Here is a 126,640-nt window from a genome sequence, read left to right as displayed (position 1 = left end):
TGTTAGCTCAGAAGCTAATTCACTAATTTGCTACTTGGTGCTGTGGTTGGGTAAATGCTGCACTCAGGGCAACTGGAGCTTTCCTAGTATCAGTAATTTTATAAATCTAAGCACCTATATACACCAATTGCTGTAGGATCTGAGAGAATTTGGGCCCAAGGAACTGAGTCAATATACCATGAGATAAACATGTATATATATATACAAATGCTGAGAAGTGAAATATTTTCTGGTAGGCGGCTCTACTCCAGCTCCTCTGCTAATACTGCAAATTATATATATTAGCATCCATTACAATAAATAAAAAAGATTACCTGCATTTTCATCTTGGTTTAAAAAGGAGTCTGCTCAGTGGGTTAATGTCTTGGGAAAACCTTCAAATATTAATTGGCTTTTCTTCCTCTTTCTTCCAGAAACAGAGCTTAATCCAAAGGTCAATCCAAAGGTCAATGGGCTGTGGATCTTTTTTCATATACTGGCCTATAGACACCTTCCCCCCACTGAACTGGTCTGAACGTGCTATACACAAACTGAAAGATCATCTGTAGATGTCCAAAGTGAAACTAATTTTTACAACTGTTTGTACAGCGCCTGTGCATGTACAGCATCTAGCACACAAGTCCCTGACCTGGATGGCTATTAAGTGGTACCACAATAGAAATACTAGGTAATAGCATGAACTACAGATCTCATGCATTCTTTACAGGGGAGGCAGCTTGTTTATTTAATATAAATCACTTATTCCTGGGTTTCCTTAGCAAAGCCAAAAATAACAACAAGTAGGATTTAGACAAGTGGAGTTTCTGTTTATTCCCTCTCTTCACATATGGGTATGTAATTCCCACTGACCATAAAGGGAACTTTGTATTTGCATCAGAGGACATAATTTGACCCCAAATATTAATGTTAGTACAAATAGCAATCTCTTGCAGTGAATAATTCAGATGTTTTCATTGTTTGCTTTGGATTTAGTGAAATTAATGAGTCAGGTGCTGTTTTTCCAGTTGCGAAGAGAGTACTTTGGTGGTCCATTTTTGTCTTTGGATGTTGAACACAAGTCTTGTTAAAGTCAATTGGCGTTGTCTCTCTACAGGGAAAGCTGACCGCGAGTGTGTTTAATATTCAGTCTTGTACACAATACACTTAGGGCCTCATTGTCTCACTCTTTACACAAAGTCAAATGAACCACATTTTACGCTTGCTCCACCTTATCATAAGCGTCAAAGAAAGACTTGCCTTAGTTGTTGCTTAAAGTCTCTTCAACTGAAGCTGTAACAGCCCCTAAATTCCTAACATGTTAGATTCACATTTACCAGCCAATGCCCCCTAAAGGCAACCTAATGATGAAAAGCTTCATCTAAATCTCAAGCTCATCCGAATTTCAAAGTATCTTCATATTTATTAGACTGTAAGATCTGCGGGGTGCTCTCTCACGATGTGTTTAGGGCCCCATTTTGCTTGGCACTGTACAATCTTGGTTAGGGCCTATGGACACTAGTGTAAATGACTACTACTAATGAAGTATCTTGTGACTACCTTGATTTGGAGACACGCACGTAACTCCTTGAGACCCATATTTGGCCACAATTCTTACACACCATAACAAGTTAAAACACTCTTTGAGAGTTCCTCCAACAGGCACATCACAAGATAGCCGTGCCACTAAAATAAAAGGGGACAGGGAAGAAAAAGAAGGGGAATCCAGCCACTCTATAACTCCTGGCTTACGTATGCCCAGAACAATTCTGAGCACCTTCTGGCCCTCGGCCTTACCAACTACCTCAATGCAAGGAAGGGTATGTTTACACAACAAAGAAAAACCTGTGGCCAGCTGACTCAGGCTCACGGGGCTCGGGCTGTGGGACTGTTCCATTGCTGTGTAGCCATTCAGGCTCGTACAGGAGCTTGACCTTTGGGAACCTCCAACCTCACAGGGTCCTAGAGCCTGGGCTCCAGCTCGAGCCCAGAAGTCTACACAGCAATGAAACAGCCCCATAGCCAGAACCCCGCAAGCCCAAGTCAACTGGCATGGGCCCACCATGGGTGTCTAATTGCTGTGCAGACATCCTGAAATGAGAACTAAGACTAAACATTTTCAACCAGATTTCATAGACCAAATGAGGGTAGGCTTTGGTTATCCTTTGAGAAGAGAAAATCAGAGAACACTCAATTGCTGTAGGAATTGATGATAAAGTAGGCATTACTTTTCATAGTGAGTCAGAAGTGACACTACACCCCAATGACAGGAACACTGTAATGCTAGGGATGTCAGCTTTCTAGTGAAGCATGTAATGGACAACTTTATTATTTGTAACAAGTACCACCTTTTAATGAACAGCAGGAACGTTAGTTCCAGTGTCTTGGCCAGTTCAGGAGTAGGGTGACCAGACAGCAAGTGTGAAAAATCGGGATGGGGGTGGGGAGGTAATAGGAGGTGATAAGAAAAAGACCCAAAAATCGTGACTGTCCCTATACAATTGGGACATCTGGTCACCCTAGTTCAGGAGAGGGTTTGCTTGGTAGCCCATTTACAAAACTGTAAGTAAAGTAATCTTTTCATGGTCTGAAGTGTTGTATGGTTTCTAAACTGTTGTCATGGTATCCTTCCTTTAGAGAGTAGTGCAAGATGTCTTTTTTTGCCTAGTGAGTCAATGTTTATAGGGCCAACTCTAGCCCCCCCCCCATCACCGTTCTATAAAACAATTATTCTTCCTCGTCATCTCCTTACTGAGAAATACTGCAACAGCCCTCGAAGACAGACTGATGGTCAACCCATACAAGTAAACCTAGATCTAGCAGAAGACAAGGCTTCATCCTGGTCTGTATTACTTGTCTCCCTTGTTTCCCAGTTCCATGAGCTCTCCACAGCAGAAAGCCATTGAGATTGTGCTCAAGCTCACAAGCAATGGATTTTTGTCTGACTAGTGAGGAAGAGCAGGGGTTTGACCATATAAGGGCTCCCCATGTCTGTACCCGTAAACAGATGGGAAGGAGGAAGCAGTTGGCGCCGAGTCAGGAGATCACTGTACTGCCCTTCTTGGTGACCAGAAGAGAATGGGCAATATTTATCATTCAAGCAGCCCTGGAGAGGCCCTCTTTCATTGAGATCAGACAACACCCACCCATGAATTGGGTAAAAGGGCTGGACTCCCTCTTGACCCACTATGCGCATTATGCTAGTTGCCTTTTCCTTTAGAGGGGGGGAAAGGAAGGAATTGTTCCCTCCACACCACACTGGCAGAGGTGGGGTGGGTTTGGGTTTTTTTTTGTTTTTTATTTTTCCCTTTCCATAGCAGTTCCAGGACCTGATAGGATGAAGTAGGCAGTGTGACGGGTTGGATCACAGAAACCCCCTTGGGAGCTGCCAACCAATGTGCCAAGACTACTTCTATCCCTGCTTTCCCTGCCAGCTCAGGACTCCAGCACCCTGTCTTGCCGAGCCAGACACTCTTGTCTACTTCAACAAAGACCCAGAGTCTAAATGATTTGCCCCAAAGCTGCAGATTTACCTGAAAACAGCTCACAGAAGTGTGCTTGTCTTTAACACTCAGATGCTCAACTCCCAATGGGGTCTAAACCCAAATAAATCCATTTTACCCTGTATAAAGCTTATGCAGGGTAAACTCATAAATTGTTTGCCCTCTATAACACTGATAGAGAGATATGCACAGTTGTTTGCTCCCCCAGGTATTAATACGTATTCTGAGTTAATTAATAAGTAAAAAGTGATTTTATTAAATAAAGTAGGATCTAAGTGGTTTCAAGTAGTAACAGACAGAACAAAGTAAGTTACCAAGTAAAATAAAATAAAATGCGCAAATCTATGTCTAATCAAACTGAATACAGATAAGATCCTCACCAGTTCCAGAATGTTCCCTTTTACAGACTAATCTCATTTTAGCCTGGGTCCAGCAATCACTCACACCCCCTGTAGTTACTGTCCTTTGTTTCAGTTTCCTTTAAGTATCCTGGGGGGGTGGAGAGGCTCCTTCTTTAGCCAGCTGAAGACCAAATGGAGGGGTCTCCCAGGGTTTAAATAGACTCTCTCTTGTGGGTGGAGAACCTTTCCGCATCCTGTATAGAATCCAGTCACAAAATAGAGATTTGGAATCACATGCCCATGCATGACTCAGGACTTGCAGGCAGCAGTCATTACCCACATGCTACCTTGAATGTCCTCAGGTAGACTTCTTATGTGGATTGAAGTTTTCCAAGCTCTTTTGTCTGTTAAATGCCTCTTGATTGAGTACATTCCTTCCCCAAGAAGTGACCAAATGTTCTAACAAAGGCTACTTAGAAATCAAGCAATTATATAGCCAATGTTCATAACTTTGAACACACAAATAGTGCCTGCATACAACTAGGATGAACATAACCTTTACATAGATATGTTACATGGCATATGTAGCAAAACTCTATTCCAGTTATATCATACATACATTTATAAGCACCCTCCCCCTATAAAGCCTTACGGGGTACACTGTCACAGGCAGGTTAGATTATAATGTCACAAGTTAAGATGCAAAACTTGTGGTGAATGTCCAGTGCAGGAACTTGGTATGGAAGAGATATGGTTATCGAAAACAATGAATTGGAAACGGAAGTAACAAGGAAGCATCCCTTAAGGGATCTGAGTAAGAGAGGTTCTAAAATTCCTATGTCTCATGAAACAGGGAGCCAATCCTCCTCCTGCTTTTTTTAGCACTTTAAACCTCTTCAAAGAGGAGGAGGATGGGATCTCACCAGCAGGTTAAGATCACGTGGAAATGATGGCACCAGGTTGAGATTATGTGGAAGTGATTAAGAAAATGATGATGACCTGCACTTTACAATTTATTGCCAAATATCAGATATTTTAAGTTAATAAAGTTGGCTTAATGAACCTACAACGATTGCCTCCTGACTTTCTTGCAGAATAGCCAGACAATGAATGATTCAGCCCTGAGATACATTGGACCCCAGCATCTAAATGTCTCTTTGGACAGGGAATTACAGTGACACAAAATATTCCAAAGCCCCTGCTTCATTTTTGAGGTGAGGAAGGGCTGAAGCCACCTAATACAGCCCCAAAGGCAATTAGTACTAGCTAGGAAGGGGTTAGAGTGGTCAGGACATAAACTGATGTAGCATCTCTTGGGGACCCTCCTAGGTCCTAAGTTAAGATGGTCTTCCCTGAGCAGAACCCTCAAGGAATACATTGGTTTTTCCCTTCAAGACTTCAACTTCCCCACACCCACCCCTGTTCAATCTCTTCCCAGCTTGCTATCTGTACTGATCTTTCCCCAGCCATTAGCTCTATTCTGGAACACTAAACACCATTGTGTATTAGTGATTAAGTTTCAATTTATGCAATATGCTACTTCCTTCCTGTCCTAAAATTGGTGGCTAGGGTTGCTGTGTGCAACTTCAACAGCTCCCACCTTCCATCCCAGGGGTGGCTCCATTTATAGTCTGTATAAGATCAAACTTGTAAAGGAATTTAATACCTTTGGGGATGAAAGGCAATGTATACATAAGGTATTCTTATTTCTTTTGTTTCTTCACATTAATTACTTTTTACATGTAAAAGCTTTGGTTCTAGAGTGCAGGAGACAAGCTTCATTTCCATTACAATTTTAGTTGCAGTCAGCCTTTTGATATTATCCATTGACTACTGGCAAAGTCATGATCATTTTGGAGGTATCCAGTTTATTTTCCTAAAATATTAGCTGGCAAGTATGTTACATTTACACAGTGTTTGTCACATTCTTTTCGAGCAGCTGGGCCACATGAGGGATAACAGCCTACTACTGCTTCCAGCTAATAGAGCTAGTTTTTTAACTAGGGCTTTGTAACGGAGTCTGGAGCTGGAGCGTGGAGCAGCTCTGGAGCAGTGGAGCCACAGGTTTTTGCCTGAAGCTGGAGCAGAGCCAGATCACAGCTCCAAAGCCCTGTCTTTAACTCCAGTGGGAGACATCTGTGCTATGTTGCTAGGCCATGGATTCAGACCCTGCTGACAATCCACATTGTGGAGCTTCACACAAGCAAATAGCCCAGCTGCCTCAGTGGAAATTTGGAAGCATAATGCTAAATCTAGACTACTTTTATGCCAATGCAAGACGGTTTTCGGTGCTCCAGCCTACTTTTAAATGTCAGAGATCTCAGGGCAATTGAACAATTAAGGCCAACTCAAAAGCAACCAAAGGCATTCACCCACCCGACGCAAACAAAACCCACCTCAAGATATGCCCTAGCTCAGAGTAACATGCAACTAACTGCCTGCCATCTTGCTCTGCCCCACTGAGGTTTCTTACCACACTTCATATTCCCTTCTCCTCCCTGTAACTCAAAACAGCTGTCAGGCCCCATTAGGCATAACAGTATCCAGACAGATTCAAGATTAAGCAACTTTTTAAAAATCCAATTGAGACTTTCTTACCTTGAGGGTGCAGCAGATATTACATTAGCCAGATTGCCCACACTTTCCACCTAAGAGCAATTATCACATATATTGAAAATAAGTGGGGGCTTCCTGGATTCTTCCCCTGCCCCCAATCTCATAAGAACCAAGATCAATCCCCCTCCTCCCTTCCAATTCCCATTTGTGGGAAAAAAAGGTGTTCCCATCTGCTCCTAGCAAGATTTTATCTTGTTTGTCCGGAAGGGACCAGCCAAAGGGACAGTAATTCAATCACATGGAGAGAGGGAGTTAAAAAGCTCCTTGGTAGATCGCCCGCAGCTTCTGCTTCAGGAGGCATTTCCAGCCCCAAAGGAAAGAAGGACTAGTGTGGTAGACCCCAGAGAGAGCAATCCCTCCTTCATTACTGCCCCTTGCCCCCCAGCTGCCAGGACATAGGACAGAGCCCTTCTCAGGGTCATCTGGTGAGTTTGCCAGCATGTTTGCTTCTGGGCGCTGCAAGGTGGGGCTGGGAGTGCAGTTTCTTTATGACTAGATTAGAAGCAGGGTTTGTTTTTAATCCCAAGGTGCAGATGCTCCTGAGGGGGGAAGGGGTTGTGCACCTGCTCTGAGTGTTGTTGGAGAATGTGTGTCTAGAGCAGGTGATTGTTTCTACGGCAGCATGTGTTGATAGGTTCTAGCTGTAGTGGGGGGGGAGGCAGGGTGGTGGTTCCCAGGAATGTGTGTGTGGTATGTGCACCCAGCATGGAGCATTTACAGAGTGCGGGCCATGGAGAGGTGTGCGGGGCTAGGCTGTACTGGCATGGAGTAAATGTGCCCCTTCTGTATAGCTAGTGTGTGTTGTAGAGGACATTGTGAGCGTATGTAGGCTCTATAAAGGCTAGTTGTGTAGTATGTGTGTGCATAGATGATGGAGTCTTTCCAGAGGGCACCTGTGCAGTAAGGTACTGCATGGGGCAGTGTGTAAATTGGAAGCATGAGCAATATGTCTGGGGGTGTGTGCAAGGGGCGGGGGAGGAGTTGTGCGTGTGATTTATTCTGCCAGGCTGAAGGCAGGAATTACAAATATCTAGGTGCCATGTGTTCTCAGTGTGCTCTAACTCTGGAGAGTTTCAGCAAGTGTTGAGATGCCATGCCTAGATCGGGGGTAGGAGCCAAGGCACAGCTGAGGATCACATAGGTCTGGGATGAGGGATTTACATTCCCAAACATTCCCCCTCTCCTAACCGGGCTCCTTTCTCACCCTCTAAACTCAAGGAGGTACCTGAAACGCCTTGTCAGGTCACGCTGGCATTGTCACAGTGCAGCTGGCACCAATATATTATAAATCCATTCCCAATGCAGGAGGAGGCCCCCCCTCACTGGGGGAGGCATGTACGCAAGCAAGTGGGCCTGTGACCTGACCTGAAGTTGGGCAGGGGCAGGGGCAGGGGCAGGGGCTGCTTAGTGGAATCACTGGGGAAAAGGCAAAAAAGTTGGACCCTGCCATGTTTGGCCCTACCCCCAAATTCCACTGCTTAAAGGGAGAACAAGTCTAGTCCCTGCTATGGGGGTGGGGAAGGAATCACACCCCCGCCCTAGATCCTGATGCAGCAGATCAGCTCTGGAGAACTCCCTATCCCCCTGGATTCAGACAATTTCAGACCCCAGTTCCCCTAATTCTGTCCCCTAATTCTACTCCTTTTACAGGGCTTCCTCCTGCTGCAGGGCTGCGAATACTCTGACCCAGGGGCGCTGGTTCAATGGCTCTCAGCCCTCTCTAGACAAACTGGAAAGCCCGGGTACCCCTTCAAGCCGGGGGCACTGCAGCAGCCCTAGCTCCAGCGCCTGTGCCCCGATCTGGCACTTGGATCCCACCGGATCCAGACAGTCCCTGGGCGAAACAGAGACCGAGTTTAACCACCCCTGCTTCGGGGAGGGGGGGGGGGTCCAGCCGCCAATGCATCGTGGTGCCACAGCGCTGGCACCGTCCAGCTCTGGCGTCCCCGCTGGATCCAGCCCCCCCCCCCCCTTGCCCTGCTCAACTACTCCGCGCTGCTGGACCAGGAGGTGCCGCCTCTGTCCGAGCTCCGGCGGCCGAAAGTTGGCCGGCCCCCGGCGGGTAGCGGCCCCAGCTGGGAGCGCTGGCAGCGGGGAGGAGACGCAGCGGGGCCAGGCTCTGCCCGGGCGGTAGGACCGGGCGCCTGGCTTGGGGGGGGGGGGGTTGTGGCGCGGGCGGGCGGAGGTTTGACATTTTCAGGTGCAAGGGGAGTGGCTGGGGCTGCTCCCTATTTAGCCAGCGGGACAGGGAGCCGGCAGCCCCTGGAGCGCCCATGCCAGGGACCCCTCGGCGGTGGGTGGCCTGGGCACGGGTCTCGCGCCTCGCCTAGGCAGGGGCAGGGGGCTCGGGCTCGCCGCGAGCCTGGCAGCCGGCGCTCCCGGGGGGAAGCGGGCCCGGAGTTTGGGACTCTAGGGACCTGCTCCGTCCCGCGCGGGATCCCCGGGCTCACTTGCAGCCTCAGCGCGGCGTCTCCAGCATCGCCTCCAGCGGAAAGTGCACTTCCGTTAGCGCCTTCTCCCCCACCCCCTCCTGAGCTCTCTTTCTGGGTGTTCAAGGCGAGGATGAGCAAACGGAGCCAGCCCGAGCGCAGAGCGGCGGCGAGGGCTCCCGCGCAGGACTGCTCCGGCCAGCCGCCGCCGTCGCCGCCGAGGAAGGACGTGGAGCTGCTTCTGGTGAAGGAGCAGAATGGGGTCCAGTACACCAGCAGCAGCCTCCTGCCCGCCGCCTCCAGCCTGCGCTACAGCGCCGAGGGGCAGCCGGAGCGGGAGACCTGGGGCAAGAAGATCGATTTCCTTCTCTCGGTCATTGGATTCGCTGTGGACCTGGCCAATGTCTGGAGATTTCCCTACCTCTGCTACAAAAACGGAGGGGGTAAGAGCACAATTTTACTGGGGCTTTCCCATCCCCGGGGCTAGACCGTAGGGCAGTATTCACTTCCCAGAGTTTCCAGCCTTTTTTTTTTTTTTTTTTTTGTATTACAGGCTGGCTGAAATCATAGCTGCTCTGGGTCTCTCTAGCCTCTCCTGGTTAATAGCTATAGGGCACTAGGGCAGGGAGCGCTCCCTCCTCCACTCTAGAAACCCTCTTCCCTTCCCTGCAGAGCATGGTTCAGAGCTCCCTTGCAGTTTATTCCACTGAAATCGATCAGATACGAATTACACACGCACCCCTAAAAGTTTTGAATTGATGCTAGTACTGTCGGCAGCCACTTTAGTCCTTTAGAGCTGGTTTTATGTAAGTTGGCTAGTTTTGCAAAAGATCTGAGGGGAGTATATGGGGGCAAAAGACCTGTGAATAGTAAAAGAGCATCTGGAAAAGTTGTAGCTTGGCCAGTGAAAAGTTTCTGAGGGAGACACAGCTTTTGTTCTGGATTTGATTTCCACTATCTAGTGTGCAGTTTGAGGGGTTTTTTTGGTTTTGTGTTGTCTCCAATGGGCAGAAGACTTGTCAAAAAATGAAAACCCCTTCTGCACATCAAAAACAAGCCAAAAAACCCACCTTAATCATATTCAATTCAAATAATCTAGCACATCTATAGCAGGACCTTAAACACGAGGCCTCTTTCATCCCTTGTGAAATTTAAGGTGCTGCTGGTGCTGATACTCCATTGCACAGTGTGTGGGGGGGGGGGCAACACCATCTGTGGGTGCCTACAAATCACACATAGAACAGACCCCATCTACCAGATGGAAGACTGTTTGCCTGAACGTTCAATGCTCTGGGTAGATGGCTGGCTGGATAGAAAGCATGTACTGTGAGACGCAGCTATTTATGTCTCGGTGATGTGGTTGCTTGGTGATAAAGACTAACGGTTTCACATTTGTAGCATAAAGTCTTTCTTTCCTATGAGAAAATACATGGTGCAGGAAAATCCCACTCCATGTAGATAGCTGCAACTGAGTTGTACGGTAGGTCATTGTATCTTCACTATCTCTTCCTTAAAACTTAAGCTGATAGCAGTAAGGGCTGGTACTTCAAAACTTAGCCTGCTTTAATACCACCAAATATTTGGAGGTGGGGGAGGGAGATCAGGTAAACCATACTCCTGCTACCCATACAGATGTGTGCCAGCTGTTAGCAACTGAAAAAAATAACCCCCAGATACACTTTGATTCAATCCAAGATAGCTCAGACATGTCAAGATACTGTGGCGCCATGCACTGCCGCTTTGTAAGGAGACAGGTAGGTGACCCTTGAGGTCTATTGCAGGTGTATCAACATCATTATTCATGCCATTCTACATGTATCTACTATTTGGAGAGCTTCTGTTTACTTGACATTCAGTGAACAGATTGTATTTTATTTTCAGGGGGAGAGAGGCATAGTCCCCCTATTTCACTGTAGAGAAACAGAAAGAGGTAAAGTCTACAATGATCAAACTCATTTCCCCCATGATTCTGAGTCACTTCCAGTCAGATTCTTCCCATTTTCCTTAGTAGTCTGATAGTAGTTCAGGCACAGGGGGGACAGGATTCTGCATCTTCCTTCATGTTCTGTGAGCTCTTTGTTAGCTGTTTATTGTAACTTCAGCCAGGGCAATTTAGACACAGCTAGCATGATTTTCTGGAAAAAAGTGTGAGATAGCTGCTGGTATTTGCCTGGCTTTTTAGAGGATTCTTTCTACTGGACCAAAAACTCCCACATGACTTCTTAAAATTATATAACCCAAAAACTAAATCAGAGGGTCAACTGTGCTGTTGAACTCTCTGGAAATATACACAGATAACAGACAGAGCTAGTGTACTCTCCCATAGAGCACCCTGTGAGCTGCCACTCGGAAGCTTTCGCTCTTCCCACCAGCAGGAGAGTGAAATCAGGGTTATTGCTGAGAGGCCCCTGAATGTTCGGGGCCCCCCAATGCTAACTAGATTCTTCAGAAACTCAGAGCAGCTCTGCTTATTGGTTTGGAGACTGCAAACGCTATTTTGCTGCCTCTGCTCCTCCACCTTCCTCTCTCACAGTCAGCCTTCCCTTTTCCCTTAACACAGTCTTAGCAGGACAGCTCCTTCTGGCCCTTGAGGAGGTTTGTTTTTGCTGAGGGGGAAAGGATGGGTTGCCATTAGTGCTCAGGAGTGTCAGCTTCTGAGAAGAGGGCAGTCACTTAGCTAGGGCTTTTCTTTAAGTGCTGTTCTCAGCATGGAAGGTAACCAGGGAAGGGCTGCCTCAGAGCCTTGGTTAAACTGCAGTGCGTAATCACACCTAGATATTGAACATGACTTGACTGGATCTATGCCGATTGCTAAACCATGGTCAGTAGCGTGTCAGCTAATAGTGTTCAGACATGGCCCCGTTTCTTAGTACAGCTCAGGCCCGAGGAGTGGGAAACAGAACCACAGAGTGGGCTTGGCTACTACCTTCTATCTAGTCTCACTCGACTACAATTATCTCTCTGGTATCTGAATGCTTTTCCATCCACCACCACCACCATGTTTGATATAGGCATTGGGCTTGTTTGGTGAGGAAGTAGAAGTCTCTGTCTCAGCGAGTTGGGCAGAGGAGACTAAGGGTGAGTGAACCTGCTTTAGGTAGTTTCAAGCCAGCTCAGTGCTTTGCCGGGGTGAAGTTTGGCTGCACATCTGGACATAGAAGGGTTCTGGTTTTTCAGGTATTTTCCCTGCAGCAGCAGAGGTGCTGAGGAGTGCAACTCAATGCAGAGAAGAGGAATGTCTTCTGGGTTTCACTCCCTTCTCTCCATCCTTGAGAACCACAGGTGTTCTCAAAGGCTTGATTTGCAAATACAGCAGTGCCTGTGAAAGTTGCTACTGTAGGCGCAAAACAGTGGCAATGCTGCTTTTCTCTCACTGCTGTAGAAGAGAATCCCACTAGCATTCAAGTGAGTTTTGCTGACTCAAATGTAGTAAAGTGTTTGATCAGAGAGCATAGATATATATAGAGATAGATAGGGTGACCAGATGTCCTTATTTTATAGGAACAGTCCTGATATTTGGGGTTTTGTCTTAGGGTGCCTATTATCCCCCTACCCACACCCCCATCCTGTCCTGATTTTTCACACTTGCTGTCTGGTCACCCTAAGAATTTAACCACTGGCTTACACATCCATTCAGGAGATCACACACACACACAAAATGTGATTCGAAAAGCAACCAAAAAAAGAAGTGATACAGTTATCAAAGTAGCTTTTGGTTTGGCTAATCAGTTAGCCAGAGATGCGGTATCCACTTGGATTCCTGGAGTTGGCAACGGCACCAATTGAATAGAACGTTCAAGACTTTAAAAATAAAATTTTAAAAAATCATCTAGGGTTTCTGTTCTCCTTTTTGATGTTTAAAAGGGTCTTCTTAAAGGACCTGACTGTACAGGGGAAAGAGTGAAACGTTCTATACATAGAGTGTACCAAGATCTACAAAGTAAATAAACACAGCTAGAGCCGGTTATAACACTAGTAGACAAATGTGATTAAGGCTCATGTTCCTATAGTCGAGGGAGTGGCCTGCAACAAGTTCTCTCAAATGCCAGGGCAGAACTAACCATTGTTTTTCTTCTTACGGCTACATGTGATTTTTAGATTCAAAGTACTGTGATATATTGGTGAACAGAATTATATTCCCAATCCAAAATCTGTAATCAATAAAGGCAATATTAGGGCTCACTGCACACAGGAACATCCAAGCACATGAAAGATCCTTCCTGAAAGCATTATGTGGAGGAAAATCCCCCTATTACAATGGGAAGGGGGGATACTGTGTGAGTGCTGTCTGGGTTCCTGTGTTACTCTGAATAGGTTAGACATTGTCAATGAAAACACCGCATACTAGAGCCTTTCCAGGCTTGTAAAGATTAAGTTGTTCATGATGTCAAAGTGAGAGCACTTGTAGGAAGCAACATGCTTTTTACAGGAGGGAAGTCTGAATACTCACCGGACTCACCTCATTCAAAGTGGAACGTTACAAGGATGTGTATGTATATACATACCCACCTCTTATAAGCCAGATCCTTGAGTTCCTTTGTCAGGCAAACTCCAGGGACTTTCCTGTGTAAGAACCGGAGATATGGCCCTTTGTGGCTAGAACCTAAAGTTCCACACAAAGACAATTTCCATTAGCCTGAATGGGAATAGCGCACATGCAAGAAGTGCGGGGACATATAATTGGTTGCTAGTTTGTCACAGTGTGCAAGTCCATAAACTGCATCACTGGTGTTAAAAATAAATAAAAATAAAACATCTGTTTGTTTCTATTTTTACTAGCTCCCAATAAAATAACAACAACAAAGAGTAAGAAGGACTCAGCTATTCATTTAATATTCTAATATCCATTTAGAATATTAAATGAATAGCTAGAAACATCTGTGTTTTTGGCATATCTTGCTGAGTTACTCCAATGGGATTTCTGCACACAGAGATAGAATGTAACCCTGCCTGAGCAACTGTAGCTCTCCAAAATATCCTGCAATAAGTCATTAAAAAGCAAAGCAAAATGAAAAAAAAACTTTAGTGAGATTTAAAAAGTCTGAGTGTTCATTTTTATTTTGCTTACCTGTGGTCACTGATTTTGCTTTTCTTGCAGGTGAAGGCATTCAGTGTCTGCCAGAATTACAGTTTGAAACAGGTCAAAGATTTATTTAAGAGGAAAATTTCAGTTCAAATATATTGGTCCTGAGCTGGCTCTCACTGAGTGCAGGACTAAGGCCATTGTATATTATTCTAAGCTAATTTACTCTGTGACAGTGAAAATTACATACAGATACTGCAGCTTCCGGCAGACAGACAAAATGATACTCTAGAGCTAGGAGGTCCTTGACTGATTCTAAACTGGTTTGGGCTATCAGCAGTTGTTGTGAATTATTGTACTTGACTAGCCTTCACAACACAAAAGAAAACTATAGCTTTCAGTAGGTAAAGTGTGAAATGCCTTGATATCAAGTATGCCAGTTTTCTCTGATTTCCCTATGCTCATAAATTCTTGAGCCTTATTATAACTAATTTCTCTTATAGAAGTTTTGGGTTATAAGAAGTTTTGGGTTTTTTTTAAACACAGTTCCTGGCTTTACTTCTGTATCTAAGGTCTGATCACTCTTCCTTAATGAGGCAATATCAACGTACTTAAGGCAAGTCTGATGCCTGACTTCTTATACATTTCTCATGAGCCTGCATTTAGTGGGATGTTTTCCGAGTGAGGATTACCAAATAGAGCCCCAAAGAGTTCTCCAGCACATCTAGTTGCTTTAAAATTAGATTCTCAGAAACTTGGAATAGGAGTTATATTGGTAGTTTAGAAGGTATCTAATATCCCAAACTGATGCCAAATGAAGTTGAGCAACTACATGCTGAGTAATGACTGGTATGATTCATTAGTGTACTCCTTGTGGATGCATGTAAGGTGATACTTTGCATTAATTAACAGAGCAATTACAACATATTATTTTCATATTTATTCATTTTTAAATGTTTTCCTGTAGTTTGTAAACAAAATGAAATGTGACCTAGGATATTTTGAATTTAATTTCTAAGAAAAAAGACTTGTTACACTATCATGCACTTTTTGTGATCCAACTATTTGGTAAGATAGATCACATTCAAACTTTTCATTAGGAAGCATGTAATTGTCAGATTAGTCACCAGATCCTTATTATACCATAAGAGTCAAATTAAGCTTTTCATACATTCACAAAAAAGTCATATACCCGAGGAACTGTTAAAATATGTATCATAATAGATATATTTTAATCTCCTCATAGAGGCTTTTCCTCCTCAGTGTTTTAGACTGATAGATTTCCAGGTCTGTACCTATCTATATTTGGTTCAAAGCACAATTCACACCAACAATCACTATATTTTAGCAGAGAAATGCAGCACACCATTAAAAACCTGTTTATTCTACTTTTTGTGTCACATGACAGTAACCTATGGAGTATTGTCTTCTGTATTCCCTCAAAATTATGTAATCAACATCTGAAGTAATCTCCGTCAATTTCACTGAAAGCTCTACCCTGGAGTGGGCCTCACTGAGCAATAAAAAGTTTGAATTCAAATGTAGTGGTTAAGTTTGGTTTCCTAATACAGAGTATCCAAGTTTTATTAGCAAAGCTGTGTCAAGCCAGTGAACTCCCACAGATCCTGCAAAATGTTATGCCTGGCCCTCTCTGCAATGTGTTCATAAGCCTTTGGTCCCAATGTATCATGTAAATGGCAGATTTGAAAAAAAAATCACAGATTAAGGGATTGCAGTGTTCCCACCACATGACAACATCCCCTTCTTTTCAGAGCCACAGGACCACTTCTTCATTCCTTAGCCCCTGCTGGCTGGCCATCAGTCCTCTGCCATACACACAGTCAGCTCTTCTCCTAGCTAACCAGCATTGCAGCTAACAGAATACTGGTCATATGCTTCTCACAATCTCCCTGCTACTTCTCTTCCACTTGACCATCAGTCTTGCTACCTCACCAGAATGGTGCCCCAGAATTGCAGTGTCCCAGGCCCAGGCCTTGTGGGGTTATAGGTGAGTGTAGCCCTGCTTACTTGACTTACATCAGATACTTAATAGATGTTGCCAGTATCTGAGAAGGAATAACATTCTTCCTGTCTCAAGAGATCGAAGCCCTACCTATTCAAAATTGAGTTTCTGACTTCTGAATTCAGGACACTATGAAATCTCACATAAATGACAAGTATTTATAGTAATAATAATACAGTATTACTGACCCCAAATGTTCAAAAATCATGAGTCAGGCTAATAAAAAATTGTGAGATTGGCTTTAAAATCATGAGATTATGTAAAAAATAATAGATTGGGAGTTCTTTTTATTTGCCTTCTGCTTTTTGAGTCTTTAGGGTGCATGGGAGGGAGGGTCACATGTTGAAGCTTTCTCCACAGTCATGAGAACTAGAAGTTTACTTTTTCCTCTAAGAATGAAGGCTGAAATCATCACGCATCCACTTGACTCCTGAAGCTTGGGCTTTAAGGAAAATAATTATCATGAGACTCATGACAAATTCATGAGAGTTGGCAACACTGGTAATACAAACTTCCAGCTAAATTGTCTCTGAATTGAAAACTTGCATCTCCCTGAACTGCTTCCAGTGGGCTGTAGTTTGATGTTCAAGAGCAGGTTAATGGTAGTGAAATGTTTTAGGGCTGTATACTATTCAGGATTATCTTGAGGTCTGTAAGACTGAGGGCTGGTCTACACTACGGGGGAAAATTGATCTTAGATACGCAACTTCAGCTACGTGAATAACATAGCTGAAGTCGAAGTATCTAAGATCGAATTATTCACCGTCCTCACGGCGCGGGATCGATGTCCACGGCTCCCCATGTCGATTCAGCAAATCCGTTCGGGTTGGTGGAGTTACGGAATCTATATAAGTGCATTTGGGGATCGATATCACTCTAGATGAGACGCGATATATCGATCCCCGAGCAATCGATTGCTACCCGCCGATACGGCAGGTAGTAAAGATGTACCCTGAGTAAGGCAGACCAGATTTGCCACTAATAAATTCTTTTTCTGATCTGTTTGGAGAGATGCCCCAATCCACACTCCCACAGAAAGAAAATAGTGGTGTTCTAGGAACTACAGTAGGTGCTAAACACCTTTCCTTAATGCAGTGCTTGCCATATAATAAACAAGGTTAGTATTACTGTTGGCAGATTAATCAGTGCTGCTGACAGAATGCAGGTGTCCCTTTCTAACAATGCTGAAGGGGACTGAAGGAACAGATCATGCACAATTAAGGATTAGAAATCCATTGATACAATTTCAGTAGCATCTACCGCAAAGATGGGCAAAACAGCACCACATAACAATTAAAAGTGGGTGTCATTTGAAAGGTTTGATTCATGTTTTCATTTTCATCCCCTTGTGCTTCTGCTGGTTTGGTGTAGAAATGGGAATGCTGAAGTATCACCAGAAAGCCTATTCTCATCATATTTCTAGTTTATCTGAAGAGGGAAGTTCTAAAAGTCACATTAGAAAGACTTCTCTTGTAAATATAGCAGGCTAGTGAAGCAGACCCAGGACTTCAGTGTAGTTTAAGAATCCTAATTTTTTGATACTTATCCAAGCTGAAATGCCAGACTCATTCTCACTGATCGCTGTTTAAACTCTTATTGAATTCAGTGGGAACTACAGAGGCAATGGAAAGCAGAAAAGACCCCTAATGAGAATAACCAACAGACCCTTTTCACTGCACCTGCTGAAAAATTTTAAGAGACAACTGAGGGAGGGAATTCATGGTGATCTGCCCATAGTGCTAGCCTGGTCTACACACAGTTTTTGACCAGTTTAATTTTTTCAGTAAAAAATAAGTCACACCCCTAAGAGAAATAGTTATAGCTTCATCCACACTACACATTGCATTGCTGTGTCAGTATAAAGATGGTTATAGCATTATGGAGTATTCTGCTTTCCATGCAGTATATCTATCTCGATAACGCACCTTTGTACTGATATAAATGTTGGAACCCTGCATGGATACAAAATTTGTGTCCGTATCCGATCTGCAAAAATGATCTGTGGATATCCACAGATTTGCAAGGTTTTAGGTATAAAATTTGGATCCACATCCATCTGTGATCCACAAAAATGGTCCACAGATGTGGATAGCTGCAGATATAAAGTGGATATTTGGATCTGCAGAGCTCTAATAAACTGTGTACACACAAAGGGGTGGGGGGAGTGAGGCTTGAGGGAGGTGTAATATTTTAACTTGTGTTTAAATAAGCCCTGATTAAAATCAGTATGTCATATACTGGTCTACTTGCTGCAAATTTTAATGCAGGCAAAAGTTTCAAATCATTGCAAGTAGTTTTAAGAAACATCACCTTTAAATGAACAGATTTAAAATAGAATACGTCTTCATCCTTCCACCACTTGATTGAGAGTGCATTAATGGCTATCACTACTAGTGCCTTTGCCCCAATTCACTGTCTGATTAAAATGAGTAAAGAACCTTTAGGAATCTAGGGCAAAAGTACTGAATTCCCTTATTGGTTTCTCTCATAAACACCACAGCATTAACATAGCTAGGGTTATTATGGACCTATTTTCTCTCAAAAGCATGGGGGGAAATGGTTTGTAACATGCACGTTGATGCAAGTTCCTATATTTTGAGAGGCATCGGAGTCATTGTAAAATATTGCACTGCAGGAGACAGGGTCCGATAAAAGACATTTTTCAATAACCATTTTGCATGAGTACCTTCTTGGACATAGCACAAGTCCAGATCTGTTGACTAGTTCTTCCTCATTCCTAGTGTTTCCCGTCTCCTACACAGCATTCAAATCATTCACACAGCAGATACAAAAACATGACATGAGATTTTCCAGGGAATCTTGCATTGAAAACAGTCAAACCTTGTTTCTGTTACTTTGGAACTAATACTAACCCTGTCACTGGAGCACTGAGTGACAGTGAGCAATGTTAGTAGAAAGTTACTCAGGAGAAGCTGAGGCAGATCTTGATCACCCTAGATGCCCACTCAAATCAATGAAGCTGCTTGGGTGAGCAGGAATTTATCCTGATTTAAAGAATCTGTCCATCCTTACTCTGGCAAAAGTCTCTATTTATTCACATTGAAGAGATGCAAATACACTGATTTTTAATCCAAGATTTTATGATTTTCTAAAAGAAAGAGCCTAATCCAGTTAAAAAGCTGAGACTCTTCCCTTCCCCAGCGATACAAATCTCAAATTACTAGCCAAGGTGGGTCACTGAAGCTTTAATCTGTCATGAATCTCGTATTTAATCTTGCTGGTCCTGCATCTCAGAACTACATTTATTTTACGGTGGGTTGTGAGTGGGGACTTCCACATCTGGAGATGGAAACCTTTCTCTGACACGGTATTTAGTCCCTGTTCAAGGGAGAAATAATCTGACTGAAATGCCTTTGATCTGAGCACTGATTGAGGAAAGACTCCAGCATTGGCCCTAAGGTTGTAGTGGTGATTGCATCCTCCAGCTTCCCCTCCACATGAGGTCTGTGGTCACAGGATCCACACAGGCCACATATCTGTTATCTGTGCCCCCACATCACCACCTTCGCCCAACCACCATGATGTGCAAGAAGCTCTTGAGTCCTCCCTTTTCTCTCTCTCCTCCCTGCATTAGAAATGTGGTGGTTCCACTGAATCTTGGGTCTTCTATGACAGCTCAGGAAGGATTTCATCCCAAATGACTAGTGCTGCTGCATTATTCCCTAAGTTAGAATACATGTTCCACATTAAAGGCATCATGCCGACATTTTCCAAGCTTGGCTGCTTAACAAAACAAACAAACAAACAAACAAATCCGGCACTTGAATCCTTATTTGGGACAAAATCTAATTTCTAGAGGTGCTGAACGTTCACAGCTCCCACTGAAAGCATTGGATAGATATGATGCTTGAGCTGCAATTGCTTAGCACTTTTAGGCTGCTTATATGCCTGGATATAGGATTTGTCTGCCTAGCTTTAGCCTTTTGAAAGCAATGGCCTTGTTCCTTAAGCAGTAGCACCAGAACCACAAGAGAGCATTGCCTGCATTTTGGTATGTTGTTCTTTTGTTATTTATTTATAGCTTATGTTGGGAAGGTCACAGATGTGAACTTCTCAAACTAACGTACCTTATCAGCATTATTCACTATTTTATTTTCTATTGTGCTTATCTTCCCCCTATTCTATAATTAAATATGCCTTGCAGTGTCTCTACCAAAATATAACAGAGGTGACAACACAATACCCTGAGATTTAGGGACTACAGTTCTGAAGCTGAATCTGTCCAACAGAGGACTGTCTGTCTTACTCATTTCATCCAAAATGACATTTCAAAGTTTCCAGTGGATGAAATTCCATGAAACACAGTGACATAAAATTCAGAAGTCAGGTAGAAATGGACAGTTAATTATCTTTTGCCACCCCTTAAGCAGTTCTTTATGATCAGAGCTCTCTGATTGTTGGGAGAGCAGTGAGGAAAGCTGCCTTCATTGTTGACTTGCCTTTCACTAGAAGATGCTCATTTCCAGTGCTCTCAATCTTTGTCTAAATAGTCATGAACACAATCATTCACTTGCAAAAATATAGACCACTGCTGATGCTGTTGTCTTGCTGTGTATTAACTGGTTTGCTATCGTTTAGTTATCACTGTTGTTCGAGTTCAAACTCTACCTTTTAAGCATGTGTAAAATAGGAATCCATCACTATCAGACTGTTATTAGACTATATATATAGTATATGCCTCACAGCCTGCTGGTATAAACTCCTTCCTTAGAACGTGCTTGTCACATCAGCATAACAAAGAAACCTTGGAGCACAAGAGCTGCCTATTGGTTTGATTCTGCCCCACTGAAGTCAATGGGAGTTTAGATGTTAGTGCTAGAAGGATCAAAGTATCACTCCCTTATACATTTTTATCAGTGCTCTGGGGGGCGGGGAAGCAGGTGGCAAGAATAGCCCTTGATTTCCAAACACTGAAATTAGGAGCAGGAACCTAGGCTAAAGAACCACATCTTACTACAGCATCCTTAGGTTGAGTAAGAGTTGTGTGTGTCGTCGATGTGCTGGAAGTAGAGGTGGTAGAAAACTACATAGAATTCATCTTCTTATAAGCCTGCAGAATTGTTTGAGCCCAACAATGGGTCTTCTGGTCCATCAATGGCATGGACAAATGTACATGACATGTATTGTCAATGAAATAAGCTTTTATCCTGAGCTGATCAAACCTGAAGAAAAAAATAATCAAAGGTTTGCTTAGGACATTTTTAGAATGGGTCCAATGTGGTACTACTGAAGGAGAAATGTCTTTTTAAATGCAGGGGGAAAAGAAGGATTGGCATTTTTCTCTTATACTCACACTGTTCTATAAAATGTGAAACAGACCAAAACTTTTTTTAGACCACAAGGTGGAGCAATAAAACCTTATAAACGGATAATTAATGTAAAGTCAATGTACTGTATTTAAATAGCCAGAACATTTGGAGCTCATCAGACAACTGTATAACAATGAAAATGGTCTTTCACAACTGGCTCTTTTTCTTGAATCTTCTGATGCACTTCATATATTAGAACATTCTAGGACTGGCACCTTTCAGTGCTGCCTAATTGCACCCATGAGTTGGCTTGTGTAGTAATGGTGATGGGAACACTGTGCAAAAATGAACAGTGTGTCACTCAAATTAACCAGCCATTGGTCCATTTGAAACAAGGCTAACATAAAAGTGGAGGCATATCCCTTTACTGGAAGGAAGGAAAAGGGCAGAGATGATTTCTCAGAAGGGTTTGAATCTTAGAGGGCTACCTGTGCAACCTTACAGAACTGTTTTAAAAATGGACTGAACAATCCACATTTCCATATTACATTCACTATTGCAATCCTAGAACACAGAACCACACCCTGTATTTTTTACAATATTAAAGCTTGCATCGCCCTCTCACCAGGTCTCAAAGTCTGATCCTACTTGTGCATGACAAGCTTTCAAACAGCTGGGGATACAAGTGAAATGTTTGTTTTGATGAGAGATAACAGTTAAATAAGTTGGAGTAATTACAATATTAGAAATTTTCACACAAGTGTTATAGAAATGCAAGGATAAGAAGTCACTAGCTGAATCAGTACTACATTTGTTGCATGACTTTTCATCAGGACATGGGACTGCAACTATCCATGGATGTTCAAAGAGATTGATCCTTTGGAGGATGAAAAGCTTTTGTGCTCCACTGTTAGGAGATTAGTAATGAAATTGCTTCAAATGCACATTTTAAGATTTATGACAAAATCAAGGAATTTCATGTGCTAAGAGGTGCATTTGTGTCTTATCTAAAGAGAAAGAAGTAAAAGGCACCAGTACATGAGATCACTAGGGATCACTAGTTGAAGAGAACGGGGATTTTATATTTGTGAAGAATTTGATAGTTTGCAGCTTGTCTGTAATTTGTTACTTGTAAATATGTAGTTTTGTATCATTATTTTAAAAATCCATAGATCCATGTTCTTGTTCTTATATGTAAAACAAAAGAGAGAAACCCTGGCCCCAAGGAACTCAATGCAAGATTTTCATCAGGGCCAGGATTTCACCCCAGGTATCTGACTTGAATATCTTAAGCGCTTTGAGTAGGCAGACTTCCAGAGGAAGGCAATAGAAAAAAGTCTTGGTACTAAGCCGGTGCAGAAGATTTTTCACTTTGTAAGAGCTAGTCTTCACTCAATACTACGCCCTGTAAATAATGAACAGAGTATTAGATTTGTATAAATTGTGGTTCTCATTAAAGGCACTAGATTTAAACTAACTCCATAAAGGTCATATTATGGCCTATGCACTCCTTTCCTGCACTGCACAGAGCTTTCTTATTACAGATCAAACCCCACCGGGGAGAGCACGGCAGCCTCCATGGGGCTACTATTTACCTACCTGGGCAGATGGGTGGGGAGTGGATGGAGTTTTGACTCTGCCCCGGTCTCCCACATGCCAGCCAGCACAGCAGAGCCAGTGCAGGGTGAAGTAACTTGTGCAAAGTATTCAGGGGTCTAAATGATCACCATTTTATCATGAGAATTATGATGCATTAGGGATTTTACCTAGAGTCCCAGCTCACACAGACAAGTGATTGGGAGAGACTCTCAGCTTTCATTCCAAACTATAAGGAACTTTCTAGCCCTCGTGGTTGTAAAGGAAAGTCTGAAAATGTGAACCTAGTGTACTCCAAAGGCTCAAAAGGCCAGAAGGCAAATAAAAAGAACTCAATTTTCTTTTAAAAAAATCTTGTGGTGTTAAGCCAAACTCATGATTTTCTGGGACCTGATTCATACCTTTTCTAATGTTGGGAACACTGGGTATGTGGCTGGCGCAGATTATTTCTCCCCTGAAGCTAGTAGGGGAAGCCTGGGATCAGACTCTGAGTCGTAATTTGGTCCCTCCTGATTTAGTCCTGGAGTCACAATTATGCATTGCCTCTTACAAAGGGCTGGTGACAAAGACAATGTCTAACCCTAAATGAACAGATCTGGATTTCTTAGAGTTCACTTAATTGTTTCCTACTTTTGCCCTACAGTAATGAGGTATAAAGAGACTAGAAGTAATAATCAATGAGAGGTTTCCGTTTTCTTCTGCACAACACAGTCCAAACACTACCCAGGCAATACTGATCTACTGTAGAGTACTGTGCAGTCATAGCATGAAATTTGCTTTCTGTTTTCCATGTAAAACTTTAGATTGGAAATGCCTTGCTTTCAAATTTTATTGGGTCTTCATTTCATCTTAGCAGTGAGTTATTATGGGCCCTGAGGTCATTTTCACATTCTTAGATGGAATTTCTAGCTAAGAGGCCCTGGACACAGTGCCAGTGACAGAATGAGTATAGGCGAATTTGGATGGAGGGAGAACTAGGCTTCTATGTTTGTTGCTAAGGGACTAATAAGACAATCTATTAAATAAAAACAACTAAAAAAACCTTTTGCTTGTAGCCTAGATAAAACCCTGTGTGCCTGCGTTCTCCCCTCCCAGACCGAGCGGGCAAAGAAAGGATGAAGTTTAGTGTCTAGCCATTTCAATGCACCAGCTAGAATGGTTGAGCTAATGCCACGATTATTGTAACTTGCTGTGGTTTAGGCCAGAACCAAATTACTACCCTTAATCCCTTTGGATGTGGGGAAAGGACAGTGGCAAGATAACTGGGCAATAAGGTTTCAGGGATCCAGTCTTCCTGTGGCAACTATTGGGGTGTTGCAGTTTACACAAGACTTTTTGCTGAGAACCATGGCGTAAGATGCAATCTATCCCAAAGATTCTTAGTTTTTCAAGGCAGGGGCATCATTTTATAGGTGCGTTGCATCTAGCATGTTGGCAGTGCTACCCTATCATACATAATAAATGGGGGTCCTTGAAGCTTTCCTATTGTGAGTGCTTTTCAATAAAAATGAGCAATATTCTTGTGAAATTCTCTAGTTTCCCACACAGCTCTACTTGAAAGATGGTCAGATAAAGAATCTGCAATCAGCTGGAATCTACTCTGATTCAATGATTTTAAAATCATATAGTGGTCTGAGCTGATAGTGCCTGAAATCTTTTAAAATAAATGGAGAACATTTTTGTCTTCTCCAAGGCAGTTTGGGCAACAGTAGCTGTTACTGTAATGGTAAATTTGGTGCCAGCATAATCCCTTATGTAAATCACTGCAGCCAGAGAGAGTTTACAAACAAATTAATTTAAATATTGTACAAAGTCCTAGTTAGCCTCACTTTAGTAAGGTATTAATTATAATTAGCTATGATACTTTTCTTTATTTAAATCCAATTGCACGAGCTATTTTATAGGTTCTTAGTTCTATAACACAAAAAATAATTCAACTGTAGACATTTTTCAATATTGTTGGCAAAAAAATATGCACAATATTTGGTCTAGAGTGTGTTTCATCAGTTGCCCATACTGGTATCAGCAAAAACATTGGTCCTGACAACTCTACTTATAATGACTGAGAGCAAAACAACACCTTGATTTACTGGAATTCTTACAGGTAGGAAATTATAACTATCATTCTCTACCAACACAGAATATATTCCTTGGCTGATAACAGAAATTTGAAGGATTCTGCTGTGCCAGGAGTGCAAGATATTTGCTGTACTTAGATATTACAGATAGACCTCTAGTAAAACCTGGAAGGACAGGGGGTGTTTTGATTTGGTCATTCAGTCCAAAAATTGGACTTAAGATAGGATTAATCACTGAACAGTAGGACAAGTTTTAAGTGTGCCTCATGATGTTTATACTTGCTCTAAAACTCTGCTAGAGAAGAATCATTTACCTCCCATTGGTTTGTACATTAACGCTCTTGAAAGCTGCCTGGCACTTGTCTAGAGCTGATTTAAGATGTCTTGAGCACTTTGCTTCACTTTGGTACAGTTATGAATCTCATGCTGCCTAAAAATAGCCTAAAAACACCAGTGGGTGTTTGCATTTGGGGTAGTTTTTTGTTTTGTCAAATAACTAAAGACAACCTGGAAATAAAAAACCCAGTCTTTAAATGTGGCTGCCTCCATGTGAAGTTGCTCTGGGAAAAAGATACTACATCACTCCTTTAAGCTTGCAGAATGACACAGTATTAAAAATACTGCCTCTCAGCTGCATAGCTTTGCAGTGTGTGCTAATGATTGTGAATCTGCTAGAGCAAATGCCCTAAGACAGAATCTGAGTGCCCTGCACAGGAGCATCAAGCTCATGTGCAAACAGGGCCCAACATTTTTATCAGGCATGTGGAAGTACATCAACACTTACTGCTAATATATTTTGTGGCTGACACACAGATTGGCAGAGTAGTAAATAATGATTCAGAGAGAGCAGTAGTACAGAGCAATCTGGATCACTTGGGAAGCTAGGCCTGTTCCAACAAAATGCCTTTTAAAATCCAAAGTTTCACAGCTAGGGACAAGGAATGCAGACCATTTGGAATGCAGTGACTCTGAAAATGATTTAGGGATTGTAGTGAACAAGCAACAACATGAGCTCCTGGTGCAATGCTAAAAGAACAGGAGTACTTGTGGCACCTTAGAGACTAACAAATGCTGTGGCAAAAAGGGCTAACGTTCTTTGTTGTATAAACAGAGGAGTTGTGAATAGGAGCAGGGAGGTGATTTTACCTTTGCATATAGTTTTGTGTTCAGTTCTGATCACATTTTTTAAAAGATGTTGAAAAATTTAAGCGTGTTCAGGAAAAGAACCACAAAAATGTGTTGTTTTTTTTTAAAAAAGGCCTTATAGTGAAAGACTTAAATAGCTCAATTTGTTTAGCTTATCAAAAGGAAGCAGAGGTGATTTGATTACAGTGTATCGTGGGGAGAAAATACCAGGTACTGAAGGGCTCTTGATCTAGTGGAGAAAGGCATAAGAACCAATGGCTAGAAGCTGGAGCCAGACAAATTCAAATAAGACACACATTTTTAACAGCAAGGGTGATTAGTCATGGAATAAACTATCAAAGGAAGAGGCAGATCTCCATCTCTTGATGTCTTCAAATCAAGACTGGATGCCTTACTGAACGAGAAGCTTTAGCCAAACACAAGTTAAGGGGGCTCAATACAGGGGTAACTGAAATGTAATGGTCTGTGATACATAGGCTGTCAATCCGTGCTCCATCCTAGTGCCCTCATAGATGCTAACTGTGTTCTGAAGGGCTGAGAGGGGGAGGAAACCCCTTAAAGCAGCTCCCAGAGCTGGCTAGATGCAAGCTGAACTACACAAGAGCCCCCTCAGGACCAGCTCTAGCTAACTCGAGCAGAATTTACGTTGCAGGCATCCAGCAGCATCGTGGCTCTTCCCCACTCCCATAGCACCCTCGAGTTTGCAGTATCTCACCCTATGCATCTAGAAACCACATTTAAGTTTGCATTTTGCAGCAGAAGCCTTCCTAGAAATGCAACAATGACACTCCATTCTGACCTAACAAGTAATGTTTAAAGCATCACTTTAAACTTTCCCCACAAGAGAGCGACAACAGAGAGCGGAATTTCATTCCATTTGTACTACTTGTAATTTACCTGTCATGTTCATTTTTCATAGAGAACCAAAAGTGGGATTTTCAAAAGTATCCAATGCTGGTCTAACTTGACTCCCATTGACATCAAGGGTTAAGCTCCTAGCTACCTCAATGAGAGCAGATAGTTTTTCAAAAACACTCATACTTGATGTAATGGCAAATGTTTAGAGCTATGTTGTAAAGAGAATATACTAGAACCACCGTGCTCTCTCTGCTGTGTATAGCATGGTGCTTCGGTTTTCCAGAAATAACCATGTAATATTCTGAACAAAGTCACACTTATTAAAAAGCTAAAACACTACTTACGGAAGTCAAGCACTGCACTTCACGCACTTCCTACCAAATTTTCAGATGCTTGCAGAGTCTCCCCCATGGCAACTGTGCAGCTCATAAAATGGCCCACGAGTCACAGACACATTCTTCCTCATTATGGCCTCTGTGAAATTAGTACACAAAGCCCACTGAGTAAACAGAGCATTTCAGTAGAGAAGAGGAAAGCTGACAGTCTACAGTACAGTAGTTTAGTTTACTCAATCTTCTGTAGCTTATGAAAAAGAATATTGAGAGGTGACTTGATTAGTGTAAAAGTACATTCATAGGGAGAGAATAGCAGATGCTAAAAGGCGCTTAAATTTAGCAGAAAAAGGCATAAAAATCAAGAACCAAATGCTGGAAATTACAGCCAGACAAATTCAAAATAGAAATAAGGCACATACTTCTGACAGTGAGGGCGAGTAACCATTGGAACAAACTATCAAGGAACTTTGTGGATTTGCCGTTGCTTGATGTCTTCTAGATGCCTTTCTGTAAGATATGCTTTAGCCAAACACAAGTTATTGGCCTCAGTGCATGTGTAACTGGGTGAAATTCTGCGGTCTATGATCATAGGAGGCCAGACTACATGATCTAACGGTCCCTTCGAGCCTATGAATCTGTGAATGATGAAAACATTCAGTCTCGATTACTCTGGATTGAGACAAACAAATAGAAATGAACAAATGGAGCCCCCCGAGAGCAAATGAGAGAACTGTGACTAATATTCTGCCTCTGAATGGAAACAAAATGATTTAGTCCATCCTTGCAGCAAGCAGGGAACCCTCTGCATCTCGTATTATGTACATAGCTTCCTATGGAACTCCAGAGAAAACAACTGCTCAGGCCATCATCTGTCTAGGGAAACCTAATATATGAGGGTCTGGTAACAGGCCTTTTAAGAAACATATTTTAACTTCTAATGTTTGCACCTGGTTACACGGATCCATGAACTGGAAAATCAGCTCTTTTCTGTTCTAATCATCCACAAATATTTCTTACTCACATGGGGAGTGGGAAGCCTTGAATTTGTTGTCCTTGACACAGATTTGCTAATGTACAGGTTGACAAGTTGTTTGCTTGCTGACTTTCCAAGATGTTTGGAGCCTCATTGACTTCATTCATTTATAGATGAACTTCTCTCATAGAGACTTTGCTGTACTGCGGGTGATTGCAAGGCTATACATCATGTTCCCAGTACAGGGGCACCTATGCTAATGCAGTAAGATAATAGAACGGGGAAAACTATGCTAATAACTCTCTTGAGCCTCTAAGCATGTCCACTGTGAACTAGATGCTTTCAGAGCCTAGCAGTCTCACTCAGAGCTGAGGTTTTTAGTGCTGTGAACTTCCATCAGCCTCCCTATCTCTTGAGTGCTAACTGAACATGAGTGATGAAAGAGAGATTTCCCTAAGGGATAGAGCTAGATGTTCTGCAGGCAGCCTTTGCTACACTTGACCTTTTGGATATTTGTGACCTGGCTAAACTGGCCAAGTCACCTGCAAAGAGTCATGGTGCCAATGGAAAAATGTGGGCATGAAAGGTGGCAGCTAGACTTTCAAGTCATTTCATTCTTGAATGTAATTGTTAGAATTGATATCAACCCACAATCTGTGTCTATAATTAAGGGGGTTATGTTATTGTGACAGTAATGCAGCTTTAAGATGGTATAATGTAGAAGAAAACATGATCTCTGCAGCCCTGGCAAACAATATTTTGGCCTTTTTACAATCAAGTATAGAACAGAGGGTGGAAAAGGCTTTAAACAAACACCTGGCTAGGCCCCTAAACATGCAGCAGGGAAAGACAGTAGAAAAGGAATCAGTCTATACAGAAGTGCTGCAACTCAGGTTTTATTCTAGTATGTGTCATACTGAAACAGAGCAATGCTCCGTTTAGGCAAGTGCCATGGAGCTGGCAGTGGCCTACATCTGATGTTTCAGAGGAAGGTGGGTAGAGCACTAGCAGGATGTGACAGATGTGTAATCGTATGACAAAATACACTACTGGAAGGCACAAATATACTATATGGTGATAAGTACAGTATAAGAATCTACACAGACTAGAATACCGGACAAGCTACACCAGTGGTCTGTTCAAGTATGGGACTTGCTGTACTTTGTGAGGAAGGAGGCTGTACCAGGCACTATTTTTTCATGTTGGCATTAGGGCGACCAGATGTCCTGATTTTACAGGGACAGTCCCAATTTTTGGGTCTTTTTCTTATATAGGCTCCTATTACCCCTCACCCTCTGTTTCCATTTTTCACATTTCCTATCTGGTCACTCTAGTTGGTATGCTATGGAAACCAGAATTTGTACAAAACTATAAGTCAACAGCTATGCTCAGTCATTTAAAGAGAGAATTGTTTTCTGAGTTACTTTCGCTTTCTAGCATTATGAAGTCTAAGCTGTCCTCCAAGATCTTCCATAAATATAAGTTAGATACCAGTAAAGCTCCCCTCTTTCCCCCCTAGACTCATCTATAAATTTTCTTTGGAGCTAGTTCCTCATTTTAAGCCTCTTCCATCTTTCCACAAACCATCTCCATGGTAATCTAATTACTACACTGAGCCCTCCTCTACCTGAGAGAATTTCCCATTTCTAGAGAGAATCCATTTTCCTCCAGTGGAAAGACAATGGAGATAACTGGATTTGACCAAGATGTTTCTGCCTTTCTTCTCACACTGATGTTATCTGTGCTTTTATAACACCCTCCTGCCCCAACTGAGATCACTGGAGTGCAACATACATGCAGTAATGCTTGACAATCCCTCTGAAGCTTCAGCTACCAGCACTCCTACCATTACCACACTGTCATCTCCACTGGCTCTTGACCCTCTTCCTGGATTGCCTATGTCTTCTCAAACTCATGCTTTCTGCTTTGATTACTCTGAAATGCTTGATGAACCAGATGGGCCTTTGCTGCCCTTTTGGCTGTTCCTGTGATTATCTCTAAATTACACACCATTGTAAAAGGTGATCTTTTCATTAATTTATGTAAATAGGACCTTACTCAATGACTTAGCTATTACTTATGAATGAATCATGCTGCTCTGAGTGGCTGGATATATTTAACTCTCTTTAATATGTTCAAAATAGCTTCTAATGGGTCTCTTTAGCTCATTACTCTTGCAACAGAAAGCAGAGGAGATAACTGAGTTTGTCTGGCAGAGATGTGGTAACCCTTTCTGTTACTACCCCGTGATCAGAGTTTAAAAATACACAGCCATAAGTAACATGGCAGTGAAAGATTAGCAATAGTGTATTTAGACTTTGAAGGAGGTCAGCCAGTGAATTGCACTAAAACACTTATGGAGACTTCAGCCTGTTTATTCCCCCTTTCACTTGGGTGAAAGGAGCCCAACAATATCAGAAGTGTTAACCCAAAACTGAAAATGAGGGTATAAACTGACTCACATTTAAAAACAAGCAGCATTAAAGGGGGGTGTAATAAGAGTGCATCATAAGAGATGCTATAAAATTCTCATTACCATATAATTCCATTCTTTGTAGAGTGAAAGAATAAGCTTATGAGAAAAACCTATTAGCGTTCTTGGAAGGTGTTGCAGTATGAAATATTACAAAGGAGTTGCTGACACTTGCAAGGTATAACACTGTGATCCTTTTTTGTTAGATGTGGCAAACTATTTAGAATATACTGTTAGTCTTAACTACTATCTGTACTTGATGACATCATCATCATCATCCAAAAAGCTGTTGCTAAGTCATCTTTTTGGCTTGTCACTTAGATTAAGTCTCCTCCTTTTTATATTTCTCTCCCTGTAATAGAGTCACTTTCTCTGAACATCCACAACATCCCTGCCTCAGTCTCCCTCTCTACCTGGGCTCCTCATTGACTTCACAAAGGCTTTCTCATAGCCAATAACACCTTTACTTCCTCTGGCTTATTATCAGACAGTTCCAAAATCAGGTCCTGAGAGTACAAATCAGAAGTTCATGCTCTTTAAGGTTTACATATCATCCTTCCCCACTCTTCCTTAAGGCACTCCCAGGCCTTTCTTGGCTTAGCAGGTCACACCCAGGCCTATCTAGCTACAGTCTTCCCCTGGTGCCTCCCCCTAGGACTTATTAACTTCCTACAGCTCTCTCTCCCCTAGTACCTCTTTCTTCCCTAGTATCTCATAAGCTCCTGTAGGTCCCTTTCTAACTCTTCACTAAAATTTTCCCTGCTAGCTATCCAGGCCTCTCCCTTATCTATTCCAGTCACATGACCCTCTTCATTTTCTGCACCTGGAGAGGAGCATTGGCTCTTACAGGTGGGGCTGAGACCCACCTCCCTTTCAAGGACTAGCCAGATTGGACCACTCCCATTCCTCTGTATCATGCACAAGCACCTTCACAATGTAGCTCCACCTGCTCCACACATCAAATGCTGCCTTTGCTCTATCAATATTCTCAGTCTTCCCCACCTACTAGTGAGCTGCTCCCTCCAACACCTTTGTGCTTTCTCCCATGTTGCCCTGTGTTCAGGAAAACTGACAAAATCCAGCTAGGCACAAGTTTATCCACTTTCAGATTCTTCCTCTATGGCTATGCATGCCAGCTGATAGTAGTTATTCAGGCAATGAGACAGAACTAATGTTTGCTGTGCTAGGACATTCTTATATTATGTTTCCCTGGTTTCTCTATCTGTGGTTGTCTTTTCTAACCTAGATATCAAGATCATTAGGATTGCCTTTGAAAAATGTGTTTTGTACAGTTCCTGGCACAATAGGGTCCCAGGAGCTAAGTCAGGCTCTTGGACAACAGCTTAAGAAAGATAACACAATAAAAACAATTGCATCTGACCCTCTTCAATTCACAACTGTCTGAACAGATTACACTTCCACACATTTTCTTAATTGTCTAAGCAAATATATTTCATTCTCTTATTGCTTATGAACTGTTGATACTACTTTCAGTATTCTTTAACAGTTTGAAAAAAGTCAAGCAATTTTGACTGGCCACATAGATGAGTTTATTTTTCAGTTTTCTGCCTGAAACATCATCATTTTTTAGAATCAAGTTTCCAGCATGAATACTTGAAACACTCTTTGCTGCAAATGCCCTGCAATGTATGTTCAAAATTTGCTGCCAGCAAACTTGTTCACTAGAATATTCATGAAAAGCAAATTCAAGAGAGTCATGAATGCACCAATACAAATTGTTTTTAGGTAAGTTTGCCCAGCGTGTTATATCTGTATTAATAAATTCATTCAAAATAGGCAGCAGCTGTCGTAATCACCTTGCTTTGATCCTCATCAATTTAGAATTTTCCTTCTTTGATCTTTAAAATGGAGATAAATATTTCTTTTAGGACTGATTGTTGAAAGACAGTTGTTGCAATTCTCTTCTCTACTTTCCAAAAAAATGCCATTTCAAAAATATTTTGAATATTGAAGCAGAATGGAAACTGTTGAAAACTCTTAGTAGATTTCACTACTATAAATGTTGTTGTAATAAGATGTTTGTTTTTATCACTGGGCTCAGGGATGCTAACTGTGATTGTAAACTCTGGGCCATATTTTGACCAGCCTACAGGAAACCATACTTGTGAGGTTTCAGCCTGTAGTTTCCTACAACTGGTTCTGGTGTGAGTGGAAAGAGGTGCAAAGTTTGATCTCATGTAAAGTGAGTAGTGGAGGCATGGTTTTCTTTCATCCACAGATATTCTGAGATCTAAAAGGAAATGTCATGGGGATCATGGCAGCTGTTGTATTGAGATGAGGCATTTATGTAGTAGTCCAGGTCTTCTGCACTAGTCTGTGTCCCCAGAAACCATGCACTCACAGGGTTTCTGCTGTTAGCCATCCAACTCCCTTCCAATGGTGATAAAATCTGAGGAAGGGGAATCTCAGCTCTACTCTCCCTTCCCAGCTACAGCTCCTACCCATGGAACACTGCCCTGGGGTGGAGCTTCTCCTGGCCTGTGTCATGGAGCCACAACATTCATACATACACACCTTCTCTCATCAGTACCTAATAGTCAAGGGTATAGAGGGCAAAGGCAATGCAGTTAAGACTGGCTTTTAGCTTTGCCATAGTCAGGCTGACGCAACATGAATACAATCCTATTCTCCTTTGAAGAGTCCATCAGACAAATATAGGGTCCAATCTAAAACTAGTCAACAGTCCTGTTGAACATATTAGGGATGACATACTCAACCTTCTCCATAAACTCAAACTGTGCCTGAAACAAGCTTTTTGGAGATCAAACAGAGCTTGCTTAATTTCTTTTTCCTGTTATTTTTCATTATTTGCGTACCTGTGTGCTTCTGGGCTTTGGCTAGGAGTGGAAGAGGAAATGTGAGAACAGTGCCAGAAAGGCCAAACTTTTGCTGTTTTCTGAAGCTGGCTGCACCAGCAGTCTCATGAGATTTCCAGATCATTTTTGGAAACAGGTACCTTTCAAATAAGGATCAGCATTTGGTTGTTTGTCCAGACTTGGAAAATTTCACCCATCACCATTATAAATACATTTACATGAAAGGGAACTCTCTGATGTGAGATAATACTATATCACATAACAGCCTTTTTTGTTGAAAATGACACCATAACAAATAGTGAACCTCTCCAGAAGAACCTCATTAAACCTGGGTTCACTTGCAGCCTAATGGGCTTGTTTGTTTAAGTATCATTTAAGTACAAAACACTTCAGAGTTCAATCAATGTCAATCACACTTGGAAAACACACATTTGTAACTATGATTTAATATTTATGTGCATTACACAGCCTTTTTATTAATTGCTTCAAACAAAAACATCCCTGCTCAATATGTAGTGTTCTGTTTTCTACTGTCTCTTGACATTAAAGTTAATCAAATAGCTCTTTGTGAAAACTCCTACAAGAAGTGCCTCTCCACAACATGCTAGATTTGTGAGGCAGTTTTACTCATTGTAATACTGCCGAAGACAGATAAGCATTGTGTTTTTGAGATCATCACTCACAAGATCTCTGAAAGTATAACACCTAATGTAATTATTTAGATTTTGGCCATCATGAGAACAATATATCCTATACTAGACAGTGTTTGAGCACTTATTGCAATTCAGAGTTATTAGAAATCAGTGGGAGTTAAGCACCTAAATGTCTTTGAAAATGGATCCCCAAATTCTTATTAAAATGTTGCAGCTCACAATAGCATTACTACTAGAAAAGTACATATGATCAGCACTGAATTATTATATTTTTATTACGGTGACATGTAGGACCCCTGTCACTGAACGGGACTCCTTTGTGCTAGGCACAGAACAAAAACATGGTGAAAGATATAATGTATTTCTCCTCTTAACTAGTCATGATTTGTCTGCAAACTATGTTTAAATTTATTTATTCTGTGAATATTTCTTGGTTTCTTACTGTTTCAATTTTCAAACACTGTACTCTTGATTGCATAGCACATTTCCTTTCCTTGATTGGATGAGCTGCATAATCCTTTGAATTCAATTTCTGCTGTGACTAAAAAAATGTGTTTGCTTTTCCATTCGAGTTCTTCAATATTCACTTGAAATTCATTCTCTGAACACTCCTGCTAGTTATTTTATTAGAATATTTGTGGAAAACAAACACCAAAGCCATGCAAGCTTTTTAACTATGATGGAATATTTGCAGAAGTTTTTTGGTTTTTTCAGGTATTCAATCAGCTCTACTTATTTTCATGTTTTGGACAGTTGCACCAACACTTTAAGCTACATTATAGGGATAGATTAAACACACTTTATTCTAGGTTTTTATTTTTAGAAACTTAACATTTTGCCTTGCAAGGGAAAAGAGTTTTCAAATACACAAACCAGTACAGCAGTGCATGATGCACAGAACCAAGTTTACACCTCCCTTTTATTCCCAACGTTTTTTGTTGTTGTTGTAGTGCATAAAACCTCCACAGTTTATTTATTCCTTGATTATATGAGTCATTTAAACAGGTATCTCCCACTAACCTTAATTACACGTAGGTGTATAAATTAGCCACATACTGATTAGAGAATACATGTGTCTTCCTAGGGAGAGAAGTCATTCTGGATATGTATTTACTCTGCAACCTAGTTAGTACAAGAATCCATCTGTATTTTATTTTCACAAATTATAAAAGAATTAAAGTTTTCTGGACCTAGTTATGCAATAAAAATGAAAACCATATTTTGATAACCTCACAAGTCCATGGTCTGTGGAACACCGTGACAGAACATATGATTAAACATGACACATGCTATAACTGCTTTATGGCTTCACATGAGGATATCCATTCCTCTGGGAGTCTTTAGTTTCTGTGGTTTAGATATCATGGTGTGATATAGCTAAGAAATGCTCAGCTCAATTCTATATTAAATTATTTACTTTTTTCCTTGGCAAAAAAAAAATAAATCTTTTAACATACAAGTGGCTTAAAACCATTTTTATGAGAGTAGCACTGACACAACAGGATTTGCCATTTGTTAAGGATCTGTGTGTGTTGAGAATTTGTGGACCAATGTTCAAAATCAAGTCAGGTTAGGCACCCCATGAAGATGAATATAGGGCATGCCCTATGGTTTGTCATGTTGCAATGTCATGGAGTGAAAGTCTGCTTACAAATTAAAGCAAGACAGTTGTGGCCTACAGACATCCTGCGTAGTGACAAAGCATCAACAAGCAGTTAGGAGAGACTGCCTGCCACAGCAGAGGAGCCATTTCTTAAAGGACGATGTTTAGTATACCAACAACCACAATAACACACACACTCTTTATACTAAAAAGAACAAGGAGTACTTGTGGCACCTTAGAGACTAACACATTTATTTGGGCATAAGCTTTCATGGACTAAAACCCACTTTGTTGGATGCGTGCAGTGGAAAATACAGTAGGAATATATATATACACACACAGAGAACATGAAAAAATGGGTGTTGCCATACCAGCTATAATGAGACTAATCAATTAAGGTGGGCTATTATCAGGAGGAGAAAAAAAAAGTTTGTAGTGATAATCAGGATGTCCCATTTCCAACAGTTGACAAGAAGGTATGAGTAACAGTAGGGGAAAAATTAGCATAGGGTTATAATAAACCATAATAAAAGCCTAGATTTCAATGGCTGCTTGTCATTCTGTTTTTCCAGGTGCCTTTCTTATCCCCTACATCCTCTTCCTAATCATTGCTGGAATGCCCTTGTTCTACATGGAGTTAGCACTGGGACAGTACAACCGGGAAGGGGCTGCTACAGTGTGGAAAATCTGTCCAGTTTTCAAAGGTACGTGCCAGTCCTCCACTTTGTTTGTGGAGAATGTGAGGGTTTTAAACAAGTCAGATAACAAAAATAGAACGGATCTATTTTCTTCTTTCTTAAATAGCATGAAAGTTGATGGCCTGTTTGACAAGCCTGCAGTCTAAGGTCCTCTTGTGATCACAGAACAAGCCCAACCCAGGAAAAAGCAGGAGAATCTTCCGGGGGGAGGGGCGGGAGAGGACAGTCTAGTTGAGACTCCTTGTTCATTGCAGTTTTACATCTGTCAAAACTCCATCAAGGGTGCCAATTAAAGCCATTTGTTTCTTCTGATGTAAACCTCTCATGTTAAACTCTTTGGAATCACAGGTTTAAATCCGAGCAAGGTCCCGTGAGCCCATCACACTTCGAACATAGATAAATCAGGTTTTACCATTCAGTTTATTCTCTAGGGTTTTCTTTTTGACGCCTTGAAAGCCTGGGGGATTAAAACGGACTACGGCCCAGATCCTCAAAGGTATCTAGGTCCCTAAGTCCCCATTGGAGTTAGGTGCCTAAATAGCTTTGAGGTTCTGGACCTAAAGGTCTCTTCCCCCTCTGTCACCCCGCAGTTGCATTGCATACTGTATACTAGGTGCTTACATTTTCTCCATCAAACAGGTGGCTGTATTCCAGTGGCATCTTTTGTGGGCGTGTAGATGTTTGTGTGGGTGTTGAGATATATAGTTCAGTGCTTGTGGCATCCTTCAGGATGTAAGATGTGATATGCTTTCAGTGTAAAATATTAATACTTTATAAGGACCCATCAAAAAAGTGCCAGCTTGCAGTGATTTTGGATTGCTCCCATCCTGTACCCAATTAGATCCATCTAGCCTCCTAGATGAAAGATTCTGCAGTTCAGAGCTGTGTGAAATGACTGACAACTAACCCAAACCCACAACATATGTGCTCACCAGGCTTCTTGGTTTTCTTAGAAGCATAAAGGCTAGACAACATTTGTAAAACAATTGGTGAAGGGTAATGAGCTTCACACTGGCAATCTCCTCTTGGCTGAACTGGAGCTTAACTATGGGTTATCTTGAGTTAATTTTAGGCTTTTATTGTTGTGTTGAACTCTTGTAGAGTTTTCCTTTTTGTGAGGGTTGGAACTCAAAACGAGGAGACAAGTGCAGTTTTACTGCATTCTGCTTTGAGACCTTGCTTTCAGTTGCACCCAAAACTCATAGTGAAGTTTGAGATGAACAGACAAGGACCGACAGACACCTAATTAAAAGTATGCATGAAACCTTTCAAAATATAACTGCTTAGTTTTGCCCATTCCTGTTATCCTGTTACTAAACCCATGAGCGATACTCCTCCCAGGGGCGGCTCTAGGTATTTTGCCACCCCAAGCACAGCAGGCAGGCTGACCTCGGTGGCTTGCTGCGGGAGGTCCCTGGTCCTGCGGATACGGGGGCAGCCTGCAGAAGGTCCGCCGAAGCTGCGGGACCAGCAGACTCTCCACAGGCATGCCACCGAAGGCAACCTGCCGCCTTGCAGCGACCAGCAGAGCGCCCCCCATGGCTTGCCGCCCCAAGCACGCGCTTGGCATGCTGGTGCCTGGAGCCGCCCCTGACTCCTTCCACCCCCAGAATTATGACATCTCTAGTCAAAAAAATCTCATTGACGTTAGCTAATTTTTATTTTATTTTATTTTATTTTATTTTAATGGCAATGGGAATTTTACTTGTCAGAACTGTAAAATCTGGCTTGGAGGATCTCACAAAGTTTGATCCAAAAACCATTCAAGTCAATGAGAGTCTTTTCACTGACTTCAGGCATGACAAGATGATGAGAAAGGAAACTCCAGGTTTATTTCATATTTAGGATTTCATTAACAATCCAGTTGTTTTCTAAGCTGAGATTTTCAAGTCTGCCTAAGTGTGCATTAGAATCCATTGCTAAATGTTTGTATTACTGAATAATACAATATAAGGGGCATAGAATATTGGATTCTAAAAGAATAAGAAATATTGTTATATTTTAAATCCCAGCAATGGTACACAGTTAGTAAAGTTTCAATCACAGCTCCTGATAAGAGGCATAAATATATTTCAGTACTTTGTTAAATACACCAGAGTTCTTTTGATATATCTCTGGATTAACTCAAATCCATCACTGACATGAAATGTGCATGGTCTACCCTCAAATCAGGGCTGGCTCTAGGCACCAACGCAGCAAGCAGGTGCTTGGGGTGGCCAAGGGGAAGGGGTCTTTGGTGGCAATTCGGCGGCGAATCCCTCAGTCCCTCTTGGAGGGAAGGACCTGCTGCTGAAGTGCCGCCGAAGAAGAAAGCTGTGCGGTGGAGCTGCAGCTGAAATTTTTCTTTTTTTTTCCTGCCACTTGGGGTGGCAAAAACCCTGGAGCCAGCCCTGCCTCAAATTTATGATAGTTTCTCCAAATAAAAAAGCACTATAGTGCTAATTTTAGCTCTGAATAATATTGCTATGAAACCTAAGACTCTAACCTTAATGAAGCACTCCCATAAGGCAAGGGATCAAAAATGTATCTTGTAACCTTTACAGCACAGCCTATTTGCATCACAAGACTTTACAGGGTTTATATTAGCAGCCTGGGTGGGACAAAGTTAAAATAAATAAAAGGCTAGATCCAGAAACAATGGAACAGATTAATGCCTGGATTTATCCTATTGTTATCAGTGGAGTGACCCCGGGGCTAGGTTTGGTCTAGTTCCTTTGAATTTTCTTAAATTGCAACCATTTTCTCTCCAGAACTGTGGAAACAGAATATGTGCCTGGGGTGTTTTTTAAAAAAAAAAAAAAATTCCCCCATTTCAATGCAGTATACTGTCTTTGTGGTGGGTATGTACATTCTAACATACATCATCTAGGGAGGTTTCCACTGCTTTCTTTACTATCATTTATCAATATAGTTTCACTGCCCAAATGCAGAAGCCATCCAAGTCCTGTGATTTTTAAGCATTTCAAGTTTGTTTTCACCACTTTTTGCTAGAAGTCAGAGGTAAAAACTGATTCCTATGTAAAACATTAGTTAACTTTCTCCTGACCAACACAGAGCATGCTTGACACAATTTACTCTTAAGAGTGTAGGCTCCTAAGGAGTCAGCAGTTACTCCTTACATGAATTAACAACCTCTTTCTATTACATAATGGAACAATATTCTTGTAGCAGTTTCACAGACCATCTCCCCAAGTCCCTGTTACTCGATTTACAGCAAGCTGTGTCTTCCTTGGTTTGTCAAGGTGCATAAAAACTTGGTGGCATATGATTATTAGTGAGAATATCATGCCATTAGCAGCATCACATTTTGGGACTGACTAAAAGTAGAAATGAAGGCTTACACTTAGGTACTGAGATACCACAGTGATGCTGCCTGTACAAAACTAGACAGTCTTCACCTATTAGAGATAATCCAAATGGCTTAAATGCAGCATTCATTAAACACTGCTGCCCATAGAAGAAAGAAACCGATGGCACTGGCTGAAGCAGAGCAAGCGTCTTTGCACAATTCTGAGAATGAACCTCCACTCTGACCTGCTGTTAGTACCAGAGTTCCCTCTGAGAATATGTGACGGTGACGAATTGCTTACAAGGGTCTGTTTTCATGGTGAGAACAAATGTTCACTGAAGAAAGTCTTCACTGAAACTCCAAACACACCTCACGATATTCCAAAGAAACCCAGATCTACACGGGCCAATAGGGAATGTGCAGGGTGGAGTTCACCCCAGGCTGGAGGGCCCATGCAAGGCCCTGCGTACTATTTAAGGATTTAGGGTTAAGTTCTGCCCTTAGTTACACTCTGCCGACCCATTGAGGCAATACAGTAGCATGGGGTGAAAGTCAGGGTAAAATTTAGCCCTAAGGTTGAAATTCTCCATGGTTGAAGAGTCAGCCAAATGTCCGGGATGCCCTTAAATCCCTCATTGGGGGTTCCACGATCTCCACACACCTTGCATAATCTGGAATGAGTTTTCTTTTTAGATTCATGTAAACCAGCACGGAGAATGGCAATGGAAATCAGTCTGTAGTCACAATACTGTTTGCAGGTTGAGATGGGCAGCAGCCACTACTGACACCCACAGATGGGAACAGCAGCTGTAGGACTACTTCATTGCAGCCCCACGCTCTCGCCTTAACTTTATGGGGAGGGAGGTGGATTACACTGAACCTGAACTTTACTCAGGTGAAATGAATGGCCCTATTAACACAGGGCTTACGGCCCTCTGGTCTGGGTGAGTTTTCCCCTATGAATATAGAACTGGATCAGAGCAGAGCGTTGTTCTTTAATAGCAACATGTCTAGTATCCAGCAAACACAACAAGCTTTGTTAAACACCAGTCAGTTTCATGGAATTATTATTTTAAACGGTCAGTTTTTGTGTCCAGCCACTATATTTATAACCCTTTGCTTAGTTCTTTCAAAATACTAGGCAAAAACAAGCTTGTGTTTAGGAACTGCCCTTATCTACACAAACAAACAAACAGCATGGTTTAGCTTTCAGACAATATGGTTGGAGTATATTGTTGTATGTGAAATGCAATGTATAATCTAGTTTTCCTTTGTCTTTAGGTGTAGGCTATGCCGTGATACTCATAGCTCTTTACGTGGGTTTCTACTACAACGTTATCATAGCTTGGTCTCTGTATTATCTGTTTTCATCATTCACATTTGAGCTTCCCTGGACAAACTGCGGCAACAGCTGGAATAGCCTAAACTGTACAGATCCCAAACTCTTCAACGCCTCGGTGCTTGGCAATGGCACCAAGTACTCCAAGTACAAACTCACTCCTGCTGCTGAATTTTATGAGTAAGTGTTGAGTCGCCTTTGCTGTTGCTTCAAATTTCCAGTTTAGTTGAGGTGTTTGCTCATATGTCTCTAAAAGTCTCTCTCTTTAGGCAAGTCACATGTTCCTTCTGTGCCTCAGTTTCCCCAGCTCAGCTAAGTGATGCCACTAAGTGATGTGCAGTCAGAGACAAAGCACAAAATCTCTGCCCCACCCCCCGCCCATGTGCAGCTTTTTTTTATTCTATACCAAGGTGACACTTGTGTTAAGCAAAGGAACAATACATACAGAATAAAGCTGTCTGAATAGTTTGAAACTAATCATTTGCCCAACAAATTTTGCTTCTCTGCTTACCAAATATCTCTGAGCAGATGTTTTTCCTTTGCTGTTTCAGCAGCTCAGTGAAATGGGATGAAGTGCAGCGCAGGGAGGAGATGGTAGCAGTTGCAAAACACAGGGCTTGATTCTGTTCCCATTTAAGTGAAGCTGAGTTCTGCTATTGATGGTAACAGGATCAGAATCAGTCACATAGGCAATCGTTAGGCTTTCAGACACTTCAGACTAAAAGTCTTCTTCGGGTGTGTAGTGGTAACAGGACCCATTGCAAATGGAAATACGAATGACTGATGAAAATATAAAACAAGAATGCTGAGATAGTAGAGCATCAGTCTCACTATGAAAGCTTGGGTTCTGGACCCCTCTCCTCTTCCAGGGAAAGATGTGATTGGATTAGTGAAAGGGGAGCACTGGCTGGACACCAGACTAATCTCATCAACTGCTAAATTGGTTCAGACTATTCATGGGTATTTCTGTTGTGTAATTGTAACCATGGCAATGTATATTTATCTAGTGAGCACTGACCATGTTCTCAACACTGGGAACAGTCATTCGTCCCACAAGCAGCCTAACCTGTTCAGTGTGGCATACCTGGCTGGACTACAGTTGGGATCTTGTGGGTATGTGGTTACTGCACTGACACGTTAGTGACTCGTTTTTCCTCTTTAATGTTAGTAAATTTGAAAAGTTGGGAGTAGCATAGAGTACAACCAATGGGAGAAGATACAGATTGGCTACATTCTATACTTTGCAACAGTCTACTGAGTAGCTGTGATGGTGTAAAGCAACAGAGTCCTGTGGCACCTTTAAGATTAACAGATGTATTGGAGGTGATAATATAGGAACTTGATACGATGCTGAGCAATGTCAACCAGGAAATTGGCCTCTTCTTTACAGAAAAAAAACTTTTCTCTTAGTATTGTCGTTAATTACAGCAAAAAAATGCAGTAAATATTATACACTGTAGAATATGCTATTGAGGTGAAAGAAGAAGAGATCTGAACAACCTGGGAACACTTCCAAGTGGTAATTACACAACTTCTAATGTTAATGTCATTTTAGAAAATTTCCTTTTTAAAACTTGGGTGTATTCTTGGAGTCAGATTTGTAAAGGTATTTAGGTGCCTAACTGATTTCCGTGGGAGCTAGGTATCTAATTTGCTTTAAAAATCTGGCCCTCAGACTTGTTACAACAATCATCATAGTCATCTTACTTGCTCAGTTTACTTCTATATTGCTCACTAACTGACTAGTAACCCTTGGGTTCTATCCATTTTGCCATCACATCTTATTTAGAATTAGGAATTGTTGTGGTTCTCTCTGAATCAAACACACACCATTTTTCTAGGTGGTGTGATATCCGACAGCTTTCAGCCTGAGTGAACTTTTACTGCTCTATGAAACACAACTCAGCTTGTGACTCTGCTAAAACACAAGACTAAAAGTCAAGAGATCTGTGTTCTCAGCTCTGCCAAGTAATGTATATCTCTGGTGGGATTTTTAAAAATGCCTAAGTGAATTAGGAACATACATGGCATTTAGCTTTTCCTGGGATTCATAGTCCTAAAACTTGGGTGTTTTTGAAATCTCGATGCCTGTAGTTACTAAGAAGTAAATTATAAAGCTGTGAGGGGTTGCAAGTGCTTTTAGTGGTTTAAGGTTTGTTGTGTTGGCCACTGTGTGGTACAGATAATGGTAAGAACAGTTTTTTAGGGCAATAGTTTTGCTGTGGGAGGTTTCAATCTCCCTTTTGTGTTTTGGTTTGCCATATGGAGAAACATTGAACTCTCACTGGGGAAAATAGAAAAGAAGCAAAGATCCATTCTGTGATCGGAGCATAAACAAACAAAGCTACAACTCCTATCCAGCCTCCATATTTTTAAAGCAGGCTCTAACGAGGCTGCTGTGGTGGCACATAAAGGGGACAAACCTGGGTGTAAGCTCTACACTCTTTTGTGCCACTGCTGCCAGGGGCAGCTCTAGACATTTCGTCGCCCCCAGCACGGCGGCATGCCACGGGGGGCGCTCTGCCGGTCGCTGGTCCTGCGGCTCCGGTGGACCTCCCGCAGGCGTGCCTGTGGAGGGTCCGCTGGTCCCGCGGCACCAGTGGACCCTCCGCAGGCACACCTGTGGGAGGTCCACTGCAGCCGTGGACCAGCAGACCGTCTGCAGGCACGCCTGCAGGAGGTCCACCAGAGCCGTGGTTGAGCGGACCCTCTGCAGGCATGCCTGCAGGAGGTCCACCAAAGCCGCAGACCAGCGGACCCTCCGAGGCATGCCGCCCTCCTGGCAACTGGCAGAGCGTCCCCTGCGGCATGCCTCCCCAAGCACGCGCTTGGCGTGCTGGGGCCTGGAGCTGCCCCTGACTGCTGCTTAGAATCATAGAAGCATAGAACTGGAAGGGACCTCAGTAGGTCATCCAGCCCAGTTCCCTACACTCATGCTAGAACTAAGTAGTAACTAAACCATGCCTGACAGGTGTTTGTCTAACTTGTTCTTAAAAACCTCCAGTGATGGAGATTCCACAAACTCCCTAAACAATTTATTCCAGTGCTTATCTATCTTGACAATTACGTATTTTTTACTAATGTCCAACCTAAACCTCCCTTGCTGCAATTTAAGCCTATTGCTTCTTGTCCCATCCTCAGAGGTTAAGAACAATTTTTCTCCCTCCTTCTTGTAACAACCTTTTATGTACTTGAAAACTGTTATCATGTCCCCTCTGTCTTCGTTTCTCCAGACTAAACAAACTCAATTCTTTCAATCTTTCCTCATAAGTCCTATTTTCCAGATGTTTAATAACGTTTGTTCTTCTCTGCACTTTCTCCAATTTGTCCACATCCTTCCTGAAATGTGGCACCTAGAACTGGACGCAGTATTCCAGTTGCAGCCTTATCAGCGCAGAGTAGAGCAGAAGAATTACTTCTTATGTCTTGCTTACAACACTCCTGCTAATACATCCCAGAAAGATGTTTGCTTTTTTTGCAACAGTGTTACACTGTTCTCATATTTAGCTTGTGATCCACCATGACCCCAGATCCCTTTCTGCAGTACTCCTTCCTAGGCAGTCATTTCCCATTTTTTGTGTGTGCAGTAGATTGTTCCTTCGTAAGTAGAATATTTTGCATTTGTCCTTGTTGAATTTAATTCTATTTACTTCAGGCCATTTCTCCAGTTTGTCCAGATCATTTTGAGTTTTAATCCTACCCTCCAAAGCACTTGCAACCCCTATCAGCTTTATAAGTGTACTCTCTCTATGCCATTATCTAAATCAGCGGCTCTCAAACTTTTTTACTGTTGACCCCTTTTACACAGCAAGTCTCTGAGTACGAAACCCCCCCATACATTAAAATCACTTTTAAAAATATTTAACACCATTATAAATGCTGGAGACAAAGCAGGGTTTGGGGTAGAGGTTGACCACTCATGACCCCCCATGTAATAATTTCACAACTCCCTGAGGGGTCTTGACCCCCCGTTTGAGAACCCCTGATCTAAATCATTGATGAAGATATTGAACAGAACTGGACCCAGAACTGATCCCTGCAGGACCCCACTCAATATGCCCTTCCAGCTTGACTGTGAACCACTGATAACTACTCTCTGGGAACGGTTTTCCAAGCAGTTATGCACCCATTTAGGGTTATATTTCCCTAGTTTGTTGATGAGGAGGCCATGCAAGATGGTATCAAAAGCCTTACTAAAGTCAAGATATACCACATCTGCCATTTCCCCCATCCACAAGGCTTTTTACCTTGACAAAGAAAGCTATTAGGTTGGTTTGACATGATTTGTTCTTGACAAATCCATGTTGACTTATTTTCTAGGTGTTTGTTTGCAAACGGATTGCTTGATTATTAGCTCCATTATCTTTCTGGGTACTGAAGTTACGCTAACTGGTGTGTAACTCCCTGGGTTGTCCTTATCCCCCTTTTTATAGATTGGCACTATATTTGCCCTCTTCATGTGCTCTGGAATCTCTCTTGTCTTCCAGGAATGTTCGAAGATAATTGCTAATGGCCCAAATATCTCCCCAGTCAGCTTGTTGAGTATTCTAGGATGCATTTTATCAAGCCCTGGTGACTTGAAGACATCTAACTTATCTAAGTAATTTTTTATTTGTTCTTTTCCTATTTTAGCCTCAGATTCCACCTCATTTTCACTGGCATTCACTGTGTCAGACACCAATTGCTACTAATTTTTTTATATAAACAAACAAAAAAGGGCAACTAGCATTTCCACCATTTCAACATTTTCTGTTATTGTCTTTCTCCCCTTGTGAGTAATGGTCCGACTGTGGCCTTGGTCTTCCTCTTGCTTCTAATATATTTGTAGCATGTTTTCTTCTTACCCTTTGTCTCTAATTAGTTTAATCTTTCCTTGGCCTTCTAATTTTGCCCCCACATGCTTGTGTTGCATGTATGCTTAGCAACAAAGCTGGCTTAAATAACTAGCTGAAGATCTGGAGTAGGGGAACCCCTGCAGTCATACGACTGACAGAGCTGTCTGTATACCTTCTGCTCTTGGCTCCTCCCAGCAATGGGGCATTCCAGGGGCTGAGGTCAGAGAGCTGTACTCCAGCACCCCTGAGATGGTAGAATGGCTCCGGGAGAATAGGGGAGGTCCTATTTTAACTGGGGTAAGTTCCAGAGCCGTGAAGCATCACTGACTTAACTGGAACTGATATGATATGCATCTCCTGAGAATCTAGTTTAGTTGGGGGAAGCTCACACACCTCACACAGTTAATTGGTTTGCACAGAAACACAAGATGTCATTTCCCGGCAATACAAGTTAGTAGATAATTTTGGTTGAACTCTCCATTTATGTCTGCTTAATACCAAGTTTCATTAGACAAATTCTGGTTCCAATCCTCCAGTCTCCAAACAGGCAAAATTCCCATTGACGTCAATGGGAACTTTGCCTGAACTTGGACTACAGGAATGGGCCTTCTGTAGTACCTCATTAGAGATGGTCAAAATAAATCATAAACTTATTTGTACATTTAAAATCAGGCAAGATAAGTGTTATCTAATCTGCTTCTTTTATTCTTCCTATCACATGCCAATAGTGGAGTGATAGGGTTCACAGCTTATGCTCTGCTGCTGGGAATAATAAGTCGTAAGAGAAATCCAGCTAGGAATAAAATGTCAGCCCCACATTACTTTAGAGACATGTATCACTTTAATTATTTTCTTATCCTGTGGTTTGGAATTCACCCTGGAGAATGCAAACTGCCTTTCACCCGCTTTAACTTTGTTAAAATAAGTCATAAAAAAGTTACCACTTAAAGTGCCTCAGTGAAAAAAAAATTGTTCCCAAACCTATCTTACTTATTCAAACATTTTATCTGAATATAGACATAATGTATCTTTGTTCTCTCCCTTCTTGCTCCTTGGAAGGTTTTGTTACCAAACTGTCAGCAATGCATTGAGCTCCAGCTATTTTCTCAGGCCTTTAATCCTTCTCTCCTGTGTAATAAAAAAACATGTTTTACAAGCAAATTTTCATGTCCCATTCAGGGGAGCAAATACACTGAATGTATACAAGGCTGCCCAGATATGAGTAATTAATTGTAAAATGGCTAGGTAAGCAACCACATGGAAGTTCAAACAAGCGTGAATCAACACAGTCCACATCTATTATACTTATGAATGTAGATGTATGATGCATGAAGTAACAGTTTTTTGCAGCACATTAACTCCGCATCTGAGAATGTAATCACAGAAATCAAAATGGAAGTGACTTAACTTTAGTTGGCCAACTGCATGGTTAGTGGGTTGGACTGTAATTCCTAATAGGAAATGCTGCAACAAATCAGATTAGTGGGCCACATAGGCCACGTCTACACTACAGCATAAAATCGAAATTATTAAAACCGGTTTTATAAAACTGGTTTTATAAAATCGATTTTACGCGTCCACACTAGGGCACATTAATTCAGTGGTGTGCGTCCATGGTCCTAGGCTACCATCGATTTCCGGAGCGGTGCACTCTGGGTAGCTCAGTAAAAGAATGAGACCAATAACTTCGATTTCCGTCCACACTAACGCTAAATCGATATAGTAATATCGATTTTAGGGTTACTCCTGTCGTTGGGGAGGAGTACAGAAATCGATTTTAAGAGCCCTTAAAATCGATTTAAAGTGCCTTGTAGTGTGGACGGGTACAGAGTTAAATCGATTTAACCCTGTTTAAATCGATTTAACTGTGTAGTGTGGACCAGGCCATAGTCAAGTATCCTGCCTCTTGCCAGAGGCCAGTACTAGATGCTTCAGAGGAAGGTGCAGCAAACCCCAGTGTAGACAGTTATGGCATAAACTCTCTATAGGAGAGAATTTTTTCCTAATCACCATAAATCAGTAGTTTATGTAATCCCTTAAGTATGAGGGTTTATCCCTTAATTTTTGTATCCTCTTAAGTAACTGCAGATGTGTGTATATGTGTGTGTCATGTGTATACATATGACACACACACAAAATGTCTAACCCTTTTTTTTTTTTAATCCTGCTGAATTCTTACCCTCAATTTCTTGCCAGTGAGTTCTACTTCAGCATACATTGTTTAAAATTGTGTTGGCTTGCTCCATTGAATGTTGACTAACACAATCCTGTTAGCCTTCCATTCAATATAATAGAACAGAATTAGGTATCTCATTTAAAATTGTTTCAAGAGCAAGTGTCAGCAATTCTGGTCATAAATAAAATGACATCAGAGGCCAAAATCCAGTGCTTAATTTGTGCCACGGCTGATTCCCAGCACCTCTGGGCTTGGTGCATCAGTTATGAAATAAAAAAATTGCTTGAGTCCAGGCACCTCTTTAAGCAGTGCCAACAATGAATGGAAAGGGACAGTCTGATATTGTGTTGATTATGTTCCATAAGGAGAAAAATCCTAGATGATGCTAGGCTGAAAAAGGACAGGAGTTGTCAGCAACTTTCAGTTATATTCCAGTTTAGCAGGTAACAAGATCTAGTTCATAAATGTGTACATCATTGTTCATGTTTGAACCTCTTAAAGAGTTTTTCCCTGATCTCCTGCTGCAGCCAGATCCAAAATACAAATCTGAGGGTTTGGTTAGGAAACAGAAAAGTCCATAATTTTTCTGGATCCCTAATTTAATCACTTCTTTGAAATGGTCATTGAAAAGGAGGGATTTCCAGATGTTTCTGACAAAGCTTAAGGCTGGGTAACACTGGGGAGTTTCTCTTCAGAGAGACTCATGCAAAACACTGAGCTTGATTCTAACTTTGTGTGCCTGCCCATGGACCTGTTCCAAATCCACTGAAGGTAATGAAAAGACTCCAATTGACATCAGTAGGTTTTGGATCAGGCCCCATACTGAATAATGTATCCAGTGAATCTTGCCATCTTCTGCCATCAGAAGAGCCATAATCAAGTTACCTCAGGTTTATTAGCTATTCAGAAGCATTCAAGAAATATTTTAGCAAATTGTTTATAAGCCCATGAACTGACGGTGAACAGTTCTGTGAGTGTTGTATATTTGCTATTTTAACATGTTAGACATTTTGAGACAGTCAAATAAGTCAAAGTCACATGATACTGATTCTTTTCTCTGGTTGGATGAGTGTGCAAGCCTTTCTGGTACAAATAGTTGCATGCAGATTTAAAAACGCTTTCCCACAAATACTCTCATGCACACCTGCGATATTTGTTTTCCACAAGAATTCACATCAGTAAAATTTGTTTGATGCCTACTCATAGAAGGGGGAACACAAATGAAATGTGAGTACAAAGCAAACAAAGTCATTTACATGTGCTTGCATATTCTTAGGAAACTGTCATACTGGCTAGCTCTGTTTGAAGGGTTCATAAGCCTTAGCAAACATGATCTGAATGTAGATTTTATGGCAAAACCTGAAACTAGGGGACTTAGTAACGTCTATGCTAGTTTAAGTTTCTAGTGGGGCTCCAAGCAATGCTATATTGCAAAAAGTCAATAGATTACACCTGTCCTGCATGCAATACACTCATTTTCCATTAACATCTGGGAGCAATTCAAAGGGTTACTTTTCATGAATAAAGCCCTGTGTGGTTTGGTAAGAGTATCTGGCTCTCTGAGCAACTGCCCTGTAGAGGATTACAACAGCTGAAGTCAGCTCTAGAGCTCCTGTTGAGTTTCCCTAGATTTTAAATCTTGACAACCTGAGGCCACGTCCAGACTAGATATTAAAATCGATTTTAGATATGCAACTTCAGCTACGGGAATAACGTAGCTGAAGTCGAATTTCTAAAATCGAGGTACTCACCCGTCTGGACGGCGCTGAATCGATGTCCGCGGGTCTCCGTGTCGATTCCGGAACTCCGTTCGGGTTGATGGAGTTCCGGAATCGATGTAAGCGCGCTCGGGGATTGATACATCGCGTCCAGACTAGACGCGATATATCGATCCCCGAGCAATCAATTTTAACCCGCCGATGCAGCGGGTTAGTCTGGACGAGGGCTAAGCCAGAGCCTCTGTATGTGGACTTTCCCCAGCTTAGTATTAGAGCAAACTTTAGCCATAATATGAGAATGTGTGTGTTCATGTCCTTATCATGCAGCAGTCAAGAGCATTGGGCCCTGCTCCTGCAATGAGCTCCATACTGGCAAACCCCTGTACTTGCTTTCAGCCTCACTGAAATCAGAGTGTCTCCGTGCAAGCACCGATTTACCTGTAGCGAGCTCATTGCAGGATTGGGACTTTGGTTAACTGACCTGCATGGGAAGAGTTTACAAAACTCTTAGTCAAGGAATACTCCATTGGCAACCACAAACGATACATACTTGGGAGCACATGAATTTTCCTGATGTGCCCTTGCTGTTTTGCTTCTTACTTCTAAAGAACTTGGACATGAGCTAACTTGCCTCACTTTGTGCATCTGCTATTCATTAGAGCAGCCAATGGGTTAAACCAGAGTGTTCTATTTTTATTGGCAAACCACAAGAGAGTTGGTGCAAAAATCAGATTTAACAAGCAGCTGCTTCAAAGTGCAGCGGATTTTAATGTGCCTAAGCATTGTACACATGACAAGGGAGGCCAGTATTAATAATTTAAATGGCAACATTAAGTAGAGGAAAGACTTCCGTGGTTTGGGATTAATATTCTCTCTCTGTGAAAAGTTAAATCCCAAAGCAGTCATTTATCAGCTCAGGATTAACATTCATCAGAACCTAATACCATTTCATTTAGATCAGCCAGCAGTTCATAATATACCAGCCAGGGCCATTGATAAATTACCTGTCTCTGCGTAGGTACTTCCTAGTATACATTGTACATTACACATTTAAGGAAACCAGCACCAATAATTATTTAAAATTATGACCACAACCTGACGGACACACCCGGGTGACTCTTCCAATTGCAGGAATGAGCACAATGAACACATTGCAAATTGCATTATAAATGTCATTAGGAGGGAGCAGTAATTTTAGTTTTTGTAGTTTACATACGGCAGTCATTCTCAACCTGCAGCCATGGGCCGCTTGTGGCCCAATCAGCACACATATGTAGCCCATGTGACATCCTGAGGGCCATACAAGTAGTGTGTATATATATAGTGTGGCTGCGGCCCACATAACATACAGAGGGCTGCATATGCGGCCCACAATGGTAAATAGATTGATAACCACTGGCATACACTATATACCGTAAGTCCCTCTAACATCTTCTAACCAGGATGATTGTCTGAACTTAAAAATTAAAGTGATAAAGAAATTAATCTAGATCAGAGTAGGGACTAGGACTCTTGGTTTATTCCCATCTGTCTCTCTGTTAGGTGTTTCTATTGGCCTTATTGCTCTGTGACCTGGGAAAGTAAATTAAACCCAAATTTTCAAAAGCAGCTTCTAATTTTAAGTGCCACAAATCTGGGGAGACTAACTTGATAAGTCTTTAACGTCTGAATTTTGGAGGAACTGGGCCACTTGCAACTCCAAGAGACATATTTATAGGTGCCTGTACCATAACCCACATACCCTAAAACTACTTGTCCTCATCAGATTTAGATGTCAAAAGTTTTCCAAACATCACTGCATCAGTTAATATACAGAAGTTTATATTTTCTAACATAAGGGCTAGAAACATACTTCTGTTTTTAATATAAGCTTGTCAAAACAAATGATGTTTTTGCCAAAATATCAATTCATCAACAAATCACTCTGAGGACAGATATACTTTGCCATTGAAACCTGCCTTTCTGTATATTGTGTACGAGCATGTGTGTGTAAAATTCCTGCCACTGGTCCAACACAAATGCAAACTAATACCTCTTTCAACTACAAAATTGAGGATGACTGCAGCTGGTTTCACTCAGAGACTGGCAGGCCATGGCTCAACAGTCCTTCCACCCCCAAAGTCCGGAGATGAATTTGCCTGGAGGTCAGCTGGTCCAGCAGTCGAGCTGTAGCCTGTCATTCCTCAGTGCTCCAGGGTTTTACCAGTTGGATGGAAGGGGGGGTGAAGTTAGAGGGACCTGGGCCAGGACCCAAAGGGGAGAGATGTGGAATGTCTCCATCACCTCTTCCTGGTGCACCTTACTGGCATCACTTGGGCTGTTTCCTACTTCCCCTCACTCTCGCTGCAGTTTGGTGTGTGTCTGCTGCCACCTCCCCCTCTAGCAGGGAGTTCCCAATCAGTGTCAGCAGCTCAGCTGGTCCCGCATTCCCCAACTCTCTTCCTCATATTCACTTATTCTCTCTCAGCAGGCATCAGGGGAGGGAAAAGGCTCAGGCCTTTACTTGCCCAACTGGGGTCTTACCCACAGTCCAGACCCTTCTCCTGTGGATTGTTCTGTCCCCAGGGCTGCAAACTGGCTTCCTCCCTTCAGCCATCCTCCACTCTCTCCCCCTGCTTGACTGTTAGAGTCCCCCTCTGAGCAGCTCATCCATTTGGAACATGTTCCACAGCTGCTGAAGGGCTGGGCCTTTTTGACCAAGTAGTGCTCCTTCATTCCCTTAGTCTCTGTGTCGTCTATAAACTGTATCACAGTGGCAAAACAAGCCTTTTAATTGAACTTGGAATTATCATTGGACATGGATTGGAAGCATAGCCTCCATTTTAATATACTCAAGTTAATCTGTTTGTACCCTAATCTCTTATACTTGCAAAGTACAGCACTGTGAATCTCTCATTAAGAGTTAGTCACACAAATGAGCTACTGAGGAATCTCTCCATAGGATTTGGTTATACAAAGGGCAATACCACTCTATCGTTTTTGTTTTTCTCAGACTATGGCTTAAAAATATTTGTATGAACAATCTAGTTATTTTCACATATGGATATGAAGTTTTCTTTCTATTGAGTTTGGTTTCCTTGTTATGCTTTAATACTTCAACAGTTCCATAAAGGACATAGTCTCAAAATAGCTCACAAAGGGGATATGATGGACCCAAGTCAGAGGTGACCTAATAAAAATACCTACCTAATATAATATTGCACTTTTTATCCATAGATCGCAAAGCACTTCACAAGGGGGTTAATATCACTATCCCTTTACAGATGGGGAAAGTGACACGTAGGGAGCAGCAACTTGCTCCAGGTTACCCTGTAGCACAGTTAGGAATGGAACACACATCTCTTGAGTCCCAGTCCAGTGTTCTATCACTAAGGCTACCCTGCCTCTTCAGTTTAATGAAAGCTGTGAGTGTAAATGCAGGACCGGATCTTGGCTTCTTGGAATCCAGGATCTGTGATCAGAGAGAACCTAGTTGTATTATGGAGGCAGAACAGAAGGGAAGGGTGTAATAAATAGCTCACTGCTGCTGGCCAGTTGTGTTCTGGTTTCAGTTGAGATGAGTGGCCTCACTTGGATGGAAATTCAAGGATTCAGGTGAGGGAGGGGAAACAAGAGTCCATCCAGGAGGAAGTAGGGGAGTGAACTCTGTCCAGGAAGAGCAAGCTGAAGGGAGCAGGGCAGGTAGGAGGAGTCTGCCCATTGGGAGAACTGCTTTCCAGACACAAAGAGCCAAACATGCTGTTTCTAAAATAACAATAAAAGGGCAAACATAAAATCTCCCTGAGAGAGACAGCGAAGTCCCTGACAGTAATATCCTCCAGCCTGAAACCCCACAGAGCCCTGCCCTTCCCACCTCAGCAGATAGGCAGGAAGACTCTGCAGGCCTAATTATATAGTAGTTTATAGCCCTGAGAATGCAAAGGGCCTCAAAGGTGGTGCAAATGTAATTTCTGGCCACTTTAAAGCCCCTTTACATTGCCAGAGTGATGTAAAGTAGCTTTAGTGTAAATTACAAGAATTCAGCCCTTTGCATCTGTGCCCTTGACAAGAAACTGGACTAGATGCACCACTATGGCGATTCTTGTTTTCCTATCTGCAGGTTCCTCAGTCGTGTTTTCATGCTGTTCCAGCTGAATACCACTGGCCCTGAGTTCTGCGGTCAGGCTGCAATATTACAAAGCCAAAAAGTCATACTGATTTATCAGCTCTTCTTGTGTCTTGCTCAGCCTAATGTAATGAGTCCCTTATCTACTCTCTAATTGCTCTTCTCTTCCCCTGCCCCCCGGTAACAATATGGTAATGTTTTTCCTCTCTTTTGTTTTTCATCTTCCATCACTTTTTCTTAGTATTTTGTCTACCGATTTTCATACTATCCCTGGTTATTTTACTACATCTTCTGACTTTTGCCTTCCTTTGTCATCTTTCTCTTTGGCTGTCACTAATCTGACAGTTTCCTTGTTTTGCTAATGGAGTTAGAGAAATATATTATAAAACAGGAGTAATACCGCTCTCAGCAAGTTTCACACTCCGTCCTCCATTGGGTAGTTTTAGATGTAGACCTGCTTAAAGAGATTAGTGGCAAAAAACACCAAATAAATAGGTTGATTCCATTAATACTGTGTTTTGACAGGTTTCTGGATTAGTTGTGAATCAATTAAGGCTTTGAGAAGAGAGACAGGTGATGACAGGTCTCACTTGAAAATAAATATTCTTGTTTATGTTCACTCGAGCTGATGATATTTTAAATAGGTCTGTAGGGCTTGTGTTACCCCAGAACACATTAAATGACAGGCTCAAAAGCACATCTGCACAAAGTTGGAGATTGTATGGGATTGTTCTTCAGTTGGTGGAGAAAGAGGTCCCTGTCCAGGAATGGACTCTGGTCATTTTGCATTACTCTCCCAGTGCCAAGTGGCCCTCCACCCAGATGCTTCAACCCTGGAGAATCTCATGTGTCAGGGAATCCTCAAATGGCCTACAGCTGCTGTGAAGTCACCTTCCTCATCCCTACAGTTGCTACAGGGAGAATAGTTAGGAGGACACCCTTAGTCCAGCTGATCCCCAGCTGCCTTAACATTAAATTGCTGAGGTTTAAGAAACAAACAAACAAAAACCTCCCCCATGTTATGATTCTTTTTCCTGATGAAAGGAACAGACCTCTTGGAATCAAGTTTCCAATGCAACTACTTATAAACCCAAATTTGAAATTGCTCTTTTGGCAAATGTTCCTACCAGTAAGATCATTTGTGAGATTTTTCATGGAAAACAATCAGCTTTGAAGCATATTTGTTTAAAAATTCAAAAGAATATTTAGGAAAAATGAATGTTCAATGAGAACAAGGCATGCAGGATCAGGTTTAACTTTTCTGAATATCAAAGACTTGAGGTGGGTTCCATTCATTTAAACCTTTGCTCAAAATGTGAGACTTTGTGGGTTTATTCTAAAGAAGCCCAACCTATTTATGTCCCTAAATTTGGCTGAATAATTTTTTTTTGTTTAGCATCATACGGAGTCTATCTGTATATTTTGTTAATGTTTCTGCAGGTCTTAGCACTCATTCTTAAAATATAAACTGAAGCTCATCTTTTAATTTCTAAAAAAGAGAAGATTCTCGAATGGGCATCACATGCATACTGATCCATATGCTTTCATTCCTTACTTGTTATTGGCCTTACAATGAAATAAAAACAGAGCAGCTACCCACTGCGACATGATACTTTTAAAAGCATTTTTCATCCAACTAAGACTGAAATTGAAGAACTAGCCAAAAGATTATGGCAAATCTTTATTGGATATGATGAGCTAGCAAAGCAAAACAGTTATATTATTTAACTTCCCATTTCCTCATGCTGTGGTGACCCAGATTTCTAGTTGACATTGGCCTAAGTGAAATCTAGAACTCGTCAAAAATGAGGGGAGAATATTAGTGAATATACTGTATACACATACGTATGAAAACTGACATTTTTTTCATCAATTTCAAAATCTGAAATATTTCAACCAGCTGTCCAGCTGGAGAATAAGCGGGTGTGGGTGTCCATGCATTCATTTTATTTTCTGTGGTTTAATCAAAATAGAAAAAAATATTAACTTTTTTGTCAATTGAAATATGCAAAATGTTGACCAGCTCTAGTAAAAACTAAATCAAGCAGAGAAGCCACTGATGTTGTCATTCAGCTTTCATGTCTACTTGCAGCCCACAGGATGAGAAGTACTAAGCAATGACCTGATGGTGGTTTTGTTTGTTTTTTTGTCTCTCTTACCCTCTTATGTCTAGACGAGGTGTACTGCATCTGCATGAAAGTGGTGGAATCCATGACCTTGGCTCGCCCCAATGGCAGCTCTCGCTGTGCCTCTTGGTGGTAGTAATAATTCTTTTCTTTAGTCTGTGGAAAGGAGTGAAGACTTCAGGAAAGGTAGAGCTAATATTGCTCTTGTATCTCAATATTGTTCTCTGTCCCTTTTAGAAAGTGACTTTTGGGGGGGCAGAAGGGAATAGGGGTTGTAAATCATCGTACCTAAGGATGCCACTTAGACCAAAGCTGTAGATCTCTGTATATCTGTTCTACAAAGTGGAGTGGACATTTCAAATACAGCTCGTGTTTTATCTGACTCAACATTTATGTCATCTTTGCTCCAGTGATGTCCAGCATTGCAAAATTCTGTTAGCTTTTTAACTTTAAGTTCAGTATTAGTGGCTTGATATAAAGCCCATTAAAATCAATGCGTGAGTCTTTCCTTTGACTTCTGTTGGCGTTGGATAAAGGTTAAAGATTGTCTCTTGTTCTCTGCAAAACTTGCTTAAAGCTTTCATTGTATTTTTAAGGGCCTTTGCTTTTATTAAATAAACATCCATTCTAACTTAAACACTTTATCACTTCCAAAGGTTTCAGCAATTATTCTTCAAAGTACCTCAAGACTGAAATAAAACCTCCTGGATATTTACTTACACACCATTTGGATATTTTGAAATTAAGACATTAGACCTTGACACAACTCTATTAACTTGTTTGAAAAGGAGTTTCTAGCTTCCAAAGCTCAGAATGTTTTTGATTTTGATAAATTAGCTACCACCTCAACAGTTTTCATCAGCTAAAGTTCACATACCGTGGTTTAATTTCAATCATGTGGTGCAATGCATAGCCTTTCTTTATTCTTTCAGTGCACAGCCTTTCTTTATTTGGCTTTTCAATTACAATAGGGTTAAACCACCATTTATGCCACATATTTTCAGTAAATGCCAGCATTTCCTCATTTTCATGTTGATATTTTACTTAATTGATTAGAATAAATGCAACATTTCTTGACAACGTCTGGTGAATGACTCAATCTCAACGTATTGTTTGCTTCCAGAAATCCTAGCTGTGGAAGACATCTGAGAATTCTTGCTGTCTGTGGTTGCTTTGTATATTTTTATGGTATTTGCAGCAAATATCTGCTCATATCTACTTACACCTCTGGAAATAATTCACACTGATCTTGCTCAGAAGTTTAATATGACTATTAATTATATAGTCATTCCACTGCTGACATATAATCTCACTTGCCTAACCCATTTCATACTTTAACATACTACCTATCTTTACTTGTGGGAATTTTCCTAGTCTGTGTGACCGGTAGCTAACAGTTCTTTTTTGCTAGGACAACGCCCCTTATGAAAAAAACAATCAAGACGTCCTCCAGAGAACAGAAGAGACAAATGCAACAAAGGGACAGCCGGATTCTCCAGTATGTTTATAAAACTTCCTGTTTTTGTAACAGTAGGTTAATTAACATTTGGTGTCTGTCTGTTCCCTGCAGGTTGTGTGGATAACAGCCACTTTGCCTTACGTTGTATTATTTGTATTGTTAATCCATGGAATCACATTGCCTGGTGCATACAATGGAATAAATGCTTACCTTCACATAGATTTCAGAAGGTTAAAAGAAGCTACGGTAAGTTCTCTCCTCCATCTTCGCTTCCTATAATGCAATAATAGTACTCACAGAACCTCCTAACTATTGTCCACGTTAATAGAAATGGAAGCGGTTATTAAATTATTAGTGTTAGTTTCTAAAAGGATGTATTTATGTTTGTTGGCACATGAACATTACGCTAGTTTCTCTACTGTGCTGAGTTTGTGGCTCTCTGATGATGAGGAGAGCATCAGGGAGCCATATCAGGATGAATCTGTACAATTCTGGGCGTTGGTGCTGGTAGAATAGTCTAGGGGCTATTTCAGCTTATTCCTGCTTCCAGTGGTCCCTAAGAAACTGTACATGTTTTGACCACACACCCTACCTATGCTGACGTGCTTCCTGGCTGGCCACGGGGTGGTCCAAAAGCTCTGTGCCAGTTGAGAGCTCCTGCATACTGGGGAAATAGTTGGTAAGATCTGGTTATTTTCTGGCCCTTTATGTTGAGCAGTTGCTGGTAGAAGATAATGAGCAGAGCAGATTGAAATTTTTCCATTGAAAAATAATGTCTAGAAAATAGTTTTTAATTGAAAATGAAAATTTTCATGGGGGAAAAATCATTTTGGATTATGTTTCCCAGTTTGAATAAAGAACAGGAGTACCTGTGGCACCTTAGAGACTAACAAATTTATTTCAGCATAAGCTTTCATCGGCTACAGCTCACTTCTTCGGATGCATAGAATGGAACACACAGACAGGAGATATTTGTACAATAGATATTTGTATAAATATCTCCTGTCTGTGTGTTCCATTCTATGCATCCGAAGAAGTAAGTTGTAGCCCACGAAAGCTTATGCCGAAATAAATTTGTTAGTCTCTGAGGTGCCACAAGTACTCCTGTTCTTTTTGCGGATACAGACTAACACAGCTGCTACTCTGAAACCAGTTTGAATAGGCACTTGAAATTTTGGGTGAGTATCTGAACTAAGGTTTGGTACTGAATACCTTACTTGTCAGGGCCATTCCAGTGCAAGCCATTTTATTGTACTTTATAATGACTGAGACTTTCAGTAGTAAGGAATTAGCAACTTGAAGTACATGTGTTTATAGCTTTTCCTTACATTGTAAGCCAGCCTAAGCAAATGTGCCCACATGAATTCAATTTGTAGTCAATATAGTCCTTAGTGTCCTGAGAACTTTCAACTTACTATATATTAGAATAACTTCTGCCCTCAGCCCACAGTATTAAAAAGATGTGCAAGTCAACTCACTCAAATTCGTTATGAAATTACCTGCCTTTCCAAAGCCCCGGAGGGCAGTAATTTAGTGATCACAAACAGATTTTATCCCAGGGGTTTTTTTGTTTGTTTTGTTTTTTGTTTTTTGTTTTCTACTTAGTGGAGAAAAAAGAACCAGTGCTTAAACAATGGCAACCCCTTGGTAAGACCAACTTGAAAATGTTAAGTGCTTTTCAAATAGATACAAAATAGAAAACTGGAAAAACACAAGAAGAATAAACAAACTGGCATGAAAACACTTAAAGAGAGGCCCATCACAGTTAGAAAAACTAGACAAAGTTAATACGAAGCCTGAGTACCAAAATCCAGGACTACTGCATGTGTTGTAATGAAAACAGCCTCTCCACTCCTTTTGGGGGGAAGTGGAGAAGGGGGAAAGTGTTAATTTTATCCACTGTGTGCAGCAGCCAATGTTCAGGTCTCCTCATTGACGGTAGGTTGCAGTATAGCACAGCACGTCTTCAAATCTGAGCCCACTCCACTTTGGGGTGCATTGAATCCAGATCCAAATAGTACAGCTTGAGCCACATCTGTCACCAAAGCAATGTCACGCCCATCATACGAGAAATGGACTATACAGACACACACCCGTTACTGTATGTTATACAATACAGGGGAAGGGGCGTGAGTGATTTCATTTTCCTTAGTATTTTAAGTGATGTTTGGAAAACAAGAAATATTCAGGGCCAGATCCTCAGCTGGAAGTAAATGGAGCTATGCTGACTTCACGCCAGCTCAGGGTCTGGTCCTCAAATTGTGTTCTGCATTTACAGACTATATTTGTGTATTGCTTTTGGGGGATTAAATTTACACAGCTGCTATTTGGCTAGCCACAAAGATATTTGTTTGAGACCAGATTTTCCAGATTACTTATATAAAAGAGACAGACAGACAGACAGAGACAATGCTTGCAGGATGATGAAAGATGGAAGACAATTTACAAGGAAGAGGAAAGCCAAGTTTCCTTCTTCTTTCTGCAACCCCCTGTTGAGGAGCCTGGGGCCCCTGCTGGCTCTACTGAGTGTTTATGTGCTTAATCCTTGTTATTGGGCCTCTGGGAGATTTGACAGCTGCCCAAGTATCAGTTCAGTGTGTTTCTGAAAGAGCCTGGGACTTATGAATATTTTTTCCCCATGAAGAACAGCAGCAAATAAAAGTCACAGATAAATTGCACTGTTCTACAATCTGCTCTGCCACTGGATCAAAAGTCCTAATGTAAAAGGCATAAGGTCCCCTCATGCCAAGAGTTTATAAGGCTCACTACTGCAAGGTGTTCAGCACCTCGTGAGAGGCTTCCATTGCCAGCAACCCCCGCACTGTGCCAGATCAGACCCATCAAGAATGCAGATAGAAATGTTGGTTTGAAGGGATCTGAAGGAAACAGGGCCTGCGTGCATTCCTTGTTGAAAGTCCAGCAGCACAAAGCTTGATACTGTTGGCTCCACGGCACAAAAAGCAAGTGATTGACTTAAAAATCAGTGTAAATGGCAGCTGTACTTCTGTTCCACAAAAGGAACAACAGTGGGTGCTTAATAAAACCAGAGCCATCAGGAATTCTAGTCCAGGAAGGAGGTATTTGCTGCTTTGGACGTCATAAAAAGTTTCCTGAAAGTTACATCATGTCTGGGGATTCACTTAGTATTTCTCCTTCCTCTCTGTATTGTGCAGTAACATTGAAAGTCCATACATGGAAGAGAAAGTGTAGGAACAAAAGTTAGAGTAATATAAACAGGAAGGAAGCTTGGAGTGCAAGACTGGCTACAGCCTCCCAGCCTTTTTGGTAATGGTACATAAAAATTTAAATACTAAAGGACACAGTTAAACTGAATCATGGCATGAGTCAGAAGTGACTCTATTGAAATTAGTAGAATAACATTGATGTAAATTGTAGACGAACCCAGCCCCATTGTCTCTGTGTTGCATCCTGTTTGTTAATACAAGGAATATTTTGCATGGAACCTTGACTTTTTAGTGACTTGTGTAAACTGCTTCTTACTCCTTATCTTGATCCTCACAGCAGCTAATTGGGTTAACACAGAGGATTATTTCAATCCAAGGTTCAGATTTAGCAAGGCCCAAAAGCACATGTCTAACTCTAAGACCATGCTTAAATCCATCCCTCTACAGCATGTGCTAAAGTCTTCTTATAGCCAGTGAGACTTAAGTGCTTTTGAATGGAGCCAAAAATACAGAACTGGCGTAAGCAGCTACAAATCCAGTGGCAGGACACGCAGTGACAAAGAGCCAGTGACCTATCAAAAAGCAATACAAGGACCTTGGGGGGTCAATATGGCATTCCCAAGTATAGTTTATTTTTAAAATATCCTTGTGTTTAGATTTTGTACAACTTTTCCAACAAGTGGGATGCGGAGTGTTAGCAGCACCAGCAGCTGATAGCAATACATCTTAGAGGTTTTTTTGCTCAACACACACCCACGGGTGTTTTAGCCTACGGCTATATTTGGCAGATTCAGCTAAACCCAAACATTCTGAGTCTGTGAGGTGCTATGTACTCTCAGCTCCCCTTACCTTCAAAACCTCTTGGGACTGAGCCGTGAGCTTTTCATTTCTCAGTGTGACACTTGAGAGCAGAGATGTTTGAAAACCTTCATAAAACAGTTAATCTGAACTCCTCTGCCTAGTTTAAAATCCAGGCATTGTCTCTGGACACGGGCTATATACAGTCTGAATAGATGAAGTGTGTGGGACTTAATGACTATAATAAAATAATTCTTGGCCCTTTAAATGAGTGAGAATGGAAGAGGAATCTCTCTTAGAAGTCCTATTCACAGCATGTCAATCAGACTCCAACCTCTGATGGAAGAAAGCATCATATAAACTGTAATTACAGCCCCATGCAATAAACTCTCCTATGGGAAAGGACAACATTCCATAACATCTAGCTTGTTAACTATTTTTAATTCTGACTGTGCAATCCAAATTAACCCAGCACTAGTGGGAAGTATATTGCCACAGCACAGCAAAAAAATCAATTAATCATTTCTGTACTCTGTGGAAGTTCAATAAGCAACCAGCTCTCCTCTAATGCCACTCTGCACATACTTAGGTTTTGCTATTGCTTTAGATTTTGCCTCTTTGTTGAAATAGTCCAGTCCTTGACAGTATCCCATGCCTTGGTTCTTGATGGGCTGGGAAACATTTATGGTTCTGTAGTCATGGAGAGTGATCAGATATTATTTCAATAGATATCCAAAGCTAGTTCTAACTGTACAGTTCTGGCATGTCACTCAACTTTTCTCTTTTAAACTGAGCAAACACATCTAATAATTTCCATCTCTTTCTGCAGGTATGGATTGACGCAGCCACTCAGATCTTTTACTCTTTAGGAGCTGGGTTTGGAGTTTTAATTGCATTTGCTAGTTATAATAAGTTTGACAACAACTGTTATAGGTAAGAGAGTCTATTTCTCATTACTATTTGATAATGACAATTGATTTTAAAAAGCTTTGATTTCAGACTCACTTTACTTACACTCTGACACCAAGGTTCCAATAAAATACATCTCTACCCTGATATAACACGATCCAATATAACACAAATTTGGATATAACACGGTAAAGCAGTGCTCCAGGGGGGCGGGGCTGCATGCTCCAGTGGATCAAAGCAAGCTCGATATAACGCGGTTTCACCTATAACGCTGTAAGATTTTTTGGCTCCCGAGGACAGTGTTATATCGGGGTAGAGGTGTATCTGAGAAATTTGAAATATGTTCATTTCTTGATACATATTTCACAATTCAAGAACTCTATTTTCATGTTAGCTTTGGATTTTTTTTAACTTCTGATTTTATATATATATAATGCTATCCTATATAATATACCTATAATATAATAAAATATATCTGTTTTATATAATAGTATGTTATACAGGTAACAGGTATATTCTATTATTTATTATTATTTATTTAGCCAGTGGAACTGATAATTACAAGCTAATATGCACCAGTGTGCTTCATTCACTTAATTGTGATTTTATTATTGACAGGCATTCTGGATTTGCACGTGAGGACCAACCCAAAACTTGAACCAAACTCACCCAAATTACCTCTTTGCTGGAAGTTTGGCAGTAAGAACCTGCAAAGTTATTGGCTCTCCTGTGCAAAAGTACAGGGTTAATTCTAGACATTAGACAGCTGTGTAAACTGCAATTATATTTGTCTTTCACAAGTAGCACTAGAGACAACAGAGAATATTAAATGAAATCTGATTGGTCCACAACCCCAGAGAAGCAGGAGGATGTTTCCTCCTTTGTTCAAATTTAATAGAAATGAGGGTTTTAGAGTCAAATCCTAAAGGGATTTTATGTTTTGGGATTACCTATCTGTGATTTTTTTCAGTAGGCCTTGATTTAGCAAAACACATAGTTCAAATTCAACATGTGCATATGTGCTTTGCTGAATCAGGGCTATTGTGCGTAGAGGTCCCAACCAGGGCTGGAGGTCCCATTGTGGGAGACACTGTACAGACAGATAGCAAGAGACAAACACTGTCACTTTACACTTTAATGTCAATTGTTTGAATATGTGTTTTAATTGTTCTATGTGTGTCTACTATGCTGCCTTATTGAAAAGACCTATAGAATGGAACTAGCTGAAAAACTTTGAATTTTGAAGGGATTTTACCAATCAAAGGGATACTTTTTTGGTACAAATTTTAATTAAAGTGACTCCCCAAGGACTCCATTATTTTGGCTAGTTTGGCCTTAAAGGACTCACGTTCTGGGGCATTTCATTTGCCTAGTGTTTGTGTGTATGTCAGCATTTGTGGGCCAGGCTGACTAGTCTCTTTGAAATGCCCTAGCTACGAGAAGTGCAAAAAGCACGAAGAGTGACAAGTAAACTCTAAAATGTCTTTGAGGTTTAATAATGCATTGCTTGTAAATCCAATTTAGGATTTTTTTCAAAAATATGGATTTTAATGTAGAATATTTTTAATGCAGAAAGAGAACAAAAATGGAGTTCCTGTAATATAGCCAGAGGAATAAACTGGACTGACTGAAAATACCCATAATAGAAAGCATCAGAGAACATCACTGCTTGTTAGATAGCCCTGTACTGGGCACTAACAGTTACCTACAGTAGCTCCTTTTGAAAATACCTGTTAGTAAAAGCTAGGAAGCAAAGGGCTTGGTGGTAACTATAGAAACAGCCCTGAGTGGTGCATAAGCCACACCATCGCAGAAGTAGACGGGTAGCAGCTAGCTGCTGGTATAGGCAGCACACCGAGCATCAGCTCAGCAGCAATGGGGTAGAACCAACACTCTTCCCATTTCCCACCCATCTCCACCAGCCTGCCCAGAAGGGGAGAAAGTGGGCATGAAGCCCATGAAGGGGTATAAGGGAGTCCTTATTCCCTGCCTCAGCCAGTAGCCTAGTCACGGGTCTCACCAAAAGGGCTTGCACAGACACACAGTGACACTTGAATGGTAAGCCTGGTTTAGAAAGATCTAATATTTGCAGGAATATAGTAGTGTATATTACCATAAAGAGGAAAATGGGCGCCTACATTGCCTTTAACAAACACACCTGTAGCAGTCTATAAAAAGCACAACAGACCATATAGATTTTAGTTTGCTGAAATGATCTGTTAAATTTGTTCAATTCTCTGAACACAGGGCTTGATCCAAAGCCTTTTCAAGTCCATGGAGAGACTCCAACTGATTTTAATGAGCTTTGGACCAAGCCTGCTGTAACTTTAGATTCACAAGTGGGTTTCATGTTAGGTGACATTAATGTGGGTAATGCTGTAGTGAAAATGACACTTGTAATAATAGCTATTCTCCAAAGTGGCAATCATTGCATTCTACAATTAGGTTAACATTAATCTTACAGATTTCTAGGAAGCCTGGCTTTAAGACGTTTCCTACATAATTGTTTTATTTTGTATCCTGAGTAAATTTGCCATGAAACAGAAAAAGAAATACACTCTGGAACTTAAAAAAAAAATGCCTTCAGGCAATACCCAAAATTACATTAAACTGTGCTGAGCTTATTACACTTGTCTTATGTTGTTTCCCAGAATCACTCTTGCTGTATTGTAGAGTGATCTGCAGTGTTTCTAAAATATTATGTTTTATCTTTAATCCTATAACAAGCTTCCATTCAAAGACAATTGACACTTAAATGAATCCATTCTTTGGTAAAATACTGTGGAGTATGTCAGTGACATCTTTATTACATTGGCAATGCTTTACTGAAGTGGAACAAAACAAATTTAAATTAGCATTATATTTCCAAATAAAAGGCATGATTCACCACCACATTATTCCAATTGTTTTATGCCAGTGGAAGTCCATTGAAATCAATAGTTACGCAGGTGTAAACCTACGGCAACACAGTGGCAAATCAGAGCCAGAGAGTCTGAAGCGCTGAAGCATTGCAACACAGCATTTTGCCAACTTCTATATTTTGCATGTAAATCTGTCAGTTTAAAGGGGTAAAGTGTGTGGGATGATCATGCAAAAGGAAAAAGCTACTTGCATGTGAATGCTCTGTAATTGAGGGAAATGGTAATGATGACCTTGGCCATAATATTTCAGATACTTAGCAACTTTTGTCCTAAAGGAGTCCAAATAATTTTAAAAGTATATGAGTCTGAGTTAGTCCTTCCTCTTACGTACACGCTACTCTACAGCAATCCGGTCAAATCTGGGGTGCAGTGGGGTAATTAAATTTGACAGAGGTGTAAACTGTAGCTAAGGCAAACCCTGTCATTAACAAAAGCACTATGGTGTGAGTGGTGTCCACACACCAGAGACTGGACCTCGATTGTAAAGGTCTTCTCCAACAGTAGACTGTCTGGAACTCATTATATCTACTTCTAAAACAGATCTATTTTGACAACCCTGTTGTGGTTCGTTCCCTTTTAACCAGGGGCCCATGAAGCCTGAGTGTTTCGTACTTAAGGCTGAAAGCATTGAACAATCCTCTGTGGAATGGAGTTCATGACATGACTAAAGCCAGTGAATCATATTACTTACATGTTTCACAAGGCTTGTCTTTATGCCACTTGTCAGGATCATGACCAGGACGTCGGCAGTTGGGTCTATCAGTCGGAGTCATAGGGGTTGCCTGGTCTGGGGCTTAGCACAGAGCCAAACTGGAGTCAAGGATCAGTGTCAAAGGACAGCCATGGACGTAGATGGGAACAGAGCCAAGAGTCAGACACAGGGATCAGAAGACCAGTGCCAGAGCCAATGGGCTAGCTGGAGACATAATTGGGCAGTTGAGATGGAGGTCAGAGCCAAAGACATCAAGGATGGGGAAGGGCCGGAACTGAAGTAGGCACAAGAGGAGGCAGGGCATGGGCAGGCACAGGCTGGGCAGGAGAAAGAAAAGGCACAGGAAGCAGAGTCAAGCACTCTGGCCACTACTTGGCCAAAGGATAGCTTAGCTCTGCCATCCCCTCCAGTCAGGAAGTACAGTCAATGAGGCAGGGCAGCTCCTGCTAGGGTCAGCTATGCCCAGTGTGTTGCTAGGAGACCGATCCTGCTGCAACTGGCTCCCCGATGCCACTAAACATCAAATATTCACAGTTCTGGGGAATTATCACGTTGAGGTGGAATTTTCTCCAGTGCTCTAGGGGAGCGTATTACCATAAGTTTGCATTGAAGAGCTGGCTAAACTTAAAAAATAAAAAATAAAGAAGTCTATGATGGACAGATTTGCTAGAGAAAATTTGAACAGAATAGTTTACAGCAAACAGCCTGTGAGATATATTTGCAGGTTTCATTATGAAGATGACAGCTTTGCAAAAGACAATGAGGTTTATAAAATCTTGCCGTTACTGATATTTAACAATGGGGAGAAAAGGGGGAAACATTGCCAGCCTCTGACTCATGAAATATCTAACAAATTGCGATCACATTCTTCGCATTAATGTACACAACACAAATAAATTCTAGAGCTAGTGCAAAATGGGGGGTGGGGAGGAGCAATCTCCTCTTTTTGTAAACATTTGGAATGTCAACAAAAAATGTTCAGTGACATTTTGAACTTCAAAATCACATGGCCAGTTGTAAATATGTGCATTAGGATGGGGCTGGCATTCCAAATTAATGTTGACAACTGTGGCCAGATTTAATTTTGACATAAATGTACATAACTCTATTGAATTCAAAGGAGGGTTGTCTGCTTACCCCAGGGCTGAATCTGGATTTTCCTTTGTGAGTCCTGTCATTGATCTAAAACAATAGTAGATTAATAATAAAGTTATCAGCGTTTTTGTCAGATTCATGACTAAACTGATGGTTACCTCTTTATATTTATACAATGATGATGGTTAGGTCAGATTCTCACTGATGTCCATGGGAGTTTTGCCATTGATTTCAGTGGGAGCCAGATGAGGTCTTTCCAAGCATCTTATCTGAAATGCCTGCTTAACTGGAAGGATTGATGAACAGATTCTATGCAATACCTTGAAAATGGCATCAAAGTTCACTAAAATGCATACTTGGTGTTATCTGAAAACATTCACAAGAGTTTATAGGTACGGATTGGTATTTGCTAGTATTCATTTCCTCATGTAGCCTTTTGTTCACATCTGGTTACTTCCCTGTTCCATTATTGCTGCCAGCTAAGACCAACTTACAATTTAATATAGTTTTTTAAAATTTTTGAACACAGATTAATTTCAAAACAATATAGGAAATAACAGTGGGTCTCTCCCAGCACAATATGCTCGTGTAAGCTTTTGATCATCAGGATGATTACTTAATTTGGCATGTTTCTCTTTTCCATCCAGAATTTTATCATAACAACACAATTCCTACCTACTTCCTAAACTGTTTTTCACTCAATTTTCTTCTCTCTCTCTCATATTAGGGATGCTTTGCTGACTAGTACAATCAACTGTGTCACAAGCTTCATCTCAGGATTTGCAATTTTCTCTATACTGGGCTACATGGCTCATGAGCACAAAGTGAAAATTGAAGATGTAGCCACTGAAGGTAGGAAGTTCATTTTACTCCAGATTTACTGGAGTGCTTCTCCAGTGCTGTCTTACAAATTTGTTTATGTTCATTTCAAATTAAACAAGACAAAGAAGCCCACCTACAATGGACCCAGCTGTGGCCCTGATTCAGAAAGCTACTTAGGGTACATCCACACTGCAGTTGGGAACATGTTTCTCAGTGTGAATAGACACACACACTAGCTTTGCTTGAGCTAACACTCTCAAAATAGCAGTGTAGCTGGATGGAGCACAGGTGGTGGTTGGGGCTAGCTGCCAGGGGTTAAGGTATTCACCTGGGATATGGAAGACCCTGATTCAATTCCTCCTTCTTCTTGGTAAGGGCAAGGGATTTGAAGGAGTTTGAGGGGTCCTTGACCTCTCAGGTGAGTGCTGTAGCCACTGCACTCAGGGATATTCTGATGTGTCTCTCTTTCAGTCTCTCTAGTTGAAAGGATTCCATTTTGCATTTAAAAAATTAAAAATTAATTGGACCAGGTAAAGTGTGAGACTGATTCTGTAGTTGCAATGTCTAAGTACTTCTGTGCATCTGGGCCTGAGACTAGCTTCAAAAATCTAACTGGCTTCAAGACTGAGCTTGATAAATTTATGGAGGGGATGGTATGATGACTACCTATAATCACATGTATCCGATCTGCAACTGCTAGCAGCAAATATCTCCAACAGCTAGTAATAGGAAAATAGATGGGGCGGGCTCTGAGTTATTACAGAGAATTCTTTCCAGGTGTCTGGCTGGTAGGTCTTGAACACATGCTCAAGATCTAACTGATCACCATATTTGAAATCAGGAAGATTGGCAGAGACTCTGGTGCGGGGAGGTTCACCTTCCTCTGCAGCATGGGTCACTTGCAGGTTTAAACTAGTGTGAATGGTGGAGTCTCTATGACTTGAAATCTCTAAATCATGATTTGAGGATGTCAGTAACTCAGCCACAGATTATGAGTCTATTATAGGAGTGGGAGGGGTGGGTGAGGTTCTGTGGCCTGCAACATGAAGGAGGTCAGACTAGATGATCACAATGGTTCCTTCTGGCCTGAAAGTCTATGAGTCTAAGTTGTTCATATATTATGGTGAGGGACACCAATATAAGAATCTAGGTAGGTCAAATCTTATTTTCATGAACCTTTTTGCAGCTTTAAAAATTTAACAAAAGCAGAAATGAGTTTTTCTTTCCTCTTGCTTTTCAGGAGCTGGATTAGTTTTCATCCTTTATCCAGAAGCCATTTCAACTCTTTCAGGATCAACATTTTGGGCAGTGGTATTCTTCATAATGCTTCTCACACTAGGCATTGACAGTTCTGTGCGTATCTTCCATGCCTGTCATTTTTCCTTTAATAACATTTTCTGGTAATAAGTACAGAGGCACCAGTCTGATTCCACTAGGTTTCAGAAGCCACATGCTTGTGCTCTCAACGTATCTGTTTTCATACTTGAGGCCAATATGCCATATAGCATTGCACACAGCAGTTTGTTTAATCACAGATTCACGGTGTGCAAAAGGCTTGGGAGGGCCAACTAGTTTACGATTCTAGGTTGGGCTCAAGCAGCAAAAGCTATTACACTTTAAGGATATGATACCGCATCACTGAAGCTAATGAGAATTTTACCATTCATTTCTACAGCAGCACATTCAGAGCCTAAAAATGAACTTGGAAAAAGCACAGAAATGAGATGCTGAATTGCCTGCCTATGGTTCCGTACTATTTAGTATCAGAGATTTGTATTTCCCACAACATCCTAAATGATACTCATGACACAAAGGCTGAGGATAGCATCTAATTATATCTTTGATTTCCTATAATATGGAACTGTATTAAGATACCTTCCTTACAATAATAGTCTCATTGTGATACTTTTTTAAAAATCAGTTTTATTTACACTATTATTTTGTGTTTGTTCGCTGTCTTGGCAAAAGGCAACAATGTAATCTGTACGTTGACAGATAATAGATATTTAGGAATAGTAAAAAATGAACACTAAGATATTTTAGATTTAGCGTCCAAACTTCATTCAACATGAAGGAGGAGTATTTATACTGTCTACAAAGTGAAAATATATTGTCTTGGGATAAAAAAGATAACAGAAACTTCAACCCTAAATTAAATATTCTAAGTACCCTAACTTGTACCACCTTGTTCTTGCCAAAGAGGCATCAAGATTTCCTTTTCTACTTAACATAAAAGCTAATTTTCTTCTGGAAAAAGTAAATAGGATCTTCAAAGAACAGAACTCTGAACAGTCTAGTCAGGTTCATAAGGATATTTTTACAATTCTAAACTAAAAATGGCCAGAAAGAAAGTTAACTAATTTTCAAAGATAAAAAGGGACAAGAGAGGGAACAAAGCTGAGGGGGAAGAAGAGATCACACAAAGGAGCTTTGATTGTCCTTCAAATACTTGCAGATGACTTATTCTAGCAGGGATCTGAGCTGTGAAGTTCAGCTCTAGCTTTGAACTCTTCCTAACTCTTTAAATTCTGGATTTCACTTCAGGCCTGTTAGCGATTAGATCAAGTTGTAAAATTGAGATGCTGGAACCTTATTCTAAAAACCTGAGGCAAAGACAGATCTGGGGTTCCAGTCTGGAACTATTTGTACTGTAAACAAACATGAAGGAAGGAGAAGAGTAGATTAAGGTGCCAAGAATGACCAGTAATAATGAGTCAAAATTAAGAAAAGTAAAATCTAGATTTTATATTATAGGTTGAGCTCTGCTAGGCCCAATCTTGCAAACATTTAGGGACTTGTTTAACTTTACCATGGTAAAGCACATATATAAATATTTGAAGCGTTGGCACCTTAAATTGTAGAATAATAATTTTTCAATGGAAGGGGTCAAATTATTCAAAGTGGATAAACTATGGTAAATCTAGCATTTTCTTGTTCTTGATTAGGCTTGGATGTTTGCCTATTTATTTGCTGTTCAGAATTATTTTCTCACAGGAGAAGAGAAGGGGATTTGTCAACATACTACACTGAACACTTATATCTTAGTGACATCCCACCACACAGTCACAGGCCTTTGAAGACACTGACATGCCACTGAGAGAAGACCAATCCAATGTGTGACTCCTTCGGTTATAGAATCTCCTGTTTCAATTGACTAGCCAGACATATAAAAGTATTTACCGCATTCAATGTCATTGCCATCTACATGCACCATCAGCAAGTCATTCATTTTATAGAGACATGCAGAGTTTTAGTTTCATCACCCTGCTATCTGGAGCACAAACATGGCCATTAAAAACAGCTGAGGAGAGGAAACTAAACAGTTTTCAGTGTCAGAAGTTACAGCGGACTCTTAACATCCATTGGTTTGATTTTTGTCAAAAACAAGGAGACATTTAGATGATCCTGGCCAGCTGCCGTCTTGCACAAGTTGAGAACAAGATGACACTGCAATGGTGGGGTCATGTGCAGAAGAAGGTATGGTTTTACAGAAGTTTTGTAGAGTTGAGGCTGAAGGAAGCAGAACACAAGGCCAACTATGAATGAAGGAGGTTGGAAGATGCAATTTTGAGAGATTTAAGAATCCTAAATCCTCCCTGTCATGAGGTGCTCTGCTCACTGCTATGTAGTGTCTTTGTGGCCCATCTGGGGATGAGCTCACACCCAGTCTGATGCCCCCTCCTTCAGTTTCTCGCCCTATGATCTCTCACTCTTTTTCTGGAGTCACTCCCTCATCATCATTCAGGGCGCTCCCCCTTCATGGCTTGGCCCACCAGTCAGGTTACTATCATTTTGTCCTACCAGGGTATCAAAGTCCCATTGAATGACTGTCCCAAGCAGTCTTCTGCTCCATTGTCTAGTCTGTACCACTTCCCCAGCGAAGGCCTACAATATCCTAAACCTTTCTGCTGTTTCCCTGGGCTGCTTCCTGCTTTGCCTCTATCAGGCTCCTTCTTCACCCATCTGTAGGTACACCCTTCCCTCAGGCCCAGAGTCTCAGGGCTTCTGTTCTCCCGCTGGTTTGCGCCTTTCCTGCTGTAAGCCCAAAGAGCAACTGCAGGCCTTCTGTACTGCAACCCTCTTCTTGCTCTCTACTTCCTGGTTTTATAGCAGCTTAGCCTTTGCCTTGCCCAGCTGGTCTTCATCATCAGCTAAAAGCTTATCAGCCCTGACTCTCCACCAGGTGCAGCCTGTCACAGGGTTAATTGGCCCTTTTCTCTCGTCAGGCTTGTGTGGGATAGGCACCCCACCCCACACCCATGCTGACTCTTGCCAAAAGAAGTCTTCCAGGGGACCATTCAAGATGAATTCCATTCTATGCACCACCACAGCTACATCAAGTTGCTGCCGCTCATAATTATTTACTGGTTTTATGCAAGCAACTGTGGGGCTGTTTGCAGACTGTGTTTCCCTTGATTACCCACTCTACAGGCTGTGAGTTGGGTCACCTAGGACATTTGGTATTGTTACTTATCCCTGATTAGAAACTGAAACAAAAACAAAAAAACAGAAAGAAAATAGAGAAATAATGCATCAACACCCTTGTTCATGAACAAAGCCCCTTATTGACGTATGGAGACATTTTTCTGGAATGCCCCCAAATGTTTATGGAAAGAGAAACTTTCTCATGAACGTGTTAGTGGACAGCAAATTAAAAAGATTAGGAATTAGAGTGAATGTCTGTAATGTTCTTTTCAGCATGCAACCATCTCTACATAGGACATTAACAACGGGGATGAACAAAGCACTAGATTAGGAAGCAGTCCTGAATGAATAGATGGAGTAGAGAATCTGAAGGCTACTTTTCCACTTCTAACTTCTCTGAGTCTCTCAAAGTAGCCATGTAGTAAATCTTTGTGACCATGAAAAAATATTAACCCATATTTAAGCAGTGCACTGTAACCGTACGATTCCTGTTGATGCTTACAGAAGTCACATGGATAAAACCCCATACTATGCTTTGACAGTTCACTCGACTGTCAGATTAGCTAAAACAATGTTTGCCCTTCCCTCTGTAGCCCTCTGGTTTCGGAAGTGAATCATTCAGATACTACCGAGATTATTCTCAGCAATTGATTTGAAACAGAGATGTTGTTCTCTCCAATCTGCTGCCCTCCCACTCTCTCCTAACCCCCAAGTATTTGCCACATTTCTCTTCCATGTGCAGGAAATACCCTATACTGAGCCTCCCCCACTGCTTGACTGATTCTTAAAGAAATTAAGATGGATTGTTCATCCCTAGCAGGAGCAGGCTTGGCCTTAGGGGTTGGTGATTGGGTGATTGCCCTGGGCATGAGCTTCCAGGATCACCAAAGCAACAGCAGGACTGGCATGAGAGGGAGGGGGAACCACTGCTTAGCTATTTATTTATTTGGTGCTCAGCTGTATGGGGAGTGCCAAAAATACTTTCCCACCTGGGCAGCAAAACACTGAGGGTTGGCTTGGATTCATTCTGATCTCACCCTATGAAAAAAAAACCCAAAATGTTTGCATTACAGCACAGGACAAAGCTCGTGATCAGGAACCTGTACCCTACAGCAGGATCAATGAAAGCGTGAAAAATATTTCAGCTGCCACAGTCAATTTCTCCCAACAGCAAAAAATGGCTAACATATAGTGGTTACATCCAGAGGGCAAACTAAAATTCTTCTATGGTATTATCAAGAATTTTTATTACTATAAAATTCTAAGCACTAAGGGTTGTCTCTCTATCCCCAGTATACAGAGGTAACAATGTCGTTTGACTTGCCACATTGTTTAGCTCTGCTCTCCATTTTATTGTTCCTTATCAATAAAAACAACAGCCACCAGGTGAGGGAAGTTGAGACCTATTTATTCTGATTTCTAACACTTCCACTATGTGCAAGTATGAACAACAACAAAGAAGAATAATGCACATTTTACAGAAGGTATAACACCTTTTAAATAAAGAGAAAAAACTCAATCAATGTTAGAGATCACAAAAGGAAATAGAGATGAATTGCAAACATATTTATACCTTCTGTTTGTTTGTGGGCAAAATGTCTCTGTCATTACTGTCTAAACTAGACTCCTGTATTCCTTTTCCTTAGATGGGTGGAATGGAAGCTGTCATCACTGGGTTAGCAGATGATTTCCAAATACTGAAGCGGCACAGAAAGCTTTTCACATTATGTGTCTCCTTTGGCACTTTCCTCGCGGCTCTCTTTTGTATCACCAATGTAAGTACTACAAGCGTTTCCATTAGCAAGTTAACTTAACAATGCAACTATTCCTGTAAAAGAGACAGAATTACTGTAGGCTGAGATTGATCTCTTTGTGTACTGGTAAAATCAGCAAAAGCAATCTGCTTTTACAGATCCAGACTAACACGGCTACCCCTCTGATATTTTGTGTACCTGGGAAGTTTAATTATAACCAACATTATTGTCTGAATATTATATTAATTATTCTATAAATGATGCCTCTCCTCTCGTGTTTTTTATCTATCAATTGATCTCACAAACCTTTATTCCCATGCATTATGCTTACTTCTACTGTAGCATCATCATCTGAAATGGGACTATGGTCACTGCTTACTTTTGTGTGTAGGGGAAAGTGTTTTGGAGACCACGCCCATAAGCATTTGAAAACTCCCTTTTTGCAACAGCACAAGATAATCAATCAATAAGAAACATTTACTTCTTGTAAAATTACACTTCAGTACAATAATCCTATCACCCTTTCCCTGAGCATGGTAATAGCTTGGCAGCGTAGCAGATCATAGTTATTAATGCATTGGGTTGGATGCATTTCAGTGAAGGAACCTTCCTATTTTTGAAAATCGGGGGTATAATGCAACCTGCTCCCCTCATTACAAATATAAAGCAGAAAAATAATGGCTGCATACATGTGCTGGATGTGGGGAAAGGTTGCAGGGAACCCTTTGCACACGTGGCAGTCAGACTGTGGCTGTTTTTCCTGTCTACCGGCAAAGGAGCAATGCACTGCAAGTGCTGGCAGCACATCACACCACAGAGAGGACATGTCTGTTCTGGGCTGGCCTTGCTCTTCTCTGCATGCCAGCTAGAACCAGGAAGGTGAGTGCCACTGCTAAGCATGCACCCCATAATGCTACCATAGCATTATATCTTACGTAGCCATAATGAATGCACCAGTGCTGGGATCCTATGGCCACATCCCTGTCGATCAGCATTCCACTGACTTACAGATCAACAAGTTAGCAGAGAGTTATTAAAATGGTACTAATTAATTAATTGAGAAGTTTTAAAGAAGTTTTAAAGTTAACAAAATGCATTTTCCTGGTAGTTTTTTCACTACAGTGTTTCATTAGCTAGAAAGGGTTTTCAAAGATTGAAAGTAAGCCTTATAATAGTAATACAGATCATTTATACTTATAATAAATATTGACCCTTTTTACATTTTTCAGCTCTCTCTGTCATCCAATACAGCTGGACATACTACACCACTACCTCAATATAACGCTGTCCTCGGGAGCCAAAAAATCTTACCGTGTTATAGGTGAAATCGCATTATATTGAACTTGCTTTGATCCACTGGAGTGCGCAGCCCCACCCCCCCCGCCCACTTCCCCGGAGCACTGCTTTACCATGTTATATCCAAATTCATGTTATATCGGGGTAGAGGTGTACTTCCTTGTTCTAGGTTTCATCTGGGTTAACAATAGGCTTGGACCAATGGGTTTGAAGAAACACAGTGGGTCAGATCTTTAGCTGGTCTAAATTGGTGTAACTCCATTGACTTCAACTGTGCTATGACAATTCAGATCACATGAGAATCTAGTCCAGTGTCTTTCAAATTATGCACCTCTGTGGGATTAAATTCTCAAGCAAGCTAGACTGCACTGAATTGCCTTGACAGGTACCAATACATTAGTTCATGTCAAAGAAAAAGTTGATGTCACATGTGTATAAAGTAGAAATCAAATCCCCTGTGAGAACACAGAGATAAAATAATCAGCTGAATTTCTTCTTGAAAATCTTTGGGATTGATTTTCAAAGCAGTCTGTTTTTCATACACACATATTTCATCAGTCACCTTGCTGGATTTCTAAAATAAAGGCATTCAAATAATGAGCAGATATAGAGCAGAATTTCCCACCTAAAACACTATTCAATAAACAGTCTTTTGCTTGTTGCTAAAGTATTTGCCATACAATTCGTTAGATGCCCTATGTTAATCCAAACTTTGGCCAGATCTCCACATCTCCAGAGTTTATAACTCAGAAAAGCCTAGATAGCTCTCTCCTTTGGTTACTGTAAATAGTGACATCTCTAGTACAAAGTCTCTGTATGCTATAACAAGAGAAAAGCTAAACTATGTCTTTGTTGATTAAACAGTAAAATCATCATCAGATCTACAAAACGAGTGGTATTTAGCCTCTTTTTTAAATTGTTAAAGATACTAAAGACAAAATCCACGTGAGGAGCAGGCATATTCATAGTGGGTTTGTTTATAAATAAGATTGTTAGAACCTACCCAGGCTGGAAGTTCTCTCAGCTGTTTACATGGGATGAAATGGTATCAATGTCTTAAAACATTTTGCTTTGCTTCATTTCAAAACGATAGGGAGCTCCATATGCCAACAACCCCCCGCCTCATTCTCTTCACTCCATACTAGATAAAATGAGATATTTAATAGTTTACTCAAAGACCAATCAAATAAAACAAAGTCAAATTCAGCTCAGAGTGTCTGAAAAGCAATTTTGCAAGAATCTTGTAAATGCACCTTACAGTTCCAAATCAATGCATTTCAAGGGATGTATATTTTGGAGGAGAGGGGATATTTATGTAAGGTGAAATCCTGTCACCACACTTCAGCCACAGAAAAAGACACAAACCACAGCATAGCCAGGGCTCTCCTACTGTACTGGAGAGCAGACAATGGAGACTTCACAATCATTTGTATGCACTGGGCCACTCTACAGGAGCATGGGGATGGGACATTGGATCCAAGACTGCACATCCATTGGACCACAATCCTGGCTATGGGAAGAAGTAGAGTGATAGCAGCCATGACTGTGACACACCAATGCCTTGCAGCTACTTTGAGAAGTAACTCTACGCTAGCTGTAGTTTGGGCTCAATCCTCCAAGTTGCTGAGAAGTTCTGCAAGGCACCAAGAGACCTCAATTCCTACTGAAGTTACTGGAAACTGACGGTGCTCACTAACTGTGTTTCCAGCAAAGCTGAGTAAGAATTCCATCCATTTTTCAGCTCCCATTCTGAATGAACAACCTAAGTCCATTTGCAAGGGTTGTTCATTCAAACCCACCATTTTCCATGCAGACCAAGGGATGCCCAAGCTTTCCACTCCTTGGTTAAACATACTGAGATTATTATATTTCTACACATCAGACCTCTGGTACCTGGAGGATAGACTTTGAAAGTAGAAAAATTTTAATTATTTCTTTAAGAGCTCGGATGAGCCTTGCTATTTGAAGTCTCTGAGTAGTTATTCACTTCCTGGTGCTGGGGACGAAGCTGAGCTAAGCAGAGAGATCTGGTATAAAAAGACACTTGCTCAGCAAATTCAAAGAACAGAGGCAGCTAACTGGAGAGTTTTGGACGGAGCTGAGAGAAGGCGTACGAGAGCCTTTCCTTTCAGGTTCACTCTACATCTGATTTTAAGATGACCAGTGATGGAACAGTGGTGGTGACCCACAGCAGATTTGCCACGTTTTCTTTCCTGCCGAAACAAGAAGGGACTTCCTGGTTCATGAAATGCAAGTTGGTGGCTGTGCCAGAGGAAAACATTCTTGGACTGGAGAGGCAAATAGAGGTGCTACTGAGAAGCAGAGTTGTTCCTAGACAGGTCTGGGAAGCAGCTGTACCCCCAGGTTCAGGGAAGAAAGGAACTGAATGCCAAAAAGTCAGGGAAACAGGAAATCAGAGAGGAGGCCTGGCAGGTCATAACCACCAGAGGCAAGAAATCACATCAGCATTCCTCACAGCTGGAGACAGATGAGGATGATGACCAGGAGGAATTCCACACAGCTAGACGTTTCCAATCAATACCTGGTCCTCCATATGGAAACTATAGAAGATTCCTCTCAAGATCCAGCTGGTCCCAGGGAATGGACAACTGGTACGAAAATCAAGCATATCCACAAATAGTTTTCTAACTGTCCAAGAAAGACTGATGATCCTGGTAGGATATTTTGTACTCAGAAGAATTGAAAGATCATTCTGAAAGGGACAGATGGATAACAGGATGGTGTGCTGTCTTCCTGGAGCCAAGACACAAGACCTCACTCTAAGACTGGTAGGCTTCTGAAGTCAGTGGTCAAGGATCCATTCATGATTATTCACTTCGGCATCAAGGGACATCTCACAGATAATAGATGACTTCAGAGAACTTGAAAGTATCCTGAAGAAGAATAAACGTGAAGCAATCTTCTCTGGGATCCTTCCTGTCCCACAAGTGAAGGAAGACAGAAGGTAGAAGATTCTAGAAATGAACCACTAGCTAGATAAGTGGCGGAGGGTGGGAGATTTTGGTTTTGTGGTACATTGGTCGACCTTCTATGGGGAGAGGGCGCAGAATAGTTTGGTTCCCCTTCTACTGGTAGAGGCGGTCCAATCTCCTCGGGGTAGTCAGACGAGCATTAAACTAATAACAAAAAGGGAGAGTAAAAACAGGGGAAATACGAGCACTCATTTAGCACAGAATCAAGATGTTGAAAACAAAATTAATGAAGGGACCAGAAGATATGAAGAGAAACAATTCTTTAATTGCCCATACACCCTGTGCTAGGAACCAGGATAACAAACAAGATTGAATTGGAATTGCTTATTTATGAGCATAAATTCAATCTAGTTAGTATTACTGAAACCTGGTGGGATGATGTGTAAGACTGGAATATTAAAATCAGTGGTTATAACCTATTTAGGAAGAAGTGAGTGGGCAAAAGGGAAGTGGCACTCTATGACAAAAATGGCATTATTGGTTTCTGAGTCACTCATAACTCCAAAGAAAATGATCTTGAATGCCTATGAATCAATATTCTAATGCATAAAGCACAAGATGGAATATTAGTTGGCATTTGCTACACACCACCAAATCACACTAGGGGACAGGGTGACCAGCTCCTTATGCCTCTAACCATAATGTGTGGTGGGGAAAGCTGCGTGATCATGGGGACTTCAATTTGAGTGACATATGCTGGAGGTCTCATGCTGCCAGTATTAAAATATCCTTGGAATTTCTACATATTATAGATGACAGTTTGCTAAATGAAAAGCTGTTGCATCCAATATGGTGGAATTTATATTAGATCGACTCTTGACAGATAAAGAGGAATTGATCACAGAACTAAAAACTAATCATAGCTTAGGTACAAGCAGTCATGACTTGATCATATTTACAATATGGAAGCAGAATAAAGTCCAGACCAGTAATATATATGCTTGGTGCTTTAACAGGGACAGTTTCACAAAGCTGAAAATAGTTATGAATCAGATCAACTGGGAGGAAGAATTTAATCAGAAAAATCTGAATCATAATTGGGAATTGTTTAAGAACACTTAACTAGATGCCCAAAAATTCACAATCTCATAATCGAGGAAGGCCGTATTGATTAAAAAAATGATCTGGTTTAGAGGGGAAGTGAAGGTAAATATAAAAAATAAAAATATACAACAATAGAAGAAAGAGGATGTTGATAGTAATGAATATAAATCAGAAGCTAGGAACCATAGAAACTGATAAAGGAAGAAAAGGAACACAAAGAGAAATATATGACCATCAGAGTTAATGACAAGGAGGAGTTTTAAGGATACTGGGAAGAAGAACAATCCTGACAATTGTATTGGCCCATTACTGTATGGAAATGGTAGAATTATCAGTAATAATGCAGAAAGGAAGAAGTTTTCAATATCAATATCTATTCCGTATTTTGGAGGGAAAACAGATGATGTAGTCTCATATGACGACGACAACACTCTTTCCATTCCAATAGTATCTCAGGAGGATGTTAAACAGCAACTACTATAGTTAGACATTTGTAAATCAACAAGTCCAGATGACACGCATCCAAGAGTTTTAAAAGATCCGGCTAAGGAATCCAATGGATAGTTAATGTTGCTTTTCAATGTCTTGGAACACGAGGAAAGTTCCAAAAGAAAGAAAATGTGGCCATATTTAAAAGGCTAAATGGGATGACCCAGATAATGACAGGCCTTATAAATGAGGACTCATCATCAAATGTGTGTGTTTCAAGTGGGGTCCCACAGGAATGTGTTCTTGGCCCTACACTATTTAACATTTTTTTCAATTACCTAGAAGAAAACACAAAATCATCCCTAATAAGTTTGCAGATGACACAAAAATTGGAAGAGTGGTAAATAATGAAAAGGACAGGTCACTGATAGTTTTAATACAGCTATATGTAAATGTGTACAGCTAGAAACAAAGAATGTTGCCCGTACTTACAGGATGGAGAAACTCTATTTTGGGAAGCAGTGACTCTGAAAAAGAATTGAGCGTCATGGTGGATATTTGGGGGAACATGAGCTCCCAGTGCAATGCTGTGGCCAAAAGGCCTAATGTAGCCCTACAATGTATAAATAGGGGAAATCATGAAGGATGATGATAAATTGAGAGGGTTCAGAGAACAGACACAAGAATGATTAAAGGATTAGAAAACCTGCCTTCTAGTGATAGACTCAATGACGTTAATCTATTTAGTTTAACAAAGAGAAGCTTAAGGGGTGACTTGATTACAGTCTATAAATCTCTACACGGGGAACAAATATTTAATAATGGGTTCTTCAATCTCGCAGAGAAAGGTATTACATAATCTAATGGCTGGAAATTCAAGCTAAACAAATTCAGACTGGAAATAAGGCATACATTTTTAATGTTGAGAATAATTAACCATTAGAACACTGCACCAAGGGATTGGATGTTTTTATAAAAGATCTGCTCTAGGAATAATTTGGGGGACATTCTTTGGCCCATGTTATGTAGGAGCTCAAGACTACATGAGCACAGTGGTCCCTTCTGGTCTTGGAAACTATGAATCTATCATACTTGTTGGATTTTTTTATGCCACAGGGTGGAATTTACATCCTCACACTACTGGATACATTTGCAGCTGGGACTTCAATCCTGTTTGCTGTTTTAATGGAGGCAATTGGAGTGTCCTGGTTTTATGGTAAGTTCTTTTCTCTTGTTTTTTGTGATGACAAAAAGTCTTGTAAATTGTTGGCTGTCCCCATGATACCGTGGCCCACAGCTGTAAGTAATAATGGAAATGTGCTGTATAGCAGAAATCAGAGGAGCAGTAGTTTTAATGCAATGATCTTCATCTGATTTACAAATAGTGACACGAATTCATATGTTCTATGGCCAAATTTTGGAGCCTTGCACAAAGCCAAAATAAACTGCTTTGGGCTGAGGTTCACTGTAGGGAGAGACTCCACCCACTCTTCCCAAGGTGTTACAGCTGTAAATACAGCCTGTGGGTTGCAATTGTGCCTCTAAACCATGCAGAATTTCAGGCCAGTGGATTAGCCTGGTTGCAGAGACACGGACACTGCCTCTACCTCCCCCAGAACCTCTCTGCTACCCATAGGGAGCTTGGAATCTTTGTGGTCTCTCCATGACCTACACAATGAACACATGGTGGCTTGACCCTATAGGCTTGTATTAATTTCTTCCTGGGCAGTTCTTGTCTGATTTAGTAATATAGTGCATGATGAAATACTCCTGTAGCACTGAATTTTGTTTTGTTATATGCTTCAACGTATGATTCCCAGTGTATGAGCATATCCATCAATGAACTGGTGAACACTAGAAATAGGACATATATATTAACATGAAGTATTGTGTAGCAGTTTAGTCTCTAATGACAGTTAGGCACCTAACTGTCCTTTGTGCCTTTAAAAATCTTCCTCTGTAAGCATCAATTACATATATTAACAAGGATATGATGAGCCAGGCTTGGGAGCTTTCCATAGACACTAAGGTCTGTGTGAGACTGTTCCGTAAATCCAAACAGCAATCTTTCCCAATTGACACACATTGGTAATTCTGAGAGATTTTTAAAGGTGCAAAAGGAAGTTAGGTGCCCAACTCCTACTAAAAGTCAATGACAACTGGGCACCTAACGCCTAATTGCATGTCCTCCAAAAGGGATGCATACTGGGGGTCTGGAGGGGTGTAAGGAGCCTTCCATAAGGGCAAGACACAGTGGGAATTTAGGGACAACTGCGTTCATATTATCTCGGGGGTGCACAGTATACTCCCTTGCAGGCCAGGCTTCAGGAGATATTCTGATGGCCACCTGGAACTCCCTTCATACCAAAGTGGCTTTGCACCAACCCCAATACAATGATATGCCAGTGTACCCTAAAGGAGAATAATGCTCATACAAACTTTGGGTTCAATTCTGCTTTCAGATGCATGCACATGGCTTCCATTTACCTCCTTGGCAGTTGCACAAACAATATCTGAAAGCAGAATTTGGCCATTCATATTTTCTGCTCCCTCAAGTATTATAAACACAGAATGGGGCATTAAAAATACAGGACAGTTATATAAGGAAGAAGAAACAAAAATTGATTTTTGCTTTCCCAGTGCAAAAATAACCAAACATTGGCAGCCAGCCACTGCTCATTCTCCTCCAAACCAATATGAATGCATTTAGGTGACCTTAGCCAGAAGAAGAGCAACGGTATTTAGTTTACTAATATAATGGGACACTAAATCTGGATAGACCCAGTACTTAAATGACAGAAATTTTAAAACTGGTGTAATCTTGTGGAAAATGTCCTGTGTTGTATATGTCTGCCAAGAAACAGGTGTATTAGTGATGAAACTGTTGGAAAGCCACTTGAAATCTAAGATAACCCTGAATGCTAATTGGATTGTAGCATCTACTATTTCTAAATGTACAACTCTTCCATCTTGTTCACTGCTTTGCTGTATACACGTGATCAGTTGTATCAAATCGTCCTTATGTAGAGAATTTACATTACATAATTTGATTTTTTTTCTGACATATTTTGCTTTGGAAAATGAATTCTTTTCTTTAGTGGACTGGGTTTCAGATGCATAAAAGCTTCTTCCAGCTTAGACGTCTCACGTGGTGCTTGCAACTTTTTGGTTTCAGGTGCAGGGTGTCAGTATTTTTGCCTTAGAACTTTAAACTGTGTTTCATTCTGATTTGAGAAGACACAAGAAATTATCTGTCTTAGAAAGGGCCTGAACTCCTTTATATTGTTGGCATGCTTTTCTATTGCTAAAATGAGAGTTTTGATTGCCTCGTTTCTGTGAGGCAGCTAGGTTGCTCCACTGTGTATCAACAATAAAATGTCATTTTTTACTGTATACTAATATGATTATGTTTATATATGCATCATAATGATCCTGTACGATTAAGTGATAACAGAGTAAACCAGATTTTTGTTCCTGAAGAGTAGAAATGAAAACTTAAACTGTATGTTACTTGGACTAATAGGATCCTATGTACACAGGGCTCAGTTTTGCCAATTATTTGATAGCAATGGGACTACTTGATAGGAAGATAATAAACATGAGTGAAAGTGGCAGAATCAGGACTATATTTCTTCTGTTCAGCATGTGATGATCAATGGGTTTTTTAAATCTCACTAGCCATTGTTCCTGAAGCGTCTCATGTCTTTTCAACCCAAAGGACTAAATTTGGGGGGCTGTTAAAGAGCTGGAGCCTTAAAATTCCACCTGTTCTGGAGGAGGTTGTTTCTTTTTTTAAAAAACCCTGAAACTCAATGTTTGTCCAATGCAAGGAAGAACACTAGCTGAGAAATGGAGGGAACTTTAAAGCTCTATTGATCTCTGAATCATGCTGAACACTGGGCAGAATTTGGTCTGTATTAGACATATCGTACTTCACATATGTAATGGAAATGATACTCATTTCCCTTGGGAGGGACTGTAACATGTCTTGAACTTGTCCCTGTCAAAGCTGATGAAATTATAACAACTTTCTTTTCTGAATAGCCAAATGTTCAAAGAAATTCTGGATTCTCCCTGGGGATTCCATAATGTAACTTGAAATGAGTGTGGGAAACTATATTATGTTATAAACCTCTGGCATGTTTTTGTCCTTAAATGATCTGCTAATGTATATTTTCACAACTATACATTAGGCAGTGTAATTCATAATACAGTTGTAATGGCCTGTTTTTATTCCCAACCACCTATTCCCAAATCATGTGGTGTATTATTGTTGTTGCGAGTTTTTCAAGATTCTCCTGCAAATAACTAATGCTCCAACTGTGGATCAAAGCTCTGACTACAACTAAAGTTTGCCATGATTTTTGTCACGTCATCTGTCATATTTCTGGCCGACTTTTCAGACAGCATAAATGTTGAAAACATGCTTCCAAATTACTTCCCCAATGATTAGTCTGTAAATAAATGCAGCTCAGTATTGAGCTCAGATACAAGGTGCATGTAACAATTCCACTTTTCCTCTTTCAAAATACAATGCACCATCCAGATTCCTCCTTTAATGTCTTTGAGGTTACTTTGCTTATTTTTAATTCCTGTTCTGCTTTCAAGCCAGTTGTGTCCCAGTTATTGAGGACACCATCTAGGAAGACTCTTTTTTTCAGTTCTGTCAAAGGCAGTCTAAATATTTTGGCAATTCAGTAGACCACTCAAAGGATAATTGTCTAAACAATGTAATATTAATAGTAAGCCTATCTCTTTGCTCCGCCACACACTTTAAGAATATATTGAATGTCCTAAGGGTCCCATAATAATAAATTGTACTTGGGTAAATAGTTCTTACTCATGGCAAATAGTCCTGTTTTGACAGCATCAATTCAAACCATCTATCTTACCTTAAGATAGTTGCCATTAAAAAAGTCAACAACATTAATCAACCTAGAAACTTTATGTGACTCATCCAAGTATATACTGAGCTAGCTGTCCTGATTACTGGTGAAATGATTCTTCTTTTTCTGACAGTCATCTTATTTTCTTTTTTAGAGATAGTGCTTCTTAGCTGTCATTGTGTGCTTTATAAAGTTCTCAGGTACCTTGCTCTACTGCCATTTACCTCCCTCGGCCATCATCTCATCCCACCTGCACACATCACTTTATTTTTCTAGTTAAACTCCCAAATGGAAACTTTTGGCAAGCAAGTGATCTGAAGGGGTGATGTCCACAATTGCTGCATCTAAGGAAAGCAAAGAATGTCAAACACACAATCTTCACAATGGTAATTCTGTCCATCAGAGGTAGCTTAAATCTCACAGGTTATAATGCAGCTTTCTTATAAAATAATTACAGGCCCTAGATTTTAGAGTAAACTGCTTTTTAAGAGAGGTAGATGTGTCAAAGAGCGGGATACTCATACTCCAGTTTGGCAGCTGAGGCATAAAAATAGCATTGTTTCTTTAGTGATGAAGGGTTATCTTCCATTATTAAAATGAGATTTACTGTGCTTCACAATAGCTAGGCTTGAATGAAGTCCACAAAGTAAATCATCCGAGCTCAGTCCGAATTCACTTACTTGTTAGAACTTATCCCTTTGCTCATCACCTCTTTCCCTTCCCCCCTCCCCCCCGATAATTGGGGAAATGGCTATTAATTTGTCTCAAGCAGCTGATAAATGTTTTTACTGACATAATAAAACCTGATGCTCTATAAAGAACAACTTATTGCAGCCCCAGGTGCTATTTAAATCATTGACTGATTAAATCTGGCATGGACTTGACCACCTCTTGTTTTCTGATACTCCCCAGTTGCCTTAGTGACCCAGCAGGAACATTAGCTTAGCCCAAAGGCAAACTTGACATTTTGGCACAGACCAGAAATGTGGAAATATTTAGTTCAAGTAATACCTACGTTCATTAACTGTGAAGCTTTTGTTCCAAAGATTTTTTTTACGGGGGAGGGGGAATTGGTTTGTTTTAGCAAGTAACGATACTTTAGTTGGCGTTCAGTTTTCCCTCTGTTAACATAAAGGTATGCTTTGCTTGATACACATTCTGGGAAAAGCCCCTCCCACCCCAAATTAAAATCTGTTTATTAGCATCACTGCCAGGAAAAGCTCCATGTAGGGTTTACAAGTCACAATCCTGGTCACAGCATGTTTCTGTGAAGGAATAAGCTTAATATTTGTAAAAAATGAATTCCTGCTTTCATTCCTGCCTCGCATTCTCAGTTGCTTAGAATCTTCTCCAAAAAAAACAAAAAAATTCTTTTGGGCTGAAGCTTTCCATACTTGGACTCAACCCACAGGTGAGTTTGTTTAGAATGTTAGAGTTAAATGGGTTGAGCCATCTGGATGATGGAGAGAGAAATATTAGCTAGGAACTGACTTTCTACATTATACTTTTGTTCATGTACTCATCCTTTCACACGTAGATACAGGAGTGCCACTGAACAGACTGCAAAAGAGGGAGGGGAAGCAATCAAAATGGGCCAAATGTAAGTGGCATTGTAATCCCGTATGCCAGGTCACACTGCCACTCACTCAAATTTGGCACAGCACCACTCCATCATACCAGCAGTGAAGGGAATCTGCCATTACACCACCCAGCTCCAGTCAGAGACTAGGAGGGTGTTGACCTCAGGTTGGCCCCTGGTGAGTTCAGATTCTCAAAAGGGGGGTGGGTAGGCATGCCCCCCCTCGATTAAAAAGTGATGGGGGACAGTGATTCTCCTTCCCCACCTCTGGCACCCATGTACAGATACCAGTACAACCATAAATGAAATACCTCTACAAACATTCATGTGAACAAAAACAGTCACAGAAATAAGAACATAATAAGTACTTGTGGCACCTTAGAGACTAACAAATTTATTTCAACATGAGCTTTCGTGCGCTACAGCTCACTTCTTCGGATGCATAGAATGGAACACACAGACAGGAGATATTTATACATACAGGGAACATGAAAAGGTGGAAGTATGCATACCAACAGGAAGAGTCTAATCAATTGAGATGAGCTATCATCAGCAGGAGAAAAAAAACTTTTGAAGTGATAATTAAGATGACCCATTGAAGGTGTGAGGAGAACTTAACATAGGGAAATAGATTCAATTAGTGTAATGACCCAACCATTCCCAGTCTCTGTTTAAGCCTGAGTTAATTGTATCTAATTTGCATATTAATTTGAGTTCAGCAGTCTCTCTTTGGAGTCTGTTTTTGAAGTTTTTTGGTTGCAAAATTGCCACCTTCAAGTCTGTCACTGAGTGGTTAGAGAGGTTGAAGTGTTCTCCCACTGGTTTTTGAATGTTATGATTCCTGATGTCAGATTTGTGTCCATTTATTCTTTTGTGTAGAGACTGTCCAGTTTGGCCAATGTACACTGCAGAGGAGCATTGCTGGCACATGATGGCATATATCACGTTGGTAGATGTGCTGGTGAACGAGCTCCTGATGGCATGGCTGATGTGATTAGGTCCTATGATGGTGTCACTTGAATAGATATGTGGACAGAGCTGGCATTAGGCTTTGTTGCAAGGATAGGTTCCTGGGTTAGTGTTTATGTTGTATGGTGTGCGGTTGCTGGTGAGTATTTGCTTCAGGTTGGGAGGCTGTCTATAAGCAAGGACTGGTCTGTCTCCCAAGAGCTGTGAGAGTGAAGGATCATCTTTAAGGATAGATTGTAGATCTTTGATGATGCACTGACGAGGTTTTAGTTGGGGGCTGTAGGTGATGGCTAGTGGCGTTCTGTTGTTTTCTTTGTTGGGCCTGTCCTGTAGTAGGTGGCTTCTGGGTACTCTTCTGGCTCTGTCAATCTGTTTTTTCAGTTCAGCAGCTGGGTACTGTAGTTTTAAGAATGCTTGATAGAGATCTTGTAGGTGTTTATCTCTATCTGAGGGATTGGAGCAAATACGGTTGTATCTTAGAGCTTGGCTGTAGACAATGGATTGTGTGGTGTGTCCTGGATGGAAGTTGGAGGCATGTAAGTAAGTATAGTGGTCAGTGGATTTCCGGTATAGGGTGGTGTTTATGTGACCATCACTTATTAGCACAATAGTGTCTAGGAAATGGACTGCTTGTGTGGATTGGTTTAGGCTGAGGTTGATGGTGGGATGGAAATTGTTAAAATCACGGTGGAATTCCTCGAGGGCTTCTTTTCCATGAGTCCAGATGATGAAGATGTTATCAATGTAGCACAAGTAGAGTAGGGGCGTTAGGGAATGAGAGCTAAGGAAGCATTATTCTAAGTCAGCCATAAAGATGTTGGCATACTATGGGGCCATGCAGGTGCCCATAGCAGTGCCGCTGACTTAAAGGTATATATTGTCCCCAAATGTGAAATAATTGTGGGTGAGGAAAAAGTCACAAAGTTCAGCCACCAGGTTAGCCGTGATATTATCGGGGATTCTATTCCTGATGGCTTGTAGTCCATCTTTGTGTGGAATGTTGGTGTAGAGGGCTTCCACATCCATAGTGGCCAGGATGGTGTTTTCTGGAAGATCATCAATGGATTGTAGTTTCCTCACGAAGTCAGTGGTGTCGCGAAGATAGCTGGGAGTGCTGGTAGCATAGGGCCTGAGAGAGAGTCCACATATCCAAACAATCCTGCTGTTAAGGTGCCAATGCTTGAGATGATGGGTCGTCCAGGATTTCCACGTTTATGGATCTTGGGTAGCAAATAGAATACACCTGGTCGAGGTTCTAGGCATGTGTCTGTACAGATCTGTTCCTGTGCTTTCTCAGGGAGTTTTTTGAGCAGATGCTGTAGTTTCTTTTGGTAATCATCAGTGGGATCAGAGGGTAATGGCCTGTCGAATGTGGAGTTAGAGAGCTGCCTAACAGCCTCTTGTTCATATTCCGACCTATTCATGATGACTACAGCACCTCCTTTGTCAGCCTTTTTGATTATGATGTCAGAGTTGTTCTTGAGGCTGTTGATGGCATTGTGTACAGCACAGCCTAGGTTATGGGGTGAATGATGCTGCCCTTCCACAATTTCATCACGTGCACGTTGACGGAAGCAATCTATGTAGTCACAGAAATAGTCATAGAAAAGCAAACACAAATGGTGCAAATGTGGTTGGAATGAATAGAAATTTGGAATTCATGAATAAATTGGGGAAAATGTTCTCCACTCTTCTCCCAGCTCTAACAGAAGTGTCAATTGTGGTGGCCTCCAAACCTTCCTACACTGGCTATGCATGCACCCTACTGCTCCTTGCGCACCTCATGAGGGTACCTCCTAACCACAGCAGTCCTTCCATGTTGGGTGACCACATGGCTGCAGCACCCTGCACAGTGCTGAGTTGGTTCCATAGGGCAATTTTAAAGAGAGCTTCTGTAGCATCCCCCTCTATCCTCCTTCCCTTATTGCTGCTCATGTCAAGTGGTGGCTCAACTGTCTGATTGAAAAATTGCTACATCTCTCATTCTTCTGTTCTTTTCCTGCTTCCTAACACCTTGCTCCCAAAGGCCTGTACATGTGACAATCAAGTGCTTCCAACATGCAAATACAAATGTCCTCCCGATGCTGTCCATATCTACACAAATAAAACCTCACCTAATATTTATCCAAACAAAATCTGTGAATACACATTCATGGAAAAATGCACAAAGAGGGTAAACATGGTTGAATTAACTCAAGATCCAATTTTAAAGATTAAGTTTGCCTGCCATTCTTTGATCAGATATGCCATTTAAATTGTGATTGACGTATATCTTCTTTTCAATTCAAAATTAATTTTAATTTGTATAAAACATAAGGTTAAAAGAGTATGGATCAGGACATATTCAACATAGCAAAATGAAATAGAAGATAAGTGATAGATAGATATACACATAACTTTAGGATTCCAGATACTGAGAACTGATCATCATGTTTTGGACACCTACCTCTTTCAGATAAGAGAAAACAGTTTATCTCCAGGGCCAATGGACTACACAGGGGTTTGTGGAGGACTTGAGTGGTCTCTGGGCCTCATGCTGGCCCTCAGCACTGGAATGATTTACTCCCTAAATCCATAATGAGGCTATAAGCAAATCACACAGCAAAGCATTGTGCAGGGGCATCTGCAGTGTATGAAATTTCATCCTGACTAAATACAGTGGTCTTTATGCAGTTGAGATGAAAGCATAATGCTATGTTAAAGGATAATTTTCAGTTACAGCTGGGATCTATTTGTCATATTTTTTACTAAGCTATTCTTTTATGCCTATTAATTTGATTGCCATGTCCAGAACAATTATTTATGCAAGAACCATGCCAATGGTCGTAAGTGGAGTAACAAAACATTAGTGTGGACAGCTTTGCTGTTTATGTATTTCAGAGAAATTCATGTATTACACTGAAATTCTGTTTAGCACTAATGTATTTATTTAGGGTCTTTGGTCATAAAACTTAAGTTCATCATAACTGCTTTCCTAGTGAGAAACAGAGATGAAGTTCACACTGGCAGGTTCTCTCAACTGGTGATTAAATCAAATGTTGGGTTTATAATACCAAATCCTGCTCATGATTGCAACAGCCACCACTATGTAGGGTTCTCCCCCTGCCACATTATAGAAGCACAAATGAAATCGGGTGAGTGGCTTTCAAGAAACCTGAAGAAAATGAGCAATATATATTGATAAATATAGATAGATATACCCGCCTGCTATGGAGGCCCCTTTTCAGAGCTGTTACTTGAAAACAAAAATACAGCATTAAAAAGAAGCATGTTGTTTGAAAGCTACTTTTAGAGGACTTAAATGATTTAATTCTGTGTTGTTCTTTGCTTTGCAAAGGGAAGTTCTCTAAGACCGGGGTAAACTTGGAGGTATTTTTAATATTATTTCTGAAGGATTTTTAACCAAAGTATCTTGGTCACATACTTCATGCTTGAACTGGGGGCTAGTGGAAGAGAGAGTCCACACATATTCTTTTGAATTCAATTTGAGTGTATTTGTGATGCTTTCCGTGAACTTTAAAGCACCAGAATTTTACTCTAAGGGTGCAATTCATCCCACTGCAGAGAGCCAGTCATGATAGTGTGCTTTGTTTTGGGTGATTTTCACCCTGTCTCCGTATTATGATTAGGGAAATGTGAAACTCAAAGCAGTTCAGGGGGTCTGTTCAGATAAGCATCTTGGGTCTGCAAGACTGGGTGATAATCTCACAAGTATTGGCACTCCCATTAGATTCCCTGAACTTTCCGCTTGCTGGACCAAAAGTACCATGTCAGTAGCACCTTTCTCCCTTTCGTGTGGCTTTCTCTCTCACTTTGGCTCCAGTCTTGTCCCGGGAAACAAGGAGGTCATGTACAAAACTGAAATGTAATTTTTAAAATCGAGAACCAAAATTTTCTGTGTCCAAAAAATACTGTGGATATTCGGTTCAAGTTTTGAGCAAGAACAGGAATATGGGGAGAAGCTGGCAAAGAGAAACAGACAAGAGAAATAAAGGAGAAAGAAAGGTGTTTAGTGGGAGGGTGCCCCTTTCAACCCATGGTTTTATAAGGCCGAGTCCCTGTAAAGACTTCCTTGGTGTCAGAAGGATTTAGACGGGATCCATAATGCTTCTGCTGTATTTATATTCACATGCCACTGCAAACATAGCTATACCTATCCCATATCATAACTGTCCTGGCTTGTGCCCCTTGCTCTTCAATTCCACCTCCATTTTCACTGTCTCTACTGGTGCCAGATTACATAGCATTCAGAAGGACGCCCAGTTGTGACAGTCTAGGATATGTTTTCTCCCTACATGATTACAGTGCTGCTTTTTCATTTGTCCTGCTATTATTGTCACTAGCTGTTGAGTTGCCTGTGCCAAGTGTGAACAGAACATATCACTGAGTACCTAAGGTATCTGCATGTCCTAGCATGGCTCGGTACTGCTTCAGAATGCACTTTCACTCTTGTATGAATATTGTGCCTATAGGGTGTGGTGTATTCTCGCCCTTTGGTGGCCTGCCACAGGCTAACAATTTGATACAATTAAAAAACTAAATTAATTTAAATTAAATGGATATTAAATTTCCTTCCAAAAAAAAGAAAATCCAATTAAATGAATAAATATTTCTCAGAACTCAGTTTTACACACAATCCAAACAATACCCTGGTTCTTCCAGCACTATTGGGTAATAACTTTTTTCTGATAAATGAGGTGTGTATGCCATGGTTTACACTGTCTATTCCAATCTCCAGATGGGCCAAAACCTAGTTAGTGGGAGTTTTGTCACTGATGCCAGAGAGAGCAGAGTTTGATCCTAAAAGACAAAGCAACTAACTGCAGCATGTATCATCACCTCTTACATTGAAAGTATATGACTCTTTTTACTTCCAAAGATTTCAGAAGCACTTCATAAACCTTACTAATTTATATTTATAGAACCTACATGCTTTGTTGTCAGGGTTGCAAAAGATTGTTGAGGGTGTATACATCACCCATAGTAACATACAGCTGTTTTGGTGGCATGCAGCCACTGATCAACAGTACAAATCAAGATTCAAAGAATTTAGGATAGGAAGCTGGGAAGAATACTTTACCTAACTGAATTGGGCAGAATTAGGAATGTCAAATGTTAAAGTCACATGATTAAAATGGGTGAGAAGAGTTTATATATGACAATTTAAAATGTTAAAAATAAAAGCAAACTTTACAGAGCAGATAGTCAGCACAGGTTTGCAGAGGTAGTTTGAGACTGTCAGAGTATGAACAGAAATAAAAGAACAAAGAAGTATGTATTGTAACTGCACTGAAGTGGCTAGAGTGTTTTGCTGAAAAGTAATGGATTACTCCTGAGCTTAAAGTTAAGCACATGCTCAAGTATTTTGCTGAACTGGGACCTTTAAACTGCACATTTCTAAAGCACTAAGCAGCAGTATTGTCTAATGGACTCTGAGCCTGATTCTCGATCGCTCTTCTGACAATGTAAAGAGACACTGTTGTAAATGAGAATCAGCTCCTACAAAATTTTAAAGCCAGCATATCAGAGTTAAACAAGTTTAATAAAATATGAGAAACAGTGCAAACAGGTGGGTTGAATCCTGTACACGGAAACATATCATAGAAGAAAAGTCCTTCTATAGGTTAAGAATTGTAGGTTAAGAATAGGTTAAGAATATCATGGATTTGGTATGTTCTTCATATTGACAGTGATGGAGCAGAGCTGGGCTGCTATATTGAATCTGCAGTGGGGGATGTGAGGAACAAAGTTCCTTTATTTTCAGAGTTGCATAGTCATATATACCATGATCAAAAAGACTTTAGATACAAATGTCTTTTGATCATGGTATATATGATTATGCAACTCTGAAAATAGCTAGTTAGCTAGTCTAACCATTCTGGGAGGAAAGAATAAGTTAAATGTGGGTACTGAAGCAAAGTTATGCAAGTCAACTGGTTGCATTTGAATTGTTCCCTAAGAATAGGCATTAGTTCTGTGGTAACACCTTTCAACTCTTGTAAACAGGTTTCTGTGAGAAAAGCCTTCAAACTTATGGCTCTTTGCCCATTAGTTTGGGGATGAAAACAAACCTGCAATCTGCAACATACAGTACTTCTCCAGTATATTAATACTTGGAGGTTCAGTATGTCTACATAAGTGTGTGACACTGATCAAAAAGAAATATTGAGCACTGAGCCAAGAGCCCTTTTATCTCTTGGAGATTTCTCTAATTACTTTGTCTTGTCTCTAGGCTTATAAGCAAGGAATCTTTTTTATTTATGTGTTTGTTTTTTTATGGTGGTTCTGACCAGGAAAATTTTTCCAAGCTATCACAGCAATAGTGGTCATGTAATTATAAACTGATGTGGGAAAATAGTCTTGGCACAGATTAAACTCTTGCAAAGTGATATCTCCTATTGGGAAATGCTACCAGGAGAAATTCAGTTCAAGGATTTCAACAACAGATACAAAGCCAGGGCTTAGGGGGAGTAATTTCCATTCTAATTGTATGGAAGGTAGACATTTAACAATTATTTTGCATAACAAATTTAAGCTGCCAGTTAATACATAAATTTATGTTCTAATAAATTATGGGTGGAAAGTAAGTATTTCCAGTCAGGAATTAAGTTCAAGAAAGGTCCAATGAATATGAGTTAGCATGATTTTTATAATTTTTTTGTCCACATACTGTGCTTTCTACAATTAGACATGTCTTTATCAGTTTGAGACTAGTTGCAATACATTTGACCCCTGTAGACTCTCAGAACCTTCAGCTAGTGCAGACTTGGGTAGCCTGCTGCAGATTCTCACAGGAAGGACCTCATGCCTACACACTGGCTCCGAACTTGTTCAGCGGTGAAATTCATGGTGTTGGTTTAGAAGCCCTATGGAGCTCTTTAGGGTTTAAGTCCTGCCTACTTGAAAAAAAAAAAACATCCCTTTCCTCATGCAATGCCACAGAATATGATAAGTGCATAGGTACTCACACTAACAGACCTCTAGTTTAAATGAGCAGTGGCTGGAGGAAGGATGTTTCCTATGAGAGGTTCTCGTCTCTGGAACAAATGTCCATCCTTGGTCCCATGGAACCTGACACCCTTCATTTAAAGAACATGCTACAAAAATGTTTATTTTCCCAGGCTTCGGAGAAAGGGACAAGTTGAGGATGGTGTAAGTGAGGTAAACGATGGGTGCTTGCCTAGATAGGTTAGGTGGCTCCAGAAATTTTTATTTTTATGGCTTTCACTGCTGCTTATGTCTATATATCAAATATATATACACGAGAATTTAGGTGCATTACCTAAAAGGAAATACATGAAAATAAGCACATTTCATCCTTGGCTTTATGTTCCTGGTGAGATATGGCCTTTAAAGGCCTGATTCTCCTCTCACAACAGTTTCACACTGGCACTAATTAACAACTATGATGCTATTTCAACAGAGATTCCAGAGACTGAGTCACAATGAAAGCTGAACTATACTCTGATCTTGAAGTCCCAGCCCAAATAACACTTTTTCAAAGGTGCCTTAGAAAGACTTTAGGTGGACAGACACAGGGGCTTCTGCCAGTTCACTGATAGGACAGTGGGAAGAAATTTGTACTGCCACTGTGTATACTGTGTCTGGTCACAGAGGGGGTTCTAGCTTTTAGTGCTGTAAACATGATACCTCTGACACATACTGTGCACGCGCACACACACACACACAAATAAGAAGAAACGAATGCGGTATTAAGTACCAGAGGGATAGCCGTGTTAGTCTGGATCTGTAAAAGCAGCAAAGAATCCTGTGGCACCTTATAGACTAGCAGACTTTTTGGAGCATGAGCTTTTGTGGGTGGATACCCACTTCGTCAGATGCATGTAGTGGAAATTTCCAGGTATATATATGCAAGCAAGCTAGAGATAATGAGGTAGTTCAATCAGGGAGGATGAGGCCCTGTTCTAGCAGTTGAGGTGTGAAAACCAAGGGAGGAGAAACTGGTTTTGTAATTTGCAAGCCATTCACAGTCTTTGTTTAATCCTGAGTTGATGGTGTCAAATTTGCAGATGAACTGAAGCTCAGCAGTTTCTCTTTGAAGTCTGGTCCTGAAGTTTTTTTGATGCAGGATGGCCACCTTAAGGTCTGTTATAGTGTGGCCAGGGAGGTTGAAGTGTTCTCCTACAGGTTTTTGTATATTGCCATTCCTAATATTTTATTTTTATCCTTTTCCGTAGCGACTGTCCAGTTTGGCCGATGTACATAGCAGAGGGGCATTGCTGGCATATGATGGCGTACATTGCATTGGTGGACATGCAGGTGAATGAACCGGTGATAGTGTGGCTGATCTGGTTAGGTCCTGTGATGGTGTCGCTGGTGTAGATATGTGGGCAGAGTTGGCATCGAGGTTTGTTGCATGGATTGGTTCCTGAGCTAGAGTTACTATGATGCGGTGTGCAGTTACTGGTGAGAATATGTTTCAGGTTGGTAGGTTGCCTGTGGGTGAGGACTGGCCTGCCACCCAAGGCCTGTGAAAGTGTGGGACCATTGTCCAGGATGGGTTGTAGATCCTTGATGATGCGTTGGAGAGGTTTTAGCTGGGGACTGTATGTGATGGCCAGTGGAGTCCTGTTGGTTTCTTTCTTGGGTTTGTCTTGCAGTAGGAGGCTTCTGGATACACGTCTGGCTCTGTTGATCTGTTTCCTTATTTTCTCGTGCGGAATTGGGAACCTCATCTATCTGATGGTTTAATGGACACCTTCAATGATAGTTTGGTTAATTTGAGAAAGTCTGTCTGCTACTCTTCCTTCCTCTCTAGTCAATGTCAGTTGCATATAGGTCTGTTCTGCTTCTCATTTTCATGCATCCCTCTTTCCACAGAGCACAGTAACAACCATTGGATGTAGCGAACTTTCAGCTACAGTTTTTAAGTGGTGTTTGATTATATAAGGTTTGACTCACAATGAAAGTAATAGGCTCATGTATTTACAACTGCTAATACAAATTTATAAATGCTAATCAAGTGATCAAGGTGAGCCTACCATGATTATAAACACATGTTCTATGTCATTCATTTAACATAGCAAGTTTGATTATAATTATTTAGAGTCTGATCTAGCAGTCTCATCAAGCAAACCCTTGCCCCCAGCTGCCCAATGATTTCAACAATCAAAACTCCCAACAGTTTCCTATAATTGCTGCTTTTTACTTTTTTATACATGTGAACATGTCATTTATTTTCTAATGTATCTTCTGTGTCAGCAGTATTGAATTAGGAGATATTGACAATGTGTACAGAGATAGTAGTTTTTAGAAAAAATATGGTATTCTTGAGTAGTTTCCAGCAATGCTTTGGGAAATCTAAACCAGGGCATTGTAGCCTTACTGTTATGTTGTTATGCTCATTAATGACCTGGAAAAGGGGGTGAACAGTGAAGTCTGCAGATGATACAAAATTATTCAAGCTATTTAAGTCCAAAGCAGACAGCAAAGAATTACACAGGGATCTCACAAAACTGGGTGACTGGGCAACAAAAGGGAAGATGAAATTCAACACTGATATGCACAAATTAATGCACAGTGGAAACAATAATCCTAACTATCCACATACAGTGATGGATTCTAAATTATCTGTTATCACTGAAGAAAGAGATCTTGGCATTGCCGTGGATAGTTCTCTGAAAACATCAGCTCAATGCGCAGCAGCACTCAAAAAGGCCAACCGTATATTAGGAGCTAGTAGGAAATGGATAGAAAATAAGACAGAAAATATCATAATGCCACTATATAACTCTATGATGTGTTCCAACTTGAATACTGGTGGACAGTTCTGGTTGCCCCATCTAAAAAAATTATAGTGGAACTGGAAAAGATTCAGAGAAGGGCCACAAAGATTATAAAGGGTATGGAAAGGCTTCCATAGGAAGATACACTAAAAAGCTTAGGGCTGGGCAGCTTAGAAAAGAGATGACCAAGGGGGGGATATGATAGAGGTCTATAAAATCATGAATGTTGTGGAAAAAGTGAAGAGAGAAGTGTTTTTACCTCTTCTCATAATACAACAACCGGGGCCACCTGATAAAATTAATAGGCAGCAGGTTTAATAGAAACAAGAGAAAGAACTTTTTCACATAATGCACAACTCAGCTGTGGAAGAGATTGCCATGGAATGTTGTGATGGCCAAAAGTATAACTGGTTTCAAAAAAGAACTGGATAAATTCGTAGGTGATAGATCCAGCAATGGCTATTAGCTAAATTGGTGAAGGAAACACCACCATGCTCAGGGAAACCCTAAACTAGAGCCCTGCGCAGGATTATTCTTCAATCCTCCTCCCACTTGCACCTGCTATTATGGCAGTGGGACCTGTGGAACCCACGGGATCCCAGTCTCACTGCAGGGTTCTACACTAGTCCTGCGTAGGTCTCTACCCTAAACCTCTGACTATCAGAAGCTGGGAGTGGAAGACAGGAGTGGATCACTCCATAATTGCCCTGGTCTGTACAATCCCCCTGAATCTCTAGCATGGAGACAAGATGTTGGGCAAGATGGACCATGGCGTGACCCAGTATGGTGGCTTATATTCTTATGCTGTTGCACACATCTAAACTGAAAGATAAGCACCTAGGCAGATTCTAGTGAAGGTTACTGAAAGATGAAATGGCGTGCATTACAAAGACAATGGGTATTTCTTCATACTGCGCTGAAAAAAGTGGAACTTGTAGCTCCTCTGAAGACTTACAAATATGTGGATTTACTTTACAATCAGCGCCTTATTTGTTTGTGGGTTTTTGTATATAAATATGAGTGAGTTTTGTAATTTGACTACAAAGTAGAATAGCCCACAGCCATAATAAAAAAAAATCTGTATTCATTTTGCCGCTTCAATGTTTGAAATGCGTTGTGGCTTAACTGAAAATGAAGCTCAACATGTCTTTCTCAGGTTTTAGAGTGGTAGCCGTGTTAGTCTGTATCAGCAAAAAGAATGAGGAGTACTTGTGGCACCTTAGAGACTAACACATTTATCTGGGCATAAGCTTTTGTGGGCTAAAACCCACTTCATCAGATGCATGCAGTGAAAAATACAGTAGGAAGATATATATATAGAGAGAGAGAATGTGGGGAAAAAATGGGGATTGTTATACTAACTCTAACAATTATAACAATCAAAAACCAGTCAGAGAACACTTCAGCCTCCCTGGACACTAAATTACAGACCTAAAAGTCACAATTCTTCAACAAAAAAACTTCAAAAACAGACTCCAACGAGAAACTGCAGAACTGGAATTAATTTGCAAACTGGACACCATTAAATTAGGCTTGAATAAAGACTAGGAGTGGATGGGTCATTACACAAAGTAAAAACTATTTCCCCCTACTGTTACTCACACCTTCTTATCAACTGTTTGCAATGGGCCATCCTGATTATCACTACGAAAGTTTTTTTTCTCCTGCTGATAATAGCCCACCTTAATTGATTAGTCTCACTAGAGCTAGTATGGCAACCCCCATTTTTTCATGTTGTCTGTGTATATATATATATCTTCCTACTGTATTTTCCACTGCATGCATCTGATGAAGTGGGTTTTAGCCCACGAAAGCTTATGCCCAAATAAATTTGTTATGTCTTTCTCAGTAGTCATGTAATTTACAATTAGAGTATCATATGAATAGACGATTAGGGAGAAACCCTGGCCCCTTTGAACTCAATCGCAAAATTCCTGTTAGCTAAAATGGGGTCAGGATTTCATCCTTACATTATTTCTGCTTTGGAAGTAACTCATTTATATTTTTTCTGAGACTACAAATAACAAATATGTTTGGTTTTTTGCCACTGTCTAATCATTTTTGCCAACTTGAAGTCTGTGTGTCTTCTGTTTGTGTTTAACTTGCAGGTGTGGACAGATTCAGTGAAGACATCCAACAAATGATGGGCTTCAAACCGGGCCTCTACTGGCGACTGTGTTGGAAATTTGTTAGCCCTGCTTTTTTATTGGTAAGAGGTGATTTATTTATTTATTTTGTCCTGGAAAGAACACTGTGAGGATGCTTCCTACCAGCTTATTCATACTAAAAGCAAGATATTAAGTGGATTCATAACATTACTTGTCAGGGCCTACGCTACATGTTTTGTTGCCCAGGGCAGTATACATTTTCAGTGCTCCCCAAACAGCTGATCATAACAAAACAAATTCTCTGCCCACCCAATTTTGATGCAGACACACACCCTGGATGATAAATTTGGCATCCCCAGAACCAGGTGTCCAGAGCAACTGCCCTGATTTCTGGACCCTAAGGCTGGCCCTGTTACTCACTGTTATCCCCAATGTTGTCAGCCAGGATAGCAGAAGCCATTTTGACTCATTTTCATATTTGGAGAGGTTGCATTTTGGGTGAAATTTGTTAGACAGGAAAAAAAATGGTTAGTGGTCAAGACCACCTAATGCACTTGTGGGTATTACTTGTAGCCCCTTCTCCCCAAACTGGTTTAGGAGATAGTGGCTCTGCTTGGTAATCTTGATGGTGGGAATGCTTTCCCTATCCCAAGATACTGTGCATATGCATGTATTGAAGGAAGGAGAGGTACTGTCCTCAGATTCTTTTTTGCAGAAAGTGTACACCAGGTAGGAGATAGAGGTTAACTGTATGGGATTTAAAGCCCATTTGGCCTGAAAGGGTTCTCAGCAGGTTCAACTAAACATTTTAATATTTTGAGGTTTCTCCATTATCAGATCTGTATGTAGATCTACTGGCTATATAGAAGTTGGCTTGGAGAACTTGTATGTGTGTGATAGTACGTGTTTATATTAATGCTGAGGTTTACACATTTTCTCATTTTATTCTCCTCTGATAACTGTACAGACTATAAGGCTGATGAATACTTGGTGTCTTATTGGGTTATAGGTCAAGTTTATGTTCTGTCTTACCAAAAACAGCCATTATGCCCCCAGCTTCAAATTCACTTCCCGCATTTCAGCTGCCATGAATTCCATTTTAAAATCACACCCCTCTTGAACTGACTTCCTTCTTGGGAACATGAATTGGGGGCAGGGGGGTAGAGAAATCTAAAGTGTCCGGACCTGTGCTCCTGAAGAGAACTTCCCTGGAAATAAAGCTACCTGCATTATCTGACACAGAATATCAGCCCATGACTGTACTGCAGGCAGATCATCCTCTTGTACAGTACAGCTAAAGTTCCTGGTTGTTCAAGTCCTCAACTCCTCAGTCCTGTAGAGTCAGAAATTCCACTGCAACAGGATATGGGCTCCTACCTATTTCCACTTACTTACAGCTTAATGCAAACAAGCATACATACATAAATGAGTTTCAGTCTGTGATTCAAAAAGTGATAGAGCTCTAGAAATCTGTCAAACCAAAGTGTCTTTCAAGGCTACCCCACACCAAGCATGGGGATCTCAATACTTATATTTAAGAATCCTTGTCCCTCAGAATCCAGACAGCATAAAAGGGATTCAGGCTATGTTTAAACTATAAATTACTGAGGTATAATTTATGTCACTCATGGGATGTGAATAATCCACACCCTTGAGCAGCATAAGTTTATACCAACCTAAATGCTGGTATAGACAGCACCATGTCAGCAGGAGAGCTACCACCTCTCACAGAGGCAGGAGTTATTAAGCCAGTGGGAAAGCTTGTCACCGATCGGCTTAAAGCATCTTCACCAGAAGTGGTGCAGCTGCACTGGTGCAGCTGTGCTGCTGTAAATGATGTGGTTTAGACATAGCCTCAGTTTCCCCTTGTCAGGGGTTTTTATCCCCTCCACTCCAGAGCCCAAAACTGATGGGATGAGTTCATAGGTAGGTCTCTCCTTCCTGGAGGGAGTGAGGAATGCAGTCAACACAGCCTCTGTCCTTCATTTGCCTTCAATGGGCCATCTGATTGTATTCAGGATGAGCACTTTCTCTTAATTAATGCTTCTTTTCCTGTTCAGTGAGTTACACGATTATAGAGGTTTACAATGCAAACACTCAATATAACTTTATACCACGGGCTATAGAGGTTATAAGTGAGATCAATAATGCAGCATCCTACAAGCATTATATAAAGTCTAACACTAACACATTCTTATCAACTTAACATCTAATATCTATTCTGATAATGCTAACACACAGGTAAGCTAGGCTGGTTTCCAGCTATGCATTTGTAAGTGTTCAGTAAGGTTTGGGATGTTGGCATGAGCCGCACCTGGTCTGCCTTCATCACACCATGGTACATTTCCACCTCCTTTTGACCAGTTGTGCCTCTGGAAACCATGTTTGATATGAGGGTGAGAGAGGGCTTTTTCCCTCCCTATCTCCTCTCCATAAGCCCAAGATGGTAGTTGTCCTAGTACTTTTGTACAAAATTTTGAATGTATAAAATGACAGCTTCAAATTTGTTAGTATTATCTGCAAACTGATCTGTATTATGTTTTGGGCATCTGCAGTTTCAGAGAAGTTCAATTCCGAGGACTTAAAAGCTACATAAAATGAGTAGTTAAAACCAGAGCCTGGAAAAAGCCTGGAAAAAATGTCACCAGTTTTGCCCAATTTTGATCAAAACCATAAGCTGCAATAATACTTTGTACATATTATGCATCACTTTCCATCCAAGAATCTCAATGTTCTTCACACAAAACTAAATAAAGCTCCCACAACATCCTTGACACAAGTACATATTATCTTTGTTATCTAGAGAGAGAGATGGAGGCAGCGAGTGTTTATATCACATCCTCTGGATCTCAGAGAATGTCTGCGATAAAGCTGGGAAGAAACCAAAATCTCCTGACTCCCATTCCCTGATTTTTAACCACAATATCTTTCACTTAAAGGTGAAATTGAGACTGAAACTAATGTTACCAAAATTGTCAGAGATGTTTCCAAACAAAACAAAAAAACAAAAATAACTAAAAAGCCAAAGCTAACTATACCCAGTTACTGGATATTAAAGAAAATGCTACAAGTACTGTCTGGAAGGAATTATAGGATTATAGATGGAAACTGAATCGGATCTACCTTTGTGTATTCCGGATCCTTTGCCCATCACAGGTTGTGATTCTGTGCTTCCACTTCAAGGATATAAAATGTGTCTCATTATGATTTCAGTGATGCCCAGCAGATGTCAAACAAATTGGTTTAAAAATAATCAAAAGAACAACCCTTTCCTCCCCACAAAAAAACCTATATGGTAATAGGTACATGATTTCAGCTGTTGCCAGAGTTATACAGAACTGCAGGTTGCCCTGCATAAGGAACGAAACATAAGAATTGGGTCAAACCAAATCTAGCACCTAGTCCAATATTCTCTCTCTAACAACAGTCAATATCAGATGCTTCAGTGGAAGATGTAAAGCCCCTGAAATACAATTTTGCGATAACTTGGCCAAGGGGAGAAATGTTTTTCTCGTAGCTATTGGGGCTTTGGTATTTATCTTTCAATGAGTAACGCCATTGACTGTAATAGAGTTTATTTTTTGATAGGCAAATACTTGGTGCAAAAATGGGAAACTTAACTGGTAAAAGCAGTATCCAGTATGTTTCCTATTGATACTTCATTGATGGAGTTCAAAAGTGTAATACACACAGTACAAAGTGAAACTATTTAATGATTATACCCCTGAAACTATCATTTTTGTAACATTCAGAGCAAAATGTACAAATGCTGTCTTCCAATCAACTTAATCTCAACACAAATAACATGCTGCCAATTCAGGTCCAGCCCCAAAATGTAAGATAAATAACTCGATATGGAGTGGTGATGTTTATACCTAATGTTTTAGGCAAATCAAAATATTGGGAGGGGCATTATTCTGTGCTAAATTTCACTCAGCCATCATTAAACAAATGTGTATCAACTAAGCACATAACTTCTTGAGGTGTTACCATTTATGTATGTGCTTGTTTTTGAATAGTAAAATCAACAATATACACAAGAATGTGACTACATATAAAATTTTACAACTGTTTGTTATATATGTACTAAAGAACATAATTCAGTTATTAGTGTATTTTTTAGTTGGAGGGTATGAAGATCACAAATGTGGATGAATGCATTAGAATATGTAGGGTGCAATTACTCCAAATGGTTAGCTGTGTGAAATAGAGAGGAAAGAGACACATTAAATATAGCTTGTGAGCCTTCTGACATGTATTAAGGAAAATAAACAGATGTTTCATTACATTTTAGAATTTTTTTTCTCCCTGAAATGTGAAGGTAGCATTTGGTAGTTTTATGTAAAGGTTAAGTTGGAACTAAACTGCAGTTTTATATTGGGTATTTATACATTCACTCCAGGTTATTTGTAGATCAAAAGGTCATGGTGAATATATGGAGATTTTGACATCATTGTGACCTAGGATATTTTCTGTTGCATTAAAGTTTATGCTTTCAATATAAAATTGAAAGCAATAGCGATCTGCCAAATAGCTACATCAAATCTGGATCAGATATCGTCTCAAAGTTCAAAATTAGCTATCAAACAGTTAATGACACAAGGCATTCCTATCAAGACATATTTATGATGGGATACACAATACATTTTTAAAAGGGAAAACATTTTAATAGCATACTTAGCATCTCATAGACTCATAGACTCTAGGACTGGAAGGGACCTCGAGAGGTCATCGAGTCCAGTCCCCTGCCCTCATGGCAGGACCAAATACTGTCTAGACCATCCCTAATAGACATTTATCTAACCTACTTTTAAATATCTCCAGAGATGGAGATTCCACAACTTCCCTAGGCAATCTATTCCAGTGTTTAGCTACCCTGACAGTTAGGAACTTTTTCCTAATGTCCAACCTAAATCTCCCTTGCTGCAGTTTAAGCCCATTGCTTCTTGTTCTATCATTGTTCTATCTGATAGCATCCATTCAGTAATGAGCCAATGAAGCATACACTGAAGTCAATCAGTCATATTTTATATTAATGTTCCATTTGTAAGTGTTTTATACAAGGTTAATAAATGATCAAAAGATGTTATAAATATGTTACAGACATGAGGACTGTATGTTGAAGAAGATTATAACCACATCAGTAGAAGGTATATAGAGATGGTTGTAAATCATTGTTACATAAACAACCTATTGACTTGTTAAATGCTTTAACAATTGATTAACCATTTAGTAGCCCTTTAAACACTAGTTATAACTATAAACTTAGTATAAATTGTGACCCTCAAGGATAGATCCTGCAACCAAATCCACACACATTTTTGGATCCAGATCCCAATTTACAATAGTTCGAATGAAAATGCTGGATCTAGCTTTCTTGCGTACCACACTCCCTCCAACCCAACTTTTGAGAATGGGAAGCCCAGTTCTGGATTCAATTTTACAGCATGAACCTAGCTCTAGGGAAGTAAATGAAAGATGTTCTAATGGTGTTTTCCTGGCTACCAGGCTTCATGTCAATGTTGGGTGTTTGGTATGTAACCTCAGCTCTATTTTCCATCACACAATTGCTCACAGATGTCTGTGTGTAGGATGTGGGATGCAGCATAATGGTCACTGTCTTTCCAAATAAGCTTATTCTGGTATAAATATGTTACCAATTGTTCTCTAAATTATTTAGTGATGAACTGCATGGTCAGGGTTAGATAACTACCCACCTTCAGTGTAGACAGGTGATAATTGGAAAGCAAATTAAAAAAGAATTGCTAATCTCTCTAAAGTATATGCTTTAATATCTACTGTAAACATGAAAATATGTACCTTTCTGGATCAGTAGATGCTGCATTCTCTAGCCATGCATATAGTCCTAGAAGACTTCCAGAATTAAAGTCCAATATTGTCAATCATTGACTGAGTGTAACTACTATATATAGATACTTTCTAATACCTGTGGGGAGAGTACACACATTTTAGAGAACATTGAGTAGCTTGATTCTAATGGTCTGGGGTTTTCCAGGTGTCTTAAAAGGTTATATGGACACTGTAAGCATGATATATTAGGGGAAAAACATAGTCCATACAATTTTTTATTACCTATAATTTGTTTCCATTATAAATTGTGAAAATAAAGCAATGGAAATGCTTTTTTGTTGTTGTTTGTTTTAAACCAGAGGGAAAATCTGAATTGAAAAGATGTAGCAGAATTAGAGGGGGCTCAGAGACAGTGAGAAAAGAGTGGAATTGTTTAATTTACAGGATATTAATAAGAGGAGCTATAAATTTTATATGGTATAATGAATGGCATAGAGAAAATAGATCAGGAACTTCTGTTAGCTGTCTCTTATAATGAAAGAAGAAGACAACAAATACAAAGCTGATTAAGGAAATAGTTTTTAACACATTGCCACATGAGATCAATGAGACTAAGAACTTTTCAGGATTCAAAAAACAATTGGTCAAAAAAGATAACAAAAATAATGAGTTAGAATAGTTAAATATTTAATTTTAAAAGTATTTTGGAAGGGATGTAAACCTGAATGCTTCACAACATAAATCAGCCTCTAACAAGTGGTTTTTAAGAGAAAATTTTACTTGGGGGAAGGTTACCCCATAATTGCCTAGTTCAGGGGTCCTTCACTTTCCTCAGAAGCATTTGGTACTAACCACTGTCCAGGATAATGGATTAGAAGGCTCCCTGTTCTAATTTAGTATAGCAATTCCTATGTTCCTAAATATAAACAGGTCTTTCCATAGGATACTAGATCAAACATTTATCTTAGGAGTTTTAGATATCCACACATCTATGTTAGCATTAGGAAGAGTCTTGTTGAAACATTATCCCCACATTTCTCACAGCTATTGAATGCCAGCCAAAAATATCATGAGGTGAACCAACATTTGTGAGTATATAGCATTTCTAGCATTCTTGCTGATTTGATAAAGCTATCTCAGTAGCCTTTGACATTCTAGGCCTGGTCTACACTAGAAAATTATGTTGGCATAACTACACACCCCTGAATGGCGTAGTTAAACTGACCTTTGTCCCTATGTAGACAGCATTAAGTTGACAGAAGATTTCTTCTGTTGACCTAGCTATGAACTCTTGGAGAGATGGATTACCTATGCTGGTGGGAGAACCCTGCCTGTCAGCATAGGTAGTATCTACACTAAAGTGCTTCTTTAGCCCTTCAAGTGTAGAGAAGCCCTCAGTCTCTGAACATTTTAATCTGAAGTAGTTGCATGGCCCAAGGATGAATAACCCAGGGGACAAAAAGAAATTACCAATGTACTTTGCACATTGAGATTATATACACATACTGATAGTCATCCAATTTATCTTCTGACAAATACAACATTTAAAGATGTTTCTGGTGACTGATTCTATTGGCATTGTACTACAATATCTCTAACAAAACTCGAACATATTATACTGAATCAATAACTGATTCAGAATGTTCCTAGCCTGCATTGTATTATAAATCTAACTTTCTTTCAATAGGACACACAATCCAAGGAAGATACATTTTGATGGGCATAAGAGTGGCTGAGTTTGTCAATTTTCAGTAGCTCATGTCCAACATGGAGCAGCAGTTAGAAAAAAAAATACCCTCAAGCATCTTATTTGTTTAAGTGGGATAGAAAGTGCTGCTGTACATTGAGAGAATGGGACATCTGGCCAAGCTGTCTCAAAAATCTTTAGACAGAAGAGCTTTTTTCCCCACCAAGGCTTTTTTTCCTAGAGCTGGGCAAGTAATGGTTTTCCTCACCCACAAACACTTTCAAAATTTCAAAAACTGTCCCACTCCAAATCCACATCAGGATGAAACTAGAAACCTTTCAATTTTTGTCACAAAATAAAACCAACGCACATAGAATCCAGTCTGAGACTAGTCGATAATAGCAAATAGCTTGGTGGTGAGAGCACTCACATACGGTGTGAGAGGCCCAAGCTCAAGTTCCTGCTCTGCCTGATTTGGAGCAGAGACCTGAATCTGTGTTTCCCACATCTTTGCTGTAACCACTGGGCTAATGGCAATTCTGGGGACAGGTGGACACACACACTTGAGACACTTTTCTAGTGATATAAACTGAACATGGCACACATTAAATGAAATAAAAACTGGCTAACTGATAGGTCTCACAATGTAATTGTAAATGGGAAATTATTGAGTGGCTGTGTTTCCAGTGAGTTCCCGCAGGGATTAGCTCTTGACCCAGTGTTGTTTAACATTTTTATCAATGTCCAGTAAGAAAACATAAAATCATCACAGATAAAGTTTGCAGATGACACACAAAAATGGGGGAAGTGGTAAATAATGAAGAGGACAGGTCACTGTGTCAGAGGGATCTGGATTACTTGGTAAACAGGGCGCAAGCAAACAATATGCATTTTAATATGAGTAAATGTACATCTAGAAACAAAGAATGTAGGTCATACTTATAGGATACAGGATTCTATCTGAAAAATATTGGTGGCCCATGGTGTCTGAGAGCTCCCAGTGCGACACTGTGGCCAAAAGAGCTAATGCAGTCCTTGGATGAACAAACAGAGGAATCTCAAATAGGAGCAGAAAGGTTATTTTACCTCTATATTTGACAGCAGTGCAGCTACTGCTGGAATAGTGTGCCCAGTTCTGATGCCCACAATTTTAAGAAAAATGTTGATAAATTAGAGAGGGTTCAGAGAAAAGCCACACGAATGATTAGAAAACTTGCCTTATAGTGATAGACTAAAAGAGCTTGATCTGTTTTATTTTAACAAAGAGAAGCTCAAGGGGTGACTTGATTACAATCTGTAAGTATCTACATGGAGAACAAATATTTAATAACAGGCTCTTCAGTCTAGCAGAGAAAAGTATATTGGGACAGTTCCATCCTTATGAAGCATTGCTAGAACTCCTGGGGAAAAGGACAGAGGGATCTTGAGGAGTCCTCAGGGACCATTTGAAAATCTCTGCGCATAATCCTGTCCTGGACCCATGACTTCAGCCTTGAGACCTTCCCCATCTCTAACTCTAGTTTAGAGTACAGAATAACAAGTCAACCTCCCCTGCTTCAGAAGTAGGGGAGGAAATCCCCCTTTCACAGCAGCGTGTAGTCTGCCAGTGATGTTCACTAGTCCACAGGGCAGATACAAATAGCCTGGATGGAATTTTATGATTTTTCTGACCATTAACGTCATTCATGAGTGCCCTAAGTGGTTCCACACTGTCATCTAAAAGGGATACATTGTAAATAGGCTGAAGATAGGGCCTATTGCACAGGTCTAGGTATCCCCTTTGCACTGGGCAGCTGCCTGATCTAATAGATGGGCTTGTTTTCCAGTTGGAGTTTTTCCAAAGGGCTAAAATTGTGGTTCTTTCTATTTTTTCTTCCTTAGTTTGTGGTGATAGTCAGTATTATAAACTTCAAACCTCTGACCTATGATGACTACACCTTCCCTCTCTGGGCAAATCGCATTGGCTGGGGAATAGCATTATCTTCAATGATCCTTGTGCCTGCCTACATTATCTATAAATTTCTGAATGTGCGTGGGACCTTTAAAGAAGTAAGTGGAGTGCTAATAAAATGTCATGAAATGTTATTATGAAATGAATGTGCTGGATTTGCGTTAACAGTTTGCTTCTCTAGCTCCCCAGACACATTACTCGTTGTGTGACCTTTCAGTTCCAGCTTTCTAACTGGCTGAAATTACAGGCTGGATTTAATACACCCTATTCCAGTTTCTAGACAGAAATCAGTCTGCCAGAATGCCCCACTGTAGTTCATAAAAGCATTTTTAATGCACATTTTAAAGTTGAATTAGTAGATTTTTCTCAACTGTAGAAATATATATAAATGGATGCCTTCAAATACAGCATCCAGAATAAAGAGTGGACCCAGTCCAGATGCTTTCTTTAGACAGCAATTTGGTCCATGATTCTCAACAGGAGTGCTGTGCCACTCTGAAAATCTGGGCACTTCATTGAGGTGCTTAAAATAGATTAGGCCACTCATCTGAAAATATGGTTCCAAATGTTTATTGTATAGTTGATATTAAAAAAAAAAGTTGGAGGGTGGGTAATTATAGAACTAGTGACATTATCTATTGTGAACATTACTTGACAGTTCCCATTCATAGACCCTGTTTTCAGTTGCTTATTATTTCTTACTGCGCAGGGTCAGGCTGAATATTCTTGGAAAACTTTAGCCAAAATAGAAGAGTCATTACCAGAAATGAAGATGAGAAAAATAAGTTCTATTTCCCGTATTAAAAAATTCTGGGGAAAATTTGAATTGCTCTAGAGCCCCTATGCTTTGGAGCAGGAACTTGGAATTTGGAAGGGGGTAGACTTTGTGTCAGGAATGTGCCTTTTGCTATCCCTATGGAAATCTGCCAAAATGTGGGCAAGTGATAAGCTTTGAAAAATGGCCATTCACATGTGCTCAATAAAGACTTCTTAAGGCTTGTCCACAGCTATTCAGGAATAGTGATTAAACTTTAAATTAACACCATATCTTTATTCAAATTAACTTTCAAGCAGATTTTTGCAGCTAGATTCCCCAAAGATTCAGTCCACACTGGGCTGGAGCATATTGTTTCCTGCAATTGCAGCTCTGGGCTCCTACAGGCTCTGCTGGGCACCTGAACTGAGAGCAGGGAGACTGTATCTCAATGACACCCCATGCTGGACCCAGGCAGCTGCCTGATTTGAATGCAGAGTGGCAAGAATAGGACCTTTGAAAGAGGAAAGCGGAATAGATTGGGAAAAAGACAAGGGGGTGGGGCAAGACTGAGGCTGGAGTGAGGGGGATAGGGAAGGGAAACTGGGAATGGGAGTTAGGTTGGGGTGGAGACTGGGAGTGGCTAGGGAGGGAAATGGGGAGATACCTGAGCCAGTAGGTGAGTAAAGAGTGGACAATGAATTGGGCTGAGGGACACTAAGATTGGATGAGGGCCCTTGGGAGGCAGATTGGGACTGAGATTCTGTGGGGATGGGAAACATGTGCAAGTGTGTGTTTGGGGGAGGACTAGGAATTGCTGGGCAAAGGGATTGGTCCGGGGAGTCCAGAGGGGTGAGACTAGGACTTGCTGGGCACGGAGACTGGCACTTGGATGAGACTCCTGAGGAGTGGAGACTGAGATGAGGAACCAGGGATGCAGAATACATGGGGCTGAGACAGGCAGGTTGGAGGGGATGGGACAAAAGGAATTCAAGCTTTGGTGGAAATGCAGAGAGGAGTCTGTGCCCACTAGACAAACTCCCCTCCGCAGCCTTGAACAGAACCCAAGATTCCCTTGTCTCACCATTCCTTTGCTAATTTCCTAACTTCTGAGTGCTTGACTTTGCTACCTTAAAAATGTTCTTTTAACATAGTGTTATTGTGTGTAATGTTAATCTAGTGTGTTATTGTTCTGCTTAAGAGGAACCTGGTTTCTATGGTAAAAAAATACATCTAATTATTTTTCATTACAATCTCACTGCTCTGTACTTGCCTCAAATTACCATTTCAAAATGACACAAGTTTAAGATTCACTGATCATATTAATTTTCTCATCACTGTCACTTGAAATTCTTATCCATGCTCCGAAGGAATCCACAAATAGGATTTAGAAAGTAAAGCCACCTTTAGATCTGTTTTCAGCCCTTTAGAAATACCAAACATACTCCTAAAACATTGAAATTTTGATTGTTTTATGTTCATTATAGTCTAGTATTTTAAAACTCAGGCAAGCACAGTTTGAATATCATCTGGTTTATTGCAAACAGTTGGATTTCAATCATAGTATCTATCCATAATCTGAAAAGATGCCCTTAGGTTTGTCAAAATTCAGACTGCCACAAAGAAGCATTTTATGGTTTCTCAGAAACAATTGATATAGCCAACAATTGCAACAATTTTTCCTTTCTTCTCCCCAGCAAATGACATGAATCCTTCATATTTTTCATGTGTTCTGCACGCAGATGTTCTACTGATCTCAGCAGAAGATCTGTGTGTGGAACAAGTGCAGAAAATGCACTGTGGGTCTGATGCAAAACCTGCAGAGGCCAATGGAAAGGTGCCAATTGACTTCAAAAGGTTTTGGATCAGGTCCTTTAGTTCAGATAGAATTTAATTATATTTTAAACCTATTATTCAAATAGAGTTGTGAGGTAACCAGACATATTATTATAGTTCAGTCTTCTATTTCTGAGCCTCAAATTCAAATAGTCTCCTAATATGTTAGGACAAGAGAAAGGTAAGAGACCCATGGGCTCAGCTGGGAGCCTTCTTGCATGCACAGGGGAGTAAGAGGGAGTCTGATCCTTCTTATATCGTTGGGCAGGCTAGCTACAGTACAAGCATGGAGAAGACAGCGGCCACTGCTGATCAGCTATTCCTTCTCCTGCTCAAATGGATGAGAGTGGGCAGGGAGCAGATGAAGACTTTACTCCACCCCCCAGCACATCAGGTTAATTAGCAAAACCAGTGTAGACAGGGAGCCAGGAACCTGACTGAGGTCCTCTGAGTTACAATCTGATTCCTGCACTGCCCTTTACTCCTGCCTGCTGGTTTGTAGGGTTACGATCCAGCCCCGTGCAATCAGTGTTCTGCAAAACCTTTGGCTTCCTTTTCACTGGGGTTTGTGCAAACCCTTTATTTTGTTCAGTTCTCTTTGCAAATCCCTTTCAAGCAGCACCAAAACCTCACAGCAGAATTCACTTTAGTCCACTGAGTTTCACCTGCTTGCAAAAGCTGATGACACAAAATTATAGGGCAAGCTCAGGTTTGCTTAGCAATACCCAAAAATAAAAGGGCTGCAGATAAAGGGGAAACCATGCCCAAAATTCTTAGTATAGGATATCAAGGGCTAAATTATGGCTATTCAGCTTGCAATAGAGGGAGAGAGGAGGGAACCTCTCTAGTAGGAGCTCCTAGAGGTGTGCACACTGCCCATGGAAGTGCATGCCAGAGCGATGTTTGTGTGTGCTCCCAAATGACACTACAACCTAGGTTTTGTGGACAACGTGGAGGGGTACCCTCCCATGCGCCTTTCTTCACCTGTTTGCATTGTTACTAGCCTCCAGCAATCCTTGCAGTCAGGAAGTTCAAGGGCTGTGGTGCCATGTAGCTCCTGGAGACCTTTTCCCATGATGTGGGGACAGGGGGGGAGAACCAGCTAAAATTTATCATAAACATTCTGTTGTTGCTGTGAGATTAGGACTACCATCAAGAAGCTCAAACTATAATACACTTTGGTCTCTCAATGATTACGTCCTCTCTGGGCTCAATGATATTAAAAATTAAGTCACACACTATTTCCCTGTAAACTCAGGGATAACATCCCCTATCTGCAGATCTAACCCATTTAACATGGCTAACTTTCTTTTCTGTGTGCCTCCACTCTTGTTTAGAGACTAGCTTACTGCATCACACCCGAGAACGAACACCATCTTGTGGCACAAGGGAACGTGAGGCAGTTTAAGGTGTGTATTCCTTCTCCCTACCTCCCTGCCCACTCCCTTATCCTTTGCACCCTTAGCAAGTTTGACTGGCAAATGAAAGTGGATTTGTTTCCTTTCTGCCTTTTTGCCAGTATGTGGCTTTTGTGGGTGGGAAAATGCCATGTGCATCGGCCTCGTAGGACTTTTGGTGCCTTTTATAATTTTAACAATATGACCCTATAGAGTCCCTGAGGTTATCCCACAGCAGTTCAAGTTCCAAGCATTTTTGTTCATATGCAATCATGGTGAGATCTCATCAAAGAACATCTTGGCAATGATCAATTCCGGACCATCATGCAGTTTTGAAAAAATTAAGTATTATGAGATGCTTCTCACATAAGTTATTTCATAGGGATCTGGATTGATGGTTTCTACCTCAAACTCCAAATATGTGCCACCAGTCATGACAAAGAGGCAAGCAAATATCCTGTGACAAGAACTCATTTACAAAGTGGTTATGCTGAGATGACCCGATATGGAGATGTAATAGGTTTTCCCCATATGCTTACAGGTTGAACATGTTCTTTGGTTTGCATGGGTGGTATTTAATCAACCATAACAAAGATGCTATAAGTTTCCAATGAGGCCTTCGACTTAGCAAATAAAATGAGCCTGTTGAAAAACTCTTTCCTAAAAGTGAAAAAGGATACAAAATCCCATTCTGCTCTGTTATCAACATTCATACTCTATTGTTTTTTGCCTCCGTTGTTAAAAGTAACTAATAATTATGTACAATAGTTCAAAACTTGCTGATTCAGATTCAGGTACTGGTCATGAAAAATAAGGTGAAAATTTGGCTCTTTATATTTAGTTTGAAACAAAAGCAAGAAACTGAATAGGCAAAATACTTGCTATATATGAAGGAGAATTATTTCTATATATTTTAGAGTGATATAGTAGATATTTTCCATTATATTTTAATACCTCAAATGTAAGTGATTATGGCTCAAGATTTCAAATGTGTGTTTCCATATTTTCTCTGTAATTACTGCACATGAACATGGGCTATATGCACATATTTCTGCACAATTCTGAACATTTGAACCCAAATACATAATGGTATAATGTATCTTTTCAGCAGTTTTGGATTTAAATTATGGAGGTTGGGAAAATATACAAAAAGTAGAAAGGCATAATTTGAAAAAAGCAGGAGTGGGGCTCTGACAATGGAATTCCTGGATGATGTGTCAATCATTTAGGCCTGTTTATTGACTTAAATTACTGTTTCCAAATAGCCAGCATCAGTAGCAGAAAAACATCATGATTATTGGACATTGTTTAAGCATTTTAACAAAACATTAAGCAGTGTGCCTATCTCATGATGCAACTAGTATCTTAGTTATGTTTCCCTAATGTCCAATTATTGTACATTTTAAAACTGTCCAATTATTAAATGATTGCTGTATCAGACAAGCTGGTTGTTAATAGAAACTGGGATTAAGTCTGAAAATACTGGTAGCCAATTTTTCCTGCTTTTCTGTAATTTAAGATTTGTCATCTCCCTTATTTCATACTTACTCTCATCACTATCATTTAAATCAATAATATATTATCAAATAAATAATGGCTTCTGTTTCCTTTCAGCTTCAACACTGGCTATCAATATGACAACTGACAGGTTGAGGAAAAAGCCAATACATTAAACTAAACTGGGATTAAATGAAAAATCAAGTTCAAAGCTCTCTTGATTGTGCTTGGACCAGGCTGGCTCAGAGCTCATCTACTGATTCCTTTGAGGGAAGACAGCCTCTGCTCCCTGTTTTCTCTATTACTTGGTTTCAAATGAACTTACAGACTGGTTTTCCATTTCCTTATATCTTTCAGTGCCATGAGATCCATACTTGAGCAAATTTGTGAGCTTTGATAGAGATAGAAGTGGAGGAGGGAGCAGAAAATCATCATTAATTAAAGAAACTCTTGTCTTGGAGAAATAAATAAAAAAACATAATTCCTTTAATAATTCCTGCCACAACATTGTTTAGAGACCAACTATATACTCAGAGATGGATGCATCTCAATTATGAGACAAGAGTGACTTTAAGTGCACATTCATGCCATTTGCTTTCTTTCAGGACTATCCTTTGGATATAATTTTGCATCCTTCTGAAGTAAAGACTCAGTGCTTCACTTTCAGTGGTTTGTTATTAGTCTCTTCTTTTGGTGAAGAAGGTTGTCTTTGCTGTATATGTCTGTGCCATTTTCTGTGCAGTTGAAAAGCACGGAAAAGCAACAGGGATGGAATTAAATTCCTATTGTTGTGGCTATTGAGTACAGAAAGTAGTTTTAACAATACACTGTACTTAACAATGCAAACATATTCCTTTATGTCAGCTATTAAAATGGCTTTATTTATCACATGATCCGTATTCTACAGACTTTGAGTTAAGCACCAAAAATATTTACAAGTAGTCAGATTTTCCTTCTACATTCTGTTATATTGTGTGACAAAGAATGTACAGTATATATAAATATATAGGAACAAAGGCAATGATCTTTAGAATAAGCCACGCTATCCAGTGGCACCATAATATCAAATGTTGGCTTTGTGCAAGTGCACTATTATTCTAAATGTCCTCTAGGTTCAACTGCCAGAACGTTTTAAGAGTTGTGTAGAACATCTTGGATGGAGGGGTCTTCTAGGCATAACTGAATTATCTAGGCCTACTCCCTCTCTTGTATATTTCAAGCAGCTTTATGCCAGCTAGAAAATACAGAGCAATCTTAGTGTGATTGGGTGCTGTTCTGTATGGTCACTGTTTTAAAGTCATATCTTCTCAGTGATCACTAGGTTGCAGTAACTGGGAACTACTTATTACAAGAACTATTCTAAATTTTAAAGATAGCAGGTTCTCAGTTGAATCTAGTCTGGAGTTAGAGCCTTAATGCTGAATTTCTTTGCCTTTATAAGTTCAATTCAGTTTCCTAATGTTTTTTAAAATATATGTAGCATCTCCTTTTTTAATCGTTATTTATATTTTTTTTAATTCTTCATTTTTTATAATATCATCCTGGAAGTCTGAAAATAAAAGTTTTCCCTATTGATTTTGTCCTTCTCCATTTAACCACCATTGACTTCCTTCCAACCCCCGATGTTTCTAATAGAATTGAAATATATCTGCTTCTCTTTTTTACTTTATTCTTTATGCCCCAGCATGATTGAAAAGCCAGAAATATTTAACAGTTCTTAAAAATAGCTTCTCTTCTATTTTCAGTATCTAAGTGACAAAGTATTGTTTGTCTTCTTTTCTTCTTCAAAACACAGTGTTTTAAAGCGAAAGGGCATTGTCAGTTTTTTACCCAAGCTAATGGACAGTAACCTGACAGGACAGCTATGGTAATTTATATACAAAAATCAAGGAGTTTAAAATGTTAAAATTAAAGTACTGTATTTACCTAAGAGTCCAAACAACATCTTCTATAAAGAGGAAAATAAGTTTAGGATTCTTTTTTAAGTGGTCATTATATCATCACTCTAATCAACATTGCTTCTTAAAATTATGCTGGGGTCCTTATTTTGTAGATATAAATCTTACTTGGAGAATGGCATAGCTTGCGCAGTCAATGTTCTGAGGTGGCCGAAAAGCGTCTCAGAATGGTTATGGCGATCAAATTGAGAAATACCAGAGGACTGCTAAATGTGCAAATCATCATGTCTCATCAAGTCATATTCCTTTAGCTCTGCACATCAGTGGTAAACTTACAGGCTAATAAGCTATTGCAATGTTTACTTGTGAAAATCTGCCAATATACAGTGAAATGGCCGCCGATGTAATACTCTTACATCCTAAAGCCTTTGTGGTTTTTCCTTCTTCTATCTAACGGCTTGTCTGCACTGGCACTTTACAGCGCTGCAACTTTCTCACTCAGGGGTGTGAAAAACACACACACCCCAGTGCAGCAAGTTTCAGCGCTGTAAAGCGCCAGTGTAAACAGTGCATCAGTGCTGGGAGCTACGCCTCTTGTGGAGGTGGGTTTTTTTGAGAGCTGGGAAAACTCTCTCCCAGTGCTCTGCTGTGAGTATACAAGCCACATTCAAGTGCTGCCGCAGCAGCGCTGTGCGTTGCCAGTGTAGACTAGCCCTAAAGGACATTGGAGCTTGCTCCAACCAGCATGTTAGGGGCCTGATCCTGCAAGTACTCACTGGGTTCTTACTCTGGTAGTAATAGTAATTCTTACTACTGTGAATAGTTTCCACGGATGGCTATGCCCAGGGCTAGGGTGATTCCTCATTAAATTATTATTGATTTGTATTGTGGTAGCACATTAGGACCCTACTTATGGGGCAGGACCCAATTGTGCTAGGCACTGTACAAGCACAGAACAAGAAAATGGTCCCTGTCCAAAGAGCTTACAAACAATCTAAGGGCTCGTCTACACTTGAAATGTTATGGGGGCACAACTGCATCACTTCAGAGTAGACATTACCTATGCTGACATGAGGGTTCTCCGCTCGGCGTAGGTACTCTATCTCCTGGAGGCAGTAGCTAGGTCCTAGCACTGTCTACACTGGGAGTTAGGTCAGCTTGCACATGGGTGTGGATTTTTCACACCTCTGAGTAACATAACTGGGTAAACCTATCTTTTTAGTATAGACCAGGCCTAAGTATAAGACAGGAGATAATAGGTGGAGGTGAGAGACAGAGGAATTCTGTTGTCAATGGAACTACTCAGGATAGGAAGTGCTTGCATGATTGGTCCTTATTTCAGAGTGTCAGCCAGAAGGAGTCTCTCACAATTATTACGAGGCATTTCTTCTGCCCCAGAGATGGAAAATGTTGTCTCTGATTCTCCATTAAATGAGGGAGCAAGATGAGTCACTTTATCACATCTCTTGGATGACAGAAAAGTGTGTTGCTATTAGATGCGACCTCAGGGCCTGCTGAGTAATGAAATACTTTCAAGGAAGCCATGATTGATTGTGTGAACAAGGTGCTAAAGACTCACTCTGTACTTTGTAAGGCAATATGGACAATATGTCCATCAAAGAAGCCATCGAAGTCCATCAAAAATGTCCATCAGTCAGGAATTAGAGAGATTTGGTGCCACACCTTACTCCTTTCAGGTACCATCTCCCCAGTGTGTTCCTGTGTCTCACTGAGGAAAGTAGAAAATGCCTCGCATGGAGTCAGCTTCTTTAGGCTTCAACCACAGCAGTTATGGAAGATTGCTTAGGCAAAGCAGGCTCACCACCTCTGTGAGGTGGCTGTGCTAAATGGCTCCCACCATAACAGAACCAATGTGTCTGACACATCCAGCCATGCAGCAACTCACTATTTCCCACACAGACACACTTGCCTGAGAGAGCAGACACTCCCCATGGCTTGGAGCAGTTTGTGAGACCCATTTCTGAAGGCACTGGACACTGGAGAGAAAGAGTCCATCCAACTCCAGTACATGCTTATTTAGGGAGAGGCAGAGTCTCATAAATCTCAAGATTAGCAAAGCCTAAAGTCTCTTAAATGAATGCCCCTCTTACACCATTCCTTGTCACAGCTCAGTAATTCCTGGGACCTCTTCGCAGCCTCTGCAGAGGAATAAAAATTCCTTCCCCTCCTATCGCCTAGAAACAGACTCCCTCAGAAGAGGACTATGACTCCAAGCTCAAACTTCTGTCACTTCACTTCACTGCCCCCACCCCATATATTCCCCCACAGATCCCAAACTCTGATGATACCCCACCACATACACAATCCCTAGTAGAGTAAGAGGTGGAATGGTAACCCATTTTCTGATAGAGGAAAGGCCTTGTTCGTCTGCACCCCCAGATGCAGCATTATCTCTCCCTTAAAAATGTGCTTGTAATGTGCTTGCTAGTTCTGTAGATTGGTGAACCAGTGCAGACGCTCACCTTGGTCTGAGGGAAAGAGTGAAGTGACTATTGTAGGGAGCATAGTGTAGGGCTAAGCAGATTTATTTGACAGCTTTGGAAGTCATTGTATGGCTACTCTGCAAAACCAGTGAGTTCTTAACTCAGGTTGAAATTACCTCATCAGCTAAGGTTAAAACAGCAGTGAAGGCACTGCAGCTCAACTTTTAAGTCAGCCCAAATTCAACCCCATCCTCCCATATAACCTTTAATTCAAGCAGCTAACATGAGTTACAAGCCAATTTGCTGTGTCTTTGTTGCTATTTTAACCCAAGGTAGCAAACACGTGTTAGCTAATCCAAGGTAAAATCACACCTTTTTGTTTTTTAACTTGTGCTCTATGACTTGTTTCAGAGCCAGCCAGGAGGGGGGCTCCATGCCATGTCTCCTGCTCCTGGGCAGTCCTTCACTGTCTGCCTGACACTGAAATTAGAGCCAAGCAAAAATTTTCATGCAAAGCTTTTTCTGAAAAAACCAGAAGTTCGCTGACACCAAAACATGTTGCAAATTCATCTCTGTTTCCCTGAAATATTTTCACTGGAGAAAAAAATTCTGAAATTCAGTCTCTTTTATGAAACAAAATATTTCAATTTTTTGGTTCAAAACTATTTTTCATTTTAAAATTTCCCTTAATTTTATTTAAAAACAATAAAAAATATTTGAAAATGATCAAAATCAACATAAAACTTTTATCTTTCTTGAAAATAAACACTTCATTTGACTCTAAACTCTTTTTTCCCAATTTTTTGGAATTGCCAGCAACCAAAAAAAATCCATTATTTGCCCAGCTCTAACTGAAATTTAGGACCCAGCCATTATCCACACTGTCTCACCAAGCCACAGAAAACCAACTAGTAGGTAAGACGAGAACTTGCTTTCCCTTCATATTCTTCTACTGCAGCTCAGCAGTAATGCTGTGAGTTTTCCAAATATCTGCAGCTTTCCATCACTCCATGGTTAAAGCCCTTGAGACCTAGATTTCTAATGGAAATATAGAGAGCCGTTTAAATCAGTAATCCAAAAAGTACCAGTATGATTTAATAAAAATCCTTGGAGATTTTCATCCAAAGGGAAAAGTCTTTGTATTTTGTATTGATTAGCATGACTCATACTATAACCTATGACAGCTATTCAGTTAGAAGTCAAGCTACTGTGGACTGTAGAATGAAGTTTCTACTGTCTGAACACACTCTGTTCAAAAGAAGGGGGGTAAACATGACCTACAGCTCCTGGAGCTGCCTCTGCAGGGCTGGCCCGTCTGCATTAAGGACTGCATCAACAGCATGAGGGCTTTTCTAAATAACAGTGGCTAACAGCCCCAAGGAGCTGAATCTGAAGCAGAGGATCAGTGCAGTGCTTGGGCATCCAGGCCATTGCCCCCTTTCCTCTGCCACTCTGGCAATAAAAAGGGTGCCTAGCAATCGTATAAAAGTTCCTACCTACCTGTGCTCTGTGTCAACAGATCACCCTTATACTGAGATCATAGAAGATTAGAGTTGGAAGAGACATCAGGAGGTCATCTAGTCCAACCCCCTAATCAAAGCATTGATGAGTATCCAAGCATTGGCTGCACCAGATTATGTCCGGAGAGCAGTGCAAAGTGGTTGCAGAATCTGGTTCTTTGGCATTTAATTTATAGCAAATAAAAAAACCCTAGAGTTAAACTCAAGGCAGGTGTGCACTACAATATGTATGTTCTGAGTATGTATGCTCTGAGTTCGATCCACCAGTGGTCGATTTAGCGGGTCTAGTAAAGACCCGCCAAATCAACTGCAGATCACTCTCTAGTTGACCCTTGTACTCTACCCCTGACGAGAAGAGTAAGGTAAGTCGACAGGAGATTTTCTCCCGGCAACCCCCCACAGTGTAAATCCTGTGGTAACTCAACCTAAAGTACGTTGATTCCAGCTGCATAGCTATAGTTGCGTAGCATAGGTCGTCTTACCGCGGTAGTGAAGACATAGCCTCAGTTAGTCCTTCAATCCTCCACCCCCTCCCCCACCAAATTATTCCTCTTTGTTTGGCAAAGGAGCATATTCTAATGAAAATCTTCTACCTGGAAGGAATCTAAAAAAGGCCATGGGGGTGAGGGGGGGGGATTTCTGTGTTATTTTTGCAGTCACATTTTTTAATTCCAATCTAGGCATTGGAACCCAGTGCTTTGTACTGCACTACAATGAGTTGTTGTTTTGGTTTGTTTTTTCCTAACCAATATGCTTGGGAGGCAAGGTTTTGTTGAGGTAGGGATAATGTTAGTTAATGAGACCAATCAAGTGAGTACATGTTCGTTAGCTTTGATGAAAAATGCAATTAACATGTTTCTGCAATGCCCTGAAAGGCCTATTGTGAGAGGGACCTTACCCCATGTATAACTTTTTTTTTTTTATTATTATTATTTAGACAAAAAATGTTTCTGAACCTGATCCTCCCACTCACAGTGCATGAAGGACACATGACGGTGGTAGAACATCTAGGACTTTTGATCTTTGTATCACAAGTGGTTCAGTGTGTTGATCTGAAAGGGAACGGGGAAAAAAGACAAAAATATCCGGATAAAAGTAGAAGCAAGAACAGGCACTTCCTTCATCTAGCCCTCTGAACTTTTGTGAACAGAAGTTGTTGACTTGCTTTTTACATTGGCACTAAAACCAAGTTGATGTGATTTAGGAAATGTGTGGATGTCAACATTAATAAGGGTAGATTATTACTGAGCAACTTTTCAATGTATTAGTCATAAAGAATATCTTTAATTTCAGTGTCAATATTTTCTAGCAAAACTTGTTTTCTTGAACAGAAAAAAATACTATGGCAAATACAAAGGAAAAAATGAATAAGAATTATAAGAAACTATTCATTTTCACTTCCAAGGACATCACTGGTGAGGAGGAATATTCTAATATCTATTGTCTGACAAAATATTCCAGAAGAGGGACATGGTCTGCATCACACTAGCAAAGAGAGGGCACTTTATCAACTCTGCTGATGTGCAAAGTTTGTCTAAACTATGTGAAAGAAGTGGTGTAGTTCTATTTTAAAACTGGGCAGTGCCATTTGGCAGCAGTGTTGGAGACATTGGTAGCATTGTGTGTGAGACAAATAAGCTAACAGGATACTTGTATTTGCAAGTATCCTGTCCACTCTGGTGCTGCATGTGGTCACTTGTTTTTCAGTGCCACTAAGCTGGGTCCTCTCTTCTACACTAGTAACCCAACTTTTGGATATTGACATGGATTTTTCTCACCTTAGCATCTGATGGACTAAAATGTCCCCTTTAGTCCCCTCATCACACAGTATCGTGTAGTGACACCAACAAGAGGTGGAGTAGCAGTAACTAACTAGGTTGATGAGCAGCAACACAGAGCATCTGTAGCAGTTTTTCAGTAAGTTCTTACGTTACCATGATTTGAAATGAACGAGTTCTTGCATGCTACACTCTCGGCATGCTACTTACTGCCTGTTGCATATCATGCACGTGTCAAGATGATGTGGTTCCTTTTGCAGGACCACAAATGTGAATACCCTCTGCTTATCTTTAAGCCTCTGCCCCAAATTTCATTCACTCCAGAAAACATTTCAAACGTGGATAACTATACAGCCCAATGTACATCTTTTGATGCCTAGAAGTTTCTGCAGGAAAAGGCATTGTCGGTACAAACATGGGGAGTATGATCATTAGGGACAGAAGCTGTAGATTTTATGCACTCAGGTCATTTTCAAATTATTCACCAAAGCACACTATAACTTTTAAGAATGGCAAGTTCATTTAAACATAGGGCCATATCGTCAATTGGCTGTAACTCTGCATAGCTGCATTGTTCATCCCCTAAGGATCTGGACATTCTATCATAACCAGAAGACCACCACCTCTGGATGCTCTCCATTTAAATTCTTTATCTATGTCCATCACACATTTATCATTTGGGCTACCAGAGAGAATTAGGCTACAGTTCAGCCTGCATAAGAATTTTCCTTGTGTTTTAGTTAAGTGACAACTTACAAAAGGTGTTTTTTTTGTTTGTTCTCCACCTCCCCAGTACCAAAAGCAAACGTATTTAGTCATATAGCAATCATTATTTGAAGAAATTGATATAGGGGGGAGAAGCAGACAGAGAAATCCAGGAGAACAAAAGGACCAAATGTAGTATAGAACAATGAATGTTTTCAATTATACTGATCTCCTTTGTAAAGTGCTTTCAGATCTACTGAAGAAAAATGCTGTGCCTGAGCTAGGTAATTTTAATAGGACTGATTCAAAGCCCAATGAATTAATTGGAAGCATTCCTGTGTACTTCAGAAGGTTTTGGATTGGCCCCTATGTGAAACATTTTTAACTTCTTTCAGTGCTACCCTGCTGTCTTCACCTAGGTAAAATTTCTATTGCATCAGCTCTGACGTTGAGATCAGCTGACCTCTTGCTTAAGTACTGATTGCAAGACTGTGCTACTTGTATATTTGTTTTCTTTTGTAAAAAGGTGCTTACTTTTCCTCTTTTACTGCAACTTTAAATGGCTCTTTGATTGCTAGATTTCTTTAACAGGGTAACATGCAAAAATGCAGTGAACTCAGAAAATCACTAAGCATTAAGTTGTCTCTGTTTAAATGTGTCATGTTGCTTCTTGATCACTGCCAAGACAGTGTTAAATTTGCAGGTGACCTGCCTTCATCATTTATTATGTTGCACCTTCTCAATGAGCCTATTTGTGAGAGCTTAACATATGTGCACTTAGGGAAAATATTATTTACTAAGGGCGTTTTTCCAAATACTTCATTTTAAAAGTAACTTATCAAGGTTTGCCTTACAAATGAAAGCTTTATAGTGAGCATTTACTTGGTTTACACAAATGTTTTACTTAATTTGTAATGCCTTTTTATAGCAGTGATTAGAATTAATCTGAAATAAGGGTACCTCTGTATATGAATATTTTAATATTTTTACCTTTTTTTTATTTTTAACAAAATGTAAATGTATATTGTAAGGCGAGAAATTGAGCTTTTGTGTTATCATATAGGACCTGTCTCTCCATTATAAATCTATGTAATCAGTCAGTCTAGTTCTACAGTATGTTGGCCTTTTGATTATAAATGTAAATGTGATAAAGGAGAATAAAGAATTGTTGTCTACAGCCAAAGTGCACTGTAGAACAATATTCTCCAACACTGCCTTAATTTCATAAAAGGAAGTCATGCATTTGTAGTCTATATTCTGAAGAACTAATTAGAGCATATTTTGCCTGTAATTTTGTTTTGTTATGGAGAACTCTACTTTAAATAAAACAAACTAGTGTCTAATATAGATCCCTATCCAAGTCAAGAAATAGTATTTAATTTAAAAAAAAAATCATAGAAGTTGACAATTTACCAGTGATTGAATGTTCTGCAAAGTATCCCAGCGGCCACAAATGTTTGAATAATGCCACTAAACTTTCACATCTACTTCTATGGGTTTGTATGATCTGCAGAGCCCTTTATCAACTATTTCGTTTCTGTAAATCATACATTAACACCTTTTGTTGTCTGGGAAGAAACAGCATTTCATTTTCATTTTTTTTTTAAAAAGAGGGACATAGCTACATACGTATGTAACCAGAAACAACTACATTTCTTATAAATATGGGTGTACATGTGATAGATGCGCTGGTTAACTATGTTAAAAATGTTGATAAAGTTGGTGAATGTAAAGTATTTGTCCTCATTCTTCGGTCCTTCTGTGATCAGTGTAAATAAGAACTGTTTTAAGCTGTGCACCATAAATGTAATAGATTATTTCAATATTGTGTACAAAGTATTATTTAAATGAATAAACATCTGACAAATATGCACATACAAAAAGACTATAAACAATAAAGAGTATCTTCTGTATCTACAATTTAGTCATGGTAATATTGCATGCAGTGTGTTGAAATAGTTAAAATGAAAATGGAGTTAATATGTCCAAATTGTTCTGAATGGATAATCCTGAAATGATCTCCACCAGGTGGAAACTATGCCTTGATGTGAGTGGGGATACAGAAACACCAGTCCTATTAAAAATATGCAAACTAGCCACTCTTATCGAACATTGTCTCCGGCTGATCCTCCAGGCTGGTAGCCAGTTAAAAATAGCAGGCAAAATGTAGAAACTGCACAAAATTCTTATCTTTGCTCAGTTATAGCCCACATCCTTTTACCTTTCAGCTAATCAAATGGATTAGCAAAAGTAAAGGGCTTATTAATTCCTAGAGTGAGTGTAATCCAAGTAACTCTGTAAAGCTGTCATACTAAACACACAGTAAGTGAAACTCAAACAATTTAAACCTCTCTCAAAATGCAAGATGCAAGAACTGCTATTTCCCAAAGTAAACATGGTTAACCTTTTTAACTACTTGCTGTCATTTATATTCTGCTTATAAAATATGCCATAACTATAGTAACAACTATAACAAAAAACAACCTTAATCGATGGATTAACCAGGAAGAAAAGATTTACTTCTGCTTTTCCCCTTAATTGATGTCACTTATTTTTTTAAAAATGGGATAATTTGATTCTTTTCCCTACAGCTGAAACCATCAAATGTACCATTGAAAAGTTTATTTTTTAATTTATAAAATAATTAAAGCCTACTCACAATGGGTCCAATTTCAATGCTTTGAAATGTTTCACAACTCTTTTTGACCAGCTCTGCTATTGAAGGAATATAGCAGAGGATATCCCCTCTCAGGTACAGCTTAGACTATAGAGGACCAATCAAGCCTATTAGAGGGGTAATGGCTTAATAGGGGGATACAAAATATCTACCTACTTTATCTATCTGGCTTTAAATAATGTGGTAGAATTATTTCTACAATATAAATATTGTCCGTAAAAAACTGTTCTTCTATTAAATCAGAATGTCAGATGTGTTCATCAAGTATATAAAGCTTGTGCGACTGCTGCCTCAGTTTGGAAACTGAGATAAATAACCCAAGCGAAGTCAGGGCCACTTCACACTGAAAATGGAGTCTGGGGGCCTGGCTACTGCTCACTCCTTGGCAGCTGGAGGTTGGTTGTGGGAGGCACAACCTAACTTAAGAGATAAATATTGTTGCTGCCTTTCAGCATGTTCCCCCCCTTCCCATTACTCCCTAACATACACATGCCCTCAAGCCCCTGGAACATTCTAGCTGCCTTGTTTTCTGGAGGCAGAATGATGTTGCATCTGCACCTATTTGCTTCGACCCCATCCCCCACAGCATGGACCCAGGGCCGGCTCCAGACCCCAGCATGCCAAGTGCGTGCTTGGGGCGGCATGCCACGGGGGGTGCTCTGCCGTTGCCAGAAGGGCGGCAGGCGGCTCCAGTGGACCTTCCGTGCTTGGGGCGGCAAAATGGCTAGAGCCAGCCCTGCATGGACCACCTTGTTCTCAAAGCCAAAACAGAGACCTTAGTTTGCAATTAACACTTCCAGGACCATCCTGAGCTACATGCTATGTAATTACTTCCCAAGAAGCTAAATGAGGATTAGACACACAAAAATACAGTTTCAGGATCAGGCCCTTTTAAATCTTCAAATATATAATGTACATCGAGAATGTCTCTGCCATATTGTGGTGTCCCATGGGAAGGAGGGTATAAGGAGCTTTCCCTCCTAGCCTCTGTAAGATCCATACAGAGCTGAAGTCCCCGTGAACTGAGGAAGGCATCGACTTCATGTTTACACCCCCAAAGTGTGTAGAACTAAAGCAGGCCAAAGGAAGACAATTCACTTTTGTGGCAACTTTTGAGGGTTGTGTTCTGCACTGGAATGAAAATAAAACCTTTTGAACATTTTCACAAAAAGAATGAAATTGTGTTGAACTGTCTATTTTCAAATCAAAACCTGGTAGTTTGTGGGGCCAGGGCATCCACCTAGGAGAACAAGGTTCAATGCGCTGCTCTATCTTAATAGGAGCATAGTTTGTCATCCCAGATCCCTCTGAATCAGCCCAATCACCTGACCACTAGGCTATTAGAGCATGAGAGAATTTTTTTCTTGCTCTCGCTCTGGTCAGAAGTGACCGAAGAACCCAAAGCACTTTTCCAATGAAAACTTAGTCAAAAGATGTACATATTGGCAAAAGAGCATATTTAAATGAAATTTAATTTAGTTGAAAATGTTCCAACCTGCTTCATATGGAACCCCCAAAAGGTCAGACAGGAGGTGG

The 126,640-nt window shown here is 40.5% G+C and overlaps 1 protein-coding gene across 1 annotated transcript; it reads left to right on the top strand.

The window, feature by feature from the left end:
• Nucleotides 1-6,711: 6,711 nt before the first annotated feature.
• SLC6A2 (solute carrier family 6 member 2) lies at nt 6,712-114,748 on the top strand. The gene is made up of 15 exons (XM_030581993.1): nt 6,712-6,861; nt 8,993-9,308; nt 36,306-36,437; nt 41,002-41,239; nt 56,067-56,205; nt 57,590-57,724; nt 62,291-62,394; nt 67,826-67,950; nt 69,161-69,273; nt 73,992-74,120; nt 80,978-81,077; nt 99,150-99,250; nt 108,529-108,696; nt 112,526-112,597; nt 114,200-114,748. The coding sequence occupies exons 2-15, from the start codon at nt 8,999-9,001 to the stop codon at nt 114,221-114,223; spliced, it is 1,890 nt and encodes a 629-aa protein (XP_030437853.1). The 5' UTR covers nt 6,712-6,861; nt 8,993-8,998; the 3' UTR covers nt 114,224-114,748.
• The last annotated feature ends 11,892 nt before the right edge of the window (nt 114,749-126,640 follow it).

Source organism: Gopherus evgoodei, chromosome 12, assembly GCF_007399415.2.
Source record: "Gopherus evgoodei ecotype Sinaloan lineage chromosome 12, rGopEvg1_v1.p, whole genome shotgun sequence".
Taxonomy (NCBI): Eukaryota; Metazoa; Chordata; order Testudines; family Testudinidae; genus Gopherus; species Gopherus evgoodei.
This window is presented reverse-complemented; position numbering and strand designations above follow the sequence as displayed.

Bases quoted from the DNA above. Each gene is read 5' to 3' on its own strand.
- SLC6A2 (XM_030581993.1), top strand. From the start codon at position 8,999: ATGAGCAAACGGAGCCAGCCCGAGCGCAGAGCGGCGGCGAGGGCTCCC. The intron at 67,951-69,160 runs GTAGGAAGTTCA...CTTGCTTTTCAG, and splicing joins TGAAGATGTAGCCACTGAAG to GAGCTGGATTAGTTTTCATC. The intron at 99,251-108,528 runs GTAAGAGGTGAT...TTTCTTCCTTAG, and splicing joins TTAGCCCTGCTTTTTTATTG to TTTGTGGTGATAGTCAGTAT.